General features: G+C 41.3%; 2 protein-coding genes across 8 annotated transcripts; one reads left to right on the top strand and one right to left on the bottom strand.

Annotated features, from left to right (window-relative positions):
• The first annotated feature begins 26,780 nt into the window (after positions 1–26,780).
• Positions 26,781–95,336, top strand: LOC125438790 (spermatogenesis-associated protein 7 homolog). 4 transcript variants are annotated; one of them, XM_048507342.1, is made up of 11 exons: positions 26,781–26,876; positions 35,250–35,324; positions 50,341–50,433; positions 57,544–57,591; positions 68,349–68,470; positions 74,755–75,230; positions 75,362–75,422; positions 76,505–76,551; positions 79,897–79,974; positions 80,702–80,759; positions 93,756–95,336. In XM_048507342.1, exons 2-11 carry the CDS (start codon positions 35,264–35,266, stop codon positions 93,882–93,884), a joined length of 1,173 nt encoding a protein of 390 aa, XP_048363299.1. In that variant the 5' UTR covers positions 26,781–26,876; positions 35,250–35,263; the 3' UTR covers positions 93,885–95,336. The 4 variants fall into 4 exon arrangements, with proteins under 4 accessions (XP_048363299.1, XP_048363288.1, XP_048363318.1 ...); XM_048507331.1 differs by having other exon boundaries at positions 75,362–75,440; XM_048507361.1 differs by lacking the exon at positions 79,897–79,974.
• Positions 95,337–99,730: 4,394 nt separating this feature from the next.
• On the bottom strand, positions 99,731–142,125 carry CENPF (centromere protein F). Of its 4 annotated transcripts, none has more exons than XM_048493127.1 (17): positions 142,006–142,125; positions 137,663–137,843; positions 137,092–137,288; positions 135,696–135,805; positions 135,339–135,430; positions 133,942–134,224; positions 133,360–133,562; positions 129,958–130,083; positions 128,127–128,225; positions 126,711–126,833; positions 124,308–124,443; positions 120,490–123,647; positions 117,170–119,272; positions 114,072–114,234; positions 110,167–110,640; positions 106,246–106,439; positions 99,731–104,345 (listed from the first exon to the last, which is right to left on the bottom strand). In XM_048493127.1, the coding sequence occupies exons 2-17, from the start codon at positions 137,822–137,824 to the stop codon at positions 104,148–104,150; spliced, it is 7,821 nt and encodes a 2,606-aa protein (XP_048349084.1). In that variant the 5' UTR covers positions 137,825–137,843; positions 142,006–142,125; the 3' UTR covers positions 99,731–104,147. The 4 variants fall into 4 exon arrangements, with proteins under 4 accessions (XP_048349084.1, XP_048348999.1, XP_048349169.1 ...); XM_048493042.1 differs by having other exon boundaries at positions 141,958–142,115; XM_048493212.1 differs by having other exon boundaries at positions 141,967–142,115.
• Between the last annotated feature and the right edge of the window lie 2,054 nt (positions 142,126–144,179).

Here is a 144,179-nt window from a genome sequence, read left to right as displayed (position 1 = left end):
AGCGTAAGTGCCTCTTTGGCCCCTTCCTCATGGGCCAATAAACCAAGGCTGGGGACAGGGAAAAACATTTTGGAGGGGAACTTCGCACAGATCCTGCTTCTAACACAAGTCCACCCCATGTTTTTCCCTCCAACCCAAGTTTATGGAGAATTGTGCTATCCGCGATTCTTTTGTGTTACCTCGCATTGCAGCCACTCACAAGCGAACAGCTGGCAGGGAAGTGCTTTAGTTGGGTGCGCTTCCCTGTATTTGTAGAGGTCCCACCTCTCCACTGCATAGCCATGCAGGGTCCCAAGGATGGCAGAATGGTTGTGGGGGTCCATACCTGCCTGCCCACATAGCTATACCTTCGGGGGAGGGCGGTTTATAAATATAAATAAAAAAATTAAAAAAATTAAAAACCCTGAGCCTCTGTGCAAAGGTGTGACAGCAACCCGCATTGGTTCCGTGGGCTCCATTTGCTTCCTGTGCTGTGCAGAAGGGGTCTTAGAGTGGGCAAATGTGCCAGCATGATCCCACGCCTGCTCCAAGAGCTCTGATTCACACACACACACAGTCACACAAACTTAAGAGGGGAATAGTGAGTCTGTGTTAAGCAGTTTGTTGGTTCTTCTTTATAAATGGGTTGTACATCTTAAAAGGGATGGACAGCAGCTAATCCTCAGCAGAGGAAAATTATGTAGTCAGTGCAGGAATTACTGCTTTAAAATTCTGTGTCTTGTGTATTACAAGCTATGAAACAGGATTACAGTTTATAACTGAAGTCTTCATTCACTTGTTTTTAAACATTATGAGGAAATAATACGGTCCTTCCACGTATTATAAAGTACACCTGAAGGACTCTAGAATATTAACTCAAAATTATCTAAACATAATACTTCTCCCACAATTGGACTTAAGGTAGCTCAGAAGCCTTAATATGCTTGGAATTTCCTCAGCCATCTGCCAGTGAAGAGTGGCCAGAAGAACAGCCTATTTATTTGATTCAAAAGCTGTTTTCTTGTCAGGATTCTTCTAGACTTTAAACATCAAAGACATCAAAGATGCTTCCTTTCTACCTCTAGCCTCACCTCACCCCCAGATTCTACTACTTCTATCACTCTTCTCATCTCCCACAAAGAATATTTAAACCAATCCTGGTAGTCACAATGACCTCACCTCTCTTTGCCTCCATTTCTGAGCATTTTTCCTTTATTTGCCTGGTTAGGTTTTTCTAAGAAGGAAATTATACTGATAATTATTTTCTCTAGAAACTCAGAGCATAATAATTGCATCAAATCATGACATCTTTTTATGTATTTGTCATGTCCCTGAGACCATCAAATTCAATATCCTTGGTCTGTTAGTAACCTATAATAATGTACTTAAGTCAGGCGTATTGTTTTATTGTTATACTGAAGGGCAAAAAAAGAAGAGGTAATAATAGGAAGATGTTCATGACAGCTCAATGCATCTTACTGGGGTTGTTTTTTAGTTATTAAGCAACAACTTTGTTATTACTATATGTTTGATGGCTTAAAGGTCACTCAGAAAAGCAGACAGGATGCAAAGCAATTTACTAATTTATAGTCTTGATTGCACGCCAAATACAGGATGACCAGATGCAAAGGAAGACAAGATGCAAGTCTAACAGTAATGTAGCATGTCTTTTCAGCAGGTGCAGTATTCCTCCCTGCTTCACCACAACCTGCAACTTGCAAGTTACCCTCTTTTGTGCCAAGTTCCACCACGTTAGACTGCATTATCTGTAACATATTTTCCAGAACTTCAGAAATGGTAATAGTTTCAATATGCAAAGCACAGTAAAGGTTTTGCCTATAGAGAATATGTTTCACCCCAATGATTGCCAGGTCTCCCTTGTCTGCCAGGGTTGCCAAGTCCAGGTTGGGAAATTCCTGAAGAACTGGGGAGGACAGGTACTTCAAGGGGATACAACAAAATACAGTCTGCTCTCCAAAGCATTCATTTTCTCCAGGGGAACTGTATTCTGGAAAGAAGTTATAATTCTGGGGGATCCCCAGGTCCCACCTGGAGACTGGCAACTCTATAATCACTCCAGCACATGGCCAGAACAAAGGAGGGCTTCCCCTTTAAAGGGGTCAATCCGCCCTCCCCTCCTGGTGACATCAGCCCTTGCCCAACATGGCCCGGGCTTCACTTCCGCCCTCAGTCAAGCGGAAGCGGTCACCTTGGCTCCACCCATCCCACCCCCAGAGGCAACCGCAGCCAGTGGGTGATTCACAGCTGTCTTTGCCTTCTGAGGGTGGAACCACCAGGGTGAATCCTCTCCAATAACCACACTGGGCATTTTGCTGGGATAAACATTTTTTGGCCAGAGCCATTTTATTAGCCAACCAAAACAGAAGCATGAGGCATAGCATGGGTCTTGATCTGGTCTGTCTGCTTCATAGCAAAGCTCCAACGGGCGGATGCCCTGTATTGGACTTCGCTCTGCTGAAGGGCTCTGCCGGGCGGACGCTCCTGGAAAGAGGTGATCCCCATTTGCGGGTTCGGCAGGGCGGTTGCCTCTTGCCACCATCGGCACTTCCATATCATTACCCATGCGCCACCGCCACAAGAGCACGGGGGCCTGCCCCCGGCTCCCACCAAACACTCCCTAACAATCCAGTCAGTCCCGCAGCACTCCCTGTATTGCTCCATGGCCAGAAGTGGGTCTACTGCAGTGCCACAGTTTTTGGTTACTGTGGTAGCATTGGGCCAACCTGGAAGGATTAGGCCTGCCAATCCCTTTCCCCCCTCCTTGGCCTAATTGTCACCACCCCAGAATAGGGACAGTAACTGCATTTCTGCTGCTTGATTGTCAAAGTGCAGGCAGCAGTAGCAGCTGCATGCCACTGTTAACAGCAGAGGCGTAGCTAGGGAAAATGGAGCCCTGGACAAAATATGAGTTTTCCCCCCCCCCCCCCCCCACAAAAGAATGATTTTTTTGCCCCAGGTCATCTCAAACTCACCATCACATTATAGAACGTCCCCCAATTCACAAACCTGAACACAACCAGGAATCCCTAGTTCAAACAACATTGAAAATGATGCTGTTTTTTTGGGGGGGGGAGACTCCACCCTGAAACAGCATCACTTTTAAAGCTGTTTAGACTAGAAAGCCCAGCTTCTCCTTTTAAATTCACCTTAAAGGGAGACTCTGGGCTCCCTACTCTAAACAACATTGAAAATGATGCTGTTGCGGGGGGGAGGGTTCCACCCCAAAACAGCATCATTTTCAATGTTGTTTAAACTAGGGAGCCCAGATTTTCCTAGAGAACCCAGATTCTCCTTTTAAAACCACCTTAAAGGGAGAATCTGGGCTCTTTAGTTTAAACAACATTGAAAGTGATGCTGTTTCAGCATGGATTCCCCCCACCCCCCAAACAGCATCACTTACAATATTGTTTAGACAAGGGAGCCCAGATTCTCCTTTTAAATCCACCTTAAAGGGAGAATCTGGGCTCCCTAGTTTAAACATTGAAAATGATGCTGTTTCAGGGTAGATTCCCCACCCACCCCCCAAACAGCATCACTTTCAATGTTGGTTGTTGTGTGTTTTCCAGGCTGCGTGGCCGTGGTCTGGTAGAACATTTCACCTGCATCTGTGGCTGGCATCTTCAGAGGTGTATCACAGAGAGAAGTCTGTTATACACTGTGTCCAGACTTCTCTTATAACAGATTTCTCGCTGTGATACACCTCTGAAGATGCCAGCCACAGATGCAGGTGAAACGTTAGGAACAATATCTACCAGACCATGGCTACATAGCCTGGAAAACCCACAACAACCAGTTGAATCCAGTCATGAAAGTCTTTGACAATACTTTCAATGTTTTTTAATCTAGGGAGCTCAGATTCTCCCTTTAAATCCACTCCGAAGAAGGTGGATTCAAAGGGAGAATCTGGGAAAAAATTGAGGGTGCCTGTCAGGGGAGCAATTTTTAAGTCAGCAGTACCAAAATTTCAGGCTATCTTCAGGAGACTCTCCTTCTGATGCCACCAAGGATTGGTGAAGTTTGGTTCAGTGGTCCAAAGTTATGGATGTTCAAATGGGTAGCCCCATCTACTATTATATCCCATTTGAAACATTGGGAGATAGGGGCACTCCTTTTGGGGGTCCATAACGTTGTACCCCCTGAACCAAACTTCACTAAACCTGGGTGGTATCAGTAGGAGACTTTTCTGATGATACCACCAAGTTTTAGTGAAGTTTGGTTCAAGGGATCCAAAGTTATGGACCCTCAAAAGGATAGCCCCATCTTCTATTAGCTCCCATTGGAAACAATGGGGGATGGGGCACCCCCTTTGGGGGCACGTAACGTTGGACCCCCTGAACCAAACTTCACAAAACCTGGATGGTATCATCAGGAGTGTCACCTGATGATAGCCTGAAATTGTGGTGCTGCTAGCCTAAACATTGCGCCCCTGCTGACTGACAAAGTCAAAACACTTAAAATATTTTTTAAAACTACAAACAAACCCAAATTTTTCTGCTCCCCCCATGTGATCAAATGGTGGGCGCCTGGGACATTTGTCCCCACATTTCCCCATGATATCTGCACCAACCCCCCTTCTCAGTCTGAGGATAAAACAGAGCCTTCAGGAAAAATGGAGGGAAACTCTGTTTTGGGGAGGGATGGATTTTAAAAGCGTTTCTCTCAAACAGTCACACTGGTACTTGGTAAAGTTTCAAACAAAACTACATTTTATTTACAGACTGGTTTAGCTTCTCAGATGGAACAGAGAACTTTCAAACTCATTTAGGTTTCACAGGTAGTTATTTCTTTCTGAGATGTTACAGCACAGTTTTCAGAACAGACTTATTCACCTACAGGTGCCTCTTAAGGGAAAACTTTCCACCCACAGTCAAGCATACTCCAAGCTCACCCACCCTTTATCACCAAAAGGGAATGGTCACTGATTTTAGGAGGGCCCCCATGTGAAGTTTCCCTATTCCAGAGATCCAGGCTATCTAGCCTATAACACCCACTGTTCCTCCCTGGCAGTCTGAGATTAGAGGAATCTGGCCACCAAGCATTCCTCTCCCTGTCTCTCCCTGGCCTCACTGCCACTAGACGCAATCTCCAGACTGAAGGAACTGTGAGCTGACATAATCTGTGTCTGACCCCTGAATCTGCGTGTCTCTCCACTCAGACTCAATTCCTCAAGTCGCCACACTGACAGGCTTCTTCCTGCTTTTATAGCAGACAGTACACCCTATAGCTTTACAGCCCAGCCGGTCAGGTTGCGCTCTGGCTGTTACTGTGGTGTTTTGCTCTGGCTAACTGCAGCTTTGCAAAAAAAACCCCATAAGAGCCTAATCCATCACAGTATCTACACCCCTGGTTAACAGTGCATTCACCTTCTTAAGATAGAAGTGATGACTCCTACAATAAGCAACAACTATTTATTTTTTATTTATTTTTCAAATTTATATCCCGCCCAACCCCCGAAGGGCTCTGCCACCAATCAGAGTGCAAAGACTGGTGAGCGAGGGTCTGTTGCTGGACATTTCCTCTGGAGGGGGTGCTGAATTTTAAATGATGGTAACCAGGAACAGTAGCTGTCATTATCTTGCCCACCTTCTCTATCTCTGTATGCTGGGGGGGAGGGCACCCCAGGCAACATTTTGTGTATAGTTTGAAAAACCTGGAATTGTTGTGGCTCTGATTCACTTCATTGAACCAAAGGTTCCCACCACAATAATTAAATAAGTCAGTATGGTTTAGATGTTCCAGCTAGAGTTGTTAACCCACAGAAGTGAATAATACAATATGAGCAACTTTAATTTACATGTGAAAACTGAATGATGACATTTTCAGCTTTCTGCTGTACCTTGGGGGGGGGGCACCTCAAAATTAAGTATGCTACTCAATATATAGAGAACAGTTGAAGATCTAAGTACAGATGATGGTTTGTTTGCAGTTTACGAAAACTACAATTGTAAAGAAAGCCATTTAATATTCCCCACTTTAATAATTACTCTTTATCTGTGTCCTCCTGTTACTTGACTATAGTCCAGTTATATTAGCCAGAATCCCCAAATGTACAGTTAGTCTAATTCTTCCCAATTCCATTCCGAGACCTTAATTGTGATTAGCTTCTTGCTTAGAGTTTTACCTTGCACAATTTTGCCAAGCTAAACTCCAGAAAGGGTAAAGATCCCTGTGGTCCTCTGTGGCCCTCTGGGTCATTACTGACCTATAGGGTGATGTCTCATCACAATGACGTTTACAAGGTGGTTCACCATTGCCTTCCCTAGATGTCTACCTTTTACCCCTAGCAAACTGGGCACTCAGTTTACTGACCTTGAAGGGATGAAGGTACCAAGGGCAAGGAATGGCATTTATTTGTAGGAACAAATTAAAAAATGTACAATTGGCAGCTTTATACATTTGGCACTTCAGTTTAGCGCTAGTGCAGTGATTATATAAAATAATAGTAAGATAATAAACAGTATAGAAAAAGCAAAATGAACAGTATTATTTAATCTTTTAAATAAGGCAAAGTTTTTTTCATGAAGCTAAATAAGAACATAAGAACATAAGAACAAGCCAGCTGGATCAGACCAGAGTCCATCTAGTCCAGCTCTCTGCTACTCGCAGTGGCCCACCAGGTGCCTTTGGGAGTTCACATGTAGGATGTGAACGCAATGGCCTTCTGCGGCTGTTGCTCCCGAGCACCTGGACTGTTAAGGCATTTGCAATCTCAGATCAAAGAGGATCAAGATTGGTAGCCATAAATTAACTTCTCCTCCATAAATCTGTCCAAGCCCCTTTTAAAGCTATCCAGGTTAGTGGCCATCACCACCTCCTGTGGCAGCATATTCCAAACACCAATCACACGTTGCGTGAAGAAGTGTTTCCTTTTATTAGTTCTAATTCTTCCCCCCAGCATTTTCAATGAATGCCCCCTGGTTCTAGTATTGTGAGAAAGAGAGAAAAATTTCTCTGTCAACATTTTCTACCCCATGCATAATTTTATAGACTTCAATCATATCCCCCCTCAGACGTCTCCTCTCCAAACTAAAGAGTCCCAAACGCTGCAGCCTTTCCTCATAAGGAAGGTGCTCCAGTCCCTCAATCATCCTCGTTGCCCTTCTCTGCACTTTTTCTATCTCTTCAATATCCTTTTTGAGATGTGGTGACCAGAACTGAACACAGTACTCCAAGTGTGGTCGCACCACGGCTTTATATAAGGGCATGACAATCTTTGCAGTTTTATTATCAATTCCTTTCCTGATTATCCCCAGCATAGAGTTTGCCTTTTTCACAGCTGCCATACATTGAGTTGACATTCCCATGGAACTATCAATTAAGACGCCCAAATCCCTTTCCTGGGCTGTGACTGATAGCACTGACCCCTGTAGCGTGTATGTGAAGTTTGGATTTTTTGCCCCTATGTGCATCACTTTACATTTTGCTACATTGAACTGCATTTGCCATTTCTGAGCCCACTCACCTAATTTATCAAGGTCCGCTTGGAGCTCCTCGCAATCCTTTGTGGTTCTCACCACCCTACATAATTTGGTATCATCTGCAAACTTGGCCACCACGCTACCCACCCTTACTTCCAGGTCATTTATGAATAGGTTAAAGAGCACTGGTCCCAATACGGATCCTTGGGGGACACCACTCCCCACATCTCTCCATTGTGAGAATTTCCCATTTACACCCACTCTTTGCTTCCTGTTTCTCAACCAGTTTTTAATCCATAGGAGGACTTCCCCTCTTATTCCTTCATTGCTGAGTTTTCTCAATAGTCTCTGGTGAGGAACTTTGTCAAAAGCCTTTGGAAATCCAAGTAGACAATGTCCACTGGTTCCTTATCCACATGCCTATTTACATCCTCAAAGAACTCCTAGTAAGTTCAGAAACAGGATTTGCCTCTGCAAAAGCCATGCTGACTCTTTCTCAGCAGGTTTTGCTTTTGTACATGTTTTATAATTTTATCTTTAATGACAGATTCTACTAATTTACCAGGAACAGATGTCAAACTGACTGGCCTGTAATTTCCCGGGTCCCCCCTAGATCCTTTCTTTGGTGTGACATTGGCCATCTTCCAGTCTTCAGGGATGGAGCCTGATTTCAAGGATAAGTTGCATATTAAAGTGAGAACATCAGCAATTTCATGCTTGAGCTCTTTAAGAACTCTTGGGTGAATGCAATCTGGGCCAGGGGATTTGGTAGCATTTAGTTTATCAATGGCTGCCAGAACTTCTTCCTTGTCTACCACTATCTTCGTTAGTTCCTCGGATTCGCCTCCTAAGAAGCTTGGTTCAGGTGCAGGAATTTTCCTCACCTCCTCTTGGGTGAAGACAGATGCAAAGAATTCATTCAGCTTTTCTGCAATCTCCCTGTCATCTTTTAGCACACCCTTTGTTCCTTTGTCATCTAACGGACCTACCACTTCCTTGCTGGCTTCCCTGCTTTTGACGTACTTGAAGAACTTTGTTTGTTGCTGGTTTTGATGTTCACAGCCATGCGTTCCTCATAATCCTTTTTTGCCTCCCTTACAGCTAACTTGCTTCTCTTTTGCCACCATTTGTGTTCTCTCTGGTATTCTTTATCAGTTAAGTTGGACTTCCATTTTCTAAAAGACATCTTTTTTCCCCTAATAATTTCCTCAAGCGTCCCTTGTTAACCATGGTGGCTTTCTTTTGGACTGGGCGCTGCCTTTCCTAACCTGTGGAACACATTCCAGTTGAGCTTTTAAGACTGTGTTTTAAATAACCTCCAAGCATCTTGGACATTTTTGACTCTCTTGATTTTCCCTTTCAGCTACCTGCGCACTATCCCCCTCATCTTTGAGAAATTTCCCTTTCTGAAGGCGAATGTAACTACATTAGTAGTTGTCACTTGTTCGCATGCAGAGATACTGAATCTGACAGCATTGTGGTCGCTGTTCCCTATCGGCTCAACAACACTGACTTCCCGCACCAGGTCCTGGGTCCCACATAGAATTAGATCTAGGATCACATCTCCCTGGTTGGTTCTACAACCATCTGCTCCTAAGCCACAGTCATTTAGCATATCCAGGAATGTTCTCTCCTTACTATGACCTGAACATGCATTTTCCAGTTTATATGGGGATAGTTAAAATCGCCCATTACCACGACATTTTTGTTTTTGTTGGCCTCTCTAATTTCTTTTTTCCATCTCAGAATCCTCTTGTGCGCTTTGGTCAGGGGGACGATAATATATTCCTAATGTTAAACTATGCTTCACCCCTGGTATTGATATCCACAGTGCTTCTGTAGAGGAATCAGCTCCCCCTGCATTGTCTATTTTATATGACACTATGCTCTCTTTGATGTAGAGGGCCACCCCATCCCCAATACGCCCTATCCTATCCTTCCTGTAGAGTCTGTAACCTGGGATAACAGCATTCCTACTGGTTCTCCTCATTCCACCATGTCTCTGTGATACCTACTATATCAATGTCCTCCTTCAAAACTCTGTACTCCAGCTCCCCCATTTTAGGTCGAAGGCTTCTACTATTAGCATAGAGACACTTGTATACTCTGTCTCTGTCCCTAACCTGGGATTTATGTGTTTTGCCCTCTAGCCTTTTGTAGACACTATCACTTATCACATTGCTATGTTCCTCACTTGTATGTGGTTGATTTAAAAAAACCTCCTTCTCTGTCTGCATCCCCATGGACTCTGTATTCGAACCTAAGTCACCTCAGCTCCTGTCGGCTCTCCCCCAGGAATCAGTTTAAAAGCTGTTCTGCCACCTTTTTCATGTTGAGCGCCAGCAGCCTGGTTCCTCTTTGGTTAAGATGAAGCCCGTCCCTTTTGTACAGGCCTGCCTTATCCCAAAAGGTTCCCCAGTTCCTGACAAATCTGAAACCCTCTGCCTTGCACCACCTTCTCATCCACGCATTGAGACCCTGTATCTCCGCTTGCCTAGCTCGCCCTGCGCGTGGAACAGGTAGCATTTCAGAGAATGCCCCCTTGGGGGTCCTGGATTTTAACCTTTTTCCTAGCAGCCTAAATTTAGCTTCCAGAACCTCCCGGCTACATTTCCCAATGTCATTGGTACCAATGTGGACCACAACTGCTGACTCCACCCCAGCACTGTCTAACAGCCTATCTAGACGTAGCGTGACATCCACAACCTTCGCACCAGGCAGGCAAGTCACCATGCGGTCATCACGCCTGTCACAAACCCAACTCTCTATATTCCTGATGATCGAATCACCCACTACAAGGAGCCCCCCACCTCCCCGAGGGGTATCCTCAGTACGAGAGGATAGCTGATCACCAGTTAAGGAAGGGATCCCATCTAAGGGAGCATCTTCCCCCACCTCAGACTGGCACCCTCTGTCACCCAGACTCTCATTCTCCATGACATCTGAAGAGATGTCACCTTGGGAGTGGGACCCGGCTGCTAGGTCCCTGAAAGCCTTGTTTGTTGCCCTCTCTGCCTCTCTCAGCTGGTGAATATGCCTGGTGAAATATTAAAACTATTAAAGAGCTCTACATGTGTCTTTTAGACTAACTTTTTTCTTTAATAGTATAAATGTTAATAGATTATTACCTACTTCACTGGATTTCAATGAAAATGTTAGCTTGAAGCTAGAGAACTTGGTAAAACGCGGGCCTACCCTTGCATTTGATCCGGAGGTTACAGCTGGTCCAACATGCGGCGGCTCGTTTGCTCACGGGGGGCGCCTTTCGTGATCATATTCAACCTGTGTTGCATCACCTGCATTGGCTCCCAGTTGAGTTCCGAATCATCTTCAAGGAATGGGTGTTGACCTTCAAGGCCTTATGCGGCCTGGGACCCTCGTACCTTCGGGACCGCATTTCCCCATATGTCCCTACAATCTGCTGGTGGTTCCCGGCCCCTCAATGATGCGGCTGGCCTCCACTCGGGCCAGGGCCTTTATGGCCCTGGCCCCTGCCTGGTGGGACACTCTTCCTCCAGCTGTCCAGGCCCTGCGGAATCTTGGTGAGTTCCACCAGGCTTTTGGAGTGTCCAGTCACTGATAAGTGCCCCCCCTTTATTTTCCTGTGCTCAGGGTCCCTTTACCACCTATGGGACCCCTTTCCCTTCTCTTTGGGAGGGTTTTAATAAGGGTTTTATTGCTGACGCTGTTTTATTATATTAACCACTGTGTTTTACTTTAATGGGCTTTTAATTGTATATGTTGTACATTTATGCTGTCCACCGCCCAGAGCCCTTCAGGGGTAGGGCGGTATTCAAAACTCAGTAATAAATAAATAAAATAAATTAAAATGTTTATTTAAGAACTCTTAAAGGAATATTCAGAGTTATACATGGAAAAGTCATCTTAGCAAATACGATTATTTTCATTTCTCATAGTGTGAAAAAGAAACTATAATCCCTATTTACTCCTTGATTCATATGGTCAATTTTTAAAAAAAATTGTTCCAATTTGTCCAATTTGTCCTTCTATTCCATATGTCTTCACAAATACAAGATATTCTGGGGTCTCCCTCGAATAACAAAGTAAGTTTGGTTAAAAGCTGAATCTTCCAAATTTTATTGGTTTAGTAAGTTAATCTAGGCCAGGGGTAGGGAACCTGCAGCTCTCCAGATGTTCAGGAACTACAATTCCCATCAGCCTCTGTCAGCATGGCCAATTGGCCATGCTGGTAGGGGCTGATGGGAATTGTAGTTCCTGAACATCTGGAGAGCCGCAGGTTCCCTACCCCTGATCTAGGCAGAAGACATGTATCCTTTTGCTCATATAAATACCTTAAAAGGAAGTTGACAACACTAAATGAAAACATTCTACATTTACAAAACATTTTTAAAACCCCTAAAAGATCCAAAACAGCAGCCAACAATAGAATGAAAACAATCATAAAAACTGCAGAAATAGTAATTAAACATCAGATTTAAAAGATCACAGTGACCATCACACATAAAATCAGGGGCTGGCAATAGAGAATAGTTTCAGGTAATAAAAATATCAACTGGCCTGCAGAATAAAATAATTTCCCGGGTTTTTAAAATATCAAATGGTGTAGAACCTGACCAACTATCTCAGAAATACAGCTGAAAAGGTCCTGTCCTGTCCACCTGTGTATGTCATTTCTGTTAGTGCAAACATGTAGAGCAGTCATGAGTATCTGACCTTGGATCAAAGGCAGGCTCTTCTCATATGCCCACCTATGATGCTGAGAGGTGTAGTTGTCTATTCATAGGAGTATTTTCTGAGAACAATAATAGCAGAAAGAGAAGGAAAGTAGAGAAAGACCAACACATGGGGACAACATAGATAGATTTGTAACAGCTGAAACATTTCTCCACAGTTTGGTCCAGTGTGATCTTATCTTTTAGTTGGCAGCTTTTTAGTCTGAAAGGATTTGGTTATATACATGTCCAAGTTCTTCTATTATTACTTCATAGAACTGACCAGTTGGGGAATTACAAGAATGAGACAACAGTTCTCTTCCTACAAGGAAGTCAGGCAAAAAAACAAAACAAAAAAACTCCTCCACCCTCCTTTGAATAATAATGACACTTGCTGAGCAAACCCTCATCTTTCCCATAAAGCTCTTTTGGATTCTTCAAGGCAGCCAGTTTCATGCTGTTGACTAGATATGTGCTTGCTTTGATCATGCCCACATGCTGGCAAGCCCCTGGCTGTGAGAGCTAGCGCTGCAAATGAAATGCAGAAAGGATGAACATGCTGCTCTTTGAACTGAGGTACGAGCTGGATAAAGCCAATCAGATTCTAGTTGTACAGATAAGGGGTTTTATTGGGCTCTGCCTTTTAACCAGATTATAAATACCACTGATGGGAACTGCAGTGTTGGTACTGATGTCAATGATGAAAATAAATTAGGATTTATCATAAGTGTTATTTGCAATATTAGTTCTCTGCAGTTTGCATCTTTTGTTAGGCAATAACTTTTACCAACAACAATGAAGTAATCTCAAAGATTTTGAATCATGTCAGTACGTTGTGTTGTTCGTTATTTGACTCAGCATGCGTGCTTGGACTAAAAACTGGGTCAATGACCTTAGGAAAGGTGGACACTTAGGCTGAATGTTCTAAGCCCAGAGAGTGTCTGGAGAGGATTAGATTTTAGGATGGGGTACTGGGGTCAGCCCAAGACTCTGTACCTGACAAAATTTCCTTCTTGTCCAATGGGTCTTCCAACAGCTTCCAACATACAGGCTGGGGCTAGATTCTTCCATCTCATTCTCATTCAAAGACACCATGACAATTCCCATTAAAACCCTCCCCAAGCCTCCATTCAGTGGTGTAGCACCCAGAGGGCAGGGAGGGCATCTTGCACCAGGCGTTCACTGGTGCGGGGGCATTCTGGGGCGTTCCGGGGTGTTCTGGGACATGGCAGGGGTGTGGTGGGGTGGGGGTGTAGGGCACACACATGCCCCGGGCACAGTTCCCCCTCGCTATGGCTCTGCCTCCATTACCACTTCAACTTGCTTTCTTCCCAGCCTGTTCTGTAGTCTTGAGTTCTGTTAGTGACACTTTACTAGTTACCTTTTTATCCTCCTCTAACTGATTCATTAAACTCATAATCAGACTGGAAAAAATCATTCTCACCTTTTCAATTCATGCCTATAATTAACGTGTGGATAATTCCATTCATTTATTATTATTATAGAGCCAAGAATATGAGTTCTACTTGTTAAGTACTGTGGATACAAACATATATTCTTGCCTGGGTACATAAGCTTTGTATATAGGCTGTCTAACAAAGTGAGTAACAAGTGATGACTTAAACTGTATGAGAACATTTCCTTGCCAGGTATTTTCACAAGTTATTTGAAAGATCACTTTTTACTGCAGATTGCATCCAATCATAGTGAAATTACTCTATGAATGTTGTTAATGTGAGATCAAAAGTGGAAGGTAGCCATTTTTAAATTCAATCCATATTCAAGACAGTGTAGCTTTTACAGATGATCTGTAGCATCAGTAAATGCAATAATTAATTTAAGTGCCTCTTGCCTCAGCCTCAATTATGTTAGGTCTTCCAAATGTTAAATAGCATGAAAATGATGGTTGTTATTAACTTTGAGGAAACAATGTGTATCCCCCCCCACACACACACACACACACACACAAGTGGGATACTCACAGGGAAAAATCACATCATTTTATTTATTTATTTGATTTAATACTCCACCCTCCCCAGCCAAATTTGAGTTAAGGCAGCTAACGTACATATTTTAAAATAGTAAAACAACATCAATAAATAAACAAGTTTATTTCTCTGCCCCATTCAACCTTTGAAGGGCTACCCACTTGACAGCCAACCAAACAGCCATTATGCAGTGCCTTCACCTGCCTGGCTCTTGTGGTGGTGCTAGGAAGAACATGTGGACTTGCAAAAGCCACTATGAGCCCTGCGATGAGGGGGTACAATGAAATTCTAGAAGAAAGTGGCTCTATAATTTACAGGTGGCTGCATGAAAGTCTTCATGAGTTTACAGAAGCAGGTTTCTGTATCTCCCCCCCCCCCACCCCCAGATGCCAGCGAGGATGGATAGGAACATATGGGTGGAGAAGGCCTTCCCTAACCCTGCCTTTGAAATATCTCCCTTTTTAATCATACAAACACTTCATTAGCTTCTTCTCACAGTCTCTATCTGTAACCAGCCTGACCTGTGGTGACATGGAGGGGGAGATAATGGTCTTTCTGCCTGGAATTCTGCCCTGTCTGACCTGGCAGAATAGTGCCCTGAACGGAGCAGCCTGTTTGAATTCAGAACTCCATATTGGGACTGTGTCTGACCTTTCAGGCAAGACTGCCTAAATGACCTCCTCCCTCAACCTCATGCCTTGCAGGTGCTCAGGAAACAGCATTTGAATATGAACAGCACCACCCTGGACAAACCAGTTCTCTTTTGTCTATATCTCTTAACCTACTCAAGGCTCTTCCTCTGACTCACCATTCTCTTGACCATCTATGTCAGTGGTGGCCATGCTGGCAGGGACTGATGGGAATTGTAGTTCATAACATCTGGAGGGCCTAAGGTTCGCCACCGTTAAGGGTTGCTTCCTGTTTATTGTCCAACACCTGGCAGAATCCATCAAAATAATGGGTCGGCCATCAGGTCAATAGTCTGACACTCAAGACCATTGCCTCACCTGGAACAGCAGGAAAAACCCTTTCTTCAAGGATTTTCTTTGCCCCAAGAAACATTATTCCCTATAAAGGCTCGCCTCAGAGTCAGACCCCAGTTATGTGTTCTATCTTGCTGCTTGGTAATATTGTTCCATCAGTGCTGATCATCCAGAGCCTAGTGCTAGCCATTAGGTCTCGGTCTCCTAGACATCCACTACAAGATTGTGAGTGATTGTGAGTGGGATTTTATTTTATTCCATTTTCTTATTTTCTAGATAGAGAGAGAGAGAGAGAGAGAGAGAGAGAGAGAGAGAGAGAGAGAAAGAGAGAGAGAGAGAGAGAGATCAAGTTTCCCAATGTTCCTTAAGCTACGCTAAGCGACCTTTTGCTCTATAGCTAATTTCCTCAACAAAAGAGGGTCATTGTGTTCCACCATTTTGGGTAGCATATCCCTGTCCTGTAACACTTTCTTCAGGAGCAATCACCAATTCCACTGGAGCAGGTCTGCTAGGGGGAAAAAACCACCTTTATGTCCTTACACTTCATAAGTTAATGTGGCAATGATAAGAGCAGTCACAATCTGTGTAAGTGATGCTCTGGGGCGGGGGTGGTGGTCATATCTGGAGTTTATTTCATTCAACTTAGAAAGTGAAATATAACGACACAATATATGTTTCTCTAATCATCAGCTGTATTTTTGGACCATATACATAATTCATCTGCATTGAGACTGCACTGCAGCTAACATAAATACATTTTAGTGCCAAATTCTGAAGGAGTTAGCAGGTCTGTAGGAACAATAACATTCAAAGAATGTGTTAGTACATGTGGGAATCTGACTTTATGTAGGCCTCTAGGGGATTCCCGTTATCCTTTTTGAGAAACTACATATGCAAAAAAGAACAGAAAGCAATTCCTAGCGTAACCAGCTGTAATTTCTGGGTTTTCCCAGAATTGATATTGTGATGCAGATGCTGCCATACAAAAGCCCATCTCACTGCTTCCAATGCTCTCGGTTGTTGCCAGGCAAACCTAGGAATCCCAGCTTACTCTTAGGAAAATGACCTAGACACAGTGTTACAGCACAATGCCTACAGCAAACAACACTGGGCTTCTTTTCATTTGCCAGTTTTCTTTTGATCCTGGCTGATTTGCAGCTTCAACCTCTGGATTTGTTGATGAAACTGATGAGGTGTTGTAGAGCTGTTAATTATTTTCCAACATTCATTATATTCTTTAGTTAAAAGAGATTGAAACTAGTTGCTAGATGCACTGAGCACTAACTTGGAAGCATTTTCCTCCTCACCCAGTCCACCTTATTAATGGATCATTGCCCCATAGCACTTACCTCATGATGGAACTCACAGGTTACAGAACCTTCTGCTATTAGGGTTGCCTACTTCCAGGTGGCTGATGAGATCTCCCACTATTACAACTAATCTCCAGGTGACAGAGATCAGTTAATTTGGAGAAAATGGCCACTGGAAGGTGGACTCTATGACGTTATATCCCATTAAAGTCCTTCACCTCCCCTTCCCAAACCCTGCCCTCTTCAGGCTGCACCCCAAAATTTCCAGGTATTTCCTAATCTGGAGCTGGAAACTGTATCTGGCATGCTTCAGTTTTCTACTTATGGCCATGGACGTAGGTAAGGGGGGTTCTCAGGTTTGAACCCCCCCATTCATGTCTGAAGCTCCGCCCCTCCGTTTGTGGGTTTTTAAAATATTTTAGTTTTTTTTGTTTTTGGCCTGCAGGGGGCGCATTGTTTGGGCTAGCAGCACCAAACTTTCAGGGATTGTTTGGGGGACTCTCCTGATGATACCACCCGGGTTTGGTGAGGTTTGGTTCAGGGGGGTCCAAAGTTATGGACTTCCAAAGGGGGTGCCCCCATCCTCCATTGTTTCCAATGGGAGCTAATAGAAGATGGGGGGTACACCTTTGAGGGTCCATAACTGTGGACACCCTGAACCAAACTTCACCAAACCTGGGATGTATTATCAGGAGAGGCTCTTATTGATACCACCCAGGTTTTGTGAAGTTTGGTCCAGTGGGTCCAAACCTATGGACTCCCAAAGGAAGTGCCCCCATCCTTCCATTGTTTCCAATAGAAGATGAAGGCTACATGTTTGAGGGTCCATAACGTTGGACACCCTGAACCAAACTTCACCAAACCTGGGATATATTATGGGGGTGCCCCCATACCCCATTGTTTCCAATGGGAGCTAATAGGAGATGGGGGCTACACCTTTGAGGGTTCATAACTTTGGACCCCCTGAACCAAACTTCACCAAACCTGAGTGGTATCATTAGGAGAGACTCCTAAAGATACCCTGAAAGTTTGGTGCTTCTAGCTTAACAATTGCACCCCTGACAGCAGGCACCCCCCAAATTTCCCCAGATTCTCCTTTTAAATCCACCCCCTTCGGCATGGATTTTAAGGGAGAATCTGAGGTCCTCAGTTTAGAAAAAGAAGAAGAGTTTGGATTTATATCCCCCCTTTCTCTCCTGTAGGAGACTCAAAGAGGCTTACAATCTCCTTGCCCTTGCTCCCTCACAACGAAGCACACCACCCCTGTGAGAGGTGGTGAGTAGGAGCTGAGAGAGCTCCAAAAAAATCTGTGACTAGCCCTTGGTCACCCAGCTGGCATGTGCAAGAGTGCACAGGCTAATCTGAATTTCCCAGATAAGCCTCCACAGCTCAGGCGGCAGAGCAGGGAATCAAACCCGGTTCCTCTAGATTAGAATGCGCCTGCTCTTAACCACTATGCCACATTGAAAGTGATGCTGTTTTAGGATGGGGGATAATCCACCCCAAAACAGCATCACTTTCAATGTTGTTTAACTAGGGACCCCAGATTCTCCCTTTAAGGTGGATTTAAAAGGAGAATTTAGGTTCTCTAGTTTAAGCACCATTGAAAGTGATGCTGTTTGGGGGTGGATTCCAGCATCACAGCAGCTGCTTGGGGGGGGGGGCGCAAAACTCAGATTTTGCATCAGGCTCCATTTTCCCTCTATGCCTCTGCCCAGAGGGGAGGGGCAGGGCAGGGCAGGGCAGGGCAGGGGAGTCTGCCATCCCCCGCCTTGGAGAGCTGCTTTTATAAGCGCTAGGCCATGGGCGGGGCTTGGGGAGGCATGGCCATGCCCTAGGGGTGGGTGGGGGTGTGGCCCCACCCCCGAACCCCCCCATAAAAAATCTATACCTACGTCCCTGCTTATGGCACACTGTAGAATGACTTTAATCGATTGTAATTTTGGATCTGGATGTGATGCTGGAAATCCTGTTTCCCACCAAAGCACTGGATTACACAGTTTTCCAAATACAAACATTAAAACTTCTTATACTGCCCCAGGACAACAGCTGTAGTACCTGCTGTCTCCCTTGGCACCGTCTGCAGTGTGAACAGTTCAAGGTTTCCGTGGAGGAAGGGGTAGCAAATGGAACTGTGAAAATGAAGCCAGGAACTATCCCAAGAGATTCAGCATCACACAGTCCAGGACAAACTGTACAATTTGTTGATGGACCTTGTAGCTGAAATTTGCATTATAATGCACTCTGTCAACAAGTTATTTAAGGCTTTTCTCATTGTCTACATCCTTCCTGCAGATCTAGGCTTCTGGGTCATTACTTTAAATTGGTGATTTAAAATATTAATAAATTAGGTTTCTTGGCCAAAGAGACCCATTTTTAACAATTAATTGCATGAAAGAATTAAAGAATTCCAAGAACCATGTGGTGCTATTTATATTTGCTACATCGTGGATAGAAGCACAAATTATTCTGATCAAATGCCAATCAAATTGGTAGCTCTTGTTTCTTTCATAAAAGCTTATGTACCTGAGTCAAATAAATAAATGATAGTAAACTGGATCTAGCTAGTCACATATTAATGGAAGTGGTAGCTTTGTATAATGCATTTTGCACGCGCATTTATTTATATCCCACTTTTCTTCTCATGGTTGGGTCTCAAAAGCAGTTTAAAGCGTCATTCTCCACGCTTTCATATTCTCAAAGCAGCAACCTGTTAGGAAAGCTGCAAGTCTGTGTTGGGCCCAAAGTCATCCAGTAGGCTTCCATGGTAGAAATGGGTACTGAGTATGCACCAATTTTGTCCTGGTATTTTTTTGAGTTCAGCTTTTAGGGGGGGAAACTGAAAAAAGTCAAACCCTCATGCCAGATTTGTCATCTAGTTCAACATTTTTCAAGTCTCTTAAAGCTATACCCAAAAATTGTGTACTGCAGAGCTGAACGAAAGGATCAGCTGAGCTCAGCTGCTTCCCCCCTCCACCTCTACAGCATAACTGGTCTTCAGAGGCAGCAGGGGAGAGCTGAATGCAAGGATCAATTGAGTCAGCTCCTGCTTTCAGCCCTGCTGGCTGCCCTGCCAGAACCTCAGAGGTGGTGGGAGAGAGTTGAGTGTAGAGATTGGCTAAATGGACCCCTACAGTCAGCTCCCCCACTTTTTTAAAAAAATGGCGGCAGGACTGAAGTGGCCTGAAAAATGCCAGAAAAATTCTGTATTTTTGGGACCCACTTTTTAGCTCCCTTAAATTGCTGCCAAAAATACTGCCCCCTCCTGCCAAAAATAACCCCCAAAAGCCAAAGTAGCTTTTTAAAGAGGTTTTTTGGTTTGATTTTTTGCAGATACATAGGCCTAATTCAAACTCAGGTTGCTGAAGGTCCTAGTCCTTCACTCAATCTACTACTGCACACTGGCTTCCTTTGTATACATGAGTAAAGCGAGGGATCATCACACACTACAGGAGAACGTAATAGGCCCTAGGACTTCTATAAGAGTACAATCATTGTGCATTCACAACTGTATATTTTGTGTGTAATACTTGGACTACTGAAATACTGTACGCTGTAGTGCTGGAATGTAAGGATGTGGATGTAGAAATGTATAGCCACATTAAATGCTCCAGCATGTGTGTTAGTCTCAACAGTCTACAGATTTTATTCTCAGTAGCCTGAAGATAGTATGCAAGTACTCACCTTGTGCATTGTTTAGGTGGGGAATGGCAGGGGAAATATGGAACTCAACTTTTCTTGCAACTCTGAGATACCTTTATTGTAGTTCACTGAGTTGTTTGTGCACTTTGGAATGGTTTTTGTTTTTAGTAATATGATCAGTATTAGTAGTATGATCAGGGCTCCCAGTTGGCTGCCCGCTGACCCTCAACTAATCTGCAGTGGAGGAAGGGCCATGGAGGGGGGGGGGGCAATCTGTACACCTGGTGTACAGATTGCCAGCCAAACTCTGCCTCTTGGAAGTTCCTGCTGACTTCCAGGAGGGGCCTGGTGTAGCAAAAGGGACAGATAATAATTATTTTGTTTTTAATACAGTTTTGATAGATATAATGATGTTATTTAAATGTTGTACCAGTTTTAATTTGACTATTTTAAATGGCTTGACCAATTGTAATGGATCTGGTGAATTTACATATCTCTCTCTCAAAAAAAGGGTGCTGTGCTCCTGACTAGGTCCTAGTATCCTCTAAGATTAGGAATTGTGTTAAGGAACTTCAAATTGTTTTTAATCATTTGAGTGATCATCTGCCATTAACTATCACTATATCAATAAACCACTCTCCCTTTGAGGCCAAATTAGCTAGTCCATTACATATTGTTAGAATGAGCTGGCCTAAAGACAACACTGGAAAAGTCAGCACCATACTTTATTCCCATTATTCCCTAAGATCACTCACTCTTCAAACTACCAATCCTATTTGTGTTTTACGTACATTTGAAGAGTTAACCCAGGAGATTATTGCCAGTACTCTGACCACCAACCACGTGGGAAGAACTAAATCAAGTAGCCAACACGATCTAGCACTAAATGATGTATACTATCGCGTAAAGTGACTCTTACGGGAGACTTATGCAATCTTTAGAGACACCTCCTGTAATAACACTTTGGGTACATACTTCTCCCTAAAGAACCAACTGTATAGTATTCTCAAAGAATGTAAACTCATCTTACTAAATGACCACTATGAGCAACTTGTACAGGCAATAAGCTGTAATGGCTCAAGGAAGTTCTGGTCCCTTGTATCCAATGACTCAGGTTCACTTAGTTTCCACGCAGCTTATATACCTAGTCATATCTGGCAGAAGTACTTCTTTGATGTTTTTAATGAGGCCCCTCATTCTCCTAACCTACATGTTTCTGCCTATGTAAATGACAGTCAGGGTGGCCCCCTGTTTGTGTGGAAGAAGTGCATGAAATTGTGCTCCAACTAAAGGACCACAAGGCTCCAGGACCTGACGGGTTCCCCCCAGAGTTAAGACCTTTGTTGATTGGTGGGCCCTGGTACTAGCAGCCCTTTGTACATTCATTAATCAAACAGATCTTGTACCATCAGATTGGACCCACGCGATTATAGTCCCTGTCTTAAAAAAAAAGAGATTGTTTGCTCCTTTCCAATTACCGTCCTATTAGTTTATTATCCATCACTGGCAAAATATATGCCAAATATTTGCACAATAAACTCTCTTCATGGATTACAGAAAACAAAACCATTGGCCCAGAACAAATAGGATTCCAACCTGGAAAATCTACCTTAGATCATTGTTTGATCCTTAGGATCTCTAGTCACAAAATACACTAGCGGAAGCAAATCATCCCTGTTTGTGCCCTTTTTGGATTTAAAGGGGGCTTTTGACTCTGTCTCCAGAGATCTACCGTGGAGAAAACTTGATAACCTAGGAATTGACAGAAGGCTACTTGCACTAGTAATGGCCTTACATCATGATACTACCTGTCAAGTCAAATGCTCTCCTGATGGTATACTTACTTCTCACATATCAATTAACAGGGGTGTCAAACAGGGGTGTGTTTTGGCCCCGACCCTGTTTAATCTCTTTTTAAGTGATCTGGCTTCTTTTTTGCTGGAGGATTCCTCACACTACCCTACTTTTAATCATACGAGCATACCTTTACTTTTGTATATTGATGACGCTATATTACCCTCCCATACAAAAGCTGGCTTGAAATGTTCATTGGCACGATGTGTTGAATATTGTAGTCTTAATAACCTGACGCTTAATTTCGCAAAGTCAAAAATAATGGTTTTTGCTTGTTCTTGGAGACCATTCAGTTGGCCAATAAACAATGAACAGCTTGAACAGGTCAAAGATTTTAAATACTTGGGTCTTTAATTACAATTCCTCCTGGGTTACCCAAAGTAAATTGGCTATTGAATCAAACAAACTTAGTTGCAAGGCCATCAGTCACTATTTTTGCACCAAGGGTCATGAATTTGTACCTGCAGCCATTAAAGCATTTAATGCTAAAATCACCATGCAATTACTATATGGAATCCCTCTGTGGATACAAGCATGGAGCTGTGACATGGAAAGAGTTCAATCATGCTTTCTCTATAGCATACTTGGCTTACCTCACTCAGTCCCATATGCTGCGGTCTGTTTGGAGGTGGGCCTGTTTACTCCATACAAGAGCATGGTACATGGCTTTCCAATTCTGGATATGATTGTGCTTTAACAACCATGACAAGAGTTTTGCTTATCAGGCTCTTTCTCACATAACCAAAACTGAATGGTGGTCTTTTGTTGAGGCGAAAATTCATGAAATGGGTCTATCCTTGGATGCATTGCCCCTAATGAATGCCAATGACCTAAAGCTGACTATCAAAAAGAGATTATATGATCTCGAGTATAGTTACCTGAGGCAGCAGGCAAATAAACGCTGCTCTCCCTTGCACTTGGGCATACCGCTAAAACCGCATACCATGTCTAGATATTTCCATTTGGTTTTAGAACCCTAATTGCGATGAGCTCTGACTCTTGCCAGGTGCAATATTCTTCATTCAGCTACCACTCAGGGTCGAATACAAAAAGTGCCCTTTAACTAAATACTTTGTCCCTGCAACTCAGCTTATGAAGAATCGATCCAACACATGATATTACATTGCCCATTACATAGTTTAGCTAGAAATAAATATCTTGACCCGTGGTTAAGAACCCCCATTGATAATACTGATTTATCAATTGTGGTAACTATGTTGGATTGTGGATATGTAAGAGCATTGGAAGCATTGGCTAACTTTTTGTGCTCTGTCATTAGCAAATGGTCATAACTGTATTGGAGATCGTACTTATTACACTGGTGTTGCCATTGTTGCTGTTATATTGCTGTTGTTGTTCTAATTATGCCATTAAAGGTTTATATATATAATATATATTTGATTTTCTGTAAAGTTTTCCTTCCTGCTGTAAAATGCATTACTAAGTCACAAGCTTACTGAAACAAAAAGATTAGATTATGCTAAAGGTGGACCCAGAGAAACAGGATGCAGACAATAAATGAATCAGGCAAACCCCTTCTGTATTTTTACATAGCCCCAAGTAATTGTCACACACACACCCAGGACAACTATCTGGAGATATTTCCTCACCAAAAATAAGACCTGGATGTCTCGGAAGAATGAACCTTGATGGCTCTTGATGGCCTTGTATTGTCATTGTATAATTCAATCTATGATGTAACCGCTAAAATTTACTATAAGAAATCTGTACTTTTCTATGTTCAGTGTGCTTTTTGCCAGGTTTGGCCATGCTGCTGAATTCACTTTTTACTGAATGAAACTCTGTTTGACCACATTAAAACTTTATTTTATTTTTCAATTTGAATGTTGTGGCTTCAGTTTTATTTGCTGCCAAGCTGAAATCACTGAAATCACTATTAAAGTTGCCCAGGCAGCGGGTAACACTGGCAACCCTAACAATGAGTTTGTAAAATTAACGGAATTATGTAACGAACATAATTTACTATTATTTTAAATATATTTCCATACTATTAGTATTTTTTACATGGAGATAAAAAAGAGAGTTGGGATCAGTATTGCTCATTCCTTCCCTTAACTATGGATCTGGCATTATTCCTAAATGCAAGAAATCCCAGATGTCATTATCCTTATGAGAACTACATAATAAAACAGAAAACTAGCAGTCACTTTGGGTGTCTCCTCAATCATTGTCAGTATGTGTTTGCTTTTATTTTTAAAAAAACCCTTAACCCCAAGTGGGGGGAAATTAGCCTAGCATTGACTTCCCGTGTGAGAATTCTCATGAATGTGCCATGTCATCATCACGCAGGATAACAAATACAAAAAAACAAAGCTCATGGGCATAAGCTGGGTTCAAAGTTCTGGCTTGCTGTTCCTCTCAAAAACATTCCTCAGTGTTGATCCTACATGTGCTTTTAAAATAAGGGGAAAACAAGGATAAAAACAGATTAATTTTTACTTTTGGGTTTGTTTTTATTAGTGAGTCACTCTACAAAGAATTTGCACTAGCCAGTGCCCTGCTGTTCAGCCATGTTTGTATGGTCCTGGTGCTTAGCAGGATGTGCCACAAAGATGAATTTTAGTGGGGTGTATTTTATTAAATGCCTAATTCTTAACAGCTGATTTAAAATCCTCTATTGTCACCTGACTGAAATGACAATGGGAATATTCCCTTGACTAATGGAGATGGCTGAATCATTTGCTGAGTAGGTGGGTAGGCAATTGTCTAGGAGCCAGGCCTGTGGGAAGCCTAAAGGAAGGCATTTTCTGGGTCCTTTCGCAGCCCCTTGTTTCTTCATTTCTTCCAGGTGAGAGAGTGAGAGTAGGTAATTACAGGGTATGCATTTGGGCTGCACTCCTGGATCACTGTTTGGGGAGATAACTTGGGGAGCAGCCCAAGTTCTTTCCTTGACAATGGTTACAGTACAAGTCAAAGCTTAGAGGTTTTTTACTGACTGAGCTGTACAAGAATGAAGAGAAATATAGAAAGCTGAAACGTCATCATAATTAGTTGGAAGATCAATGTTATTTTTATATAGTCTCCTTTTAAGAATTGTGTATATTCTTCAAATAATCTGTTTTTAGAAATATGAAGTGAAAGACATAATCAGAGTTGTCAATTTTGGATTGGGAGATTTGTGGGGAGGATTTGGGGAGAAGAGCTACTTCAGTGGGGTATAATGCCACAGAACCCATCCCATGGAGTATTATTAAAACTGTATGATCTTCATCATGTAGAGTTTTAATGGATTTTTTTAAAAAATCATGCAAAGCTTGCTAATCGCATATTGAAAGTCCTTTGAGTTTTCTCTTAAATGTGAGAGCTATATAAGGCAAGATTGATTTCTTCCTAACCTGCTGCAACTGGGACTACTTGCCTAGCCTTTGTTGTTGGAATCTGAGACTGACTAAAAATAAAAGAGTTTCTATAAATAGAGATAATTAAAGTAGCTTTTAAAACTCTAAGATAAACATGACTACTTTGAAATAAAAATGCATTATTTATGAGGACTTTAGCAGGATTACAAAATCACTTAGGGAGAAGAAAATGTCTCCTAAACTAGATCAGATATTGTGCAGATGTGTCTCCTGTGTTACAGAAATGATGTCACAGAAGCACCACACAGAAATGTTATTGATACAGAACACACTCAGCAAGCACTGTACAATGATGTTGCAGTGCTGCTTTCTTGTCTGACACCTGTGTTGCAATGAAACTTGTACATGACAAATACAGCTGCAATGGAAGACCTCACAATAACCAAGTGAAATTTCAAACAGCTCTAGAAAAAGGCATTCTGGCCATAGAGGGCAAAACTTAGGACTCCCAACCTCCAGCTCGTGACTGGAGATCTCCTGAGATTACAACTTACAGATATCAATTCACCTGGAGAAAATGGCCACTTCGGAGGGTGGACTTTATAGTATTGTATATGGCCACTTCGGAGGGTGGACTTTATAGTATTGTACCTCAGAGAAGTCCCTCCCCAAACCCTGCCCTCAAGCTCCACCTCCAACATCTCCAGATATTTCCCAACCTGGAACTGGCAACCCTAGCATAACTCCACAGTACAGCCATGTCAAATACACACGTATAAAGTACTGAGTGAAGGCACTGAGGGAAAGATTTGAAGAGGCATCTCATTTCTTCTTCTCCTACTAGTTCTATCCCTGCCCTGAAAACCCCCAAAGCCTTTTCCTGCTTTCTTCTGTCCTTCTCACTGAACTGCAAACATACCTTTTTCTGACCTTCTGTTTTCAGCTCCCCATTCCCTCAGCAGTGTCTACCAAAAAAAATGATGGCCCAGTTGTGTGCTAGGGAATCCTCAAGGACCTGTGGGGATGCAGTTCTCTTCCCCTTGTATACCTCTTCCCACATTATTTCCCCTTTCCTCCTGGCAACTCTGATATCCTCTCTTCTTTCCCTACCTCATTTTCTCCTTCTCAACTATTCACCAACTTGTCTTTTATCTGCCTCTCAACTTTAGTTACATTTATGACCTGTTTACACACTTCTACCCCACCTTTCTCCACAACAAGGACCAAAGCAGCTTACATCATTCTCCTCTCCTCTGTTTTATCTCACAACTTCAGCCTTTTCTTTCATTATAAGTGGTTTGGGTTGTTCCTACCTAATATGTGTAATGTTTGCAAAATCTTCATTTTCCCCACAACCATGTCCTCCCTCCTAACTCTGTGTGTACTTTACAAAAAAAATAGGCTTGAAGTTGACACCCTGAGGAAAAGGCAAGGAACCCAAATGACCCATGCAGTTTGGTTTCCAAGCAGGGTTCAGTTTGCCCTGAACTGTTCATTGCTCCCAGGGTGACAGGTTTGTGGTTCCTGTTGTTATGGGAATAATCACACAGCTCACTAACACCTTCCTATAGCCTTTGCAGACTTCCTGAGAATACACTGAGAAACCAGTGTGTCTTGCCTTGGAATCTGGGACTGAACTACATTAGTAATTTCAACAGCAGCAGAGGGTAAGAAAGAGTATGGATGTGTTCCTCTTTCCTCTCCCTCCTCCTTTCCCAGAAGTATTGTTTCTTCAGGGGACAAGGAAGGAATCTTTGTTTTGAGTAAGGAAGGATTTTTGTTTTAAGAGCTCTAATGTTACTTTCTTAATCATCATTATCTCCTTCATCATCTCCTTCTTTTGGTTAGTTTTTAGTCCTCTTTTGTCTTAATTTTTAATACTGCAAAGGGCTAGAGAAAGACCTAAGTATACTGGGCAGTCAGGCAAACCTTTTCTTTATCTGATAACATTAAAATGTTTACTCAGGTTTTATTTTTTCAAGGAATTATATTTTAATATTATATATGCTTTCCTCATATGCTCTGACCCTGTACTAAAAGTTAAATCTCAAAGGGTGTTTGTATACATTTGTTGATTCATTTGTATATGCCTGTTAATGCATGCCCAAGGGTTCAAATTATGAGTTCACCTCTTTTCTTCAATTTCCTGCCCGCACACACAACTATTTGTAGAATCAATATTTCTAAATGATTTGTGTTGTTCATTCATAGCTGTAATTCCAGCTGGATGCACTGTCAGATTAGATGGAAGAAGGTAAATTGTTATGCTAGTTAACAAAACACTTTGCTTGTGAAGGTAACGCTGAGCAATCTGTGCCAGAGTCAATGAGTACAACAGAAGCAGGCAAAGAAGAGATTTCATCAACGTGTGTTAACAGTGGAATGGTTATACATTCATTGTTAGAATATGGGCATTGTACATACACAAGACTGTTCATATTTTAATCTGTAAATTGTCACCAGGATATGCTTACTCTAAAAAGCTCAGAAAACATAACTTTCTTCCACCAAATCCTAATTTATTCATTCAGATGTTTCCTATTCTTCTCCCCAGTTGAGAGCCAGAGCAACTTACAGTGTCATTCTCCCCTCCTCCATTTGTCCTGTGAGATAGGTTAAACTGAGGGAAAGTGATTGGACTAAGGTAATCCCAAGACATCCCATGTGTGATTGGACTAAGGTAATCCCAAGACATCCCATGTGTGATGATTCCAACATGGATCTCCTAGATCATAGGCCCCTTCCGCACATGCATAATAATGCACTTTCAATCCACTTTCACAATTGTTTGCAAGTGGATTTTGCTATTCCACACAGTAAGAACATAAGAACATAAGAAAGACCCTGCTGGATCAGACCAGAGTCCATCTAGTCCAGCACTCTGCTACTCGCAGTGGCCCACCAGGTGCCTTTGGGAGCTCACATGCAGGATGTGAAAGCAATGGCCTTCTGTGGCTGTTGCTCCCGAGCACCTGGTATGCTAAGGCATTTGCAATCTCAGATCAAAGAGGATCAAGATTGGTAGCCATAGATCGACTTCTCGTCCATAAATCTGTCCAAGCCCTTTTTAAAGCTATCCAGATTAGTGACTATCATCACCTGTTGCAGCATATTCCAAACACCAATCACACGCTGCGTGAAGAAGTGTTTCATTTTATTAGTCCTTATTCTTCCCCCCAGCATTTTCAATGTATGCCCCCTGGTACTAGTATTGTGAGAAAGAGAGAAAAATTTATATAACAACAACCTACAGTACTGAGGAGAAATGACTCAAAAATAGGTGGTGGTACCTTGTTGAATTATCACCACAAGAAAGAGTTACCTGTGATTGCCTTGCAAATATGTTGCTAAAACTCCCACCTAAACTTCAGCTCCTACACAATGAGTTCATGATTGCCTTCATGAGATATTGCATTCTGCTGTCTGCAGTAGATAGTCCTACCTCCTTGAAGCTCTGGGACTTCAGCATGAGTGGTTATAGCTGGAGAAAGTCAGACTATGGCCCACACCTGCCATGCTAAAGCAAGAGCTATGTTTTAGAATCTCATTAGTAGTCTATTTATATCAGGCACTGGGATCCAGTTACTTTATTAAACATCAGTCCATAGGGCAAAATGCCTTCCCTCACTACTTAATAGATTGATAGGGCTCCATAATTGTTATGAACAGTGCTCATTGCTGATGCTTATATGTTCAGATATCATTAAAGCACTACTGGAATGTCAGTACTTTGATTAAAATTTTCCATTTGTGTGTTTACCAATTGAAAAAAAGAATTATCAGTGGAAAACCTTATGTGTTAATAACAGAGCAAACAGTGACAGGAATACTGCTGATCCACAAACCAAATCTTCACTTGTTTCTTTGTTGATCTAGAGAAGACCCCCCCCCCGCTCAAGACTTTTGAATCTCCCCAAAGGGGGGACAGGTCCTTAGTACAGACCTTATGAAAGAAAATATATAAATAGGTATTGCAAATCACATACAATATTTGTTGAGAAAGAATCTTGTTTAAAAAATAGTACAACATAGAAAATCTCGTCAAAGAGTATCATAAACTCTGTAGGGTAAAATGCTGTGGCCTATGATTAGAAAATTCTATATGTTGACAAGCAAAAAGCTGCAACATTTTGCTATCCTTCCTTAACCGCCCAGTACGCAAGTGCTTTAAGTTATCTTATCCTTTTATCTTAACTCCACTGAATCTGTACACTGCTAATGGTACCATGACAGCCATTTGGTGTGATGAACTGCCGCTCTATTTTTAAATGGCAATCAAGCCATTAATCAGTTAATCACCTCAATTAACCAATAAGTGATTGTAGCTCTTTAAACAACAAATACATCTAAGAACCAGTAAGCCTTGAATCACAACATGAGATCTGATTGAGAACGTAAGGAGACACTGTTTAGGAAAGGAACCGGATAATTAAAAGGAAACAGCTGTGTGCAGCAGCAGCTACTGCCTGCTCCTTTCCAGAAAGGTCAAGTAACAGTAGTAATATTTGACAAGTACAATTTAGAAGCATAAAAGGCTTCCATAACTAATTGTGTTGGTGAGTGTGTTTGCCAAAAAACAAATCTTGAAAAGCAGTGAAACTGTTAACATTTTGGACAGGTTTTCAAAACTTCTTCAGAAAGCTGGTGTTCTGGAAGGTCACCTTGGTTTTTTTTAGGTTCCTTTATCAAATTATCTGTTAAAATTGATCAGGATCAATGCTTTCTTCTTCAGATATGGCTGAATATGGTAAAAGCCATATCTGAAGAAGGGAGTTTTGATTCTCAAAGCTTATACCCTGAAAAACTTTGCTGGTCTCTAAGGTGCTACTGGACTTAAATCTAGCTATTGTCAATGGCTGGGTGGATGATTAACCCTTAACTTCATCCTTTAGTTACCCTTTGCAATCTCCTATATTTATATATCTATTTATCAAGTTCTTGCTATCTTGTCTTTCTGCTAAAAAATAGTATCCACGATGGCCTACAAACTAAAAATAGCAACTTGCATCCAATCAGCTGCCAATGAAAGGCATGCCGCTTTTCTTTTCTACAGACATACTCCTTTTTGGACACCAGAAAGATGCTGGGGTCTTGCCAATGGGTGAAAAAATGTGCAGATCAGGAGGGTTGCAACAAGGAGGGGGAAAGAATGAATTCACCCCACCTTCCGCTTCCCATCAGCAGAGTTGTACTAATGAGGCAGAAAGGACAATGTCTCCTCCTTCCCGCTCCTTTAAAAAGGGATGACCTTCAAATGAGATGTTATTGTCTAGTGTGCATAAGAGATGGTGAAGTAGACACCCAGTGAATCTGACTAGGGAAGGATTCCATAGCTGGGCTGCTATTTAGTTCTATGGAGAAAAGTGAAACATCATATTGGAAGTAGAATTGCATTAAAGATGAAACCTGTCTTCTGCAACAATGCAGATCAATCTGACCTTTCATGATAGGAACAGTTTAGGTGGGTGCAAAATATCTCTTCCAATAGTACCGCTCTGTGCACAAACACTATTGTCATACTAATAATTATTTTGATAGTGATAGGCTGCATTCCTAAGAGCACTAAGCATCACTGAATAAAATTAGACTGGTTTCTGAGTAAACATATGGATTCTGCAATTTTGTAATATTTAGGCTGTCACTGCAAAGATGCAGTGCTTTACTTTTCCTGGAGGGTCTGAATGGTGATCATAGGTCATGTCAGTTCATACTGTGTTTCTTCTTGTTCTCATTTGCAATAAAGGCAAGCCCCCCCCCCCCCCAATAAGAAATACCATCAGAAATGTTTCACTTGAACAATGCTCTACCTTCTTTTTAGGTTTAAAAATTTACTGTTGCCATCATTGAAATAGGTGTTTAATTCTACTTTTCTGCACAGCTGATAATGAGGCCACAGCAGGGACACTTGTTGGAGAGGTGCTTTAACAATGACAAAAGCAATCAGTTTCTCTGGTCCTGCCACCATGTGGAGGTCAAACACTGATGAATGGACTCCCTAGTGTGTACAGAGCTGTCTAAGTCCTGTGCACTGCAGGCAAAAATGTTAAGAGGGTATATTTTAACATTCCAAAAGTAGAATAATATACAATCATTGCCCAGGCAGACAGAGAGAAGAGAGAGCAAGATAAAGATTATGAAGCACTTTGCAGATTTGAAAAGAGCATGACCAAGCCCTTGAGCCTTAGAGTTGAAAGAACAGCTCGTGGTAGGGTTCCATAGAGGAGACCAGGAGCTCTGATGAGAGTTCTTGCTCTTAATAGGGTCATGTCAGACCTCAAGTCAGCTTGATAACCTGAAAGATTTGGGGTAGAAATTCAGATTATGTGCCATAACCTAGCTGTGGCCAAATGCGGAAACCATATCAGCCGTAAAGGAGTTATAAGACAGGACTGGGCAGGTGATATTCCTTGGCTGTTCATGGACAATTAAGTTAGTATGCTTTTGACATTTTAATCAAAATTATAAAAAAATATGTAACCATTGAAAACGGAAATGTGGTATAAGCTTACACAAGAGGAGGCTGACACTTTACATGTCCACATTTGTCATGATACATGCCAAAATTATTTCAAGGCAGCTGACCTTTACTTCTAGTAGACATAGTGTCATTCTTTTGGATGTTATTGACATATGCAACTCCAATGAGCTAGTATGTTTTTTTCTAACTTTCTTAATCAAAAGTAAGCAATAGTTCTGCACTGGATAGATGTGAAGAAATCTCTGGGCTGTAGCCAAGGCTGCTGCCTATCCAGCAGTCTGATTCAGCATGAGGTTGCTTCATGTGCATTCATGGTTGCCAACTCTAGCTTGAGATATTCCTGGACATTTTGTGAAAGAGGCAAGAAAGGTCAGTATTGGGAAGGAGGGGAAACTCAATGGGGAATGTGATGTCACTCTAAGATTTCTATTTCCATTTCCACTAGATTCTCTCTCTCTCTCTCTCTCTCTCTCTCTCTCTCTCTCTCTCTCTCTCTCTCTCTCTCTCTCTCTCTCTCTCTCTCTCTCTCTGCCATCAAGGCACAGCTGACTTATGGAGACCCCATAGGGTTTTCAAGGCATGAGATTTTCAGATTTGCCATTGCCTGCCTCCATGTCATGACCCTTGGTATTCCTCAGAGGATTCCCATCCAAATATTAGTCTGTGTCAGGGCTGAGAGTGTATGAATGGCCCAATGTCATCAATCAAACTTCCATGGCATGAGTAAGCATTCATATGTGGGCTTCCCAGGTCCCTAGTCTGAAAAAACTACTACACCACACTGGCTCCTAGACTATAGTATATCATAAAGTCCCCCTTCTGAGAAGAAGAAGAAGAAGAAGAAGAAGAAGAAGAAGAAGAAGAAGAAGAAGAAGAAGAAGAAGAAGAAGAAGAAGAAGAAGAAGAAGAAGAAGAAGAAGAAGAAGAAGAGGAGGAGGAGGAGGAGGAGGAGGAGGAGGAGGAGGAGGAGGAGGAGGAGGAGGAGGAGGAGGAGGAGGAGTTTGGATTTATATCTCCCCTTTCTCTCCTGCAGGAGACTCAAAGGGGCTTACAATCTCCTTGCCCTTCCCTCCTCACAACAAACACCCTGTGAGGTGGGTGGGGCTGAGCGAGCTCCAAAAAGCTGTGACTAGCCCAAAGTCACCCAGCTGGTGTGTGTGGGAGTGTACAGGCTAATCTGGATTCCCCAGATAAGCCTCCACAGTTCAGGCGGCAGAGCGGAGAATCAAACCTGGTTCCTCCAGATCAGAGTGCACCTGCTCTTAGCCATTGCTCCTAGCCACTACACCACTGCTGCTAAAACTGCTATTTCCTCCATGAGAACTGATCTCTGTATTCTGGAGATGAGTCATAATTCCTGGAGAACTACTATGAGGCTGGCAACCTTATATTTTATTTATTTATTTATTTATTTTTAAATTTATACCCGCCCTTCCCCAAGAGGCTCAGGGTGGCAACAACATTTTAAAACAAACACAATAAAATCATAATAAATATTTTAAAACAGTTAAACAATCATATCTAAAAGACCTAACTCCAGATGGCGACTTACAGAATTTAATATGCTGGCTGGCCTCAGGGAAAGTGTGGCGGAATAGCTGTATTTTATAGGCCCTGCAGAAACTACTCAAGTCCCGCAGGGCCCTGATCTCAGTCGGGAACATATTTAACCAGTTGGGGCCAGGATCGAAAAGGCCCCTGTCGAGCCAGATAGTTTTCGGGCCAGGGATTTCCAGGAGGTTCCTCTCCAAAGAATGGAGGGACCTACTAGGGTAGTATGGGGAGAGGCGGTCCCTAAGGTATTTGGATCCAAGACCACTCATGGCCTTAAAGGTCAGAACCAATACCCTGAAGATAGCCCGGTACTCGATAGGCAGCCAGTGGAGATGGAAGAGGACAGTTGTTATGTGGTCCCTACTCAAGGCTTGCCTTGAGGCTGCAAGCTAAACAAGTTTCAACTTCTGGATTAGGTTCAAGGTCAAGCCAGCATAGAGCGAGTTACAATAATCTAATCTGTAGGTGCTGCTGCATGGATCACTTGTGGCCAGATCAGAACAAAAGAGATAGGGAGCCAACTGTCTTGCCTGGCGAAGATGGTAAAATGCAGTCTGGGCTGTTTTGGTGACCTGGGCCTCTAGGGAAACCCCCAAGACCAGGATCACCCCCGGACTGGTCACCAATGAGGCCAAATGTAAGGCCTCATCATCCAGTGCAGGCACAGTAAAATTGGCCGGCATCTCCCCATGACCTATCCACAGGACCGTCTTTGCTGGATTTAGTTTCAACCTGCTAGTTCTTAACCAACCAGCCACAACCTCCAAACACCGCTGGAAGGGGTTCAACACTTTGGTATCTTCCAGAAACATCTGAAGCTGACCTGCCACCGCACTCCCAATTACCTAACCTAGGAACAGAAGGTTCAATAATGGGCAGTAATTGGCCACGTCCTGAGGATCTAAATTTGGTCTTTTAAGTAGGAGGCGAACCACTGCCTCTTTCAGCTGACCTGAGAAGGCTGTTTGTTCAAGAGAGCCATTGTGTGCTGTATATAGATTTGAAGTGTTCTGTATAATTAGAGTAGTTTATATTTGTAGTCCTGTATATTATTGCAACTTATTAAGTAAAAGCCTTCCTATGAAAAGAAGAACATGTTTGAAGAATGTTTATTTCCATGAGTGAAGAAGGTTCCTGTTGTGTGCAAGAAGACTACACTACTCTCTCCTTGCCACAAGTTCTACCATTGCGTTAAATTACCTCTGCTGACATGTGGCTCCGTAGCTCCTCCCTCCAAGCTTCCACTAGCCAGGAGGGGCACGGGTCAAAAAGACAAGTGATAGATCTCACAGCTAACAGAAGCCTGTCCACCTCAGAGGGAGTAAGCAAGTTGAAATGGTCAAAACTAGGACCAAAATATGGGCAAGGGGCCTCCAGTTCCTTTATTGTATCAATTGTGGCGAGAAGAGCCTGGTGGAGAGACAAGATTTTGTCTGCAAAAAAGCTCACAAATGCCTCACAGCTCAATGTTAATTCATTATTTTTGGGACCAATAGATGAAGTCGTTAACGTTCGAATTACAGTAATAATTGCGCCGGGTGTGATCTAGCAGCTGCGATGGAGGAGACAATGGAGGATTTATTTGCCATCTTCATGGCTCTCTCATAGGATTTCATAAGCATCCTATATGTGTTCATGGTAGAAAAATGGTCACAGTCTTTATATCTGCACAGTTTGTGAGTCGTAAAGTGCTGGGATTCTCAGATAGGCTGATATAAAATGTAGTGCAGATCATTAATCCTTTTGAGACTCTTCAGCCATACGGTTTTTCTCACCTTCCACTTCGAGGGCTGGATTTCAGGTAGATCCCCTTTTATAGCTGTGGTTGCCAACAGGTCTAGAGATAATGTCTTGTCCCTTTCATTGAGGCTAAATGTGCAATTATTTTCTTAATTCACAACAGATACCTGCATAGCTTACTAAGCAGATATTTATGAATTCCCTTGCTATACATACACACAATTATTAACATTTCCTGTTCATAATTCATCTTTTTTTTCCCTTCTAGGGTCCCAGTAAGTCATGATCCCCACATATTCATTGATGGGGCCTTTCAGAGGACACATGAGTATCAAAAGTAGCCGTAAGTATTAAAATGTTCAGTGGAAAAAGCACTATGCATTCTATTTGAAGTTAAAAGCATACAGGTTGAATGTGTATAAATTGGTATTACCATTTGCCAAGCATACTTGGGATGTTTATCATGGCTATGGATAATTATGATCTTTAGCACTGAAGATCTTATCAACTGGCAATATCTCAAGTACTTTTGCTTGAAGCAGCTTTAAAACAGTTTTCTAGCTAAGATTTGGTTTGTAATTGCTTCAGCCTTTCAAAGGTGGTGTTATTTATTACATAACTGAAAGCTTGGTAATAGTGTGAGAACAGGCAGGGTGAGCTTGGGGAAGCTTTAAAATAGAACTTGTAGTATATCGAGGGCATGCTGAGATGCCTAGTCCAGAGCAATTGCTTCATTAAAAATCTACACTTACCTCATCTTTCAGTTTAATGTATACAATGTATTTATTATGGTTTTTAAAAATGTAACTTCAAAAAAATGTAAGAGCCAGTATGATGTAGTGTTTAGAGTATCAGACTAGGATCTATGCAGTTCAAACCCCCACTTTGCCATGACACTTGACCTGGGGCAAATCAGCCTTTCTCAACCCAACTTACCTCAGGTGGTTGTTTCGACATATATCAGGGTAAAATCAAGTACATAAAATAAATAAATCCAGGATGAAAGGAAGGAGCAGAGAACAGTGTTACAGGGAGAAAAGCAGGGTCTGAATATCTAAATAAATAAATAATGCTTTCAATACAATAAATAAATAATGCTTTCAGTACAAATGATAAGCTAATATGATTAATTTTCTGACAGAGAATCAGTAGACGGCTCAACAATTCTGCACTGGCTCCCTGTTGCCCCTGGGATTAATTCAAGAAGGCCATAATGATTCTAAACCCTCTCTTGATTTACCACAGTCTGGGGTTATTTTCATCTGCAGTTTTTTCTCCCAGTCTCTATTTAACATAGAGCTAAGGAAGCAGCTCTAAAAGTCCAGCTGAGCCTGGGCTCATCAGAACATGGGAGCTGGCCATGGTCAGTACTTGGATGGGACAGCACTACGGAAGACTAGGATTGATATGCAGAGTAAGGCAATAGCAAACCACCTCTTGCCTGGAAAGCCCCTTGGATGGAGTCACCGTGAGTTGCTGTGATTCAGTAGCACATTCTTCTTCTTTGGAAAACCATGGTGAGAATGTTTGATCATGCATAGGCAGTTTCATTTTGTATGTTACAGTAGAAAATTTTGAAGTCCTTCCAGTGACATTCTAAATTACCACCTGGGCAACTGGTAGAACCATAAGATGGCTATTTCATAAGCACTAGATTTAGTTAAAGCTTGCCCAAGGTTTTGCACATAGCTCCCCCTCCCAACAGATGCCGTTTTTCTTTTTGCAAAGTAGCCCTCTTCTCCTGGCATGTGTATATTTCATTTGTCTGGTGATGGGAGCCACCCATCCTTGGTTGAGACAAGCCATACACAACCATACACAACAGGCCAGGTGGGGATGTGCTCAGAACAGGCAAGGCAGGGCTGCAGTCTCTGGGTTCAGTAACAGAGTATGATAGCCAGATGGCACCAGTCACGCCCTGCTTGGGGTAAAGGAGTAGACCAGAAGGCCACTGCAGCAGACACAGGGCTTCAAGACTCTTCAACTTGGTTAAGGAGTAGAGCCTCTAATGTGGAGTGGAGGAGCAGGCCAGAGGAGGGAATTGGAAGAGTGGTCAACTTAAGGAGGATCTGCAGCCAGCCAGAGAGGATGAAGGATCCTTGCACAGTTAGTGTGTAGGAGCAGAAGATATGGAAAAGGGGCAGGAACAAGATGCTACATCCTCCCTTCTCTCTTCAGTCTGAGGCCTTACAGGTCCTCCACTTCAGGGAAGCTCATGGCATAGCTCAGGCAACATGGCCTTGACTAGGGAGAGCATCACATAACTTTCCCCCCAACAAGTCTGAACTAGGAAAGCTTACTTATGTGATCTGCCATAATGATATCTTGTCTGGGACCATGCTGAGAGAAATTTGGTGGTAAGCAGACAGTAATATTTCTAAGTTAAGAAATATGCAACATAGAATAGATTTACTTAATACAATTGTTTAGAAAATATTTGTACCTTTCTTCTCTTAAAGGTCCAAAGTGGCTTGCACTAGATCAATGTTAATATTAAAGAGATTTTTTAAATCACCATAAAAGTAGACCATAGAACACAAATACAAGAACAACCAATTCTGCAATCAATATTAAGTCAAATACCATTTGAAACAAAGCTGTCTTGCAAGCTGGCTGGAATGATAACAGAGAAAGAGCAATCATAGCTTCTTTCTAAGTCAGGGGTAGAAAGACAAAACCTAGCATGTTTTGGGCAATTTGGCAGGATTCTGCCTAAATTGGGATTTTACTGATTCACAGGCCAGTACTAATCAGAACTTACTATTACTGTGTGGACAATTAGGGCTTGTTGGCAACCCTAATTGTAGAATTGTGTGACTCTGAGCTGTGTGGGACAGCATTTATGCAATTTATTCTGAAAACAGTTTTCTAATTATATTTTTTGCACTTTTGAGGCACTAGTTCTGAATTCAGATCACAAAAAGCTACCTTACAGAATAATCCTTAAGCAACCATTGTATTTTTGTGTTCTTGCACTACTCTGTGGGCAGAGGGGGCCAATGGATCAGAGCTCTCACAACCAGAATGTCTGAAATGGAGTCCATCTGGTAACTTCATGAGTGAGCACAACAAACAACCTATTTAAGCTGAGTAATGGCTGTGTGTTTGTAGCTAACGGCAGCATGGCACAGGACAAGTGATGCTTACTGTTTGCTGCTTTACAATTCATGCATTTTGGATCATCAGCCAAACAGAAGAAGGATGCTTTACTGCTGTCCTTGTCTATGCATCAAACGGCATTATTGCTTCTTTCAGATTTATGACAGGAAATTGATAACTTTAGATGTGATTTATTCAAGGCATAACATGCCAAAGGAATTTATTCCAGTTTCCTCTGCAGATACCGGGTAAATTAGTAATTATAAAACTAGAGCTATAACAGCAGAATATATTAGTTTGGGAATATGAAAAGTATCCTTGCAGAGATGACTATTGATACTTTTACTGCTGCCAATTTATCACTCTCTGCACTTTCTAAAGCTGCTTTTAAATGTTCAGTGGATCTGGTGATGAAAGCGAATACTAATTCCTGTTACCAGGAGATAGATACAGAAGTCACCAGGCTGAGTAAAGCATGAAGATTCTCCAGTCTAAGACTGAGGGTGGAACTTTTTGTAGAAAACTGACATGTGTCCAGTTCAACAATATTAGATAAAGTGTGTGTGTGTGTGTGTGTGTGTGTGAGTGAGTGAGTGAGTGTGTGTGTGTGTGTATATATATGTATGTATATGTATATGTATATATATATATATATATATATATATATATATATATATATATATATATATATATATATATATATATATGTGTGTGTGTGTGTGTGTGTGTGTGTGTGTGTGTGTGTATGTGTGTGTGTGTGTATATATATATATATACATATATACAGATACCCTGATCTCTCTCTCTCTCTCTCTCTCTCTCTCTCTCTCTCTCTCTCTTTCTCTCTCTCTCTCTCAGGGTATCTGATGAAAAAAGCTTTGACTATCAAAAGCTTCTACTACAAAGATCTTGTTGTTCTCTAAGGTGCTACCTCCAGAGTGACCCAGTGTCACTTTCAGGTGTTTCCAGAAGTGACATCATAACTCACATGATGATGCACACACATACACATCCCATTTGCTGGCTATATTATTCATAGCTTTTTTCTTTGTCCTCCATGACTTGTTTCTTTTGTATGTCCTTTTCCTGTAAGTGTCTAAAGCTGTGGTATTGGCCATGCTGGCAGGGGCTGATGGGAATTGTAGTCCATAACATCTGGAGTGCCAAAGGTTCACCACCACTGGAAGCTTGAACCCATGATAACTATGTCCTTATCATGTCATCTTCAACTGTGAAAGCAACGACCTACACAGAGGAGGCTTCCAGCTCACCCAAGCTATGTGTGGGATTTGGAAAGAGCTGACCAGTCTTCTTCTCCCTCCCTCCCTGCTTTGGGGGGCAAGGCTGGAGTGGAGCAGGCAGGCTGCCTCTCCCTCCCTCATTTGGGATGGTGGGGCCATGGCAAGGTGTGTCTGTGGGGGGGCTTTTCCCATGCCATTTTCCCCTCATGTAGATGTAAGGAAAAATATGTATCTCTGTGAGGAAGCGCTAGAGGTTTACGGGAGCGGGGGGGGGGGGAGGTTAAGAATGAAAACTGGAAATTCAGAGAACCTGCTAAGTCAGTTGCTTCAGTGTTTCAGCAGTATAGTAATAGGTTAATGCCATTTTTTTAAAAAAAAAGAATAATTCATCTTCAGAGTGGAGAGAGGAGATGCCAATCCTTCACACTATTTAAAATAGCACCTGTAAACAACTGCTCAGGAACCAATTTCTTTAGTGTTGTGTTCTCTGATTCTCCCACATGTTGTGGGCATAGGAAGATGTCTGGGGCAAAGCTCTGTTTCCCTTGGTGGTCTATTGCTAAACTTGTCCTTTAAAGGCAAGAACAAAAAAATGTGGTTGGGTAGCTGTTGAAAGAGTTTTGCTTCACATAGCTTCAGTTAATGCAGAGTTGGGAGCCATTTTGTTGAGCATTCTCTTTTCCGACACTTCCACATGGGCACTGATTATCCAATTAATAAACAGAGAATTGCCAGTGGCAACAGTTTTGATGGAGGAGAAACGGTCTCTAGCATTTCTGCGCAGTAGCACTAGACTCCCTGTGCTAAAAATTTAAAAGTGGGGAGTTGCTGCTATGACAGCACTGTGATGCCATCAGTATTTCTGATTATTTGGCCATGTACAGAAAAAAAATACTCTGACTCCCCAACAGAAGCGATTCAGAGGAAAGGGCATGCCTGCAGAATAATTTTCCCAAGCCAATTTAAATGCAATCAGTCATAAGTTGTGCATGTGGAATAGCCCAGAGAGAAGGCAATGAAATGAACATTTGTTAATTCAAACCAGGAATTAAACGATTGTGAGCTGAGTCCTGGTGCCACAAAGTACTTATAAATAAAATATGGAGGTCAACATTACAAAAAGTGGGAGGGGGAAGTTGGAGGAAATTGCCCTTCTCTGTCAACAAATGTGCCATTCTTCCAGAGCAACTGACACTATGCCAATGGGGTAGCACCCTTGTATTAACACAATAATCTGCAGCTGTGAAACCCAGTTTCTGTCATCCCAACACATTCTGATGTGACCAAAGGACAGCAACAAGAGCAGGATTGTGCAGATAGTTACTTCTTTATTTACTCCAGACATTCCCATGGTTCTTTACATAGTTTGCAAGGTGACTTACATAAAAAGAATGGGAGGAAAAAACAGCCCTGAAAGAAAGGCCTTGTCTCAACCAGCCTATCCAACTGAACATGATTAATAACCTCTACCAGCAGTGAAATAACTACACAATAACACCTCCAATAATAAGCGTTTGAATTTTTCATTCAAAGTATGAGGATGAAAAACAAGCCCAAATTATAATCTGTCACTAAAGGCTTTGGCAAACAGAATGGTTTTATCTGGTGGTGAAAACTCAAGATGGTAGGCATTAGATAAATATGCAGGTACCACAATCGAAGTGTCACCATAAAAATAGGTTGGCTCTTTTCTCAATGGCTCCCATGAATTTCTAAGGAACAAAGTAAATAAGGTGCTATTTGATAAACAGCTGTACTGCTCTACAGATGTTGACATTTCTTAATTTATGTTTACATGTTAATATTCTGCGTTGGATACTGCGTTAATAATCTTCTGTGTTAGTATACCATGTTACTAATTTGAAGTCAGATTTGGAAAAGGTTAAAACATGTTTTTAAGTGATGCTGAGTTTGGTTTTGCAATGGTGCACATCCAAAAGGTGGAGCCATGAATGGTCTGTCTTCTTCTAGTGCAGCCAAACCCTGTACATGTTCACTTGCAAATTAGACTCTGTTGACTTCAGTGGGACTTACTTTTAAGTGAGTATGCATAGGCTGCCTTAGCGTGACACCAAGAAGGGATTTTCTGCTTGGGAATGAATGTGCTGTTCATTAAGACAGCATAGCCACTACATTTCAGAGACCCAGGCAAACATATTCTTTATAGACTGCAGTATTTAACTAGTCTTCTTTAGGCATGGGTCACCAAAACAATGTTAGGCAGGCTTCCTTGTAAGTGTTAACATGCGTTGCATGCTTTTTAATTCAGAATTCAAGGCTGCACAACACTTTTAACCACTTTTAACACTGTAGCAACAGCTTTTCACTCCTGTTCAAAATATTGATTATCATCTGCAGGTGGCAAAGAACAAAGAATGGCCTCACCTTCACACTTCACACTTCCACAGACTTAGAGGCAGAATTCTGGATTAGGCAGGATGTGCTCTGGCAAAGCAGTGGTTATGCAATCTGTACGACCAAGCAACATTTACAACTCCAAGATGAGAACTGTTTTCTTCTTATATAACAATAAGAATAACATACACATTTGCACCATAAGGTCACACATTGTTTTATGCACGTAGTCAAGCTCAAGAGGAAACCTGGGGTTAGTACCAGTCTTATGTACAGAACGTTAATATAAATATTGATACAATACATTATAGAATACTTTTATTGGCACATATAAGGTTTGTATTTTGCAAATATTCAGTGTGCTAAAGGTACAATTGTCAAATGCTCTGCTAGATCTAAGCCACATTCTCAAAGGTAATTCATATTCTTTTTATTTGGCTGTGTATAATAAAAACTACCGTATATTGATTGTACTTATTAAATCTTTCAGCCATTACGCCTTTTTGAAGTTAATTAGCCTCACTAATTAATCACTAAGCAGCAGTGGCATAGTGGTTAAGAGCAAGTATACTCTAATATGGAGGAACCAGGTTTGATTCCCCCCTCTGCTGTCTGAGCTGCAGAGGCTTATCTGGGGAATTCAGATTGTGGATGCTTATCTGGGGAATTCCAACACATGCCAGCTGGGTGACCTTGGGCTAGTCACAGTTCTTCTGAGCTCTCTTACCCCACCTACCTCACAGGGTGTTTGTTGTGAGGGGGGAAGGGTTAGGAGTTTGTAATCCCCTTTGAGTCTCCTATAGGAGAGAAAAGGGAGATATAAATCCAACTCTTCTTCTCACTCACTTCAATAAACCTGAGTTCCTTTCACAGACCCCCTGTCTCCACCTCAGAGGAAACTTGTTTCTCCCATCCTGCAAAAATGCTATGAAAAATCTGTGTGCATAATAGATAATTTGGCTTCTCTTTGTACATGAGATGGGGGTGGGGGTGGACTCATTTTTTTCCTGCAGAGCATAGGTACGAGAGAAGTTTAAGAGATGCAGTTTTGAGGTCACTCGTTTGTGTGTGTGTGTGTGTGTGTGTGTGTGTGTGTGTGTGTGTGTGTGTAAAAGTAAAATCTCAGCAAACATATGGTGGCCCAGCAAGTTGCATTCCAGGCAAGCGAGGAGGTGGTTTGCCATTACCTTCCTTTGTAGAGTCTTCCTTAGCAGTCTCCCTTCCAAGTACTGACCCTGCCTCGCTTTCAAGATTTGGTGAGATTAGACCACTAACTTCTTTCCACAATGATCTTACAGTCCCCCTGCCTTCCCCCCTGCAAAAAAATAATAATGATAAAATAAAACTAGGCTGGGTGACATCACTATTCCACAAGACATTTGGCAGAAGTTCATTTTGGTAGTTTGTTAAAGATTGTTTTATAGAAAAAACTTGCTCTCTAATTTAATTTACTATTATTTCAGTGGGCTTTTTTGACTTTAGGTTTCCATTCAGCACCTATCAATGTAAGATGTAGGGTCAACACTGGAAATGGCTCCAGAAATGTTACTCATCCCAGTTTCCTAAATATACTATGTGTACTTTCTGATCAGCAAAGATAAATTGCTGTGGACCTAGACTTCTGCTGGTGTATGGAATGGCTGGGGAATGCATTCAGGAAAACCACATGAATTATCCTATTGATGCTGTTGCTTCAAGTTGTGGCACAGGTCATTCTGGCCCACATCGCCAATCAGGAATGAAAGCTAAGGCCCATTATGCATAGAACACTTACTTCGGAGCTCTTCTCTGCACAGTGGGCTTGTAATGGGCTCACCTTGCATTCTCTATTTATACGTGTAGGAGGCACTCACTCCTGCCACGAAGTTTTTCTGCAGACCTGGTTCCCCTAACTCCACCCATCAAGTAATCCTTAAAGACACAGATCTCATTACATGCAGTACTCAAGATTGCTGGCTTAGCCCTTTAAGCTGCACTTATATCGATATTACTGTTTCAAAAATAATACCCCTCCCAAATGAAAGAAGCAAAGCCATTTTCTGGATCACAGGGTGCAAAAGAGGGAGACCATCCTAGAGCTGATATTCTCACCCTGCCCTCCACAAACACACACTTTCTGCTGCTGCTGCTGCTGCTGCTGCTGCTGCTGCTGCTGCTGCTGCTGCCACCGCCACCACCACAAGACAGAGAAGCTTGTTATTTCCAAGCACTCTCTTTTTAGTATTATATAGATATCTTTATATATCAATATGAGAATTAGAGGTTGGTGCGAGTTATCTTCTTTTCCATGACTTGAAGAAGCTAGCAATATGGGAGCGGGGAGAAGGTGTGGATGGAAATGCGAGGGAGTGGGAATAATTGTGGGTGTAGGGAAGATGTCTGGGGCAAAGCTCTGTTCACTGGCAAATATGTATCTGGCAGCGAAGCAAATTAAAATTGTGCTAGAAGTGGTCTTGCTTGCCATGGAGAGAATGGAAAGTGAAAGCGGGACTTGAGAAAATATGTCAGTACAAGAAATCTTGCCACAACAGACATTCCCCGCCATCATGCAGCCAACACCTTGTGCATAATCAGCCTAAGACTTCAGTTGCTCTTGCCTTGCCACTGCCAGTAAAAGTGCTGGAGATTAACACAATAATTAAAATCGTCTCTTGAGAACATAGAAGATTAAACAGTCAGTCACTTCCATTATACACCCAAATTTGAACTGGGCTAGCAAAGTGTTCTTTATAAAAATATTAAAGCCAGGGAAGATGACAAAGTCGGATATTAAGCCCATATTTAAAAATTGTTAACATTATCATGCCAGAGTTATTCAGCCACAGAACCTCTGTGTCATGCTTGGAAGAAGAATCCTCAAGTGGAAAATTGTTCATATAGGAGAGCTGAAAATACGTGAAGAACGATATATTTTTAAAAGGATGGCTGCCTGTTTAATTTCCTCGATAAATTCCTGTCCACCCCTGCTTGAAACAGCAAAATCACTCATATTTCTCTTCTTGAGGCAGAATGTGGCCTAGAGTATATTCTGGAAAAAATCCTTTGGGGCAAATTAACAGGCACTATATCTGTGTGAGGACCCATGTGTTTGTCCAATGCAGCAAATTCAGTCCTACAGGATTGTTTGGGGGTCAGGAAAATGGTAATGAGGGAAGGCTTAAACCTCTATCTCCCCAAACACATACACACAATTCTAGACTGAGTAGGGTACTGGCAATTTAGAAAGAAATGCTTGGAGCTCTTTATACAGAATTCATAATGTCTTGTTTTGCCTAATTATTTAATGTTTAGAATTTTCTACAAGTTTTAAAATAAGATTTTAAAATTGAACCATTGCTTGATAAAAGTTAGTAGCCATCACATAAACACATGAAGTTGCCTTCTACTATCTGGTTTATCAAGATAAATATTGCATTCTCAGAGAAGCAATGGCTTTCTACAAGACTTTCACATCTCCTGAGCTTACCTGATCCTTTTAATGGACATGGAATAGAATGTGGGATTGTTTGCATATAAACCAGATGCTCTACCATTGAGCTACAGCCCCATTACTAACATAAAGTGACTGAATCCTCTATTAAGCAAAAACTGGTGATGGCATCTTGTTTCTGCCTCCTAGATCCCTGAATAGTACTCAGACAGGCAGCAGACTGTGATCTTTTACATCACCTACTGTGTGATCCTTTTAAGTGGAGAGGTCAAGGATTGAACCTGAGACATTCCACATGCAAAGCAGAGGCTCTTCTTTTATGCTGTAGTCCCTGTTCCATGAAGGTATCAGGTAATATCTGGAAAAACAAGGCAGGGGAATGAAGATGGTTTCTAGCTGAAGAGAGAGAAGGGAGCTACCAGCAACTAAGGCCCTTTCTGCATGGGCCAAAAGTGGCGGCGGCGGGCCAGTAAAACAGCGTTTTGGCAGGGACTGCTCGCACAAGCGCCGCTGCCAAATTGCTGCAGTGGCGCCTGGCGCCCGCCCAAATGGTGTTTTTTCATCTCGCTCAGGGAGCAAGGTATTTTGGAAACGCCGGCTTCCATTCGGTGCCATGCGAACGGCACCGGGTGGAAGCCGGTGTGGGGCCAGAACTGCGTCTCTGGTCCTACACAGCTGAGTTAGTTTTAAGAAAAACTTAGTTAGAAATAAAAGCAACAGACATCTGACATTAGAAACAAACAGACAGTTTTTACTTAGCAGAATTTAGATCAGTTACAGAATGTGACCTCTCCCGAGGGAGAGACACGCCCTCGGTGCTCTCAAGTGAGAGACACAGAATTTAGATCGTTACAGGAGATTAACCCTCCCGGGTGGCTCTCGAAAGAGACACGCCCTCTATACGAAAGACCCCAGTCTTTAAAGTTACAGAGAGTACAGACGTCACACAGTCCTCCCCTTACGTTTCACGTATTAACCCATACCCCTTTCACGTGCTACAAGCATGTATGGTCAAAATCTAATTGGTCAGATCTGTCTCCTGGTCACATGAAGGCAACCTCTTATTCTGCTACGTGTTCACATTCCTTCTGTTACTCAAACGTTACATGCTGTTAGCTTATGGCCTCTATGCATATACAAAGGATAGCCATAAAACTAGCTTGCTGTCTTCAAGAAAAACCCGTTTTGCTAAGTTTGGCTCCCAGAGAGAGATGTCCTTAGGCAATGCAGTTCTGACTCTACATACTTTTAGATCATAAAACTTCCCTTTACCAGCATGAAATGATTCTAACAATTATACAATGATTCTAAGACAATAGAATTATAGTAAAATACTAATACATGTAAATATGAATTACTCGTTATCATTTCTGTGTTCATTTAACTATATAAAAAACACTTATTGATTTAACTAATCACATTCATTTCTAACCCAAAAACAGAGTAATAAAATGCATCTGCTGTCACGTAGGCCCTCAGTGCCAAGATCCTAAAGATGTTATCTTGCTTGCCCGCATAATCACTGACAAGCTTTGACCTACTGCAAAAATGCAGGCTTTGGGTCACTTACACAGAAGCTCCCATTTTGATTCTTTGCTTCTTTGGTTCATTTGGATTTTCCATATTTCTTGATTAAATACAATTTTTATACACATTCTGATCCGTTCCCACACCGGCGTTTCTCTCCCAGCCCTCCCAAACGCTCCTTACCTCCGGTTGTTTTCCGTCGCATTGTGCAGGCAAGGAGACACGCCCCCTGGCCTCATTCTCCAGCGTCGTCGCTCTGGCAAGGTGGGGCGTGTCCCCTGGCCTCCACAATGTGAAAGAAGGCAACCGGAGGTAAGGAGCGTTTGGGAGCGGTGCAGCCTGTGTGAAGGCTGTGCTGCCGCCGCTTCCAGCAGGACCGTCCATGCAAACGGTCCCGTGGGGGTGCGCCGGCATAAATTATGCCGACGCACCCCCCCTTGGTGCCTGTGCAGAAAGGGCCTGTGTGAAGTAGCTATAACTCTTTGCCTCCTTCCCATCACAGATAGAGCCTGTTTTCTTGTAAGGTGTACATCTGAAAAAAGCCCAGTTGCTTTTCTGGTAAGTGGCCCAAAGTCCTTTTAAAAAAAGTCCAGGTTCCCCCTCCCCTACACACACACACAATTTTCTGCACACAGTAGTATGTTTGTTTTGCTGCATGATGTCTCAGTATCTGGAAGAGCAAAAGTATGGTCAGAAAACATAGCAGATTTCAGGTCATTTCATCTGTTCTCACCTATACTTCTCTGTGTAAAGTATCATCAAGTCACAAGTGACTGTTTTCATGCCAAGAGACTAACAGAGGTGATTTGCCATTGCCTTCCTCTGCTTAGCAACCCTGGAGTTCTTTCGTGGTCTCCCATCCAAATACAAACCAGGGCCAACTTGCATAGCTTCTTCCAAGTGTAATGTTTTTCTGTGTTCCAAAATGATGAAGACCAGAAGAATTAAAAGTACTTCAAGCACGCTACAGGGGTCAGTGCTATCAGTCACAGACCAGGAAAGGGATTTGGGCATCTTAGTTGATAGTTCCATGGGAATATCAACTCAATGCATGGCAGCTGTGAAAAAGGCCAACTCTATGCTGGGGATAATTAGGAAAGGAATTGAGAATAAAACTGCAAAGATTGTCATGCCCTTATATAAAGCAGTGGTGTGACCGCACTTGGAGTACTGTGTTCAGTTCTGGTCACCACATCTCAAAAAGGATATTGAGGAGATAGAAAAAGTGCAGAGAAGGGCAACGAGGATGATTGAGGGACTGGAGCACCTTCCTTATGAGGAGAGGCTGCAGCGTTTGGGATTCTTTAGTTTGGAGAGGAGACGTCTGAGGGGGGATATGATTGAAGTCTATAAAATTATGCATGGGGTAGAAAATGTTGACAGAGAGAAATTTTTCTCTCTTTCTCACAATACTAGAACCAGGGGGCATTCATTGAAAATGCTGGGGGGAAGAATTAGGACTAATAAAATAATAATTAGGACACTGCTTTATATAACACTTCTTCACGCAACGTGTGATTGGTGTTTGGAATATGCTGCCACAGGAGGTGGTGATGGCCACTAACCTGGATAGCTTTAAAAGGGGCTTGGATAGATTTATGGAGGAGAAGTCGATCTATGGCTACCAATCTTGATCCTCTTTGATCTGAGATTGCAAATGCCTTAACAGTCCAGGTGCTCGGGAGCAACAGCCACAGAAGGCCATTGCTTTCACATCCTGCATGTGAGCTCCCAAAGGCATCTGGTGGGCCACTGCGAGTAGCAGAGAGCTGGACTAGATAAACTCTTGTCTGATCCAGCTGGCTTGTTCTTATGTTCTAAGCAGCTTTTAATATAAGAAGCAACTCCAACAGCTTTATGTAACCACTCTCAACTAGCTGAACTGTTTACTTAAACATGCAACTTTAGGGAAGTTATATTTAGTTTTGTGAATTTGAAGTAAGGTTGCCAGACCCCTTCTGGGGCCAAAGAGCTGGCTGGCAGGGGTACAAAATAAGGTCTAGATATATATTTTTTTATTTCAAATTTATATCCCGCCCTATCCGCATGGGGCTCTTGATGTTGCCAGCACAATAGTGTCATTTCTGGAAGCAATATCAGATGAAGAATACTGGCATGATGATCCAGCTCCATCAGAATGAATGCTGGCTGAATCTCCAGAGCCACAGTTGGTTGAATCCTGTGAGCAGCCAGCAGTCACACAGGTGGAGGTCAGTGCTGGCCCAAGCCAAGAACAAGAGGACAGGGCAGTTGGTTCCCCGGTTCTGTGAGGCAGTTCAGACAGCAGGGCCATCAGGCTCTGCATGCTAAATGATGCAGCATCCGGTTGGAGGCCCAGAGACACAGAAGGGATGGCTGTAAGTCAGCACAGAACTCAGACTAAGCAAGAACGCAGGCTGATAAGAGGTAGCTGAAAACAGCAAGCATTGCAGGAGCAACTTTGTGAAAATAACTGTTTCTGTAGTGCCTGCTCTTGGACTGAAGATTTGGCTTTGTGGACCCAGAGTGGATTGATTGATCTGCTTTTGCTCAACGTATTCCCCTTGTTTGGACTGTTTTCCCCAGAAGTGAAAGTAAGCTGTCTATACTCTCTGACTGATCTCAGCAAACAACTGTAGCCAGAGACCCCTGTGTGCTCAGCCAACAACAAAGGGAGATGCTCTGTTATTTGGATAAAACTCTGATATAGACTATTCTTGCCATAGAGTTTTGCACAAAAAACAGAAAATACCAGAGTATCTCTCTCATTACTGGTTATAGGATGATGTCACTTCTGAATGTAACATCATGGTGCTGGCCTAGGCCTCATTTTATGCCTGGACATCTGGACAGCTGGTCTAGCAGGCCAGCTGGACAGCACCAAGCAGAAGAAGCTCAAAGTAGTGGCTCTTCACCCCCGGCAGCAGGGGTCTGGCAATCCTACTTCAAATTAACACACTAGACTAATATAAGGGAATATCTTGAAATTATAAATTCTGTTGTTAATCTAAGATCCAATAAAACTGGGCTAGCTTGGGCCATCCAGGTCAGAACTTGCCTATTTTTGTGTACTCTTAATTTAGTAACATTTCTGAAAAACAATGAAGACTGAAAACCTATACACATGATAAAAACATGAACAAGCAATATGTTTATGGACTGAGATTGAATCCACTTGATTTGCTCCCTGTCTATTCATAATCAGCTGAACATTGGTATAAAGCCTATACATGTGCTAATCTTGGCTTCTTAGTTTTCAGGTTGCATACTACATGTACGTGTGTAGGCTGTGTCTTGGCATCATGGCAAATATATATTGCCAGGTCTGTTTATTCTTGTTGCCTGTAAACATTTGTGTTAGCCGTCTAGAGCTGTAGTCCAGATCGGTCTTTGTATCTGCAGGTGAAATAGGTGTATGCAAATTTCTTTCTTCTATTTCATCTAGGTTCATTAATAAATCTTTCCAGTAGAAGATTTTACTGGAGATTAAATGTAATATTCTCCTAAGAGAACATAATGGCACAGAACACATAAAGAATACACAGACAGTGCTCATACATTATTGCAAACAATAATGACAAAGTAATCAAAGAGAAAGAAACCACCTTAAATTATCACTTGTATTATATTTTGCTGCTGGTTTCTACTACAGAAAATGTGAGAAAAGAGGCCTAACATGCAAAATATTTTTAAAACCTTGTTGACTAAAATACATATTTTCTCCTTAGCCTTTTCTCCAAGTTCTTCCTGCAAGTTGTCAAGTCAGTACATCATTGAAGATCACATGGCAACACATTACAGAAAATTGCTATCTGCCAAAGGTATTTGAAAAGGTGTTGTTTGATTGGAGGTTGGGTGGTTTGTTAGCTGACATTTGTAGACTTGCTTAGATGTTATTGTTGAAACCCCAAATCGATATGCATTGTTAACATATTTTGCAGCAAAAGGTTATATTTACATAATTCGAAATTGTGGGCTGGATCCAGCGATGTGTGAATGGACACACAAGCTCATTTAGCAGGTCCATTTGTGCAAGTAGTAGCGCTCTGGGTGTACTGTAAGGTAGACCAATGACCAGTAATTACAATGCCTTATACAAGTAGAGGTGCAAGTTGGATACAATAAGTTTATCTTGGTGTAAGCTGCTAGTGCATTTTGTAGAACATTTCTGATTGCACAAAGACTCCATAGGGCAGGAAATCTGCAATTGGATCCAGCCCTTTATCTGGAAAACCAAACAACTAATAGAATATTGCAAGAAACACTGGGCATAATCCTCTGGGAAATGTTCCCCTGAAAGCCCCACTGAAATGAATAAGAGCTACACAAAAACATTGCAAAGGAAATGTGTGACTGCCTGTGTTGAATGTGACTATTATTAGCCTGGACATAAACTACTCTTGTTCCTGGTCTTCCTTGTTGCTGCTCCCTGAAGACAATTTCTACTGTGTTGTCTGCACAGCAGACATGGCTTTCTTATGCGGGAAATATGCCACAGGGACAGGGTACAAGCTGAACAAGCCAGAATGGCCCTATGCCACACTTTCTCCTGGTGTTTCTTGCAAAGGCTGCAGCACAGTGGGTCTTTTTGCCTAAGCCAAAAGGCCACAGCACAATAAACCAATTCTTTTTCTTTTTTAGAACAAAGTAAAGCTAAGATGGAGCGGGCCTGGTTGTCATTTGGTCTACCTCCCCAGATTGCTTTCTCACTTTTTCATTTTTTGAACATGCCATAATTCAAAGGTCTGCCTGCCCCTTTTTTGACTGCTCTTTGAGGTGACCTCTGTCCACCTTTGGCCTAATGCATTTAAATCACTTAGCAAATAGCTAGGATTACAGAAGAAGCTAAAGAAGTCAGTCTCACCCATGTGGGAATGTTATGCTTATAAATGTGCAGCAGCATCTGGCCTACCTGAGGGTAATGAAGAGAGAGGCATCCATAATTCACACCTGTTAGGTTTCTGCTTAGGTTTCTTCCGCTCTGCTCTGTCTTGGTACGTCTTGAAAAAAGAGCCTAACTGAACATGAAGAAACTAATTCAAGGACGTTATGTGACCTTTAGGGGATTCTTTCAAACTACTGCATTCCTTTGAGCCAAGGCCCAAATTTAAAGGGACAAATTCTTGGCATTCTAGGCGCTCAAGCATGATATCTCATTTGTTCAAACCCAGTTTTCAGTTTTCTTTCACTCATGCATGATGCTGATCACTGTAGCTAATCCAGCAAGATCCTGCTTTAACTACAGTCATGGCTGCATCTGACAAAGCAATTCAGATGTTTGATCCAAGTTTGGTGGAGAAAACATTTCTCAACATCATTTTCAATCACTTAAACTCTGTGCAGACAGAGCCAGGTTTAAAAACCTAGGTGCAATGCAGATGAAGAGCTTATTTCAGCTGTTATGTTTTAGACATAAGGGGGGGGGGGGACTAAACACAATCCTCCTCATACACATACCATTTTCTCTGAAAAAGCTGAAATTTATATTTTCAACTTCAGTACTTGCGTCCTAAAGTCCTAATTGAGAGAGCCAGCGTGGTGTAGTGGTTAACAGCAGGTGCACTCTAATCTGGAGAACCGGATTTGATTCCCCGCTCTGCCACTTGAGCTGTGGAGGCTTATCTGGGGAACCAGATTAGCTTGTGCACTCCAGCACATGCCAGCTGGGTGATCTTGGGGTAGTCACAGCTCTTTGGAGCTCTCTCAACCCCATCCACCTCACAGGGTGTTTATTGGGGGAGGGGGGATGGAAATGAGTTTGTAAGCCTCTTTGAGTCTCCTTACAGGAGAGAAAGGTGGGATATAAATCCAAACTACTACTACTACTACTACTACTACTACTACTACTACTACTACTACTACTACTACTCTTCTTCTTCTTCTTCTTCTAATTGTATAACTTCTACAAGTCTCTGAGATGCAGTCTGTGTGTGTGTGTGTGTGTGTGTGTGTGAGTGAGTGAGTGAGTGAGTGAGTGAGTGAGTGAGTGAGTGAGTGAATGAGTGAGTGTCATGCCCCCACAGAAGCCTTTATTATTTTTATTGTCAAGTATCAGTTCCCCATAGATAGCATGGGTTTAGTCCTCTGTATAGTCTCCAAAGGGAGGGAATTGTAGTTAGCCCCTGTCCCTTTAAGAAGTTTCCCAAGAGGCAGTCTTTCTGCTATCTCCCAGCAATGCCCCTCTTTAACTCAGTTCAGTTCAGTACAGGTGCCCAAGGAGTTAGGAGGCAGAAGTATTTTGCCACGTCAAAGGTGTACAAAGAGCACGAGGTTTACAAAGAATAGTAGCCTGATAATGACTCAGGGCGTTTTCGCACACACTTTTTATTCCAGAATAAAAGCGAACCGCATTGATTCCTTACCTTTTTAATGTAGTTTCGTCGCTCGATGGCATTCACACATGGCCCGGTAGTCACACATCTTCCACTTGCTTCGCAACTCCCGGGTTTTTGCATTCCTCAGGAATGCGGCGCAAACGACGAATCTGATTGGCTGGCATGCAGTCCTGGGGCAGTCCGGGGGTGGGGCCTAAGTTACCCTGTGAGGCGGGTGGGGCTGAGAGAGCACCGAGAAGCTGTGACTAGCCCAAGGCCACCCAGCTGGCATGTGTGGGAGTGCCCAGGCTAATCTGAATTCCCCAGATAAGCCTCCACAGCTCAGGCGGCAGAGCTGGGAATCAAACCCGGTTTCTCCAGATTAGATACATGAGCTCTTAACCCCCTACGCCACTGGCCGGGGTGTTTTCTCAGTGGTTCTCTTCTCCCGCTCTGGGAGAAGGCACAGGAATACCTTTGTTCCGTTTCCCAGGAGGACTTTTCAGAACTGGATCCTTGAGAAAGAGAGGGGGACGAAAACAGTGGAATGCCCTCTTCTCTACCCTACTTTAGCAGGATGAGAAGGGAAACGGGGGAAAAAACCCACACGCATCCCACCCCACCCCCAAAGGAGGTCTGCAGGCAAATAAGGCACCCGTTGTGCATGACAGCACAAGAGAATATTCTCTGCTCCTCTCAAAGATGCAAGCCGGGCCTCTTTCCAGCCCTCCTTGAAAATCCACATCCTTTAAGCAACATCTCCTGGGCTCCGCCAAAGCAAGCAGGCTTTCGCTTTCAGCCGCCCTCCATTCAGTTCCGGACAATGGGAGGGACAAAGAGAAAAGCAGAAAGGGGTGGTGGTTTTTTAAGCACCCTTCAAGAGGCCATCTGTGGGTCGAGCTACAAGGCGTACACGACCGAACGGGATGAGGGGGGGAAGTCGAGTGAGATGCAAAAGGAACAAAGGAATGTGCACGCGCAGCCAGCACGCCCCGTCGCACTCCCATTGGATGGATCAAATCTCGTCACACGGTGGGCGTAAACCCTCGCTGCCGCCTGATCCACTTTCGCTCCACTTTTGTTTCGCAACTAGGCACCAAATTCTGGGGGGAAACTGCGTTTTCCAAGAAAGTTGCACAAGTATTGAGCGACAGGAAAAATGCGGAACAACGGCTGGAATGTGGAACAGAAAGGGGGTCGGGACACATTTCGGCTTAAGTGTGTGCAAAAAAAGTGTGATACAGCGACGACCTCACATGCCAGATCTGCAACATACGGTGTGTGCAAAAACGCCCTCAAGGAACTTAAAGAAGTGGACTTTCCTGGAAGCGGTCAGAGAAAGAACAAAACTCTATAGCTTCTACTGTCCAGTCAAGCAAGTACTTTATTTTAGACCAGCGGTCGGCAACCTTTACCCATCCAAAGAGCCATTTGGACCCGTTTCCCACGGCCCTGAAGATCTACTGAGCCAGAGAGCGGAGCCGCCTCTAGTTTGGCCCCTCCACTCACCTTTCCTTCCAGCGCCTGCTCTGTGGGGCAGAGGGGGGATGGCGGCTGCTCTGGATGGACACGCCCACGCTACCCTCCGACCCCCAGGGGTCAGAGGGCAGCGTGGGCATGTCCCTCCAGCCCTCCAGAGCAGCGCTGGAAGAAAAGGTGAGTGGAGGGGACACAAAAAGTGGTGCCCTCACGGACAGAGCCACCTCCAGTTTGGCCCCTTCACTCACCTTTCCTTCCAGTGCTGCTCTAGAGGGCTGGAGGGACATACCCACGCTGCCCTCGGACCTCCAGGCCACGTGGAGCCGCAGTATAAGGCTGAAAGAGCCGCATGCGGCTCCAGAGCCGAGGGTTGCAGATCCCTGTTTTAGACAGATGCAGGGAGGAGTTAGGGTCTCCATTCTTCTAAATATTAAACCTTTTATTTGAACTGTTAAACCTTGCTTGTGACTCTCCCACTCTGTTCTGGCTGGGCACAGGGCACCAGAAACAGTTTTGCTTGGGGAACAGAACAGTGAGAGAGAGAATGCTGCCTGTCAGGTGAGAGAATACCTGAAAAATGGCATTATGACCCTTTCCCTCAGCTGGGGGAACTTCTCCACTACATCCACAAGGTTTGTGACTGTAACACAAGCCTCTCAGATTCAGACTAAAGTTCCAGTGACTCTTTCCTCCAACCTTATCTGAAAGGCAAGAGGGGCTATATGAACACCACGGACCATACATTGAGCACACTGTCGAGATACTCAGAATTGAGTTCTGATGAATCTACATAGAAGGAAATATATCAAAATTGTTTCAAAACATTTTCTTTTGCATTCTTGAGGTCTGAAGATTTTGCACTGTTAGGGTGTTAGGGGGACTTCTGCTTCTCTTTTAGAGAATATTGTTATCACATGCTTTCCAATACTGGAATAAGAATTATCTTGATGAGGATCTATTTTTCCTGTGGATTTCCTAAGCAAAAATCCCGTTTTTTGGGAGAACATTCTAATACTCTGTGTAAACATTAGGCAGTACAAAAATGTGAACTGCATTTATAGCACCATGACCTTTCTTCCCTTCCTTTCCTCCTTGCCCCGAAAAGAACCAGCCATGCTAGTAGAGTCACCACAGTGTAGAAGCGCAGGCTGAGTGTGGGCCAGAGAGGAGGATGCCTTGGTAGCCTTAAATCTCCTTACCATTTGCCCTGAGTTATTACAAACACTGCTGTACCAGCTGCTTACTGCTTACTTCGACAATACAGCTGCTTACTGTTTATAAAGTGTCAAGAAACTCTTGAATAAAGAAGCATGATATTCTTAGTCAAACATTTGATACACATAGGAAAGAAATGCTCTCCCCTGCCCACTTTTGCAACTCTATCCATAGAACAGTTTCTTTTACGGTGCAAGTAAAAGACACTCGAGTGACTAATTTCAGTGTGAATCCCATTGTAGGCTAAATCAACAACTAATCTTAACTGGTAATCGCAGGTGTACACACAAGTAAATCCACTGTATTTAGTTGGGTTTGTTCCAGGTAAGTGGACATAGGATTTTACTGTTATAATGCAAACTTAAATCTACTCTTTTCTAAGTCCACTGGTGTCGGTGGCCTTAGAAAGATCTGACTCTGCTTAGAATTGCACATTCCTAAGTGTGAACCCACTGAATAAACAGGACTGACTTGGAATCCTGTTTAGGATTCCATAGAGACTTGGCTGGATCTGTGGAACCCTGACCTAAAACCTTTCAGAGATTAAGGTTCAAATGTACCATTTCCATTGCTTGGTTATAGATAGAAGTCAAAATAATGGAAGAACTTCAGGCTCCCTTGTATGGCACAGACATAGGAGATATTCTGTTGGCTTTCAGTAAACATTTTATTCTGAAATTTTTAAAAAGGAATTTGATCCTTTGACCTTCTAATATACTGTATGCTCTTCCAGTATACAGTAGTCAGTTTATTGCTAAGATTATTAATTTGGAAGGGTTTTTTCCTATGTTAACAACTGTGTCTTGAATTTGTTTACCTAAATAGGAAACACCACATTCTTGAACAAATATTACATTGGATCTGTGATGCACAGCACAGATTGTAGGCTCTCCAACTTGCCTAATCATTGTTTACATTGTCAGTTACTAAGGGGACAATGGCCAAAAGATTGTCTTATTATCTGGGGACTATCCCAATCACTCAGATTTCACTGCATTGTCAGCTTTGTTTTACTGAAATACAACATTTAATCTATTATTCAGGGAAATGGAAACATGTTCAACAGCCTTAATTATTTCAACTGCAAATATCAGCATTGAATCTGAGAAGCAGTATATACAGTATCTTCAACTGTATAAATTAAAATAGCATAGATCAATCAATGTATTATGAGTCACTGTTTTACTTGAACCCAACGTTTCAATAGCAACAATCCACTATCAGATATGAATAGGCTGTTCAATCAGAGGCGTACCGGGCGAAAATGGCACCCAGTGTATAATTGGCTCCCAGCGCCCCCCCCCCCCCGGCTCCCCCCGTGCCCCACTTATGAGGGAGGCCAGGAGCCAGCTTGCCTCCGCAGGGCTCATCTGGGCTGCCCGCCTGAGCCACCCACCACCAAGCTCCACCCCTGGCCTCCCTGCAGCCCAGCTCTTGCCCTCCCCAGGGAAGGCAGGGCTTGGGCTTCATGGCAGTGGGCTGACTCTTTCCCTCCAGGGGCCAACCTGCTGCCACAGTGCCTGTGTGGGACGCCCACCTGGGCAACCCGCTACTGGGCCCTGCCCTCCCCAGCCTTCCTGAAGAGGGCAGGAGCCAGACTACAGGGAGGCCGGGCCTTGGTAGCGGGCAGCCCAGGCAGGTGCTGTAGTGGGGGCCTGGCTCCTGCCCTCCTTGGCCTCCCTGGGGAGGAAGCCAGCCTGTGGCCACAGTGACCAACTCAGCTGGTAAGTGGCAGCCCAGCACGGGGGGAGCTGCCGAGTGGCAGCCAGGTTGCCGCGCCATGGAAGAGGCTGGGTGGTGGGACCCAGCTGGCGCCCGCCGCCCCCCACCACAAAACAAAATGGTGTGCACTCAGGGTATGCCCCTGTGTTCAATGCTTTGAAAATGCAACATTGATAAATACAGAACTTTTTTTAAATTCAGCTGCTGTTGATTCATCTGCTCCAAAGAGTTTGAACATGAGCATCAAATGTAAGTATGACTGTTTTGCTTTCAAATAAATGTCTGGCTTCACTTTGTTTGACCTGTAAATATTTCCTTCAGATGATCTCTCTCTCTCTCTCTCTCTCTCTCTCTCTCTCTCTCTCTCTCTCTCTTTCCTTCCCTATTTTGGTAATATGCATACAATTCAGAAAAACAACAGTATTTTCTGCTCTCAATGTAATACTAAGGAAATAATCATGTGATCTGCTACTTCACAGAGGTGTGAACCTGAGCCTGGGTCCTAGGGAAACCTAATCACAGGGACAATACTAAACCACATGAAGGACTTGGTCTCTGCGGAGACAGCACCTAGAGATGGGATTGGGGAGTCTCTGAGGGTGTGTGTTTTATAATTGGCAGAGTCAAGAGAGGGTTTAGAGGAATCCCAAAGCTTGCTCTGTTTCACCCAGTGTGAATACTCTTTGGTGGAAAGGTTAGATGGTTTAGATATTTGTTCTGGTCTGTGTATGAAAGTTTACCCTGAAGGAAGTAACTTAACAAAAGAAGATTTGAACTGAAACAATATTCTATCTATAACAACCAAGTATTCCTACCTAAGAAAAAGTAGATCTTAATAATCTCTGTAACATCTAAACTAGAAATCCTGTAAATAAATGTTCCAACTTTGTTTTATTGTTAAAAAGCCACAGTGTCTCTTTTGGAGCACCTAAGCCGGCCTGCCAGGAGTAAACAGATTTGGAAAGAAATGTGAGATCTCCTCACAGTGCTAAATTTCCCTCAAAGGCGGCAGTGTGATGTAGCCTGACAGGATCAGCTTTAAAGTGCTTCTGCGTGTACGTGTGTGTGTGGGAAGGGTACCTATGCCCTGCTGCTGAGCTCTGCTCTGAGCTATTGTCTCTCCCTCCGCAGAGTATAGGGAAAGAATCCTTTACAGGGCAGTTGGAATCCTTTACAGTAGTGCCCAAAGGCAGGGATCTCGTTACAACATCCTTAAGACAGTGATGGGATTCAGCAGGTTCGCACCAATTCGGCAGAACGGGTTGTTAAAATGGTGCTTGTAAACAACCAGTTGTTAAATTATTTGAATCTCACCACTGGAGATCATCAATATATCTCCTATACACTTTTGATATGTGTCCAAAAAGGGTTATTTGTTTCATTGTAGTAGTATAATTTTTCTAGATGTCCCATAAATAAATTTGTGATCATGGCGGCCAGGCCACACCCCATACGCACATCCTGGATTTGTGTAAAAAAATTTGGTGTCAAAACGAAAATACGCCTAATCAAGAATTGGTTATCTCTTCTGATTAAGGTGTCAGCAATGACTAGTCTCACCTCCTTGTATGGAATATTAATGTACAGGGAGGAGACATCTAGAGTACATAATAAATAATCCTCTTGACACTTAAAACCCTCTAGTTTAGATATAAGATATTGGGTATCTTTTATGTAACAATCTCTAATCTCTGCTCCCCCAAAATGTGTGACTAACATGAATTGATCATATTGCTATGGTTATTGCATGTGAAAAAGAAAACTGCAATAACTGCTCTTCAAATGGGTGGCTTTATAGCAACTTAATCTTCAATATACCCAACACTGGGCCTTTAAACCTTGCAGAGATTTATGCATCCCCCTACATAACCACTGAAATCAGAAGGGAAGTTCCTACCAGGATTCATACATCATTGATGTGAAGTGGGCTTCAGTATGGAGCTTAGCAAGGAGTTTCAGTAGTTCATAATATTCACCTTGAAGTCTCAATTATTTTCTATATTTATTTCCCCCCCCCCTTTTTTTCTGAACTAGAAAAAAAACCCTTTCCTGCCTCTGCTCTTCTCACTTTTCTTTCTTCACCTGTTCCTCTAATACCGCCCTGCTTATATTTTGGGCATTGAGTAGGGCTGCTTTGATGGAAATTTCACAGGATGCCCATGCCATACCTTTTGTTTTATATACTGAAATATTTATATCCACATTTTCTTTTGACTCAAGGCAGCTTAACTAAGGAATTTTCTCTTTTCAATTTGCTGTGGTCTTCTGAGGCTGTCATACTTTGGTCACATGATGAGAAGACAAGAGTCACTTGAAAAGACAATAATGCTAGAAAGGTTGACAACAGCAGGAAAAGAGGAAACCCAACATGAGATGGATTGACTCTGTCAAGGAAGCCACGTCCCTCGGTTTGCAAGGCTGTTAAGGATGGGACATTCTGGAGGACATTGATTCATAGGGTCGCCATGAGTCGGTAGTACCTGGTGGCATTTAACATACACACACACTGTCTGCTTCTGACCTGTCATTTTACCTGGATCATTTTAGGCGGTGTGGTATATATTTTATGCTGTTATTATGACCTAATGCCACAGGCGTAGCTACCATGGGGACATCCGGGGACAAGTGCCCTGGGCGCCACCTTGTGGTGGGCGCAAAAATTGCAGGTTCGTTTGTGACTTTCTGTATTTTTTACTGTTTTTTACATTTTGGCCTGCAGGGGGCGCAGTCTTTAGGCTAGTGGCACCAAAATTTCAGCCTATCATCAGGTGACTCTCCTGATGATATCAGCCAAGTTTGGTAAAGTTTGGTTCAGGGAGTCCAAAGTTATGGACCCCCAAAGGGGGTGACCCCATCCTCCATTGTTTCCAATGGGAGCTAATAGTAGATGGAGCTATCATTTTGAGGGTCCATAACTTTGGACCCTCTGAATCAAACTTCACTAAACCTAGGTGGTATCATAAGGATAGTATCCTGCTAATACCACCCAGGTTTGGTGAAGGTTGGTTCAGGGGGTCCAAACTTATGGACCCCCAAAAGGGGTGTTTCCAATGGGAGCTAATGGTAGATGGGGCTACTCTTTTGAAGGTCCATAACTTTGGACCCCCTGAACCAAACTTCACTAAACCTGGGTGGTATAATCAGGATAGTCTCCTAAAGATACCCTAAAATTTTGGTACTGTTAGCTTAAATATTGCTCTCCTGACAGGCACCCTCAAATTTTCCCCGGGTTCTCTTTTAAATCCACCCCCTTTGGGTGGGTACTGGATACTGCGGTTACTGCCCAAAAAAGGTTCTTTCTTAGCTGCTGAATTTTGAAAGTGCATAAGTAAAGGTATTGGGCCAGGCACAGTGAATTGGAGCCACAGCTTCTTTTATGGCTTTGCAGCATTTTCTTCTGTCCTATGTATTGTTATTCATGTAGCTATATCAGAACAGAAAAACAAAAGGCTTCCATCCCCAACATAAGTTTGCTGCTACCTATTGCAATAGAAAACATGAAATATTAACTCTGTCACAATGATCTGGAGTTAAGAGTCCTATTTAGGTAGGGTAGTGAAATTTGCCTCCCTCCACACATAGCATAAAATTTTGGAAGCATATATTTACAATGTAGTATAAAAATCACTCACAACTAAAACTTTTTAGCATTTTAATTTAATCTCAGATATATTTCAAGTAGGCCTTTGAATTTTTCTGTGAATCTTCCTTCCTCTTCCATTGAAACTGCAATCATCCCTTTGTTTGGAAATTGTCTGGGGAACCTGTAAGCATGCAGTCTCTTCTAACTCATCCACTTGAAAAATGTGTTCTACAGCACATGCCATTGTAGAATATAGAATTATAGAATATCACCATTGAGAATTCTTACTATTTTTAGTACAAACTTCCCACAGAAGACAACCACTTTATATTGAAGTAGCATAGAAGCTGTTGTGTGTCATCACTATAGGAACCAAGCCTTTAGGCTTTAAAAAATAAATTTATTGATTGCAACAGGTCAATCCTCAAAATGTGTCCCTAGAATGACTCCTGGGATATTTACAAATATGGCAGGCATACAACTTTTCAGACAAGGAATGTGTAGAATTATTTAACTTCAAATTTAATTATTTATCACTTGGAGACTTAATCTTACTTTCCTTGTTCCCCACAGAATGTTAACTCTGATTTAAGCTATTTAAAATTCTTTTAGTTGTGCAGTTCGTTAGGATTTGGCTTAGGGTCGGAAATTAGATTGGTAAGTAGCAAAACACTACTAAGCAAAACTAAGTAGTTATTTTCACATAGAGGAAAGCAGAAACTATGCTACATTGAGCTAAGTCTACTTGGGCCAAACAGTGTCTATTATTAAGGAGCGGAGCTGCAAACACCCCCAAATTGCCCTGCTTACCATATCCTGACAACTGTAGATACTAACAAATCAGCCAATTTATGTATTTCTCTGGCAAAACAAACATTATGTATACGGTAGTCTACGTTCTTCAATAATCCTGGGCTACTTTTTACATACAGTACAGACTTTATTACGGTCAAAGACCAGAAAAAGTTACAATAGAACCAAACTTTGACTTTTTACATATATTTTCCTATAAGGATACAAACCTTAGCGGTTGTGGGTTGTTTTTGGTCATGGACAGAGAGCAAGCTATGCTCATTGTGATTCATGTTGCACCTCTTTGCTGACGGGTCCAAGAATGGGCTGAATTTCTGATCCCAGCAACCACTTCTTGGTATGCATCTCATGTAACCAGACAAGCTGTATAGCTTCCTATGTCATCTAAATTTCTAAGGCATCTATTGTTTTCTTTTTGCCTCTGGTTAAGAAAATCTGTGTGTTCTGACAGGGGAGATTCTGATTCTCATTTAACCTCACATTGATGTCTGTACTATAAGCAATGATCTCTACTTCATGTTCCAATAAGTAACAGCAAGGGAAGACTTTGAAGTATCATGTAGTGGTAAGGTCTTTCAAATTCTTACCTTCTGTTCTATCTCCCAGAATCCTAAGGGGCCGGGGGGATTTTGTGCCCCCACATGACCCAAATTCGTGCACCCAGTGCGTTGCGCACCCCCCCTCCCCCCATCCCCTGGGAGCTTCGCCGCTGGAGCAGGCTGGTCCAGCCTATCCAGGTTGGGACAACTGGCTATAGTCCTTCACAATGGGGGGCGGGGGCATTCTAATATTTGTACTGGAAATGAAGAATGTGTCTGGAACATGCATGTGTGTGTTAAGTGCCATCAAGTCACTTTTGACTCATAGGAACCCTATGAATTAATTACCTTCAGAATGCCTTGTCATTGACAGCCTTGCTTGCTCAGGTCATGCATGCCTAGTTTCATTTCTAAGTATTCAAGGGAAATATCATGGGATGAGCAGTGAATGTTAAATGGCAGGTTAATCTGGAGGGTTCACTCTTGTCAGCTAAAGATATTTAGACATGTGCTAAAAGGGCGGGAAACAAAAATCTTCATAATCATCAAAATACCCCTAGTGTTTTTACAGATGGTTGGCAGGCACTGTAAAATGGCTGAGAAAGTGCTCAAGTGCTTCTTGATTGACTAAAATCCCCCATTTGTCTAGAACAGGAAGTAGGACACTGGAGAAGTGACATATAAATGTCCTAAATAAATAAACTATGAACCATAAATAAACTATAAGAAGCTATTTGGAAGACACTTGGATTATAATATCTTAAGTGTTTTGCTGTTCGAGCATGACCTGATTTGCAAGGCTCTTTAAAACAGTGCTAAGGATTTGGTGGGCCTGACCTGGGTGGTCAAGGCTAGCCCAGTCATGTCAGTTCTCAGAAATTAAGGAGGATCACTCATTAGGAAAAAGTTATAGCTCTCAGGATGAGCTGCAATAAATGTGTTCTTTTGGTTAAGTGATCAGCACTACAAGCTTGGACAAGTGAGTGTGTTGTGACATGCACCTAATGGCAACAGCATATAATATCAGTAACTAAATGTTACACAGATAGTAAAAGTATTATATAACCACTTGGGAAAAGAAAGAGTTTCAAGAGCTTCTAGCAAAACTGAGCCCTGTTTTTCTTAAACAGGAGGAATGGTACTGCAAAATCTTATTTAATTTCCTCAAACACCAAAGAATCATAGAGTTGGAAGGGACCATATTTGCCATCTAGCTCAATGCAGGATGAACCTAAAGCATCCCTAACAAGGGTTCATCCAGCTGCTGCTCAAAGACTGCGCTCGGCCTCCTTAGGCATCTAATTCCATTGCTGAACTACTCTTACTGTAAAAAAAAAAAAGAAATTCTAATATCCAGCCAGGTTTTTTCCACCTGTAATTTATATTCACTACTGTGAGTACAAATCTTTGCTGCCAACAGGAACAGCTCCCTGCCCTCCTCTAAGAGGCAATCTTTCAAATATTTAAACACAACAATCATGTTTCCCCTCAACCTCCTCCTCTCCAAAGTGACCATTCCCAAGTCCCTCAGCCTTTCCTCATAGGGCTTGGTCTCCAGGCCGCTGATCATCCTCGTTGCTCTCCTCTGCACCTGCTCATTCTGTCCACATCCTTTTTGAAGTAAGGCCTTCTGAACTGCACAAGTACAGCCTGATCAATGCAGTGTACAGCGAGACTATGACATGTGAGATTTGAATATCCTGCCTCTGTTGATTCACCCCAAAATCGCATTAGCATTTTTTTTGCCACTGCATTACACTACTGCTCATATTTAGCTTTACAGTCCACCCATACCTCACAATCTTGTTCACACACACTGTTTACCAAGAAATGTATCTACCATCCTGTATGCATGCTTCTCTTTTTTGTTACCCAAATATAAAACTTCACATTTATCTTTACTGAATACACCTTGTTCATATCTGCCTGCTTTTTCAGTGTGCTCAGAACTTGTTGAATTCTATCTCTGTCTTTTGGGCTGATAACTACTTTACCAAGTTTAGTGTTATCTGCAAATTTAATGAGTAGTCCACTCGACCCTTTCTTTCTGATCTTCATAAAAATATTGAAAAGCATCAATCCCATAACCAGCCCTTGTAGCACCCCACTGGATACTACTTTCCAGTCAAATGAAATGTCTTTGACAACTACGCTTTGGGTACAGTTCTCCAACCAGTTCCCTATCCACCTAGCTATCCTAAAGTCTAGTACAGTCAAAAGATTCACTTAAATCCAGGTAAACAACACTAACAGTGTTCCCTCAATCCAGTAAGCTCATCATACAATCAAAGGAAACAAGGTTGGTCAGGCAAGGACTTGTGCTGACTTCCTCGGATCACCAAGTTGTCCTTCAGATGCTCGCAGATTGATCCTTTTAAAATCTGCTCCAGTATTTTCCCTGAGACAAAGTTTAGGCTGACTGGCCTATAGTTTCCTGGGTCATCTCTCCTCCTTTTTTTTGAAGACTAAGGCTCATTCCGCACATGCAGAATAATACACTTTCAAACTGCTTTCAGTGCTCTTTGAAGCTGTGCGGAATGGCAAAATCCACTTGCAAACAGTTGTGAAAGTGGTTTGAAAACGCATTATTTTGCGTGTGCGGAAGGGGCCTAAGATAATATTTGCCTTCCTCCAGTCTTGTGACACATCTTCCATCCTCCAAGAGGTCCTGAAGATGATGGACAAAGGTTCCACAAGCTCTCTAGAAAGTTGTTTGAGTACTCTTAGGTGTACAGAGGTGGGAACCAACCAGTTCTCACCACTTCTCTAGAAGTGGTTACTAATTTTTTCTGAGTGCCAAGAAGGGGCTACTAAAGCAACCTCCCTGCCCAATAGGGACTGGGGGTGCATGTGTGCGGCAGCGCCACTGTTTGAATCCCACCATCATCGGAACCTGTTATTAAAATTTTTGGATCCCACCACTGGGTGTACACCATCTGGCCTGGGGGGTTGTATATATCTAGTGCAGCCAGGCACTTCTCAGCAACTTGTCTGTCCATGTCAACCAGTAGCCTGGATATCATGCCTTGCCTTCTACCATCTCTAGATGAGCCTGTTCTCTTTTTCATGGAAAAAACTGAGGTAAAATAGGCATTGAGTCTTTCTGCTTTGTTTCAGTCTTCTGTCAGAGGTTCTCCATTTTCACCCAGCAGTGGGTCTATCCAGTGGTGGAGCCATTTAACAATCGGTTCCAGTGGTGGGATTCAAATAATTTAACAACTGGTTGTTTACAAGTACCATTTTAACAACCGGTTCTGCCGAAGTGGTGCAAACCTGCTGAATCCCACCACTAGATCTATCACCTCTTTTAACTTGCACTTGCTGCTCACATGTTGGAAGAAACACCATGTACACCATGTACTCTAAATTGCAAAAATGGAAGCTCTTTCGTTGGAGCACGAGACATAATGTCAAATGTGGAATATCATGTGTCTGTGAGCTTCTTCAAACCGCTCTGTAAATTAACAAACAAATCTGCTGCCTACCTCTGGTGACTTTTGAGAATCACGTTGCTTTCTGTTTGCATATTTGGAATTTGCTTTTTGATCACAAGTGTGACAGAACCATTGTTGAATGTTAGTAACTAGTGATGGCCTGACTACTTGTGAACTGTGCCATTTGAATATAATACTGTTCCTTTCTCTGTCAGCTCAGATTGTTCACCCTTCTAAATCCACTGGAGCTAATGGATTTAAAAGGGTGTAACTCTGCTTAGGATTGTGGTATTGGGCTGAGGGAGGCCCATAGGGAACAGTACCATGTCCCTAAGTAATAAGGCAAACAAGGAAGAGAAAGGCGAGTCTGCCCCTCTTACAAAATAACTGCTGCCCTTTAGCTTCCACATCACAAGCCAGATTTAATGTTGAACGATAAAAGTGAGCTAGCCTGTCGCATATTAATTTTTGCTTCTGTAGTTTTAGGGCACAGACAAAATTGTTTTATCATATTGTTTGTGCTCAGTTTGACCAAATGGTTGCAGGCTGTACCAGATATGTTCCCAGAAGGTAATGGTAATGGAAAAGACAGCTGTTACTTATACTCATGCCAGCAGGAAAAAGGAAAACAGGTTGATGATGATGGCCAATCATATGCATTTAAACAGTGTTGCCAGACACGACTTCTCTTTTTCTCCTGATAAGTGTGGATGCCAAATGCTAATGTACACAACTGATGATCATGCCCAGTACAAAATGCTAATGACAATAATTCTAAAACAAGAATGGTTGCAAGATAAAGAGAACATTTTCTCTTCTAATGAAAAGAGAATAATAAAATAGAGAAGGGAGAATGTTATTACTTGGGACCTCGTTGGGGACAAACAGTGAAGTAAAAGTGAAGTATAATGAAGTAAGTGAAGTAAAATGAAACAATAAAATAAAGTTGCATTTCACACACACACACACACACACACACACACACACACACACACACACGGTTATGCTACATAGCATTTCCTTAATACTCAAAACAAAGCATGTCATACTACAAATAATATAGGATAATACTGTTTTAGTTGGTTGTTGTGGGCTTTCCGGATTGTGTGGCCGTGGTCTGGTAGATCTTGTTCCTAATGTTTCACCTGCATCTGTGACTGGCATCTTCAGAGGTGTATCACAGAGAGAAATGTGCTACACAAGTGTGTTACACAGGAACTTTCTCCCTCTGAACCTACACAGCATACAATTCAAACTTGTTCTCTTTCTTATACTTTCCAATTGGAACTTGTTCCTTTTTTGTCCCTATATGAAAAGATAGATGTGATCAATGGCTACTAGCTGTACTCTCTTGATAGGCATAACAATATGTACATTGTGAATAATAAAACCCTTCCTAGTTCTCTTTAAATAAATGGTGTGTTGTTATGAATTTCATACATTATTTTATAAATCAAAGATGGAAGGAATTAGACTTTCTCATGCTAGAAGTTAATTAATGCTGAGAAGTCTTGAAGCACAATGCAGGCCCAGCTGAAACACTTGCTTTATAGTACTTCCCTGCTGTTGACATCTCTGTGGCATCTGTCACATTAGTAAGCAATGTCTGAAGTTTTGCATGATGTCATCAAAGGGATCACATCACTTGTTAGACTCATTGACCCTGGTGGAAATGAGGTGATGATGTGGAAAGTACCCACATCATGATCAGATCTCAGACAGAGATCACCACAAGTCTCAAATATCAGATAAACTCAGTATTATCATAGGCTTATTTACTCAGAAGTGAGTCTCACTGAATTTGAAAAGAGTTTGTTTTTCATGCGAAGTTTGGACTGTAAGAGTTTGAAACCTAAGGGTTGAGATCCAGACTAACCTTTCTGCAGCCACCAGGATTACTGCCCATGTAAGAGCACAGTTTTCCAGCATTCCCCACAACAGACATCCTGTGAGGTAGTTGGGGCTAAGAGAATTCTAAGATAACTATAACTAGTCAAAAGTCACCCAGCAGGCTTCATGTGGGGAAACAAACCTGGTTCATTAGATCAGAGTCCACTGCTCATCTGAAGGAGTAGGGAATCAAACCCAGATCTCCAGATTAGAATCCACCATTCTTAACCATTACCCCATGCTTGCTCTCTGGGAGATGGTAGGCAGGAAAATTGCATTCTGCATGTGGCAATGCTTGCATTTGTCAAAATGTCTATACCCTGTTCAGGATAAAGTTGACAGGAGATTTGTGAATTCATGTGCCATTTCCTGAACCATCTTTGTTCTAGAATGCTCTCCTTGGATCCTACTGCCTTGGGGACAGAATTAGGTAGGCAGTGGGGCCCAAGTGGAGCATTCTAGAACAAAGACAGTCCAAGGAATAGTAGTTGAATTCACAAAACTCCTGTCATCTTTATCCTGAACAGGGTATAGTCTGACTCCAAGCCTAACAATCCCATCCTTATCTGCCTCCTCAGTGTACTTAAAACTCCACTTAGGATTATCCTGGTAAGGTTTAAGTTGACTATACTAGTGGGTTCTTTTCTTCAGCTTTTCCATTCCCACTATTTTAATGTTTTTGTTCTGCTCTATAAAAAAGGCTGCTAGCTCTTTTTCACAAACCATTTCATATTCCCCTATATACAGACAGAGACCAACAGAAAAGAGAGAGTCTTATCAAAGCTGTTGAGAAATACAAGAAAGAAATGACACATACCCTTTCAGCCCCTCCAGTCCATTGCAAGAACATTTCCAGAGATCATCATAAAGTAAGTACTATGTGATGTATATATGACCCCCTTTTGAGGGCAATGAACAAAAGTTAATCTTTGGCTTGTTCTTAGTTGATCAAATTGCAGGCTTGTTCACCCTGTGACTGATACCGATTAAGAATGCAGAAAATGTCTGCTTTCAATTTTTTGTGTTTTTTTGAGGGGGGATGTTAAAGAAAAAATGTCTCTATCTTTCTAGGCTATGCAGAAATGCTTGAAAATCCTGGTTATCCATACGAAACACTTAGAAAAAGAACTCTGGCTCCTATTGTTTTAACATTTCATAAGTGTCCCAAGGCACCTGCTGCCCAGACCAATGAGCTTCCAGCTCCACCCCCTGCCGGCATTCCGGGTCTCAGGGTTTTGTGGTTTTACTACCATTCTGTGGCTGGCCATGGCACTTCTGTCCACTTTGGAGACAGGTCCACTGTGCTTTCCCTGACCGTGGGGCAGTGTATCCCCTCTGGATTGCTCTGTCTATGTGTTAGATTTGTCTCCCCACCTCACACATCATGGGAAATTAATATAACCTACAGTTGGGAACATGGGTCATTGTGACAATTGTGTGGAGTCCTCCAGGAGTCAAGTTCTTACCCTTGGGGTAATAGTTTCCTGAATGTGGTCTGCTAGTGTTTGATGCAATAAAGCATTAAAATGTGTGATCCTCAAGGAGCCCAATCCTGTGAGAATTGTAAGAAGTACTTTTTTCTGAACATTCGATCCGACGTAGTAATCGAAGTGTTTTTCTTGTACATTTTTCAATTTTGATGCATTCTTTTCATCAGAACCAATTCACAAGAAAAACATTGGATTGTATCCTTTGTTTTGTTCTGTCTGTGGCTAAGCGTTCTTCTGGAGCAAGGCCTTTTCCATTGATGAAAGCTGTAACTTGGAAAAAGATACTTTGCATCAGAGTAATTCTTGTGCTTCAGCAAAATGATAATATACAACTCTTTACGTCACCCTGTGTGATTATATTATAATGCAGAAATGGAATGTTCACAGGCTCATTCTGTTTTCCAAAGTGGACCTCTGGGGTTAAAAAGCTGTCCTCCTTGGGGAGACGCCTGTTGAACAAGGGACATCATTCCTCTCACATTCATTTCTATAGTTTTGCCCCCAACAACTGGGCTTGTTTATATTTTAATAACAATTCTTATTAGTATTACATGAGCATTAAGTCATGAACTACATGACCATTATTTAATTTAAATTGTTTTCCACAATAACATTTGCTTCACCCACTCTACAACTGCAGTTAATCTGCACAAAACCCACATGATCATCTGAAATGCTCCCTTGAGTTGGAGTTTTTTGACATGAATATTGGTAGGATGACTTTAGTGAGCTCAGTGTTACCTTCTGCTCACTCCTTCTGCATCAAACCCACCCACCTCACCCTGTTATCCTTGCCTAACCTGCACACTCAGTGTTAGACCCTTTGCGACAAATATGCTGTCCATTTCAAGAGGCAACTTTTTTTGCGAACACTTGGTCCCATTCTTGTACAGTTTTCTACCTGTCCTGATGATGAAGTGCAACTTGAAGTTGAACAATGTGTTTAGCAAATACTGGACAAGACTACATCACAGTTAGCAGATAAAAAACTGCATTTTTGAATACTCTTCTTAATTTAAACAAAAAGCCCTGCATGCATAAAATTAACACATCAGGGAGAAAAGTGCTGGCCTAGCTTTGTACTTAAATATTACCTTGACACGTGCAAGCCTTTTTACACCACAAGACATTAAAATGTTACCAGCACTTTGAAGTCATTCAGGAGGGATTTTATTTTTAGATGTTGCTGAGCCCTAATTTGCACATGTGGCAAATTGACTTTAAATATATTCCATACCATATCTTCATGCTACTTTTTAATTCAAGGAAGTTGAGGAACTTGATCGGCAGTGATGGGAGAAAAGTAATTGAACTTTTATGATGCAATCTTATTGTGATGTTATGCATATTTATCAATCTATCCTATTTTACCAAGGAATTGAGGGATGCTTACATAGTTTTTATGGAGTTCTCACAACTCTGTGAAGTGGGTTAAGCTGAGAGAGAGTGAGCTATGTAACTATGCAGTCCTAATCCAACACTGTAACTACCAAACCTTACTGAGTCTCTCCAGTGTATATTCTAGGGTTGCCAACCAGCAGCTGAAATAGGGTTGCCATGTACCCCCTGGCAAGTGGTGGGGGATGGGGGAACTTACTAGCTGCAGATGGAGGCTGGCATGATCAATGTCACTTCTGGAAGTGATGTCATCATGCCACCATTGATCACAGGAATGCTCTGGAATTTGTGCAAAAACTCTAAGGTAGTTGTTTTTACCATAGTTCTTTGCCCAAATACCAGAGCATCCCCATGGCTGTTGGCAATGTTACGATGTCACCTCCAGAAGTGATGTTGATGCATCAATGCTAACCCTCATTTGCAGCTAGTAAGTCCCTCTGGTGACTGGTTGAATGGTACCGAGGGAGGGTGGCGCATCTAGTCCACAGGTGTCAAACTCGCAGCCCTCCAGATGCTATGGACTACGGTTCCCATCATCCCTTGTCAGCATAATGCTGGCAGGGGGTGATGGGAACTGTAGTCCATAACATTTGGAGGGCCGCGAGTTTGACACCTATGATCTAGTCCAACTGAGGCCTTCCCAAGTATTGCCTCCAGTTCTAGTATTCAGAGGTTTACTGACTGTGAATGTGGAAGTTTCCCTTAGTCACCATGGGTGGTAGTCACTAATATGTGAACCTTGAATCTGGCTCATCTCCTTCTAAAGCCATCTATGGCTGTGGCCATCTTTATATCCTCCAGTGAATGCCACATTTTTATCTCTCATGAGTAAAGAAGTGTTTCCTTTTGTCCATCCTGGAACTATTTTCCACTCTCTCTATTCCATGCATAATTTTATAAATGTCTATCCTGCCTCACCCCCTCCAGTTATTTCTTTTTCAAGCTGAAAAGTCTTACAGGCCAATCTAAGGCCGTTCCCGCACAACACAATCATACCAGGTTACAGCTGGTATCTTACAATCCAGGTCTATTTAATCCCAGTTTCTCTCTTTGCATGGGTCCCCATTTCTGTGAAGGAATCAAGTGAAAACCAGGAGGAAATGCTTTTTTTGTTTTTACAGTGTAGATGCAGCACACATGTTCGAACATCCCCAGTGTTCTGCATTCTGATTGGCTCTTCCCCCTCTCCCAAAGGTAATGCTTCTGATTGATGGATCCACAGCAGCCACAGGAAAACCAAGCAGGACACACATACCCCTTTTCTCTAGCTTTCGAAAGGAGTCGGTGCAGTGAGCAACATGGCAAGCCCATTGTGCTATACAAAGTAAAAACTTTTGACCAATACTAGGCAGAACACTATGTCCCATCCACATTTAAAGGTGGCAGAAAACCACAGCATGAGACGCTCAAACCACCACCACCCCATATACCAAATAATATTTGACTGGTCTTTGGGGTTGTCATGGAATGAAAGCATCTTGCCAAGCAGGTGCTTCCCCACCCCTCCTTTCCCAAGATCCCACTGGGAACATGAGCCAGGACTCGGAGCTGCAGGACTGGGCTGGCTGCAGCTCAGTTAGCGAGTGGTGCTTGTGAGAGTGAACTGGAACAGGGTGAGGATGATGTAAAGCAGGGAGATCAGGCAGTGGGGAAAATAAATCAACTCAGGATTTTTGAAAAGGATCACCATTTTGGCGATTTTTGAAAAACCCGGGATGAGGGAAATATCACAGGACAAACCCGCTTTAGGATTGGGAACCATGCAAACTTCTTGGCCAAACTGGGATATTTCTCTTGCTCAACCCAGGATATTTGGACCATGTAGAAATGGGCTAAAGGGAGGGGGGGGTAATTCCACACTTGGGAGTGGAACAAGACCATCCTTGCAGATATGCCCTTCCTGAGGCACTTGCCCTGGTGAAGAGGTGATTCCGCTGGCATGCAGCCACTGCAGCCCTCTCCAGTGGTGGGATGCGGCACTGGATGCAGTGTCAGCATCCCAGCACCCCTGCTATCACCAGCGTAAGTGGAGATGGGTTGGGGGCAGTTCTGGGGGAGGAGCCAACTATAGTCGGCTTTCCCCAGCCACTTGCTGCCTTACGGTGGTGGCTGGGACTTTTGACTTACAGCACCTGGTCTCTTGGGTGTTCAGTCTTTCCACAACGGAACGTATACCAACCCTATAATCTTCTTGGTTGCACTCTTCTGTACTGTTACCAGGTGATATGGTGAGATACTTTTTGAGATACGGTGTTTGAAACTGCATACATTATTCTTAATGAAGCCACAACATAGGGACATTATAAGATTAGCTATCTTATTTTTATTCCTTTCCTAATAATCTCCAACATTGTTTGCTTTTTATACCACCATAGTGTACGAGATTGATGTTTCATTGAACTATCTACTATGACCCCAAGGTCTCTTTGCTTCTCAGTCTCACAAGTTCATACTTCATTAATATGTAATTACATCTCAAAAAAGGTTGTTCTTTCTACTCTGATGAAGACCTCCCCCCCCCCCCAACTAATATAATTGGAACAAGAGGTGTTAGGAAATCAGTAGTGGGGGCTGGATTGAAGATGGTGATGAAGCAGAAGCATTATTTGTTTTAGCTTTATCTTACTCTAACTTCTTTTTATAAAGTTACTGGAGTTTGAATTGCTCCTGCCATTTGAATGCTTCAAAAGCATCTTGTCACTTGTAAGTCAAGATTAGGAAAGTAGTAAAGTAGCTCAGTTTTAACAAGCACCTAAAATAAAGCTCATGGATACTGTATTGCCATTGTGTTTCTTCTTTATAGAGGGAGGGAATAGAAATGCCAGTGATGAAGGGCAGCTGCAGCTCCTGAAACTCCTCCTGCAGCTCCTGAAATTTTGCCTCTCTCTGCAGAGAGAAGAGAATTCAGATGCCTAAATACCCCACCCTCTTACTTTCTAAGGTCCTCCTTGAGAAAGTGACATTAGCATGTGTGTATCTGTGTGAGTGTCTTGCCAGGTCTGGCTGGTTGCCTTGAAACTGGCTTGCTATATTGGTTTGGCTTGCATTCTGTGGTTTGACATTAGTTCCATTGGACTCACCTGACTTTCTGCTGGGATTCTCTGGATTGATGTACATTCTGTTGGGCATGCTCTTTCTGTTTTCATTGGGTGGCTTTTGACCAGTGGTTGCTTGTATGCTTGTTTCTGTTTGTTTGGCTATTGGCTTCTTTCCCTGGAGAAGGCATGGAATTTTTTTCTTCATAGGAAACAATGGTATCAAGTTGGAAGCCTAGAGCCATCCGTAATTCCAGAATTAGTCCCCATAACCCAATTTGCTTGAAACTTGAGGGAGTCTTTAGTGGACAGGCAGGGTTTGGTTTCCAGAAAAGTTTGTGCCATTTGTTTGCAAAGTAGCCACTCCAACCCTCTGGAAAGTGTCATCTGATACAGGATAATGGACCAGAAAAATTAGAATTTTAAAAATCTGAATCCCTAAAAGGTGTTGGGATCCAAATAATCTGGAACACTAGCATGGAAACAATCCCAAAGTCCAAACGCGAAGCAATATCTTTTTTTTTGGTGTGCATTCCTAGATGAAGCACATCCAAAATGGATGGGCACGCGTGTATGGAATATGTAACAAAGTTGCCTGTGTTGTTTGTTTAGGTCAATACCCAAGTAGCCCTTATTCATCAAAACCTGCCATTATAGAAAGACTACTTCTTTTCTAGAAAACAGAACAAAAAGGAAATCTAGAATAAGATGAATTCACTGATCACAGTCTTCATGGGAATTAAGTATATGAGTTTACTAACTATAAAAGGAAAGTTACATAGAGATAAAAAAAGAAATCCTTTCTTCCCTGTTAACAATGTACATTTGGTTACATCTTGGTACCTACCTGCTGACCTGTGCTGGTGGTGGTGATGATGGTGGTGCTCAAACAAAGAAAGTGAGTTAACTTTATAACTTCAGCTGTACATGCTCACTAACATGTAAGCAATGGCTATCTGACTGACCGATAGCTAATCAATAGATCAGGTCATAAACAGTGACTTCAGTAACTTATTTGCATACGAACAGCTAACCCTTTTATAACTGAGTTGTGACAGACACTTGCAAAATCTCAAAAGTAGCACATCTTCTTCCAAAGTAACCCCCATGAATAAATAATGTGTGTGTGTGTGTTTTCCTGTATAAACCCATTCTAAGTGAAGAAGAAAATACAGTTTCCTTCACTGAAAAATCTGCTGCATTTTAAACCCCCCCCCCCCTTGCTTTTAGCTACAGAACAGTCTGGATTTGGATACAAATAGAAGAATGTCATCCTTGAAACAAAAACACGAGTACTTCCCTAAGCTTTTCAAGAAGCCGCATTCAAGAATTCAGTCTCAAGTTTTAAGGACAGAAGAGACCATCCAAGATATTGTCCTGTGGGCTTTAGCTCAGGCTCTCTGCAGTGACAAGAAGACAATTCACCAACCTATTCAACCACTTGGCCAGTCTCCCAGACTGAGCCTTTCTCTGAACCATAGCAGAAAGATGAGATTTCAACCCTGTCATAAGAAAACATTTGGTGGAGACCTCTTGGACATTCATAGACAATGTTTTACAGAAACAAGGAAGCCTTTTATACCAAAAGTTTTAAAAACACCAAATAAAGCATTCCTTTCGAAATACAGGTATTATAATTCTCCACACAGAAAGAAGACCTTCTCATCTGATAAGCCGTCATACAGAAACCCAGGAAAGTTTTATAGGTAAACACTCAACAACTTAGTTTGCATATGAATTGCTGAATAAAAAATGAAAGATGTAGTGTCCTGAGCTTCAAGCAAATAATTTTAGATTGCTGTCATTGTTATTCAAAATTTCCTTTTTCAATTTTCAGGGTTCTGGAAGATGAATGTCTAAGATCTTATGCAGATTACTTCATGCAGCATCCACTCAAGGTTGTTGTGCCCTATATGGTATTGAACGAAATGATATGGGCCGTAATATTAATAAATATAAGCCATTCTGGATCTGAGCACAAGGCACAGGCTATTTATGCCATGACAAAATTGCCTCAGGCATAGCTTAAAAAATGTAAAAAACCTGCTAGTTATTCAAGCAATTGAAAATTGCGCAATTGGGGAATTGCAGTGTTTCAAGGTGGGTAATGACACTGGGTGATTACAATAGAAAGATCTAAAATACCAGAGCTCTCTTCAAAACACAAACAATGTTTTAAAATGTACAATAGTAATGGCTGAACCATCCTGGGGTTCTCTTTCCAAGAAGAGACTCTAAACACAGCAGTTTTGTGTTTGACTAAACTAATGTAGTCAGCTATCTTGTGGGAGAGATTCAAACTCCTCTACTTTTCCTCAACTATCAACTTTGAATCATTTCCTTAACAAAAAAGCACAGTTTCTGAACAAAACTCTCCCCATGTACTTTTCTTTTGTAGTGCTATTGTATAGAGAAACTGAAGGGGGTCTTTAACAGACGGCAGAAGTATACCAACATGATCTGTACAATCAAATATATGTTCCTGTGCTTCAAGAAACAAAACTTATGATGGCTGGAGATCTGTGATCAGATTTTTCCAGGGCTGTTGGCTTGTTCTTGTTTGCTCATGGATATGAATACCCAAGTACATGCTCTTTGGCAAATGTGATGGGCATATACATACATTTTTTAAGTTGGCTTTACTTTAAATTACACAAGCATGTCGGGGGACTCAAATAATATGTAATACGTATCTTTGTACTCAGATATTTACAGCAAAAAAATACATAAAGAGCTTATGAAATATTTCCTAAGAATCACAGCTGTGGTGGAGACAGTTCTCAAGTTACTTTCTTCATACTGATAGTGAAATGCCTGCAAAGTATATCTTTGTAAGGGGGTTAACTGTGTGCCATAAGACCCACTGGTAGCCTTCATATTAGGTCCACTGGGATATTAGCAGTTACAACACATGGATATATGCCATCCCAAGAATATAAACCAGTTGCTTAGTTTCTTCTCTCTGCTTTTAACATTATAGAAACACAAGCCGACATCCGTTTCCCTACAAGCACTGCTTCAGGCAAAGTAAGTGCATTGTTAGTCTGTGTTAGTCTCTTGAAACAACAATAAAAAAGAGTGTTGGTATCTTAAAGACTAGCACAGGGGTCTGCAACCCACGGCTCTGGAGCCGCATGCGGCTCTTTCAGACTTATACTGCGGCTCCGCATGGCCTGGAGGTCAGAGGGTAGCGCGGGCATGTCCCTCCAGCCCTCCAGAGCAGCACTGAAAGGAGAGGTGAGTGGAGGGGCCGAACTGGAGGCGGCTCCAGGCATGAGGGCACATTTTTTCACATCCTCTCCACTCACCTCTCCTTCCAGTGCTGCTCTGGAGGGCTGGAGAGACACGCCCACGCTGCCCTCCGACCCCTGGAGGTCAGAGGGTAGCATGGGTGTGTCCCTCCAGAGCAGCCGCCATCCCCTCTCTGCCATCCCCCCTCCGCCCCATGGAACAGGCAGCTGCCTGCTCCGTTGGGCAGAGGGGGTTTCCCTGCCCAGCGCCGCTGCCTCCCAGTGCTGGAAGGAAAGGTGAGTGGAGGGACCAAACCAGAGGTGGCTCCATGTGGAGGCACCTCTCCGGCTCAGTAGATCTTTGGGGCTGTGGAAAACGAGTCCAAATGGCTCTTTGGATGGTAAAGGTTGCTGACCCCTGGACTAGCATGTTCAGCATAGCATAAGTTTTTGTAGGCTTCAGCAAATTTGTGGGATACACAAAGTTCTCAGCCAGCAAGAAAAAAAAGCTTGTGATTTTTTATGCAAAACTGTATTGAGCACTACAGTGATTATTCAGAATTGCTGTAACTGGTAATAACAGCAACATTCAGTTTTGTTAAGGAATCTAGCACTTGTAATGAGAAACCTATCAGGTCTGTTTTGCTCTTTCATGACTTGAGTTCGATCTTGGCAGAAATTGGTTTCAGTTAGTTGGCTCAAGGTTGACTCAGCCTTCCATCTTACTGAGGTCAGTAAAATGAGTGCCTGGCTTTCTAGGGGTAACACAAAGACAACTGGGGAAGCCAATGGCTAACCACCTGGCAAACAAAGTCTGCCTAGTAATTGTCATGATGTGATTTCACCCCATGGGTCAGTAATAACCTGATGCATGCATGGGGGACTACCGTTACCTTTTTTGATGTTATCAAAACCTATTGATGAACTAATATAGCCATTTCCCACTGGAGTCTCCTTTGAAAATTACTTTATTGGAGAAAGCTGGCTTTGAGGCCAGTTACAGGGTATATTAGAAGACTGAAAAGTCCTTAATTTTTTTTTTGAATGGTGTTCCTGAGTTGGATCCCATGGAAAATTTCCATTTACAGACATGGGGACAATTTTCACCCATGGCATGCCTTCAGCTCCCCATTCATTTTTTTTCTGAGGCATCCCTTGACCCTCAAAAGGGATCAGTGACAGAGATGGACAGTAAGGCTTATAATGGATAATTTCCATTGTTTGACTGTGTCCCTCCAGCTACGATATTTTAGCTGTCAAGTCATAGCTGACCTATGGTGATCTGACTGGGTTTTCAAGGGAAGAAATGTTTAGATGTGGTTTGTATTTGTAAGTATTTTGATGGGAGACCACAAAGCAACGTCAGGGTACCTAAAGAGAGACAGGCAAAGGGAAACCACTTCTGAACGTTTCTTGCCTTGAAAACCCTACAGGGCTCCATAAATGGTCTACAACTTGACAGCGGAAAAGTTTAGAATGAGGCAAAACAATGCATCTCATGGTTGGAAGATGCATGTTTTAAGGGTAGGGTACATATTTTGTATTTAGAAGCCCCTAGAACTTATTCTTAATATCTTAAATGAAAGGATTCAAGTGGTAGTTCCTGTAAAAACCTCTTCCTGAGAACTTGAAGAGCATCAGTGGACTGTAGTTGTTTAGAATAGTGGTTTTCAGCCTTTCCTATACTACATCTCAACCATCACTTCTTCCACCATGATATAAATAAATGCCTACTTTTTCTAAGATGTTATGTGTTTACAGGCATTCCATTTTTATATTAATCATTTACTGTAAGTTTTAAGGACACTGAAAATTGCAGAAGCGCAATGAGAAATCCTTGGTAGGTAAGGACAACAGGAAGCAGCATATCAAAGATGCTTGTGGGCAAAGGAAATGGGGCATTACTACTGGAAGAAGAAGAAGAAGAAGAAGAAGAAGAAGAAGAAGAAGAAGAAGAAGAAGAAGAAGAAGAAGAAGAAGAAGAAGAAGAAGAAGAAGAAGAAGAGTTTGGATTTATATCCCCCTTTCTCTCCTGCAGGAGACTCAAAAGGGCTTACAATCTCCTTGCCCTTCCCCCCTCACAACAAACACCCTGTGAGGTAGGTGGGGCTGAGAGAGCTCCGAGAAGGTGTGACTAGCCCAAGGTCACCTAGCTGGCGTGTGTGGGAGTGTACAGGCTAATCTGAATTCCCCAGATAAGCCTCCACAGCTCAGGCGGCAGAGCTGGGAATCAAACCCAGTTCCTCCAGATTAGATACACGAGCTCTTAACCTCCTACGCCACTGCTGCTCCTACTAGTATGTTCTGTCAACATAACATCAATAATCCACAGCAAGGGTTTGAAACAGGTGGCATGTCACACTTGTACACGGGCATGGGGACTGAACGACAGTAAATTCTTAGTAACTGCAATGAAAATCCTGCATCCTGTCTAAACTACTTCTGTGTCTGCTTAGTGGCACACTAAGGAACAAAGGGGAGCATGATGTTCTTGCTTGACTCATTAGGAGTTGTTGCTCATGGTCAAGTAATCTTGTTCTAACTACCCTACTAGGAGCAGCAGTGGCGTAGGAGGCTAAGAGCTCATGTATCTAATCTGGAGGAACCGGGTTTGATTCCCAGCTCTGCCGCCTGAGCTGTGGAGGCTTATCTGGGGAATTCAGATTAGCCTGTACACTCCCACACACGTCAGCTGGGTGACCTTGGGCTAGTCACAGCTTCTCGGAGCTCTCTCAGCCCCACCTACCTCACAGGGTGTTTGTTGTGAGGGGGGAAGGGCAAGGAGATTGTAAGCCCCTTTGAGTCTCCTGCAGGAGAGAAAGGGGGATATAAATCCAAACTCTTCTTCTTCTTCTTCTTCTTCTTCTTCTTCTTCTTCTTCTTCTTCTTCTTCTTCTTCTTCTTCTTCTTCTTCTTCTTCTTCTTCTTCTTCTTCTTCTTCTTCTTCTTCTTCTTCTTCTACCCTTAATATTTCTTGGGGCTCCATCATAGAAAGGGCCTCCAGGGATAGGCCCAAGGAGGTAAGTTTACCAATGATTGTGCTCCGCCACTGAATGTTAGTATTCGGAATAGAGGGCAAATGTCCAGGGAACAATAGTTTCTTAACAAGGTTATCCTAATAATCTGTTTCATGTTGACAAAGAGAAGAGGAATTGAAATACCTTCAGTTTCTAAAGGAGGTTACAAATGAAATTTTGATTAGAAGGTGTTACCAGAACGAGTGAGTGCTCAAACTTTCTTCCTTTTTTATTCTTATATTTAAATAAAGGAAATAATTGTGTGATGCAGAATGCACATGTGTACTCTTGAGTGTAATGACTTTCATGTTAGTTATAATGCAACTTAGAAGTGTACACAAAATGGAATTCTGAAAATTGCATTGAATTCTGAAAATGGCTAATCTCAATCAGTATTCAGACTAATTATGTATTATAAAAGAAGGTCTAGAAGTGTTCATTTTAGAGCCATTTCACACATCAATATAAACCTTAGTTTAGATGTGTAGTGTTCATGTTCACTCATAGATGAACACCTAGAAACATGGTGAACAGGCCCTTCAACCTAATATAATGGAGATCCATTGTTGGTGGATAGAGCATTGGATTAGGACCTGAGAGATCTGGATTCAAATTCCTAAATTCTAAAGTCACTGGATGACATCAAACTAGTCATTCTCTCTACCACTCAGGGTTGCTTGTGGGGCTAAAATAGAGGAACAGTCATGTACTTCCCTGAGCAACTTAGAGAGGAAGTGTGGCATAAAAATAGCTATGTTTCTTATTCTGAGAGGCAGTAATTACTCCATATGAATGAAGGATATCCAAGGGTGAATATCCATGACCTGTCTTTACTGCTTTGAAAAATAGTATCTATTTCCTTGTTGCTATTTTTATTTTTGTTCTCTTTTTGAGTCTCTGCTGATGTATATTTTCCCCCTTCTTTCTAAGGGCACTTGGTGATGTATTTCAGATACATGTTAGAAACAGAAGGTGTGACCTTGATGAGGTGAGCAAAAAATGTCTTTTATTAAATGCGCTGTCAAAAGCAGTGGAATAGTTCTACATCTGACTAGAATAACCACTTGGCCCGCCACAACTTAGGCTGCTACACTTCTTAATTAAAAGGGGAATAAAAACTGATACCTACATGAAGTAAAGCCACAGGGTGGGTTATATTTGGAACACACAAAAAGATGTTTTTCCCCATACACCCATAGCAATGCTTAAGTAAAAAATAAAAATAGCATGTGATGAAGCACATAGCCTGCATTCAGCAGCTTTAGATGAAGGTAGACCCTTGTGAAAAATGTTAGCTGCTCTGCCTTTCTGATGCTTTTACCATTTGGAGCAGCAAGTAATGCCAGGCAGGATTTGTAGTCCTCTTCTTTGAGAAAAGGGTCAGTGAATATGTGTGATAAACTACAAAGCCTTGTCACCAACTGTGAAGTTCTTTATGTTCCAAAAGCCCTTGCTTGGAGCCTGTTTTGATGGTGTAAAGTACATGTGGATCAGAGCAGGTCATCTTGATGTGTGGCCTTTGACTCAAATAAAAATACAGATACTGGACATGTTGGGCAGACAGCTGATGATCTATAAGGATATTTTAGTCTCATAGAGATATTCTTCATAGTACAGACAAAGTACAGAATGTTACAGGGGGCAGCAGTTTCATAGGGACTGATGATGGCACTGCTGCAGCACAGCAGTTCCACCTCCAAAGGGGTTTCAAGAGACACAGCAAGAAGGAAAACAAGCAGAAATACCCCACCAACCTGAAAACTTCTATGTGGCCCAATGGGCTGTGCCACACTTTTAACTGGTGTAAGTCTGTGTCAGTCAACAGAGCTTTCTGGGCTGACAGAAAACCAACTAAAATTGTCTCCATCCCTGGGAATGCCATTGGAATGCTTCATCTTCTGCAGTCAGAAACTGCACAGCTGCGTGGCAGACCACCATCTGCATTAGTTCTCCTTCTGCCAGTGTATCTGCTACTTGCACTGGCATATGGGGCACTTTCACACTACTTCCATTATTCTTTCTCTCCACTACCCCCCACCCCCCACCCCCAATGGATTGCACTGTTATTATGTCTTCTAATATGATGGGAAGTGTTAAACTCCATTTAACTCCATTTAACTTCTCATATTATGGGAAATGTTAAACTGGGAATGGGAAATTTACACCCCAATATTAGTCAGGTTTATTCAGAAGAAAGAGTGTCTAGTATTCTCATTCTCTAGAAGATACCCCTGTGTGGTTGTCTGGCTCATTCTTATGCTTTTGTTCTGACCTTTGGACACAGGGCAAGACTGTAATGTGGCAGGTAACCATGCTTTGATATCACTTCACATGTTGTTCCCTGAGTTAAATGTTCTATTGCAATGTGTAAGGGACTACATAGAACCATCAGCCATGTCCATAGTTCTAATCAAGTCTTGTAATATATTTAGAATATTTATTTGGAAAATAATGTTAGACCATCTCTCTAAAGCTCTTTCCACACGAGCGGAATAGAGCGCCCCAGGGATGGCAAAAACGCCGTCCCTGGGGAGGCGTTCGCATAGCAGGCGCTAGCACCGCCCAAGTGGTATGGAAATGCCCCTTTTGAACCTAGCTCCACGAGAGAGGTTTTCCAAAAGGGGCGCTTTCCAGCTGCTACCGTGCGAACGGCAGCGGCTGGAAGGCAGCGTTTCCCTCCCACCTTCCCTATCCACCTTCCCTGCTCCTGCTGGCTCCGTCTCCAGCGCCGTCGCTCTGGCCAGGGGTCATGTCCCATGGCCTCCACAATGCAATGGGAGCCAGCAGGAGCAGGTGAGCCGGTTGGGGAAGGTGCAGCCTGTACGAAGGCTGCGGCTTCCCCTGCGCCCCTACCGGGACGGTCTGTGCAAACGGTCCCAGGTGGTGCGTCTGCATTGTTTATGCCGACCCACCCCCGCTCAGTGCCTGTGCAGAAAGGGCCTGAGTTAGTTTGTAATATATAAGTTGTCTCTGAATGTAGAATGTAGAAAGAAAACAGTATTGAAGACTACTGTTCTTCCTTCAGGACAAGAGAGTTCTAATTATATGAGCTTGTGACATGTTTTCATGGGTCAATTCATTCAGTGTATTACTGACCAAACAACATGCCTTCTCATTCAAACTTTTTTATCACCCAGCATGGCGTAGTGGTTAAAAGTGGTGGACTGTAATCTGGAGAACCATATTTGATACCCCAACTCCTCTACATGAAGCCTGCTGGGTGACCTTGGGCCAGTCACAATTCTCTCAGAACTCTGTCAGCCTCACCTACCTCACAAGATTCCTTTTGTGGGGAGAGGCTGGGACTATGATTGTAAGCCACTTTGACTCTGTAAAGTGGGGTAAAGTAGAGTACAAAACCCAACCCTTCTTCATTGTCACACAGACATCTTGGCAGTTATCCATTAGACAGAAGAGGGCAGTCTTTCAAGAATACTTCAGATAGTATTCCCTGCCTTTTTTATCTTAGTGGGTGAATTTGTTTATTAATAGTAACATACACTCCTGGAGTTCCAGATCTTTATTCTTCAGGTCTATTGTATGCTTTGACAATGACCTTGCTATAGAGAAAAAAAATGCAAGAAACAGAAAATGTGGTGAGATAAATAGGCTTTTTAATTGCATAGGTGAGATGTTTGGTAGTGTAATGCTCACCTACTGTTAATTAACTACATTTATAGTAGTTAGTTCTTTAAATATGATGAAAGGACCAAGTATCATCTGTTTTCTCTGTTACTGAGATAAAAAGTCATGTATTCTAAAGCTAGAGGATCACCTCATCTTGTTACAAGGTAGTGTTGTTTGACAGTGTTCTCTGAAACAAGAGGCTATGTGGGAGTTAGCCATGTTCACTATAAAGGACGATTAAGAAGTAATCTGGATAATTACAAAGTAATGTCTTCATAGAGTGGCTTTGTGTCATTCTGAGTGACACATTTAAGATATAACAGGTAGTTGGGTAACTTTAGCATTCAGACATTAGTATAGATTAGATTCATTATGCTGTACAAGAACAATCAGAGCTGAATTGTCGGTTGTTGTTTTTAGATAGTGGTATTTTGAAAAAAATGATTCATTTAAGTGAACAGATATATAATGTACTATTGGCAAGTCAATTCAGAATTCATTTTTAAGGTTCTGTCCTATAAGATATTTTAATATAAGATGGTAATGGGGTCTGATCTTCATGCTAACAGCCCCTCAATATTCTCTCAGTCAGCTTTCAAGTTTTTGCTGGTCTTGAGATAAAATGTCTTCCAAAATATGTACAGTTCTTATCGTGGAAGTCCAGATGTCATCATCACTCAACACATTTTGTTATTATTTACTATCACAATATGTATCCTTCATTGATTACCTGGATTTTCCTCATTTTATTTGCACAATAATCTTATGAGGTAGACAAAGCTGCCTGACTCAAAGCCACCCAGTCAGTTTCATGACTGAATGGGAATTTTAAGTGTCCTAGTCCTGATCAAATATTCTGATCACTTAATCACACCAGCCTCTGTGTGTTTTTAAAGAAAAAAAGATTAAATCCAATAGAAATCAGGGTTCGGTGAAGTCCCAAAAGGATGCCACAATCGGTCTTCTTCACAAATTCTATCAGCTTTTTTCATCTGGTGTGCTGTGTGGTGTATTGGACTACAGTTCCCATCATCCCCTGCCAGCATCCATAACATCTGGAGGTCTGCGAGTTTGACATCTATGAGTTAGAGTGTTGGGTGAGGACCTGGAAGAATGCTGTTTGAATTCCTGCCATACCATGGAAGCTTGCCAGTCAACTTTTGGCCCATCACATTCTCTAACCTGCTTCACAGAGTCGTCATATGGATAAAGTGAAGTAGAAGAAAACAATGTAATAAACTGCTTTGGGTCCCCATTGGGGAAAAGTAGACTATAAATAAAATATGATATAAATAAAATACTTTCTTCCAATTGTGTTGTAACTCTAGCCAATGGCTTTTTTTAAAAAAATCTGAATTTATTTCAGTATCCAACCAGCTTTTTCTATTGGTTGGTAGATTTTCTGTTACTGTTTTGTTTGGACATTTCTACTGAGGCTTATTTTACCTATAAGCAGTCACGTAAGAGCTAGAATGACAAACCATACATGGACATTTGTGATCTGTAGCTTCAGAACCTATTCCTTGAACCAGCTTCAAATGTACAAGCTTTACTTTTCTCAATAAATGTGTCCCCAAACACCTCTGTTCTTTAACAAGCTTACCTTGGTGAGTGATGCCAAGAATCTAGATGAGCAGAAAGGATATTTTTCAAAACTAGCCACCAAGATTCATTTCTAAGTATATTCTGTTTTGGGCAATGGATGGCAAGCATTGCAGCTGCAATCTAGTAACTGAATTGTTTGCTGCAGAGTATCTCTTTCTAAATAAATTATTTCTGTGAAACCTATGGAGTTAAATAAGAGGCTGGCATTGTATTATTGCCATTTGTGTAAAAGCTTTAACTATAAAGCATTTTTCTCAACAAATAGTTTACAGAAATAGTATCTTGTACAACTTGGGGCAGGAGGAGGACATGTTAGCTGCTCCACAGGGTTTATAGTCTGTTCCCAGAGCTTCACGTTTATTCCTAAAGGAAAAAAAGATTAGGACAACGAGACTCCTGTGGTTGAGATAACCCCATGATTGGTGTTGCACACAGCAGATAGAACCTTGCGGGCAACAATTTGTTTGCTCAGCTGTGCTGACAAGAATATCTTACTCTGTAGCACATGCAAAGACACATGCTAGGCTGTGGTACGAGCAGAAGAGAAAGAAGGCAAGGGCCCCAGCCAGGCCCATATCCTAGTAACTCCCTGACTGGTTCTTATTATAGGGTTTTGAATAGCCAGCCAGGTGCAGTATTATGTTTGATCTGTTTACGTTGCATGTGGTGATATTTTATTTTCCATTAGAAATCAAGTTGCAAACAGTAAATTACTCCACTATATATGATTATTGTTCAAAAGCATCTATTTTTCTGGCCCTCTTTATTGGGTCTACATAACTGGCTGATAAACTAGGTACACATGCCCAAGGCACAAAATGCTCTGGAAAAGGTGTTTGTGAAGTGGTGCAAGCAATATTGCTATAATCTTTAACCAACATTGTTTTTTTTTGCAAAACAATATTGACTATACTGAAGATAAAGCCTTTAAACTACACTGAAAACTTTGCTTTTGTCCCTGAAACCTCTCCCCTTCCCCACTAAAATATGAAAACACATTCCTGTATTGAAATAGCTGTATTCAAGGGATGAAGACTAGAGATGCTGTCAGTAGTGCAACAAACTTCTGTAGCAGTTAAGAGTACTTGGTTTGATACTGACAATCCAAGGCCCCTTACGCACACGCAGAATAATGCGTTTTCAAACCACTTTCACAACAGTTTGCAAGTGGATTTTGCTATTCTGCATAGCTTCAAAGACCCTTGAAAGCAGTTTGAAAGTGCATTATTCTGCATGTGCGGAATGAGTCCAAGTGTGAGCCAATCAAGAATAAGTTCAGCTTGTATGAAGCCACTCAAACAGCAGCCAAACATCTGCAGCTGTCTATTGGTTAAAAGTCAAATCAGGGAATCAGCTTGGAATCAAGTCTGAATTTCCAGCACTTCACTGTATCCTAACCTTGTTGGGTTGGGTACAGGAAAGCTTAGAAGAGTATAAAAAGCTACCTCACTCTGTTACTTAAATTGATCTAGTCTGTTCCTGTAATTAGTTGGGGGAATTAGCTATATACAGATAGGAAATATGAGAGGTGGGTAGGGGATCTCCACCAGTATATGAAGAGGTCCATTCCCTAAGAAATTAACTCAAAATTGGGACTGAGGCAAAGAAAGGTACAACTTTATTAAGGGATCAAAAATAATAAAAATACACTCACCGGCACACAGAATTTAAGAAGCTGAGGAAATAAAGAGGTGAGCAATATTGGAAATAGATGAGGGTATTTTGGGGGGGGGGGGGATATTTACCATTCCAGAAGCGAAGAGGTCCAAGGAGAGTGAGAAAGAAATGGCCAACGCTTTTTCACAGAAAACAATTTTTAATAGGTCCATGAATTGAAGGCCATAGGGGGTAACAAAAAGGAGATTTAACAGATAATGTAATTCACAGGCTCATCTTCCAATCAGAAAAATTAGTAGATGTCACCTAAGAGAATCCTTTCAATGCCATACAATGGTGGATATTTTTTCCCTATATGTCTGAAATTAGGTGAGCAAGAGGCTTCCTTGCATATTTAGTTGGGAGAGAGACAACCCCTGAGAGTTATGAGAATTCGATATTGGGGAACAAGTACTGTCAAAGAAATTCTTTCTTCTGAAACAAATGAAAACACAGAACAGGCTAAAGAAAGCAAACATCTATCATTATTATATGAAAAAATAAACTTGAATTAACTGAAAACTCAGATGAATACAATTTCTGTGTACAGCCCTATTACATGACCATGATAAGTAGTCACATGGTAAATTTCTTCACCATTTCTTTTTCTTTCTTTTATTGGGAGGAAGGGTCAATTTTTTGTTTGTTCTTCAAAATCTTTGCAAAATCCAAAACCCATAATCCAAAAAAACCCCAAAACTAATTCTAGGCTATGCTTCTTGAATATGCAGCACCTCTCCCATTGGTTTCTTGGGGAGGCAGGGCTTGGCCATATCTAGATACTTGCCATTAGTCCAGGGCTTGGTCAGCATCCTGAGCTCTTTTGATACCTTGTGGGCAAGGTTGTGCCAATGGGGGAAGGAGTTTGAAACTGCTTATTATGGGGTGACCATGATTTTTGCAGGCATAACTTTGCAGTCAAAGTGGGTGTTCCTGGCCTGAAAGGGCTTAGGGAGCCGACCATCATTGGCCATGTCCCTGGGAAAGCCCCCTTTGGCAGTTGCATGATCCCGTGCACCAGAACTGTACTGTCACAATGCCTGCGCCAGCACCCCTACATTGCACTCCTGTGCCTCTCCCCAGCATTTATGCCTCACAGTTGGCATGCTCCCTATGCCAGCACAAGTGACTTTTACACCTGTGGCAGAGTCATGCTGCCTCCACAGCACTTTCACACACACACACACATACCCCTTATAAAAGCAATCAATAGTTGTGTTAGAAAAATAATTGTTCCACAGCTATAAGAAGTGAGCTCTACTTTTTTTTACCATGCATTTTTCATAATATTATTATTACTATTTTTAAAAAGATTTTTTAAAAGATTAGCTCAGCTGAAGACAGTGTAACTTCTGAGACAACAATGATAGTTACAGCTGAAGCTGTCAGTTGTATGTAATGATTATCTGTAAGATTGTAAATATTTGACAACACACACAGGCATAATATAGCATTCTTTGTTTGTACAGGAAGCAGTGAAGTAGAACTTAGTGAAGTGCAAAACTAGGGCAATGAATAGTACAGAAATGTAATGCAGTGCTCTTCTCAGAATGAGGGTATTTGGATGTCCACTGATATCTCTATCTCACATAACTCCAAGACCAGTAATCACAAGAGCAATTATTTTGATCTCAACAAACATACTAAATGTGAAAGGTATATAATGTGCACATTGAATACTTCAAATGATGTGACTTAGTTCAGCCATTGTCTGAAACCATGGATTAATGAAACTAACTGTGGTTGGTGCAGCTGTCCCGAGTCCAGGCCGTTCCACTAAATATGGTTAGTCATGGTGCATCAAACCAAGATCTGGAGCCAAGTTGTGAAGTCTTAAGGATGGTTTTGCATGGTGTTACATATTCTACAGAGAAAGCCATGAAACTGGCATTTGTCAAGGCAAACTAGGGTTCAACGGATTGTGAACTAAATCCTGGTTTCATCAACTCATCATTGTTTAACATGAGTCCTGGTTTTGCATTATTTATAAACTGAGCCTATGCTTGAGTTATAGGCTCATTTCACTCATAACATGAAACCAATTGAGGGGGGAGGGGGTGGTTAAACTAGGGTTAGTTTGTAAAATTAGGATTCAGCCCACAATCACTTCAATCCTGATTTGTCTTGACAAATGCTCATTTGATTGCCTTTACTCTGGCTATCTATTTCTGTAGCTGGGGAACATGTGAAGGTGTTGCTAAGGCACAAACCATTATTAAGTCAGAATGTTCATGTTCGTACATCTCACAAAACCATTGTTAAGACCAAATGTGGTGAATAAAACAGCTTCAAACTATTATTTAAAACCAAATTTGACAGACTGTAACTAACCATAATTAGTGGAGTGGGCTGACTTCAGACAATATGCCAGCCATGGTCAGTTTAATTAAACCATAGCATCATATTATGCCATAGATGGATTTTATAGTTTATTTGAATGCTAATGTACCCTTCTCGTGCATTAGTGCATGGTCTGTTATATGGAATGTCCTAATACAGGCCACCTTGGATTAATTGGTCTGGGTAATATTCAATGAAAGGAAAGGATATTTGCAGTTCTATTTTCTACCACATAACTATATGATCTAGAAGTTGATCAAACTCAAAAGAAGCTGAAAATAATAAAGAAACCACTATTTGGGTGTTCTTCACCATCATCTTCTTAGCCTACAACAAGCACTGAATTAACAGCTTTTATTAACTAACCTATTTCTCAGTACTTTGATTTGAAATAATACTAATTGTTGTATTTACTATGAGTAATAATTTTTAAATGGCTCTTTATACAGCTGATATCACTAGCTTCTTGCATGGAAGTTTCTACAATGTATGGAACAACATGGATCCTTTGCATAATTCACAGTTTTCTGGCAATCATCACAAATGACTTCTGTGTGGGAAATTCAGTGTCACCTTGTGGTAAAGAAAGCTGCTAAATCATTCAGTTTTGAACAGTTATTGCTATGGCACTAATACATTTCAGGCCTCTACAAGTACATAATGAAAACCCCTTGCAAATGAGGAAATAGCCCAATTGTGACACATGATGGATTTCTTGCTTTTTGTTTCTTCCTCATAAACTTTTATTTTAAAAAATTCCTTCTATTAAAATTCAGATTGCTTTGTATGGCATTCTTGAGATTCAAGTGCCAGGCTGAAAACAAAGGGCACGTGGGGACACATATTTGCATTCTGATTCTTGAAGAGCAGGCTATTAAACAAGTGGAAAGTAATATATAAGTGGTAAGGGAAAGAAAAATCGTATGGAGATACACTGACCCAGCTTAAGCAATGTGAAAGTGCTTTCAACATAGCAGTCGTATTTGGATAGTAATAAATCTTGACTGCTAGCAAATCACTGTAGACCTCCAATGGGAGTGTTTTATTTTTAGGACACTGAGGTGAAATATTAGATTGATAAAGGAATGGAGGTTCCTGACAGAGTGGATGACATCACTTCCATCAGTTGTGATCCAGTCTATTTGGTTTCACATGCTTGTCTATCGCATTGGATTCAGTACAACATGCAGCCCAATCTTATCCCTGTTTACCACACAGTTAGGCATATTTCCTCAGAAGTATTCTTAAGATTACAATTTAGATTTGACTGGACTGAACCTTGACGGACTATATCCTCCCATACTAACTAGCTCACTAGTTAAGATCTGCCTCTCTAGCCCTGCCTTCTGTGCCCCCCCCTTCAGAAGTGAGGGGGGAGACTAGAGGCAGGACATTTTCTGTAATAGCACCTCACCCTCAGATCGCCTTCCATTTGAGGCTCACTCGGTGCCTATTTCCTTTGTTTTAGGCACCAAGCCAAAACACATCTTTTTACCGAGGCTATTAATTAGGGGGTTTATCTTTGTAGCTTTGTTTGATCTGCTTTATCAGGTCTGATTCTGTTTATGGATAGTTTTATGCTGCTTGTGTCAAATGATTTATTTTTAATAAGTCAAATATCGAGAGAACCCTGGTGTTTTTTAGCAGCCTATTAGAGTTGTTTCAACTAAAAGATGGTAGCCATGTTTTCCTGAAAGAAGACATTTCCTGTATTACTGATCTTTTCCTGAAATATTCAGGTTCAGGAGAGTATTAGTGGTTGGATTCAGCAGGTTCGCACCCCTTTGGCAGAACCGGTTGTTAAAATGGTGCTTGTAAACAGCCGGTTGTTAAATTATTTGAATCCCACCAACGGAACCGGTTGTTAAATTATTTGAATCCCACCACTTTGTGTTGCAAGATTCCAAGTCAGCAATTCCACATGGACTGAAAGGGCATGATAGAACACACACACACACACACACACACACACACACACACACACACACACACACACAATTATCTGCTGCAACATTCAGAAGTTCCTCAGTAGAGAAGCTGATGCGGAAAGACATTATAGTGAAACTGTGAAAAACACCACTGCAAAGGGAAGAGTGAACCAGGTACATGCTTGATGCTTTTATCCACATAGCCCACTAGATGTTCTGGATGGCCAGAAAGGGAGCATGAGATGGAAAGCATAGCTGAACATCTGCAAGATCTAAAGAGACAGGGCCATGTGTCAAGATAGACATAGGCAGGCCTATTCCTTTAAAGCCCTACATGACATGGGACCAGTGTATCTGAAAGGCCATCTTCTCCCACATGTTCCTGCTTGGGAATTAGGATAATGGGGAGAGAGCCTCTTGACTGCCTCATCAATTAAAGGTGCTCGTTGGGTGAGTACGCAAGAGAGGCTCTTTACTGTGGCAGCCCCAGAATTATGGAATAATCTCCCCAAGGAGGTGAAGACCTGGCCCCTTCATTATCAATCTTTAGGAGGTAGTTGAAAATAATTTTGTTAGAACTGCATTTTGATTGATTTAGCTTTTATTATTGGCAGTTGTAATTGGAGTTTTTAAATTGACTTGTATGAGTCTTATTATTGTTTTGTTATTGTTTTTGTAATGTTTACATTTTAAGCCCCCTTGAATCCCACAAGGGGAATGTGAAGGACTGTAGTGAAGGACTGTACGCCTGTTTCCTGCCTCAGAGATGGGGGGGGGGGGGACCTACCTGTAACTCAGAGAGACATTTTTCTCTATCACATTGACACTATCCCTTTGATGTGTAGACTGCTACTCTCAGGGACTGCCTTCCTTCCTGCTTCTTCTCCTCCTCCTCTCGCCACCCCTCTTCCCGCATCTCCCATCTTGCACTATGTGTGCAGAGAAATGCAGACTGCATCCACCATCATCTAGCCAGATAGATTAGAATAGAGAATCTATCTCTGCACTTTTCTATCCAGAATGGAGTTCACTAATAAAGACTTATCTTATTAGAAACTACGAAATGACTCCGAGTTTTCTTTGTGCCTACGCATACACACATGCCTGGGGACGCTCTGCTGTGCTATGCTTCCATGCACTGCTTATTATGCAAAGGTATCTCTTACCAGAGAGATTACCAATAGGAGAAAAGTGGCTAATTAATATTTAAAATAAGTATCTAGTATGTCATTTGAAAAGTGAAAACTTTATACAATTCAATGAAATTCCTGCAGAAAATATTCCTACTGCCATGATGATGGGCAGAGACCCTGCCCACCTTGGCACAGGTGTAGGGGGCACTCAAGGAGAGCCCTCTCTGTGGGCCGCAGCGCTGTGCCATCATCTCCCCTCCCCCTCCCACTCCTCCTCCCACCCAGCCAGCCAGGCTGACTGCCATAGCAAGCGCTTTGGGAGTCACTTGGCGTGGGAGCTGAGGCCTTCAAGGGAGGGTCCCTCTTGAGTCAACCTGATTTGCTGTAAGTACCATCTACCGCCCCACTAGTACCCCCACTCCTCCACAAAGCTTGGGAGACTGGAGGCTAGCACGCTTTTCTTGGCGTGTAACTTTTGGGACTAAACTAAAACTTTGGGGGTAGGATTAAAAAGCAGCAGTCCGGGTGAGGGGCTTCCATTGGGAGAAGTGTGTCTGCCAAGAGCAAGGGAGGTGCAGTGGTTAAGGGCCCCCCCTCCCCTGGGAGAGGGAGTGTTGGAGCTTTTAGTGCATGGGAGCCCAGGGCAGGGAGAAAAGATCTTGCAAGGTCCCTAGGCTTGCGACACCAATCCCGTTCCCACAGGATCAAAGCAAAAGTACAAAAGACAAAGGCATTTCACACCAATGAAGAATTGAGCTAAACCAGGCTCCGACCAACTGGCAGGAAAGGGAGAGGAGCATCCCTTACCACCCTGAGCATCCCTTCCCCACCCCCTTGTCAGAATTAGGGCCCCTCTGACAGAGGCAAATGTGGGACAGAGAGGTCCATTTCAAAATATTCTCCATGCTTTTATTTTTCTGTTCCTGTTGCATTTTTGTGGGAAATCAAGTGCTCTGATGACATGTGAAGGGAAAACCGCAGATCAGATGGCTGCTCTACAAATTTAGCTTTCCTGAAATTATCCCACCCCTCGCACAGCATTCTTGCTTAGGATTGCTTTCCTTGACTGCCTTTTTACTTCTATTTTGTGGTGGTGGTGGTGGGTTATTGGGTTTTGGAAAGCAAAAGTTTTACTTCCCTCTCCCCCACACCCTTCCCCCTTCCCTGCCAGACCCCCAGTGTGATAATAGTGTGATTATTTCAGGGAGATTATTAGCATTAAACCTAAGACCTAGTTTTGGGGAAGCAGTGTAGGTAACTCTGTTAAGTGCTGTTAAACCCTACTGATTTTCATGGGAAGAACTAAAGTGTGATCCTTTACCTGGGAGTAAGCTCGGTTGCTGGCAATGTGGATTGCTTCTGAGTAATCTCCTAGGGTCATGATTCACCCATTCAGACATTGAACTGTTGCTTCAAAACAAAGCCACCGACTATCACCAAGCTTACTCCCGAGTAATTTTGGAGCCAACCATTTTTTCTAAACTAAAACCTCAGTATTCAGGTTAAATTGCCGTGTTGGCACTTTGCAATAAATAAGTAAGTTTTGGGTTGCAGTTTGGGCACTCGGTCTCGAAAAGGTTCGCCATCACTGTCCTAGTGGATTGTATCCAAAAACTTCTGTTGCCCAATTTAATTCCAGAAATTCATATATAACCACAAACTTCTCTCTCTTCCCTCCCCTTTGTTTTAAATTAGGTAAAAATGCAACAACTTTTTCATGCCCTGAAGGAAGATTTAAACTACTACACTGATCTGCCAGATCCTTCTATCAGTTACTCTGGTTTGGAACACAGGAGTGGTTGCCTCATTGCACCAAATATGTAACCATTGTTTCTCCAAACTATGTGGTGTTCTGCAGTATCTAACTGAAGCAACTAGAATTTACAGGTATATAAAGAAATTTTCCATACTGATGCAGGACAATGCAATTTAGGTCTGGCCTGTAGAATAAACCTTATTTACAATGTCTGACACTAATTTTCAATGAATTAGAAAAAACTGATGCAAACAATGAGCTGTAGATGGATACAATTTTATCTGGTATCCCTTTTCATTGCAGAGCCCTTTACTGTGGTGCATTCTGTTTATGACTGGATGGTGCCAAGGGCACAGCTGAGGAACATGACACCTGGGGCTCACCTTGGGCAGTGCCCCTTCCCCAACCAGAGTTGGGGAAGGGCCACAGTAGGGCTGTCCCTGCCCCCAAGCTTTGGGACCAGTGGGACCAGCCAGGCTTACCCTGCAGCTTGCAGTTTAAGGCTTAATTCTAGTATCACTGAGGCCAGGATCAAACTGAGCCTCTGAAATCACCAGCTCCAGTTTTTTACTGTTGACTCCACCCCCAAGCTCCACCTGACCGCAGACTGAATTTGAGAGTTCTTTATTGATTTATAATATACAGCAAGGTACTTTAAGCTTTCTGGTGCATATACTTTATTTCTCCAGCTCTAGATTTATTTTGCCTATGGTGTCCAGTGTCAAGGTTTTTTTTAAAAAGGTCCATGATGTACCATCTTATAGATAATTTTGGGTGTCTCCTAAGGCTGGAAAGCCTCAAATGCATATTGTCCTCACATATCAATACTTTGACTCGTTCATGAAATTTCTTTCATAGATCAAATTAAAACTGCTCAATAGAGGCAAAAGGCTGGAGAATTGGAAGTTCATCCCCTACAAAAATAAATTTCATCCAAATGCCAATAAAACACTTGCATTGATACTAAAGCTAAATCTAATTTACCATTCATTCTTTCTGTACATTGTCCACAGTGACAAAGCCAAGTTCTTATAATTTGCTCTTGGTACTTAAGGCTTAAAGAACCAAAAATGCCTGAATGTTTATTGCAGGAGCCAGAAGATTTACCCCATTTTTTTTGCATTTCCTGAATTAATGAGCCTTTGGCTTCAAGACCCACAATGAGAAAAAGACAAACAATTTCATATTTATCATTAAACTCAGCTCTCTGCTGTTCTTCCATTCTTTATATTAATGATGCAATACTCAACATTTTCAGAATCCTTATAAATAAGACGCTACACATGCAAAACAGTTTGAGGTAAATGCATAATGTGAATTTCTTGTTACCTTTCCCCATTTAGATATTAATCTACTGTTATCCACTCAGACATGCAGACATATACACAGCTGTTGCATTTGATTTATGAAAAGTATCGATCTGGTTTATCTGTAAAGCTCATGTTGCACAGGGACACTGGTTTGCTGGTTGCTAGAATGATATTGGCAAATTCTCCGAAAATAAATATTTATGGAAATCATGGTGTGTCCATTTATGTTGGCTTGTTCTGACAATCTAATATTTATCCTTTCCAAGAGGACAGTAAGTGTAATATATGTCAAAAGGACTTAAAATGTTCTGATGGATTTGCATTTCCCAAAATAAGAGCATAGATAAATAATAGTGCTGTGTCACTAACTAAAAATGTGTGTGTGTGTGTGTGTGTGTGTGTGTGTGTGTGTGTGTGTGTGTGTGTGTGTGTGTGTGAAAACAAAGGTTCCTATGGAAGTTGTTCCATTTCTCTTCTGTTTATTACTTTAGTTGATTTCCCTTCCTCTCAGGAGTTAAGGTAGCATAAACCCTAATAACCATCCTATTAGTTTAATAGCAACTTGTTCAAAACCAGTGCCAAGAACAAATACTATGGCTTCCCTTACCTCCAAATTCCATGTGGAGTTCAGTGACGGGGCACATCTGCTCAAAGCTGGGATCAACTGGGTCAAGCTTTAAACTGCAGACTTTGAGCCTGCAGTTTAAAGCTGGAGCCAACCAAGCCTAGCCCAAAATCAAAACAGGTGCATGAACCCCCAAACTCCACATGGAGTACAGGAGGAAATGAGCCCAGTTGAACACTGGCTGGCTTCAGTATTCAACTGCATGCCTGCCCCGATTTTACTTGGAGTTCAGGGGTAGGTGGAAGGTGATGACAGTAACTACTGACCAAAGTTTTGTATGCCTGTATCTGATTCATACATGGAAGAAAGAGGAATTGTGCCACATAAATTGCAACTTGAATTTACTGGATCTCCATCGATTATAAATAAAGACTGACAATGGTACTTTCAGAGCTCTAGACATTTTCAAATGATTGTATGTGAATGGCTGCTTTTTTAAAAAAAACTGAAATTTCATTGATAAGCGGTGTCACATGGATATTTGCATTTTAACTTAGTTCAGAAGGCATTCCTAACCTATTCAGAAAAGGCAGAAGAAGAATAAGCTAATCTTGAATCTATTTTTAATTGGCTATAAATTTATTTAAATCTCAGGGTATTGTTGCTTAATTGCAACAACAACTCAGCATGGTTCTATTAAACAAAATGAAATTGTTCTGATTAAAACACAACTCTAGCTCCAGAGCACAGACTATTCTTGGCCTTTGATTCCTTGACAGTTCAAAAAACAGCAACATTTCCCTAACTGCTTGAACTGTTTTCTTATTGTGCTTTTAAACACCACTGTTTAAACCATTCACTTGGTGTCCTCTCTTTTCCATTTACACAGGCCAAACATTTATCTTCAGATCCTAGGTGTACATACTGATGTTTTATTGAATTTAACAAGATAATAAATATCCTCCCTCATCCATAACCTCCTCCTTTAATTTGCTTGTAAATTTCTAGGCAAGACAAGTGGGTAATAACAATGCTTCCATAAAGGAGCAATTGCAGCCTGTTGAAAAAGGCAAAATTTAGAAAGACTATCGTGAAAATTCTCCCCAAAACTTGTGATAGGGGAGGGATAGATGATGCAATCATTGGAGAAGCAATTCTGGACTCTTGGCAGACATTTTATTTATTTATTTCATCACCACTTTTCTCTCTGAAGCTCAAGACTGATTACACAATATAAATAATATAATTAATCATCATAAGACAACCAATGAGCAATGCAATAGGACTAGAATTACACATTTAAAAGATACATTAAAACATGACAATGCAAAAAATGAATTACAACAGAAGACAAGGCAGCAAAAAACAAGATATCAATACAACAAACAATGCAATAGATTAAAACAATCTTATTTCATTTGTAAGAGCATCTTTCTATAAAAGCAAGAGATGTTCAGAGGTAGTTTGCCATTGTCTGCTTCTGGGTCACAACATTGGTGTTCCTTAGAGGCTGCCCATCCAAATACTAACCAAATCTTGCAAACTGAGGACTGTGACTTCCTTTATGTAGTCAATCCATCCCATGTTGGGTCTTCCGTTTTTTCTTCAACATTTCCTAGCATTATTGTCTTTTCCAGTGTCTCTTGTCTTCTCATTATGTAACCAAAATATGTCTTCCTCAGTTAAATAATTTCACCTCCTAGGGACATTTCAGGCTTGACTCACTAATTTGGGGTTGTATGTGTGTGTGGACCAAGTTATCCATAACACTCTCTTCCAACACTACATTTCAAAGCAATCTACTTTCTTCCTGTCATATTTCTTCAGTGTCCAGCTTTCACACCCATGCATAGTAATGTGGAATACTATGGAATGAATTAACTTGATCTTGGTTGCCAGTGACACATCCTTACACTTAAGAATCTTTTCTAGCTCCTTCATGGATGCCTTTCCTAGTCTCAATCTCCTTCTGATTTCCTGTTTTCAGTCTCTTTTGGTTCATGATGGAGCCAAGGAATAGGAAACCCCCTTCAACAATTTAAATGTCCTAAAGCTGAATAATTCTCTAGTAGACGTTACTTTTGTCTTCTTGATGTTCTGCTGTAGAACTTTCTCCATTAACTTTCAGCGGTAGTCATTTCAAATCTTTGCTATTTCTGCCAATAATGTAGTATAATTGGCCTATCTCAAAGTGTTTATGTTCCTCCTTCCAATTTTCACTCTACCTTCATCTAAGTCTAATCCAGCTATCTTTATGATTTGTTCTGCATACAGATTTAAGAGACAGGGAGATAAAATTGACATAACTTTAATGAAACCTAAGTTGCAAGCCTGCAATTTTCTAGAGCAGTTTCTATGTTTTCAGGGTCAGAAACTACCACCAGATGTCATTGTTGCTCTATGTAATCTTATTGGAGCTGTCTCTCCCGCCCACCCCACTGCCCAATCCAGCCAAGATTCTCCTATCTTACATTAGGATATTTATTTATTTATTAAGAATTATTTTATTTTGCCTCTCTAGGAACTGCCCCAGGTCACTTAGAAAATAAAAATAATAAAAATAAAACATTAAAAGATATTAACCCATTATTAAAAACCGAACCATCATTAAAACATAGACCATGAAAGTAGACCACTGTGCTACTCCTCTTTGAAAAAAGCAATTAAATACAGGGCGGGCCATTTAAAATGTTTGCCCATAGCATGGGCTGAAACCTATAACCAGAGGTGGGATCCAGCAGGTTCTCACCAGTTCCCGAGAGTGGGTTACTAATTATTTGTGTGTGCCGAGAGAGGGTTACTAATTGGGTTTGCTTCTCCGTTAGAAATTCCATTAGGTCCAAAAATCATAAAGTCCTGTTGTTTCCTATGTGGCTGGTTAGCGAAGGTAGAAAACGGGATAATTCTCCCTGCTGGGCTGTTTTTTGATTTCTAGAAACAAAATTAAGTATTTGAAAGTATTAAGTATTTGACAGGCAGTCAATTAGAGGAGAAGAGTTGTTTCTGTTGGCAGTAGACAATAGGACTTGCTATAATGAGTTTAAATTATGGACAGAAAGATACCAGCTGGAAATTAGGAACTTTTTTTTTTACAGTAAGAGTTTTTTTACAGTAAAAGAGAAATTGTTAATGCCTCGCCCCCGGAATGCCCGGCCAAGCCCCCGTTGTGCCCCACCCAGCCCCATTGGCGCTACGCCACTGTTTGAATCCCACCACCATGGGAACCTGTTACTAAAAATTTTGGATCCCACCACTGCCTATAACACTCCTATTTTGGAGTATACTTGCAAGCTCACGGTCAGGGACATATGCTAATTTAAAAGGCTGAGAAGGCATCTAGGTTAAATATCCCCAGTAGTGAGGCAAATCCGACTTTGGAGACCCCTCAGCTCCAATCTGGCTGGCACTGCCCACGATGGGTGTCAACTTATCTTTTACGTCTCCATGTTGCCACTAGCTGGTTCTCATGGAGTGACTTGACTTTTTTTTTCAAATGTGTACTCTTCTCAAATTTGAGAGGCTCAGTGAGTGAAGAAACTGGGATTACTACAATATTTCTTTGGATGACTCGTGACAAAATCACTCAGCTATTGTAAAACAAAAATATATTAAGACCTACTAACAATACATAAAGCAAAATTAAAGCAAAGAGCTGTTTCACACTTTTATTAAAAATGCATTTTATTGATCTGTGGAACCACCCAAGTTCTCTTACGTTGGTGTTTTGAAACTAAATTCTGGGAAGTCAAAGGAAGAGATATTCAATGCAAAGACCAGTAATGATGGAAAACACACACACTGCGATGGAGCTCCCCCAGTCCCACACCTTCCAATATCACTCAGGCAGGGAAATTCCTGACCAAGCTTGTCAGATTTTTCTTGCCTTTTCCACCCCAGGGACTGAGTTGCTTCTACTATAGTGGCTTATGATGATAAGAAGCACTTGCCCTCAGCCCTGTTATACTCACAGAAGGTGAAGGAACCCCATTATTTAATATAAACTTTATATAAGGTATACAAAATAATACTAAGGCAGATGTAAAACTTAAAACAGAATCAAAGCTTTATTAACAGAGAGAGAAGTCAGGAATGGGAGGTAAATAACTTAGAGAAAGGAATGGATGAGATAGAATAATTATATATTTACAACAAGGATCTTTAGCAGAGAATCAGCAGTATTTGTTTGCAGTATTTGTTTTCAGGCACAGGATTAAATAAGTTCAGTAAGCTTAAATGTTAAAGGTGTTGTTTCTTAAAATGGTACAGTTCCTTATACTTCAGGTGGTACTCTGGCTAACGGATTACACACGCAGCCTGGGTTCTATCACGCTTGGTAAATTTACTTCAGTACCCTCACTCAGCCTCACAAATAGAAAACCCTAAAATAAACATAAAACACTTTGTAGAGGAAAATAAAGCAAAACCCCCATACAGCAGACTAACATACAGCAGAATCTCTAGGATTCTTCTTCCCTCTTCCTGGAATAAAGCCCTGAAGACCAGCTCTGCTGTGAATCGGGAGCTTTATTTCAAATGTATCAGCTCTTCTGGGTAATTCTTCCAGTGGTAGTGACTAATGGTGAAAAATTAAGGCTCTAGATTAAAAAACCTCTCATTCTTATTGGCCACAACCCAATCCAATTATAGTGAGGGTTCTCAATTAGACCTCATTCTTTAGGAGACTTTTAAACTAGGTTAGGTAAAACAATCAAGCTCCAAGATAATAGTAAGTTTTGAATTCCTAAGATTGTAAGACTTTTTTTTCTGGACAAACATTATTCTTTAATACCTGCCAAATTTTCTTTTTGATCTCTGTCTGCCCAGGCTAGCTTAATCTTGTCTGATCTCAGAAGCTAAGCATGGTCAACTCTGGTATTTAGGTGGTAGACAACCAAGGAATTCCACCATGCAGAGGAAGGCAGTGGCAAACTACCTCTGTGACTTGACAGGACTTTACACACACTTCAAGCTGAAGTATTTAAGGCAGCAAACCATAACCCTCAGGCTCCCACCAGTCTTCTATCACAACCATTCACAAATAATTTCAGGTGATCCACTTTTTGTAGCTACATCTCCAAATCACAATAGTAGTAGTAACCACACCATTTCCCTGGCTTGCCTAAGAGAGAACTTGATTGAATGAGGACTAGAATTGAATACTTCAGGTAAATAATAAAGGCAAAGGCATCTTTTAGTCAGCCCCCAAAGCACGCCATCTCTCCAACACTTGCAAGGAATCTTTTTCTATCCAAACGCAAACTCTGCTGCTTTAGTCTAGCAGACAGAATTCTGCAAGTTTCTTCAGTTGAAAGTATGGCTGGCACAATTTAAACTTTATAATGTTATAAAGTTAATCGCTTCGTGTCAATGAAAAAACAACTATAAATCTACCACACAAGTGTTTTCAAATGAAGCATGGATTCTGGAATACACTTTGCCATAAGGCATATCATGAATGTCCGAAACAGACATGCAGTTGCAGATTATAAACATATTTTCTAGTGCTCTATTCTAGTACATAGCAGTTTGATTCAGATGTCACATGATACCATAATTTAATTAAACTACAGGATGGATCAAGATTTTTTATTTGTGTATTAGAAATTTATTTCTGCCTCCTTTCATTGATCTCTATAAAATGCTTCACCTGGATGACCCTTAAGAATGACAAGGAGCAAGGTTTCAGTGGAAACGGCTAACTTAGACTGGATTCACCTCCCTGGATAGTACAATGGTCCAAATGCAGGCTTAGTCAACTATGTTTCATCAGGATATATTAAACTCAGATTTGAAACCACAATTTTCAAATTGGCTTATTAACCCCAGTTTGTCTTAACTATTGTTTCATGGGATGTTCATTGCTCCCTGCTCCCACCTGTGCTATAATGCAGATCAGAAGATTAAGCGGGACTCTGTAAGGAAACTGGAAGAGAAAGTGAAGTGGATAAAAGTAAGATTTGGCCAGAAAATCCAAGACTGGATCGAACATATGTCGTACAAATTCTTATTTCATCACCTAGCCATATTTGAAATACACCACAATAGAGTATTATATCAAAACTGAGCCACTGAGGTCTGTGGAGCTATGTTTTGACATCATATACATTTCCTATATGAATGACTAATTTTTCTGAATAGAAGAGGTCTGAATTGTGAACCAGACACACCCAATATCAAAGTGCACCTGGGTAAAGTTGCACAGCCAGCCAATTTAATGGAGCACTAATGGAGCAACACTGTAAAGCAAATGCACATCTGAAATCTGCTATGTGATAGAAGGATGCTTACAGTATATGTGAACATCCTGGTTGGACTAAAGGGAAACGGTTTTTTGTGCATTCTTCCCATTTGGCCTCACTGAAATGAACTGATCTGATTATACAATTTACTCACCACATAAATCTAACTGCCATGAATAGTACCCATTTTTATTAAAGTATACATATTTTGAATCCTTGAAAAACCAACAGAATATTGTTTCTTCGTTACAGTGGTACTGAGGAACAACAGTTATCTCCCTTTTGTTGTTTATATTATTACCTTGTTTCAAAGGCAAATTGTTCCATTGAATATGCAGACTCAGAATTCACTACAAGTTTTCTTTAAAAAATGCATCAGATACACATCACAATAGGAGCATGAGTATGTTTTGGTGAAAGAAAATTAAAGGTTTACAGTTTTAAGTCAGTTTTATTTGTAACACAATCCAAAAGTTCAATATCTGTGTTACAAGCAGGATTATGTACACAATATCTTACATAGTATGTTCCTTTTTTGGCTTAGCATCATAAAATGTAACTTCCAATGGGCACCTCCTCTTATATGAGGTGAAAACCAATTTGAGTGATTTGCGTTGAATCTTGTCAAAAAGATCTGCGTGCTCACAAGGTGAGGCAGTTCTTCCTCCTATTCTCCTCTCGTGATGCTCCTGGGGGGATACCCTTTCCCCAATATTTCAGGGAGCATTTCAGGCTGTTTCGGGAGAACTAAGGCAGGAAAGTTGTGATTCTGTGCATGAAAACAAGATGAGATTCAACCCTTTCTGATATTTAAAGTCAAACATTCTCATCATTTCATTACTTTAAACTACTTTTAGACTTCTCTGTTCCAAGTGGTTTGCATGTATAACTGGGAAGACGGGTATGTGTGGAGTATGCATGTGTGTGTTTTAAACAGCCTGAACTTGCTCCTGGGAGTGCAAAATTATTTTCAGTTCTCTGGATCCTCATTTTCATCCTCTTTAATGCCTCCCAGAACTGATTTTGAAACAGCAAGAGCCAAGTCCTGCTTGTTACAGCTTCTTATTAAATGAAGCAGAGTCCAGAAAAGATAATTTTTCTGAAGTACCTGCATTCCTGAGGTTCTTCGTGACCTTGACTTCAGCTTGAATACCCTTGAGATGATGCTTCCCCACTTTGAAAATGTTCTTGTCTGAAAATATGCCGTACAGACTTATTGCATGCAATAATTTTATCATTTGGGGGGTGTGCACGGACCCTCCCTAAGATAACTATTTCAGAATTCTATTCGTCAGCATCCAAACATGAATCATGAAAAAAAATGTAAATATCATCTCCTGACTAAAGCTACTAGAAAATACTAGATAAGGCAACAGTTCTTTTGAAGAACACTCAGTTAATTAAGGCTGATCGTGCTTTTCTCCCAGTAATCTTGGAGGAAAAGGAAGGTATAAATGTATGGCCCACTTTTCTCAACTGCAAGGCGTCTCAAAACTCCTTCCCTTCCTCTCCCCACAACAGACACCCTGTGAGGTAGGTGGGGCTGAGAGAGTTCCAAAAGAACTGTGACTAGCCCAAGGTCACCCAGCAGCTCCATGTATAGGAGTGGGGAAACAAACATGGTTCAACAGATTAGAATCCTCAGCTCACGTGGAAGAGTGGGGAATCTCCAGAAAAATGTCCACTGCACCTAATCACTACATCATTCTGACTCACAATTTCTCCCCCAGTTCTGGAGAAGGGAACCTACATGCCTATTTATGCATTAGATACCCAGTGTCATACACATGTAGTAGCTGACTTGAATCAGGACTGTGGTCATATAAAGAAGGGGTTTCAGACCCTTCCTACATCATTTTTTGACTCTGAAACAGTCCCAAGAGGCTGCTTTATGATAAAAGCTCATGTGTTCTTTTAGATGCTTGTGAGTTTTCGCCAACAGGCCCAAGACTTCTATTCTGGACTGTTTAAGTCTGGGAAAAAGCACAGGGGCATAGGAGGCTTCTGCATGTACATGGCAGTACTGATCATAAGCCAAAACAGCCAAAAAAAATTGCGAGCAACACATTTTGTTCTTTTACTGTCAAGGGCACCACAGAGATACAGTCTTCTCCTTGGGTGTGCCTGATGTGATGAGCACACTCCACAAGGTGTGAAACAGTCTTTTGTGCATGCATGAAGCCCTCTTGGGTATCCTAGAGTATCCTCCTACAGTATCTACTGTACATGACAGCCTTCATTCAACTCATTTTCTACTGTATCCTTAGAAAGGCTGGTTTTGATTTTATCAGAACTGTCAACAGATCTGTCAGCAACTGGTTGGATATATTGATTACAGGCAGAAAGGGAAGACCTGGAAGTAAAGCCAGTTGGCGACCCAGTAGTTTGTATTTCTTGCAGCTGAGCACTGTCTACCTGTAACACACAAAAGAAAACCAAAATTTATTTTAGCACCTTGGTGGAACCCATTTAATGGTAATTTGGCATGTAGTCCATTAAGACATTTGACAAATTCATCCACTTATGCTTATTGGAAAAAAACAAAAAATAAATAATTTCTACTGTTTATAGAAAACGATATATTAATTTTTTAAAAAAAATCTTTTTCAAAATGTGTCATAAACAAAGTTAGTCATAGAGGAGGCTATGGGAAACCCCACAGCCACACCTTGAATTTAAAAGAAAAATCTATTGCAGAACTTTTTTTTTCAAAAAAAAAATACAATCAATCAAGTACAAATGTGTGGGAGGATGTGGATTAAATCTCTTGTCCAAAGTCTGCTCAATGACAGACCAAGCCTCTTCATGAAATAATATTCATGTAAAGGGTTCCCACATCCAGTGTTAGAAACACTGATCCTGAAGACACTTTAAGTCTTCAAGAAACTTTAAAGAAATCTGAAGAATCCCTTACGTATGTGTCAGCTAGTTTCACAAATGGTTGGAGATAATGGTTCAGATATTGGGCCAAAGGATCCAATAATGAGTTTGGGGTGGGGGGGAGGAAAAATCTCCTTATGGCCAGAGAGAGGTGTGGACAGGCTGGGTGGGGAGACAGGAAGAGGGGTCAGTCAAGAGATTGTGGGAGTGACTCAATCCTACTCACTTGTTCACTGCTGTCTGGCCCTGTGCTGGGGAATGACATGCTGTGGCTAGAGTAAGGAAAGCACCAGCAAAGCGCTTCAGTCTCCGGGCTTGACACTGCTCCTTCCTTTCTAGCCCAGTGTTTGAAAAGCAGCTTCTGGTTTCCCTGAGCCATGACTGATGCAACTGAGAGTGTGAGCAGAGGAGGACGGCATACCTATTGTTCCTCCAGGCACCAGGTGTGGGGTTTAGGATTCTTTTTGTGAGAGGGGGTGATGTGGGTGCATCAAGTGGGACCTGTTGTGGAAACTCCTGTTGTCGACAGAGTACAGGTGTTATCCCTCCCCACCCTGCAGTTCCTTCTTCGAGATGGAGTGCAGCACTGCAGTCTCCAGGGTTGATGCAGGACTGAATTGTGCAACTCTGGAGGCTACTCCCACCACTGCTGTTGCAGCAAGCGGAACGCCCTCTGCCAAGCCAGTGCCTAGGGAGCTCCTAGTGGTCAACTATATAACCTTTTCCACCAAAAAGGACTATTTTCAACAGTGGAAGCATCCTAATGACTGCACTTGGTTCTTTTGGTGGAAAGAAGTGTAGAACTTCAGGTGCTGAGTGGGCTATTTCAGATAGGACAAGAACGTCTTCAGATACCCTGGCTCAATTGTTTGTAATTTGGCATGGTGGAATTTCCTGGTTGGCAACCTGAATGTCATATTCTGTAGCAAATTCTGAATGCTATCATTTCCAGAGGCAGACCCATGTAAGGTCTGACATAACAGTGTTATGCATGATTTCTAGACATTTTGGCTGGTCAGGTTTGCAGACAAATTTGAAGTTTCTACTATTGCAAAACCAGACTTTCCACTGTACACTATGAAAAATTCTTCAGTGTTCTAAGTGAAAATTCTTATCGTCCAGTCCACATATTCACTCAGCAATCTGCAGAAGTAAAACTACAGGAATATCCCCTAAAAGCAGTTGGAAAGGTGCCACAGTTCCATTTTAAGTTTCCTCTTTTGTGACTCCCACGGGGACAGCCTCTAAAATTGCATAGTCAAAACAACTCGGTATTTGCTATTAAGCCAAGAACTTTACTACCAGTACACAAGCATTTCTTTTTATATTCATATTATGTTTACAATCAGGAGGAACCACATGGACACATAAATCTACAATATGATTTGGGCGGGGAATGCTTTTGTAACCTCACATATTGAATAGTATCAGTTACCTTTTGTAGTTTGCTGCCCTCTGCTGTTGCTTTTATATTCTCTGGAAAATAATCCTCCTCAAGGATCTGTGTGGGATCAAAAGAGGGTTGTAGTCCCAGTTTTGGACTAAGCAGATAAAGACTCATCCTTGGACTTAAATCTGTTCTACTGGAACTGTGAAGGCTGCTGTTTCCTAGAGTATCATCGACAAATCCTAAAGAAGAAAGTTTTCAGTAGTCAATCTTTTCCCCACATTACTTGTAGAACACTGCAAATAATTCATTTAAAATCATTCTGAAATAAGCATACCAACATCTGCAGATTATATGAGCCCTGAAAAAGTTTGCTTGGCAAACTGCATTTTCAAATCTGTTTGGATTTGGAGTAGTTTTTAACAATAGAGGTGGAGGGTGTACAATACACCAATTATTTAGTTCAGAGACTTCCCCTAAAGAAGCATTTCTTTGATCTCCCAGATGGGTACCACTGACTTGAAAAATAATTACTTCCTTTTGCTAGCTTGTACATACTGTTATTCTGCATAATTTCAAGTTTTAGCACGTAGCTTCTCTATACTATTACAATAGAAGGGTTCAGCATATACCTATATTTTCATCTGGAAGGGATCCCAGTTTACACCATGAAACATCAGAAGAGCAAGAGGTTTGTGAGTTAACAGCCACAATAATCACACAGCTTTCTCTTGCCCTATATCGGCTGTATCCAGTATGGTATACCTTGCCTGCCCTACCCAACACTGCCAGTGCTTAACATTAAAACCAACAAAGTTTTCATGGAGAGCTTGGATTGCCAGAGCAATTTTTATGAGAGGCAGATTGCAAATGTTTTAATTACATTTTAAAAAACTTACATAGATTGCAGAACTCAAAACCAGGGAGAATATACTTGTTTATATTATAGCCTCTCGAACTGCAAAACATTTGGAACAACAATATGCTAATTCTAGCAGATATTCCTTGTTGATTTTGCATAAGCAAGTCTACAGTTTCTTAAGTACTGATCCATTATTACTATCTCACTGGCCACACTGCCAGATCAGACAATAAGGAGGACGGCACCATATTTCCACATGCTCCTGGTATACCAGTATCCACCTCTGACTCCATCTAATACCCATACAGGGAGATCAAGTTCCAACAGGACCAAACTCTACAAAGAAAGACTCGGCTCGGTTGGAACTTGATCAGTTTTCAAGATAAACACAGGGAAAAATGAATCAGGATTTGGCCTTACTTGAACATTATACTCCTGTATGAATGGCTGGTGTTGTGGATTTGGAGGGAATGTGTGGGTTTATGTTCACCATGTGAGTTTCATGTCATTCCCTTCAGACCACTAAGAGAATTAACTAGCTGTTCCCAAAATTGACAGAAACAATTTCTAGTGATCGGTGAGTATCATCTGAAACTATGTGCATTTTTGCATACTGCAAAACACTCAAAATGCGAGTTCAGACGGGATGTTCACAAAATGCAAACCTATGTGCAAACACACATGCATAGACTCTCCCTGATACCTTCCTTCCCAAGCCCAGCGTGGTGTCGTGGTTAAGTGCAGGTGGACTCTAATTCGGAGAATTGGGTTTGATTCCCCACTCCTCCACATGACTCATCTGGTGAACCGGATTTGATTCTCCATTTCTAGCCTCCTGCTGGGCGACCTTGGACTAGTCATAGTTCATTCAGAACTCAGCCCCACCTACCTCACAAGGTGACTGTTATGGGGAGAGGAACAGAAAAGAGTTTGTAAGCCCCTTTGAGTTTCCTTACAGGAGAGAAAGGGGGGGGGGGAGGAATAAACCCAAAATTTTCTTCTTTGTGAAGATAGGGTAGTGTAACCTGCCACAGGATATGATTCATTTGAACACAAGGTACAGTCTGATAGGGATCCCTCTTTCCTACAAATTTTCCTTCCCAGTCTTTCATCCCATGTCTTTTTGTCATAAGAATAGTTGTTTTGAGGCTGCTTAAGTTGAATCAGAAGGCCAGTAATCATCAAGGTATCTAATTCTCAACTAGTCGCCATCTGTGGATATTTAAATCCAGAGAATGGAGCCAAAATCCTACAAACCCAACAAAATTCCCAGGTTTGCAGAAAAACCTGAAACTTAAATAAGCAAAGAAAAACTTTGGGTGTTAAACCTCACAGAATCATGGCTACCAGACAACCTGATGCCAAAAAACTCACCTGGGCCCAACCGCACAACTTGGTCAGGCCTGGTGGTGGCCACCTCACAGTGGTCACCTAAGCAACTTGCTACTCCCTGACTTTTGCAACTTGGCCAGATTTTTCCCCAGACAGAGGATTTTAGCAGATGGGGAAGCTGGGAGCAAGTAGTATAGTGATGAGAGTGAGTCTAGAATATGGGAGACCTGGGTTCAAATCCCCACTCTGCCATGGAAGCTTGCTGGGTCACTTCAGTCTAGCCCCTCTCAGACTAATCTACCTTACTGGGTTGTTGTCAGGATAAGATGGATGAGAGAAGAATGATGCAGGCTTCTTTGGGGCCCATTAGAGAGAAAGGTGAGATATAATTCACATAAATAAATAACAAATAGATGCGAAGATTGGTAGGAGCAGGTCCAAGTTTGGTCGGTTATCAGGAATGAGAGAAGAAAGCAAGGAAAGGGGAAAAGGGCTACCAGGAGGACAGAGGAAATAATGTGGGGAAGAAACCCAAATGAAGTAAAAAAAAAACCCCACGTCAATTTTCCACTTGTAAAATTTCCCATAAGCCTTGGAAGGAAGTTATACTGAAAATTCTTGGAAAAGTAAACTGCAGATAAGAAAGCCCTATTTGGGACCTATCCTCTGCTTAAAGAGCCATAGCTAGTTATTCCTTCCCCTTCTGAAAGGTAATCTTTGTGGCTTGGAAGACACCTGGGTAGCAGTAAACATTTTGTCCTTTTTCAAAGCCCGTCAGTATCACTGTCAACTTCCATTGCTATTACAGCAGAAGTTTTGTTATCCAGAAGTTGATTAATTTAAAAAATTATCTAGAAGAAGAAGAAGAGTTTGGATTTATATCCCCCTTTCTCTCCTGTAGGAGACTCAACTTACAATCTCCTTGCCCTTCCCCCCTCACAACAAACACCCTGTGAGGTGGGTGGGGCTGAGAGCTCCGAGAAGCTGTGACTAGCCCAAGGTCACCCAGCTGGTGTGTGTGGGAACGTATAGCTAATCTGAATTCCCCAGATAAGCCTCCACAGCTCAGGTAGCAGAGCAGAGAATCAAACCCGGTTCCTCCAGATTAGATACATGAACTCTTAACCTCCTACGCCACTGTTGCTCCTAGAATGCTCAGTTAACCGATTTTGCCCTGATGGGGAATTCCTCCTCAGCCACAGTATCCCTGAATCTTTAGCCACTTCTCCAGCCAGCCCATGTAATGCCTCCTTGCCACTGCAGGGCTTTGAAAGATAGTGCAGCTAGCTGATTTAATCCTTTGCTGCCTCCTTCCTCTCCAGCATGTCAGGAACCACTTCTGCTGGAGTACACCCAGGCAGCTGGCCCACTTGTCTGCCTGCTGTGTAGAATGGCTCAAGGGATGAAAGGGCCATCACCAAGGCATCCCTCGTGAGGTGGAATTTGGTTGAAGTGAATTCCTATGGGTGGGGGTTGAGGCAAAGCAATATAATTCAGTACCCATTTGATTAACCAGTAATCTCTATTCCCCATGAGCATCAGATATTAAAACTTTGACTGTATTTATTTAAACTAAGCCACAAAAAACTATAATCTTACACAAATTTATTTAGAAGTGTCATTGAACTTAACATGCAGTCTTTCCTAATTAACCAGAAAAAAGTTTCCCTCTGATTTACAGTTTGTTTGTTTTTAAATTTAAGCTAACCCTTTATACTCACTAAAGACCACCATCCCACAGAAACCAAGATTTCTTTTTTGATGTGTTTGCCTACCTTTGTTCATATCTGGGAAGTCATCTGACTCACACTTAGTGGTGTCTTGGGCCCATGTAGTGCTCTGCTGTAGAAATGTGGCTCTCTTTTTAATATTGCCAGAAATAGATTCTCTCAAAGGTGACCTTGTCTCTTTGCCTCTGCATCTGTTTTCAAGAACTCTTTGTACCTTAGCAACATTTTCAAATATTGTCTTTTCTACAAGCAGTCTACCACCAGGATTTTTTGGACTTCCAGGACTTTGCCAAAGACAACTGGCAGCAACACCAGATGACGACTGCGTGACCTGAATGTTAAGGAGGTCAATTTGTGTCTTTAGTATCTCATTTTCTTCTTCTAACTTATGATGATTAATGATCAGAGCACAATACTTCTCCAAATTCTCATCTGCCTCTCTGTTTTTTTCTTCAACGGATCTCCTCAGTTCTTCTAGCTCAAGCATTATTTCCTCTGAGGCGGCAACCTTATAAGAACCTATTCAAAATAAGAACATTTGTGTGATTAATAATTATGCAATTAATAATAATCCATAATGATCTACATGTTTTCCTTGTGAAGCACATTGGGACAAAGATCTAATACAATACCCTGACAGAATATTAATCTAACTGAAAAAGTTGCTTTTGGATAGCAAGCACAATGCCTTTTTTCATACCTTTTTAAAAACAACTACAGGGAAAGGGACTTAATATGCGACTGTCGGAGAAAGTACAGTCTAACATTTGTACATTAGGGTGTGAGTTCTTTCCATAACTCTTAACAATATCATCGTTAAGGCAACTAGCTTTCCCTCCAATTACTTTTGCCTTTCTCTGTGAACAACCAATGAGAGCTGATGGAATGGTAGGAGGAGAGCTGGAATCAGAGCCAATTACTCAATAGAAAAGCTGCGTAAAAGGGAGATGACAGCTTGAACTAGTGAGTCAGAAAAGTCAATCTGAAGATAGCTGAAATAGACTTGGAAGAATGAATTGAGTTAGGGATAAAAGTTAAAGTGTTAAAGAGACATTACATGTATTTACCTGAATCACTACAATGGTTAACACTGCTGACAGAATGTACATTGTCTTAGGGAACCTGTCAGGCCTCAGCCTCTCTCTCTCCCCCTCTCTCTCTATATATAAATAAATGGTGGCAGCATGAGATGGTAGCAGTGTTTTGGTCACAACTCCAATAGCTATATGAAGTGTGTGAGTGAGGAGAGGTTGATAAGAGGATTGAGCTACCTTGTCTGGTAGTGTCTATGGGAATGAGAGGAGACCTGGTGTGCAAAAGGGCCAGGGCTCTCTGTATACTGAAGAGAGACATGATAAGTAGTGAATTGTGACTGACCTCCCTGTATCCCTGAACCCATGTGACAGAGGTTGTGGTGGATGGTAGTTTCTGTGAAGTGGCATCACAACCACCTACCTAGAATTCCTTCACTTTCTCAGTTGGGCAGCTTCGGTCAACCACTCTTTGGCACCACGAAGCTTTTTCTTATGAAAGCAAACAAAAAAAAGGTGGATGGTGGAACTAACTAAACTGAAGGAGAGTTCTCCATAAGGAGCTCAGGTTTCACCAAATGTAAAGTCTTTGGCTTGAATTCTACCTTGAATTTATACAAGCACTGGGAAGGGTGAAAAACTGCCACACACACACCCTGGCCAGCTATTTCTGTGGGTCTCCCATTAAAATAGGTTAGCCAAGGTTTAGGCAATCATGGCAAATTTACTGTAATGTTCCTGTTAGAATATTTGGCATCTCTTGTAAGTAACTGCAGGAGCAACACAGTTGCACCATTTGGTTACTGTGTGTCAATGCAAGGCAACTGGTAGTTAATGTGGGTGACCTTTAATGTCTGCATATTATGGTGTAGCTTATATGCTTCACATCCATCCATCCTCCTCTCCCTATCTCTCCCCCTTTACCTTTTTGCTCCTTGTCCTTATGCTGCATGATTGTATGCTGAAGTGTGTTGCTGTATTTTCCTTGTTTACATTTGTGTAAGCTTGTTTTGCTTGCCAGTGTTTTTTTAGCATATTTTTGTCTTCCTCTTTTGTAAGGTACAAAGACTTTTATATTTGGAACTCTATTAAAGAATAACTTCTTTTCACAACAGCTGCGTTTCATTCTGATGGAAACTGGATAGTTTCAGTTCTTCTATCAGTTCCAACTACAAAAAGCAATTACAGCATATACTCGTGCATAAGTCGAGTTTTTCAGCACATTTTTGTGCTGAAAAAGCCCCCCTCGACTTATACACGAGTATGCTGTATTTTAAAAAATATTTTAGGGTTTTTATTAGTTTTGGCAATGGAAGCTTCGCCAGAGGGCCTTAGTTTTTTTAGGCTTAGCATGACACCTAACATTTCAGGATATCATCAGGTGACACTCCTGACGATACCACCCAATGTATTGTCGAAGGCTTTCATGGCCGGAATCACTTGGGTGCTGTGTGGTTTCCAGGCTGTATGGCTGTGTTCTAGCAGCATTCTCTCCTGACGTTTCACCTGCAAGATGCCAGCCACAGATGCAGGCGAAACGTCAGGAGAGAATGCTGCTAGAACACGGCCATACAGTCCAGAAACCACACAGCACCCAAGATACCACCCAAGTTTGGTAAAGTTTGGTTCAAGGGGTCCAAAGTTATGGACCCCCAAGGACAGTGCCCCATCCCCCATTGTTTCCAGTAGGAGCTAATAGTAGATGGGGCTACATTTTGAGGGTCCATAACTTTGGACCCCTTGAACCAAACTGCACCAAACCTGGAAAATATCATCAGGATAATCTCTTGCTGATACCAGCCAGGTTTGGTGATGTTTGGTTTAGGGGGTCACCCCAAAAGGGGGTGCCCCATCCCCCATTGTTTCCAATGGAAGCTAATAGTAGATGGGGCTACCCTTTTGAGGGTCCATAACTTTGGACCCCCTGAACCAAAGTTCTCCAAACTTGGGTGGTATCATCAGGAGATACTCTGAAAAAGATACTCTGAAATGTTGGTACTGCTAACATAAACATTCCTCCCCGGACCAAAAATCAAGTTTTGAAGGATTTTAACTCTTGTGTTTTAGCTTGGTTGCTGGTTGAGCTAAGGTTTTTGTACTTTTAAAGTTATTGTTGAGACCATATTGTTTTTATTGACTCCCTTTTCCACTTACAGAGCTAGTTTACTTTTTTTCTTTGAAATAAATATTCAAAAACATTTAACCTACTGATGCCTCAATTAATGTAATTTTATTGGTATCTATTTTTATTTTTGAAATTTACCAGTAGCTGCTGCATTTCCCACCCTCGACTTATACGCGAGTCAATAAGTTTTCCCAGTTTTTTGTAGTAAAATTAGGTACCTGGACTTATATGCAGGTCTACTTATACACGAGTATATATGGTACAAATGGCAAGAAATTATGTTCCCAATACCCAAAAGAAACTATAAATGTTGTTACATTGTAAAATTTTAACACATATTTTATACATTGAGGGGAGAAAAAATCTTAAAGAAGCAAATAGATGGTGACAAAATTGCGAATATTTCAATAATCACAACAATACATTTAGCAGTGGAGAGGACCCTCATTTTCATATATACCAGATAAAATGAAAATCTTAATGTATCACAGATGAAAGAGCCAGCATTCATGTACATCAAGTTGCAGAAGCAGCTAAATGAAGATGTTCCACTGCTGCAAGATTTATGCATGGGGGAGGGTGAAGAGTCAGGACTGCACAAAGCTAAACAAATACAGGCTCTGCTCCCACCCTATTCCAGACTGACATCTGCCTGTATATACTGGCTCAAGTTGTGCATTCTGAGCCTCTGTAGCTCAAACACATGCAAGCTTCACTTCTTCACATGTAACTCTCAGACGGCCTGAACATCTGTAAGGGGTAACTGTTTCCTTTAAAAACAAAATGGTACATACTTGGACCTGGTCTGTTCAGCTGAATCTCAAGTTCATGAATTTGCTTTACCATTTGTTCTCTTTCCTGTTTTAACATTCGAAAGCCTGTTATCCAATGCTGAAATTTAGGATAGAGCGCTTTTTTCCCATTTTTTAGATGCTCCAAGAGCCTGTGACAGTCTGTCTGCAAAATAAAAAAAGCACTTGTGTTGTTACCATAGCGAAACTTCTTGCATAGTCAAATGCAAAATGAGACAATTCACATAATAACTGGCCCTCTGCACACATAAGCTTACACAGCAGATCCACTTTCAGTGACAGCTATAACAGGATTGAAGGGCTGGCCCTTCTTAACTTCCCATTGCTGAGCTGTAGGATCCTTGCTATAATGCAGACAAAGTGTCTTTTTTATCAGTTCTTCAGAAGCCACATGTTTGGAAAGCACTGTAATAATATAATGAGAAGCATCTGGAAGGACACCTTTGTAAAGTTTCCCAATAACCAATCTGATCTCATCGAGAAACTGTACATTGAGGTACCAATCCTCCCACCCAATCCCCCAAGACGTTTGTTTACATATAAAACTAGTTCTGAGCACAGGATTCATTTTGTCTCAATCGCTGGGTCTGTCTCTGCCTGCAGTGTCACTAAAGAACTGACAGGAAGAGGTTTGAACCTCAACCTGAAATGCTGTCAGGAGCAATTGTTGCTGAAGGGTGAGCAATCAAGAGGAGCTGTAGTATATAGTATTACAGCAATTGAGTGGAAGAAGTAACTGAGAGAAGAATTCATTCTTGACCCAGTCACTTTAAAAACACTTAGAGATCATCATCCAAGGTGCCTCATCCAAGGAGAAGAGAAACCTCCAACGGTACCAGCTTTTTAGAAGATTCTATTCTTACAGCACCCAGAAATAAGAACTTCCAAATATTTTGAGCTGCACAATATTCTCTGGGAGAATCCATCAATAATATATTTTGGAATATTAAAACTTCTCTTTATTGCACTTATTTTTGTCTTTAAGATTTGGTGGAGAATGATAAAACATAGTTTTAAATTAACGAAATATTTCATTTATTAATGAAAGTAATCTGGTGACAGAAATCTGCTTCTTCAGTCTGCCATTCTATATACTGAATTTTTATTCAGTAGTGGCGTAGTGGTTAAGAGCAGGGGCATTCTAATCTGGAGGAACCGGGTTTGATTCCCCGCTCTGCCACTTGAGCTGTGGAGGTTTATCTGGGGAATTCAGACTAGCCTGTGTACTTCAACACATGCCAGCTGGGTAACCTTGGGCTAGTCACAGTTCTTCTGAGCTCTCTCAACCCCACTCACCTCACAGGGAGTTTGTTGTGAAGGGGAAAGGGCAAGGAGATTGTAAGCCCCCTTGAGTCTCCTACAGGAGAGAAAAGGGGGATATAAATCCAAACTCTTCTTCTTATACCACACTTCCTCCAGATAGCTCAAGGTAGAATATTTGCCGATGTCACAACATTGGCCTGGATCCAGATCAGACACTTCCAAGAACACAAGAATTTTGACCCACTAAGCACAATTTTCCTGCCTCCCCTACTCCTGTGGGACCCCAAAAACAGGATTTGGGGAGGGATATTGCAGACTGCCATGGAGAGGTGGCAGAATTATGCTCTGCAGGCAGAAACCCTAGTCCCCATGAAAACATTAGTCTTGATCCAACCCCCCTTGAGGTAAGTAACATTAAGAGAAAGTGGTAGGAACATGGTCACCTTGTGAACTTCGTGGCTAAGTGGAGACCCCAGTCCACAATGGCTCTATTATTCTTTCCCATTATGATCAATATATCTAATTCTTAACATGGTCAAATCTGTGGACATTTAAATCCAGTGCTTGGAGCAATGACAGATTTTTCTACAAACCTGAAAAATGCCCCCATTTGCAGAAAAAGCTGAACCTTAAAAAACCACATTGATGGGTTAACCCTCCCCAAAAATAACGCAAGCAGGGCCTGTACTTTTGAGAAACAGATGCTTTCAGTGGTTGTTGCTAGGCTTCCACATGGCATTCAAGCCTTGATTTTGGTCAGCAAAAGGCATGAAGAGAAGATGGAGTGCTTTGGCACCACCTCCCATGCTTGGACCTTGGGTGGGCAAAGAAAAGGGAAATAATCCGGAAGCTGTTCCCTGCAAGTGTTTGCAGGTTTCTCTACTTGTTTTCTTCTATTTTCTACAGATGTTCTAATCATCTCCATTCTCTATTGGTGTCATTTCTACCATTATAGGTAGCTCTTAGTGATGTTACAGGAAAAAAAGCTGTTTAGTCCCAGAAATTGTGCATTCATTAATGGAAATATTTAAGAAAAAAATGTGTTAAAATTGATATGAAAATAAATATAAACAAATGTTGAGTTAGTGAAGACACTGTTATAGGCCATAATCAGAGATTGAAAAATATCCAACCTAAAACTTAAATGTGGTAGCACTAGTAGCCATCCTATAAAAGCCAGTGTGGTGTAGTGGTTAGGGTTTCAGCATAAGGCCTGAGAGACCCAGGTTTAAATCTCTATCTTACTGTGGAAACTTTCTGGGTGAATTTAGGTTAGTCACATACTTTCACATACTGAATAACCTCACAGGGTTATTGTGAGGATTAAAAAGGAAGAGAGGAGATTTGATAGGGTCCTGATAGGTTGCCATGAAGAGGGAAAGAGGAAATAGTGTGGGGAGAGGGATACAGGGAAAAGAGAGGTGCCTCCTTACAAGTCTTTGAGTGTTCATTACTACTATGTAAGTGGGCCTGGCCCAGTGTCCAGCACCACACAATTGGGCCATATTTTTCCAAGGTAGAAACTGCTGGGTGGGGGAAGGAAAGGTGAAGACAGAGAGGCAGATAAACGTAGGTTGGCTGTTAGATGGAAGGAGACAGCAGAAAAAAGGGAGAGGAAAGAGAAAGAGGAAACAGCGGGGAAGGGGGTATGTGAAAAATGAGATGCACCCCACAAGTCCTTGCAAGTTCTGCTTGTTTATTATAATAATTACTAAATTACCCTTAGAAGCATCCCCAAATGTGTCAATTTTATACAGAGCTGTTAGGCTCCAAAACATTCTACCTATTCTGTACAACATTAACATTTTAATTCTGACCTCTTTTTCAAAGGCTGTGCCTCCCAATTCCTCCTCAAGATCTTCAGGGGGAACTTGCAATGCTTCATTTCTAGGCAACTGCTCAAGAAAGTTTTCCTCCAATTGTAGTTTGATGTCTCGGAGTTCTTGAATAAGGGCTCTCATCAATTTTTCTGTTTCAGAAAGTTGGTATTTTGTTTGCTGCAGGTGATCAGCCAGCTCTGTGTTCTCACGTTTGATGGAAGTAGCTTCAATTTTTTCCTTGCTCAGAGAAACTTTAATTTTTTTTCTGTCCTGCTTGAGCTCAGACTGTGTTGCTAGCTGTACATTTTCATATTCACTTTCAATTTGTACTTCTTTTTCTTCCAATTGTTTTACAAACAGAGAGTTAGCACGTTCTAAATTAGATGCCCTTTGTTGCTCTTCTTCCAGCTTTCTCGTTAGCCATTCTTTCTCAGACTTTAAGGCATTAATTTCAGCTTTTAGCTCCCCCAGATTTGCATGCATCTTTTCCAACTCTGTGTTTGCTATTTCCTTCTCTTCCTTGGCTGCCTCTGCCTGAACAATTGCATCCTCCAAATTCTCTTCTGACAGCTGCAATTCTCGTTCAAGAGTTTCAATTTTGTCTACAAGAGAGTCGACTTTCCTTGTATTCTCTCTCAGTTTTTCAACAAGGCGAGATTTTTTCTTTTCATCAGATTCTATGTTGATTTTTAGCTTCTCAATGCCCTGTCGCAGCTGAGTCACTTCTTCCTGTGCAGAATTTAGTCTAGCTGCGAGTTCGCCTTTTTCTATGAGTGAACCTTCCAAAGACTTGGAGATTTTAGAGATTTCTGTTTGAGAGTCATTTAACTGGGTTTGTAAAGTTTCATATTTCCTAAGGATTGCTTCTTTTTCTTCACTCAAGTGCTCTATCTGGCTTTGTGCATTCTCTTTTTCTAACACAAGATTGCTTGCAACCTCTTCCAAATTCTGTATCTGTAACATCAGGCAATCCTTTTCCGTTGACAACTGAGTAATATCATCTTTTGCAGTCTGAAGCAATTTTGTCTGGGTGTTTGCTTCACTTTCCAATACTCTGATGAATTCAGTAGAATCAATTTGACTTGACTCAAGATCTTTTACTCTCTCCTGCAACTTTTGGCACACGTCGTTCAATTTCTCTTTATCCTTTGACAAAGCACTCAGATCTTGACTAAATTGGTTTCTTTCAACTGAGATTATATGAAGCTGTTCCTGAAGGCCAAAAATGATTTTCAGTTTATTTTCATTTTCTGTTTCTAACTGCTCTTTCTTTGACTGAAGCTCTTCCATATCTGCTTCCATAGATAGAGCATGACTCTCAATATTCTCCCTCTCTGCTTTTATTCTCCTCAGGTCATTTTCAGCTTCAAGAAGCTTCTCATTCCAGTCTGATTTGGTCATTTCTAAGTCCTCTAGAGTCTCTCTTGCATCAGACAGCCTAACCTTGTGCGTTTCCAGATCAGCTTTTACCTTGTTTAGTTCTATTTCTAAACTCAAAAAATTGTAAGATAACTGTTCATTATCAAAAGTAACAGATTTAAGGGTCTCGTTTAAATCTTGTTTTTCCTTTTGAAGCTCTATAACTGTTTTTTCCAGCTCTTCACAAGCAGCCTTCCTCACAGCCAGATCTTTATCTTGTGCATCCATCCTTGAGGTTAAATACTGGACTTCCATTACCAGAGCATCAAAGGCCTTGTTGCTTTCAACCACACCATGGGACAGCTTAGACTTCAGAGTACAAGTCTCATTTATTGGTAGTAGAGACATTTCACAGGTCTCGTGATTTTCAAGGATGTTTGAAGGAACTGTATTTGTGTGGTTACAACTAGGAAGTAGCACAGCAGGACTCTGTGAAGGGCTTGTAGATTTATCTGACACTGTTTTGGATTTTGCAAACGAGGCCTCAAAACATCCTTCTGTAGCACTGACATCTACGACTATTCCACAGTCAAGATTCTTGCATTCTGAGTTGGTTGTTTCATACTTTCTTTCCTTGGTTATACCATGCAGCGCTTCAAATGTCTCACTTTTACTGGTCAAATCATAGGTTTCCAGTTGATACAAGGGATTATTTGTTTCTTCAGCCGGTGTTTGCAGTTGCTAAAAAATCAATTAAAATATGACTCATTTTTATGAAGTTACTTAAACATTAGAAATGGTTAGAACTTGCAGTAGAAACTTATAATTGGAAGATTTATCATTAGTTGAGTTGGTCTGAAAGTAAAGTTTGAATTGGTTGCTATGTACTATCTATAAAATATAAGTTATACTGTTACATTAGATTAGCTACCATAGATTAGTAAAATGGAAACGTTGTCAGTAAAAAAACGTTAGTCAAAATTTTTGACCATTTAATCCAGTCTATTATACCTAATAAACCAGGTATCAAACTATCACACTTTAAGAGACTATGAGTATAATAATCCTACGCAGAGACTTGTGTCTAAGTGCCTTTATTTCAAAGGGTGTGGTTTGGAACAACTCTTTATGGGACTGCACAGTAAGAATATTCTCTTATGCTCCTTTCCAATGATTCTCTGTGGGGTGTGCTAGAAATGCAGATATCTGTATTTTTAAAGAGTTTCTGCTGCATCTATGTTAACAGCCCACTCAAGTATACCACTTGGGTAATCTGCTATTTACAAAAATAAGGGCATTTCATAATGTATGAATCAGCCCATAGCAGCTATTCATATACAATTTGTACAAATGGCTTCAGGTAGATTTAATATATGGAAGAACCTACAACTCACATGCTAGTATTTATTAGAATACTTCACACAAAGAATGGCAAGTTTACACTTTTGCTGTTGAAAGTGGCTCGTTCTCTGTCTGATCAAATATGAGTTTTGGCTGGAGCTAGAGAAGGATTGAATTTAATTAGATTAAAGGTCATAAACTCAGACTTTAAAATATGAAGCTTACGTTTCTGAGCTTAAGCTAATCAGTAATTGTTGATGTTCATTCTGATACAAAAACTAATCTGTACCTGAAATCCAACAAGGCATACAAAATATTTTTTCAAAACATTAGTATTTCTTATTATCCCTCAGCAAACATTTCATTAAACAGCGGATAATCTTTCAGTCCTATCAAACCAGTTTCAAACAAAAGCATGAAGTAGTACCTTAAAATCACATGACCCCATTCCAAAGGACCACATGAAAAACTCTGCGAATCTAAGGGAGCGTCTTTCTGCCACCCCTACAAGAGTGAAGCCCCAATACATCTCGAGTGCACCTAAAGAGGCCCCTTCAACTGTAACTTATGAACTTTACACTTTTATGTTAGGTTATGTAGTTAACTGACATACTTACATGATTGGTGCCAACACAAAGCAGTTCCTGAGAACCTGAATTCAGGTCTTGAGACTGCAGCCCTGGTTTTTCCAGGGCCCAAGACAAGAGGTCAGTATCATTCTGCTCAGCCGGCAGTTTAGAAACCCCCTCCAGGATCACGCGGTGCAGTTTTTGCTGCCACTGCTCATTGTCCAATACAGTTTGCTGTCTGAGACAATCCACTTCATTCCTTGCTGAAAGGAGTAGCTGCTGGATCTTTAGTATCTCTTCATCTTCCAGACTTTTATGAGCTTCAAAGGACTCTTCAAGCCTCTTGAAGGACTTGTCATAGGTCTCACATAACACGTGATATTCAGCTTTATTTTTCAGGCTGTACTTTTCAGTCATAGCATGCCCCCGCCGGATGATGCAGACCAATGTGTCACCATCACCCAGTTCTGATACGGAACACTGCAGGTCACAAGTACTTTCTAGTTCACTTTGTTCGTTGATGCTGTCACACTCGGTTATTTCATTTGGAGGTCTATAATGATCAGTGTCCAAATTAGATTCTGTGAGACTTGCTGGGCTACTATGACATGAAGGACACAGACAAAGGGTTCCATTTAGTAGAAACTCTTGATCAGTATGGCTAGGAGTCATCTGCGTTATGAATGAAATGGCATCGGCTTGATTGAGACTTGTTGACAGTGCAGTCTTTTCCTCCTGGAGCGTTTCAATATCACACTGCAACTCTGATAGTTTGGAAGTCATGCTCATAGTCTGCTCATGCAAACATTCATAATGATTTTTCAGTGAGAAGATTTTTTCCTTTACTCCAACAAAGTGTGCTTTAATTTCTTCATTAGTTAATTTTAAATCTTCATAGTTGAGTTCGGTGCCACTTTCCAACCCCATAAAGGTCATTTTCTCATACTCATGTCCCTTCATTTCACTCAGATCCAACCCATCAGAGAAGGCAGTATGCTCTTCTTTCACCACATAAATTTTGTTCCCAGGTTCTTCAGCCATAGTCTCTGTGCCTGTGACGCATTCCAATTGTGAGTCTTTCAGCTGTGATGCTAATGCTGACTTTTCAATTTGCAGGTGTTCGCACATTTTCTCCAACTCATTTAGCTTGCTCATTGTCATGTGAAGGGAGGATACTAATTGGACATAATCATTTTGGCTGGGTATCGTATCAGGAGGTACTGATGAACACTTGGCATCTATCTGCTGGTTAAAGTTGTCCTTGGTAACGGCATTGAAAACAGCGGGTGATTGGCCATCCACCTCCCTCTCGGCAATCTCTAAAGTGAAAATTTCCAACTCTTTCAGAGCTTGGATTTCTTGCTTCAGCCCCTCTTTTTCCCTTTCACTGTCCTCAATTTTTGTTTCCATTGTTCTCAATGCAATCTCCAACTGCATTATCTGATCAGCATACTTTTCTACAGAGACTTCTTTATCTTCAAGGTCCATCTGAAGTAGCTCAAGCCTCACTTTATATTTATCAAGTTCATCCTCTTTTTCTTTCACAGATGTTCTCAGATGTTCCAATGAAGCTTTATTTAAAGGGCCACCTTTTGCATGTTGGTTCCGTACATTCATCTCTTCAATCAATTGCTTATTTTCCCACAGCAAGGTATCATAATGCAGTTGCATTGCATTTTGTTTTGACATTTTTGGTTCTAAGCTGTTAAGCTCAGATGACAGACAATTCTGGACAGGAACAACCTCAGCTTCTTCAAGAACCACCTGTATTTTTTCAAGTTGCCTCAGCAAAATGTTGTTTTTTTCCTCCAAGGACAAGAGCTGACATTGAAATTTCTCATGTTCATTCATGAGCTGTTTCTCTCGGTATTCAAATTCAGCCTTTTCTACTTCAAAGGGACAAGCTTGTGCCCTTAAAGAGCATTTTAAGTTACTGTTGTTTGCTTCCAGCAATGTGCATTTCCTTTCCAATGCTTCTTTGGCTTGTACGAATAATATGCTCTTCTGTCTACATCTTTCTGACAGCTCTGAGAGGTTTTCCTCTTGGTCCTTCAAATCATTGGAAAAATATAGTCTTGATTGCATTAGGTGTACATGTTTTTGTTCTGAAGTATCACTAGCACTCCGAAGGAGTATGTTTTCGTCTTTAAGACCTTCAGTTTCTTTTTCACTTAAAGATGGTGCAGCAGATAAATCTGGTTTCTGGTATCTTGCTATTTGAGGAATAGCCTTTAGATGCTGCACTGAACCCTTGAGCATCTCATTGCTCATCTTTAAATCTTGAATCTCTATTTCTTGTTTTTTAGACTCTTTGATCAAACGTTGCAACTGACTGTCTTTTTCTTCAAGAGCCACTAAATTTGTGTTGACCCAGCCCTCTTTTTCAGAAAGAGCCACTTGCAACATATTGATATGCTCTTCAGATTCCTTCACAAAACCTTTCTGCTTCAGTTCTGCTTCAGCCAGTTTTCTTTCCATTGCATCTCTGACTTGTATTAATTCATCAACTTGTTTTTGAAAGGAAGCACTTAACTCCATGTGGGAAGCCAATGAAGTTTCAAGTGAGGCAATATACATTTTCTTTTCTAACGTTTCATTTGAAGCTGATTGTAGCATTTGTTGTAGGACAGTCACCTGTTTGGTTAACTCATCTAGTTTCAGGGAACTGTTTTCTCTCTCTTTCTGGTATTTTTCTTCAGAAGTGACTGTCTTTTGTTGAAGCTCACCATAAGCTATTCTTTGTGCCTCTAGCTCAGTACTTTTTTCTTCAACCACACATCTGAGGTTTCTAATCTCCATGCGAAGGTGTTCATTTTCAGTTTCTACAGCAGTTACTCTGTCATTACTTTTCATCTGTTCCATCATTAAAGCATTTTCTAAGCTGTAAACTTTGCTCATCAGCCCTTCCTTTTCTGAACGAAACTGACCTAGGAGTTGTTCATTTTGTGTTTTCCTCTGGGAAAGAATCTCAATCTCTTTTTTAAAACTTTCACAGTCAGCAAGAATGTTTTGCAAACTTTCTAGCTCCTCCAGTTTTATGCTGAGTTTTTCAATCGTATTTTCTTTATGTTGCAGAAGCTGTTGGAGAGAATCTCGTTGTTTTTCCAGGTCACAAATAACAAGCTGCATCTTCTCTGCAGACTCCTCTTGCCTGTCCACTCTGTCTTTAAGAATGCTCAACTCTCTGTCAAGAGACCAATTTGTACCTAAAAGTGATTAAAAGGGAAACAAATATTTAATTTAACAAAATTAAATAACTTTAGCAATATGTTGCAGAGGAATACAACTAGGCTAGTTTATTTTCTGCCTAACTATTCTAGAAAATAACTTCTCTAGAAAACAACCACATTAACATCTCAAAATAATTTCAATACCTCAGGATATTCTAGTACACCTAAACCCCACCCCAGTATACCACATACACAAGAGTCATTCAACTTTTTAAAAAACAAGCTCTACAAGAAATGAATTTAAAAAAGCAGGGCAGAATTTAAAATTTAAACAAAATGTCAAACAAAAATAAACAGTTCTCAATGAATGGGCTGGATCTACAGGAAGACTTCATGAGATATGCTGGCAAAGCATACGTTTTTCAGTCTTCCTCTTTCCCAAACAGCCTACAGTTGGTCCTGAAACTCTTCTCTGAGGACATTGTGAGCGAAGTGAACCAGAAGTCAGAGGTTGCAATAACAATGGGACAAAGTGCCCCTATTCCATTTGTAGCTCACATCAGTTATTTGAAACGCAGGTAGCTTACAGTATTCAAGTCAGAGTATCAACCTGTAGAAAAGTTAAATCTGTCTATTTGGATGCCTCACCCTGAAATGAGAATTAAAATGGCAACAAAACAATGAAAATGCTCTCACTTTTCATTTCTTCAGCAAGACCTTGACTCTGCTGCAGAAGCTGTTTGGCCATACAAAGGTCTTTTTTCAGCTGGCAAATTTCTTGTGACTGTTGACCAGATTGACAGCTAAGGAGGCCATTTTGCTTCTTTACTTCCTAAGGCACAAAAAATTCACCAACAGTTAACGACATGGCTACCAATGAACCATCGTTTGTTTGAGATTTATATCTCACAAATCTTGAGCAGTCTCTAGGCAGCTCTCAATGTAAAATCCACATATAGCAACATTCCCATGACATACAACTGAATGAATCACCCTAAGACATAACAAACTGCAACTAAAATATAGGCAGTGATATAAAAAAAGACCATTAAATTTTGAATTCTGGTCTATTACCAGCCTTTATCACACCAAAGTAACCCATGAATACAGTCACTATCTAAACCATATCAATTGCAAAAGCAAAATTTATTATGCATCTCAAAGAAAAATCTGCAGTACTTTCTTATAAACAAATGAATGCACATGCACAATTAGAAACTTTTTGCATTTAAAAAATGTACAGCCTTCAAGGTGGTGTACAGGAAGTTCACATAATATTAAAGCTTATGACTTTGTTGCAAAGGTTCAAATTATCATTCAAAGAGACAAATACCCAACTATGCCATTCCAGAGACTTAGGGAAATTACATCTTAAGGCAACCATTTCCACTTCTCCTGACATGCTGGTCCTGTGGTCAGTGGCCCTTCAGGACTGCACAGTAAAGGTTTGCAGTTTGTCTGTTGGTGGGGTGGGGTAAAAGGGCTGACATTATCATCCCCTCTTAAAAAAACTTGTCACTAATATTTTTAGACTATGCAGACCAGAGATTTAGGGGTCCTTCTAGTATTTCTTTTCTTACCTGAATAGGAAAATACAGCCAAAGATGTCTAAATAATTCAGTTCTGAGCAATAATCAGAAGCCTTGAAGCAGCACAAAGGGCAAGCATTTCTACATTTTGCAGAAAGCTATGTTCTGCTATGCCCATTGAAATGGCCCTTTAAAAAAAGGAACTAAAATTGCTTGGACATACATGTATATAATGGTCCTATACTTTCTTACGTACTAGGGAGGACTATTAGAAGACAGCATCAGAATATTTTTTTTTGCTGACGAATGTACAGCTTACAGCCAGTGCACTTGGAACAGCTGCCCAGCAGCATATGCTAAGTAAGGAAATCTCTAACCTATAGAGAGTTATGTCAGAAAAAGGCTTTTGCAGGGCAAAAATATTAGAGAACCACCAACCATTGCATGGTCCTTTCAGAGCTTAGCACAAGCGAGAAACCAACAGAAGTCACCAAAGGTCTCACAGTATAGCCACTGCCGGAGTCAAGGTTAGAACTCAGGACAAGCTTTGTGCTACAGAGAGCAGGAATTCTGAGGAATTGCACTGGGTGCTGAAAGGACAGTACTTGTGTATCTACATTTTTACCACCTTGTTTTGCATGAATGCCAAAATGTTTTTTTAGGAATTGGCCCACTCATTTTAAACTCGCCCTCACTCTTGGGAAGATTAAAAAAAAAAAAAACCAGTACGTATGGGCACAAGCCACCCACTCCTGAGCCGCAAAGATAACAGATGGCATTGGCAGGGCTCTGTTGGTCTTGAGCCCTCAATCATCCATCTAGTTACTACTAGCAGATGGGCACCAGTGTGCCAAAGCCAAATTTAAGAGAAGGGACAACCAGGATGAGAAACATCAGCTGAAATTTTGCTGGCAAAGCAGGGTTGTATTTCTTGCTCTTTAAGCAAATCAGCCTGAGAGCAAGATTAAACTTGTTGTTGCTTCTGTTCATCTCTCCCCAGTCCTTCTAGCCATTGTAAGAGTGACAAAAAAGGGAGTAGCAAGTAGAGAAAGAGGCAAACTGTCATGCCAATATTCCCCACAAGTGCCCAAATTAATAAAATCATGGTTTTCTGGAAATTTGGGATAAGTGACATATGACTATCCTGTGGTTAAAGATATCTTAACATGGTCAAGTAGTTTATGCAGATGGAGAATGTAGCAAGGTTTGCAGTCTATGCAATTCTTTGTGATGACAGACGTAAACAGCTTGAGAGCATACATTCCTAAAAGCATAATCCCTCCCTCTCTGCACAGCACCAGCTTAGGTATCTGGCCTCTGGAAAATGCCAGCATAGCTGGGAAAGGGGACACTTCCAGGCCCAAGTGGCTCATCAGAAATATCTGAGCTGCTGCACATGGTGAGAGCGGTTGCAGCAGATGCTTGGCAGGCAGCAGTTCTTGACTGGACGTAGTATTCACTGCTCCAACCGGAGCAATGTTGACAGCTGTATCGTTGATGTAAGATGGAGGGAAGGGTCATGTCAACATGTCATATTGCGCATACAAACAGTCCTCAGAATTTTATTTACCTCCAAGGTTCTTTTCAGTTCATTTTCCTTCAACTGCATTGTTTCCATTGTCTGGTTCACCATGTTCAATTTCAGGGTAAAGTCACTGGCTTTTTTTTCTAGTTGCCCTTTCTCCAATCGTATCTGTGAGGAACATACAACATATTTCAATTGTGATCGCACATAACAATTAACACACCAATATTCCTGCTGTTACTGGACATTCACAGAATAGAACAATTCCATGTTTTAATTATGCACAACTATTTAGAAAAATACATTCTTCACTCTTAATTTAAGCAACAGTCTGTAGAATAAATAATCAAAATAGGAAGCACGCCTCCAGAGAAATTTCCAGGTGTAAAATGTACAAACGCTATTTCCTAAAGATTCACAAATCAGATGTAAGAACAGAATCAAAGTCATATAGCAGCCTACACAACCCGTATTCTCTTTGTTCAACACTTTTACCACCAACCTATGCAAATTTTACAGAAACAAAAATCTTCTCTACACAGTGCAAAACTTACATAGCTTTGGCCATCCCACCTGTTGTCTGCTCACTAGATATCACATTAATCTGCCATGAATATTTCACAGGCCCAGGAGAAAGTGCAAGGCATGGTGAGGTGGGGGAAAGCCAGCCAATCCTAATTCCCACCAAGCACAGGCTCTATACAGAAGCTACAGTCTAACATAATGCTAGGGACAAGTGAGCTTGCCAGGGACTTGTAAATGCTACTACTAGTTTTGCAGGTGATATTTATCCATGCAACTGGCAGTCTTTTACTAGTTCTTTGAATGACTGTATACATGAGTGTGGTGAAGTGGTTAAGAGTGGTGGACTCTAATTTCGAGAATTGGGTTTGATTCCCCACTCCTCCACATGAGTGGCGGACTCTTATCTGGTGAACTGGATTTGCTTTCCTGTTCCTACACATGAAGCCTGCTGGGTGACCTTGGGCAAGTCATTCAGCCCTGCCCACCTGCCCAAGGTGTTTGCTGCGTGGAGAGGAAGAAGTTTGTAAGCTGCTTGGAGACTCCTTACAGTTGAGAAAAGAGGGGTATAAATTCAAACTCTTCTTCCTCTTCTAATATTAGGTAAGGTGTGGTCCACAGTGAACTGTGCTAGCTTATGACTGAACGTTGATTCTGTCGATTTCTCGACTCACTTCATGTACACCTTGATCCAGGGAATCCTGGTACACATAAAATATCTAATGACCAGATGAAGGTCAGCAAAGGCTCCTCCAACTGTGCATGTATGTGTGCAATTTTTCCCCTAACACTGAAGTGGAGAGGCCTAAAGAGATAGAAACTCTGTTTATAGCTAGTTAAAGAACACTGAAGTTCCCTGTATTCTGTGGAATTAAATACATCCTGCTGCAGTCTCTTTCCTCACCAGCTGTTTGTATATTTCATGTGCAAAATGCCTACTTTCTCAAGGTCCACTTGAAGAAGACAGTAATCGTTCTTAGCTTGATGAAGTTCTTCTTGTAGCTTAGTTCTCACTTGATCCAGCTGGCAAGACAGTTCCTAGAACAATGATGGGGGGGGGGGGGGGTTGAGATTATAAACCAGAAGCATATGTTAAACTATCATAAACTAATAGTCCAGTTTCAGTAACCCAGGTGGAGAGGAATAAAATAGTTTTACCAGTTATTTACCCTGAAAACATGTGTACCGTGATGACAATTAAAAATTTTGGCAAGAGGAAAAAAATAAAATATACTCAATAAGGTTGGTGGCCAAAGAGCCATGAAGGTAATTCAGAAGCTCAATTCTTTAATCTTGAGCAGCAGCTCCTCCATGGTAGGTGGCAACCTACTTTAGAAAATCTGGAGAAATATCAAAAACAGTCTGTAGTACAGCTTGCAGACCAGGTGAACAAACATTTTATCTTGCTAGTCTAGGCCCTTTAGGTAATACAGGCTCCTTGTGGAGCTTTAATAGGTCTTTTGGACCAGCTCAGTGTACACAAGTTAGTGGGAAAAATACAGTATAAATAGTACAAACATGGATTAAACATATTGGGTGAATATCTAATGACTGAGGACTTGGGGAAAAAAACAGAAATATTAGGAAGATCACAAAGGGAGAAAATCCTGGGAAATGAATACTTACATTTGGAAATTCCTACTGCTTCTAAATCTTTATGTTCTAACTGTGACATAATTATATTGAAAGCCCCTGTAACGTTAGTTGCTACAGATTTTTGAGGCATATACTCTAAAAAGATGTGAATCCCTTGCTTCTGTTTGGCCATACCAATACACATTCAGCATGTAATGATCTCTGCTTTCAGGCCTCATTTTTGCTCAAGGGCAACTGCACTCAGAACGTACTGCAGTAACCTAATGCAAATGTAGCTATAGATCAGGGGTCTGCAACCTGCGGCTCTCCAGATGTTCATGGACTACAATTCCCATCAGCCCCTGCCAGCATGGCCAATTGGCCATGGCGGGGAGCTGATGGGAAGTGGATTCATGATCTGGAAGCTCCTGAGTTAAAATCCCTGCTATAGATACACCACAACAGCCAGATCCTTTCCACATGGAAAGGCCATAGCTGGCTATCCAGTCAAAGCTCATGAAAGGCACCCCTGAATACCTTCAACTGCTTATATAGCTGTAGGCCTAAATTCACCATCTCCCCGATTTATGGATGTGATCATTCAAGAACAGCACAATCCCATCCAAAATAGGAGAAATCTCAAATCCCAGGTCACTCCTTCTGCTCACTAGTAGCATGTCTGTACTTTTTGGTAATAAAACTTCAGTTTATTAGCCAGCATCTATCAAAAAACTTCCTCTATGGCTAGGTAGTGGTTCAGGGTTTCTACAGCCATTCTGCAATCAGCTAGAAGCACAAGATGTATATGAACATCAGCCCACATCTTTAGATGACCTCGTCCAGTGAACTCCTATACATGTTAAAGAGCCCGAGTGATGAGAAGGAATGCTGTGGAACTCTGGCTCTATACTGAAGGCCACGCGGCCAAGAACTATTCACCCAGCACCACCTTCTAAAGTGTACCTTCCAGGTAGATCCAAAAATCACTGCAAAACTGTGCGTCCCAATCCCAGTTTCCCAAGAAAATGTGCAATTCACTTTGAAACTCTGATCTCAATGAATCATACAAACTTGGCACATTAGAACCAACAAAGGTCCAGTATAGATGCAACAGGTCCAAGTATTTGCACCCCGCCATCCACATGAATCCCCTCCCCCTTTCTTAAGTAGCATTAACCTTCACGCTGTGCCTAACCTCTTGATATTCTTTTTCCTTTTCTTTTATTTTCTGTTCGGAAGAGCACCGGACACTTTCAGAATTTTGTTGCTGGCACTTCAGCTCCTCTGAGAGCCTCTTTATCTTTTCCTCGGCTGCAGTGAACTGCAAAAAAAGGATATTTAAAAATCACACGGATTAGATATGGGAAACCAACTTGTGAACAAGTTTATAGCTGAGGAAGATGCTTAACACCTAAGAACTCATCTTCTCCACCGAGGACAGAAGCAAAATGTTAGACTGATGAGACAGTATGTTTAATACTGAACAAAAAAATGCTCCAAGCAACAGAACACCAGCTTTACATTGGAATAAGATACTTCAGGACTATGTTGAACCATCACTGAACGACTAATATGTTCTTGCTGCATAGGGCATCCCACCTTTGAGAAGAACAAACTTGATCTTTCTAGATGTACATTTTTCACACATCAGTGGCCCTCACTGGAAGATCCATCATTTGACAACATCCAGGAATGTCTCCTTGGAACATACTGTTTCTGATTTGGTATTTTATTATATAAAAGTCAAACCTGTGATACCCAATTTGCCCAAGCAAGACATCACTTTTTGTTTGTCGACGCTGAAAAGGCGTTTGACAATGTCAACTGGGACTTTATGAAATTGTTGTTAATTAAAATGAAAGTCGGGGACTCCTTCTTAAATGTAATAGAGGGTGTGTATAAAAACCAAAACGCCAAACTGAAAATCAATGGAAAACTGACAGAAAGCTTTAATGTAGAGAAAGGGACTAGACAGGGGTGTCCTATTTCGCCTTTGCTATTTAATATTGTCCTAGAAGTTCTACTGAATACAATAAGAAATGATAAAACTTTGGATGGTTTTAAAGTGGGACGTAATAAAATTAAACTACAAGCTTATGCGGATGACGTGGTCCTTTTTGTAAACAACCCTGAGAATTTGCTGAATCCATTACTAGAAACTATATCGGGATATGGACAGTTAGCAGGCTTTAAGCTTAACAAAAATAAAACCAGAATGCTTATATGGAATTTATCCAGAGAAAGAATTCAAGATCTAACCACCCAAACAGGAATTCAAACTGCCAATAAGGTAAAATACCTAGGAATAGTCTTGGAAAAAACAAACAGGAACCTCTATTCTAACAACTATGAAAAAATTTGGAACGAAATTAAAGCAGATCTTAAAAAGTGGGAAAAATTATCAATTTCGTTAATGGGTCGAATAGCTCTAATTAAAATGATGGTGCTACCAAAAATGTTGTATCTGTTCCAAAATATACCAATCATTATAACAGCTAAAACTTTTCAGAATTGGAGACAGACAATATTACAATTTATATGGGGAAAAAAGAAAGCTAGAATTAAATACTTATCCCTAATCGACACCAAAGAGAGAGGAGGTCTTACTCTTCCTGACCTCAAGCTCTATCATGATTCATGTGCCTTAACATGGATTAAGGAATGGATCTCCTTAGAAAATGAGCAACTGTTAAAATTAGAGGGACCAGAAAATGCCTGGGGGTGGCATGACTATTTGTGGCCAAATAAAAAAAAACAATTAACAACTTTAAGGATCATATAATAAGAAAATCACTATTAAATACCTGGAATAAATATAAGATGAAACTTTACTTAAAAACTCCGGTATGGGTTTCAAGGCATGAAGCTTTACAAGGATACCAGGGCAAAGAAGATAGACTTTGGTTAAGATATTCTGATACTCTTTCATGGGATAATAGCAAACCGACCCTTAAACCTAGAAACCTAATAAAAATTGGTGCTGAAGACTGTCACTGGTTCTTGTATTTACAGTTAAGAGAAGAATTCTTGAAAGACATGCAAAATGGTGGTATAGAAAAAGCTCATAATAGTTTCGACAAACTAATATGGGACATAAATGATAAAAAACTGATTAGTAGAATCTATAAATTCCTGCTCCAGATAGAATTGGAGCATGAAGTAATAAAAGATGTAATGGTTAAATGGGCGCAGGATCTAGGTAAAAACATATATTATGAAAAGTGGGAGGAAGCTTGGAAAAGAGCCAACAGATTCACCCTTTGTATGGACTTAAAAGAAAATTATCAAAAAATATTCCACAGATGGTATATAACACCACAAAATTTAGCTCATATGGATAAAAAAACATTCACCATTATGCTGGAACTGTGGGAAAAGCCAGGGTACATACTTTCATATGTGGTGGTCATGACCCAAACTTAAAAAATATTGGAAAAAAATTCACAAGATTTCACAAGTGATTCTGGGACATAAATTCCAGATGCTCCCAGAAAACTATCTCTTGGGAATATTTCAGGACAATATAGCTCCACCCAATATTAATCTATTTTTTTATCTTTCCACGGCTGCGAGACTACAGGTAGCGAGAAAGTGGAAGCGAGACTACAGGTAGCGAAAAAGTGGAAAAATACCAAAAGCCCAAGATGCAAAGACTGGTTGGACACTGTACTAGAATTAAGAAATACGGACAGATTATCTTCCATCCTAAAAGGAATAACCAGGAAAAAATATGACTCGACATGGAAACCTCTGGATCAATACTTGTCAAAGAGAAGATAAAACAATTATTTTTATTTTGTTAATATCAGATATACACTGCTGTCTCTTGCTTTCAGATGCTAATAGCATAATATAACTACAGGTGTTGGATTATACAAGATATGGACCATTAGACACTATTTCAGAACTTTATAAGCTATTTAAATTGTACTGTTAGATCCATATGTTAAACGGTTGCCGAACCTAAGTTCTGCAACAACCCTTATGCAAACTTACTGGGTATTACACCAAATATCATCCTGATTTAAAAGGTGACACAATAGTATACGGACGGTTAAGTCCATAGACTTAATATGAAAATGGTGAACACAAGAAAAAATGTAAATCTCGCAAAGACCAGGAAGCCAAGCTGGAATTAATTATCTGGTTAAAACGCAACGCGTGAATTTTATGTTTCTAACAGTTAAGCTTAGCTTAACTTTTTTTAATTTATCTTGGATTTTAGTTACTAATATTAATTTGTATTAAACTCTCTTTTTCTTCTTTCCCTTATTCCATCCTAATCTTCCCTATCTCTTTTCGTTATTAGGCTTTTGCGAGATGTTATGATTTTATGTAAATTCTCTCACTTATCCCTTTCTTAACTTCCTTTTCCCAAACAACAGAGCCTTAAGACCTTGGACCAATATAGCAAATATTGTGTACATGGCATTCTATGTTGTTTGCTAGAACTCTGTATAACACTCCTTTTAAATCTCCAATAAAAATATTAAAAAAAAAAGAAAGACATCACTTCAGTCAGTCAGCAAGTAGTGGACATGCATGTCTGAAACGGATTTGTAAATACAGCTGCATGGCAGTTGAGATAGAACTGTACCTGAGCAGTAGTTTGGTGAAGTTGTGCTGTAATTCTAGTTATTTCATTGTTACTCTTGTGCAGAGCTTGGCCTTTTTCTGTCAATTCCCTTTTCAAATTTTCTACTTGCAGTTGAGTTTCTTGAAGTTTAGTTACATGGAATTTCATATCACTCATTTGAATCTGCAGATTATGCTCCAGTTCTTGAACTCGGGATCTTAGCTCTGTGCATTAAAAGCATATGGTTAATGTGGCAGGGCTTGCACATACTTCAGACTTTTTAAGGATCTGGGTATTTTTGTGTAATAATAATAATCTCAGCAAAAAAGTGTTCTCAAACTGAATGTTTTGCTTTGTAGAACACATCTGTTGTGAAATTCTCCATTGCTAAGCTTCTCTATTCCCTGGATCAGGACCACAATTTTTAAAAATCGAATACACTGATGCTGAGACTTAAGGCAGCATTAAGTATGTGGGATTGGCTGAGCGTGCCGATAAGCCATTCTCATGTCAGCATTGCAAAGATATGTTGTTTTGGTATGGCGAGAAAATTACTAAAGGCACAAAATGGAGGATCAGGGCTGAGGACACCTTGCAAACTACCTTGGTTCTGTGTCTTCATCTCATCAGTGAGTGCTGAATCCTTGCTGTTGTCCAAGATGCTGTTGGCAAATACTTCCTTTGCTGATTTTTGATCCTGGTGACTAGGAGTTGACCCAAGGTCCCAAGGAAAATGCAACCCACTGCTTATGGGAGTTTCTTGACTATTGGATGGAGGGCGGCTTGGCATTTGCTCTTGTTGCCAGGAGAACACAGATGAGGAAGCTTGTTGCCGAGCAATTTCTCTGCGACTCATGGTGCTTTGGGGAAGCAAGGGATTTGTTTTCTTTTTTAAAAAGAGACAGAGAAAATACTGAGCAACTTGTTTCATACAGTGGCCAACAGATATCCCCAGAAGGCCGACAAACAGGAAGCAGAGCCCAAAGCCTCCCCCTTCTGTTGTCCCAACCACAGTTAATTTACTGTTTTTAATTATGAAGCTTCCATGCGGTCATCATGGGTAATGGACCTACACTCCTTGAAATTGTCTAATCCACCTTTAAAGCCAACTCAATTACTAGCCATCATTAGAGGCTGACAAAAGTCAATACAGAAGATTTTTCAGAGAAAAAGAATTCAGTAGAGAACCCAATTTTTCAGCATATTCAGCCAATGTGCAGAAACTGAGAGCGGGCACAAATGCCCCAGGGCTGCCACCCCAGACTCCTCAGTGATGTGCCTATGTGGGGAAGAAATGTGTATAACCACACTCCCTCTGTATGTAGGTACAGTGGGGACAGGGCTTACACAAAACGGGTAAAAAAACCAACACAAGTAAAACAGCAGAACGTGGCAGCCACTCACTGTCCTACCCATTCCCCCCACTGCTGAATAATTACAGTCACAATAGTCTGCAGCTGCCTGATGAGGAACAGGCGCAGGCACTGGCTGCTCCATGTGGGAGGGCTGCAACTGGTAGTGGCTTCAACTGCGCCATTAACTGTTGCTTGACAATACAGGCATCTGGGGAAAGGAGGAGGCATCTGGGAACAGAAGGAGGAGGGAGCTGGTGACATGGGACCAAAGGGGAAGGAAAGGAAGGAGGGGTCACCCCTCTTGGTGGGCACCATCAACCCCTGCATGCCGATGCAGGCATCTGGAATGAGGAAGAGGACAAGGAAGGAGCTGGTGATGTGCGGTCTATGTGGGAGAAAAGGCAGGAGGGATTGGCCCACTTGGTGGGAGCCATTAACCCACCAATAGTTTTCTAGAGCCCATTGTATTTGTTCGTACGATGGCCTTTACTACTATGATACAATGTTATAAAACAGTTCTGTCAATCAAGACTACGTTCCAGGATTTGTCTATTTTTGTTCATCTGTTTTCAGAAAAACTGCACTATGTCCTGGTTTTCACTCTAAACTAAGTATTCTGTATGAGTCTTTCAGGCAGGGTCCTACATGAGACTTCACACTCTTCAGTTCTGCCTCCAGTTTTTTCTTTTCCTCAACTTCTTTCTCATATTTTGCTTGCAGTTCTTCAAACTTAGCATCTGTAAAGGCAAAATTGAAACATCTTGACCAACTAATAGGGCGGACCATTTACATATATTACAAATAATGACGTTGCTGGTGTTCTATATAAAACTGTTGCTATCTGAATTTACAGAATATCCTTTACAATACAGAATGTACAGTTGTAACCGGGATGAAACTGGAGCTCAGTAAATAACACAAGAGACCTTTGACCATTAGAGATGTTAATTAAAAACAAAAATCCACATGTTATTCTTATAGTTATTAGATAAACAATTTTACCACTGTGACATGGAGTAGAAGGAACAGTAAAGTTCTTCTGTGGAGTGATACTGACAGATGAATCCCCTGCAACAAGGGTTTGTTGACTTCTTTCTAGTTCTGATTTGTATCTGTTTAAAAAAATAAAAACAGAAGGACTGAAAAGTAGCTTAATAATAACAAATATGGACCTAAAGATCTTGAAAAACCAAAATGTGGCTGAGAAACTTTTTCCTACATTCCCAGACGTGGATTCAAAAATGTCATTGGAAGACACACAGGGGAAGAAAAGTGCAACTTTCACACAAGATGTGAACAATGCAGAGATCTCTGTCAGAAGCTCTACTAAAAACTCAAGAATTGAAAACAAAATAGTGAACTGTCTCACTTGTTTGGGAAGATGCTAGGTTTTCTTTATCACTGCAGCTCTAGGTGTAGACTTCTTTCTTTAGAGCTGCGTTCTCTGTCAGCCTTGCAGATCCCACTGAAGCCTCAAAGAGAATCCAAACAACTTGGGTCACATGAGGCTTAATGTTGAACAGAGGTCATCAGATTGAGTTGATGACTCTCTTCTCAAGTGTGAAAGTTCAGTGTTCAAAATAATTGAAAATGAAGGGCACAAGAGACATTCTTCGGCTCCAGCTCAACTGGAATTAACAGGAACTGCGCAACAGCATTAAGCTAGCTCTGCATTTTAATGGAATGTACATGGCAGAACTTCCAAGTAGATTGCAATTAAAGGCAATAAAATACTGATTTTAGACATTACAAGGTTGCAGCAGGAAGCACCTATTTAAATTTGTACTCCAGCTGTCCCTTCTCCGCGAAGGCAAAAAGCTTTTTAAAGAATTGCTGAGCAAATATGGAAATAAAAAACCTAGCTGCACTTTAGAATCTCTGTTGTATGGCCAAAGTAGCACTTCATTATGCAATAAATTGCCCCATTCTTTTCAAAAACAAGTTTTCAGACTTTTGATCCTCATTGTATTGGTACCATATTGACATCCCCACTGGCAGAATATTTGAATGGCTGCTACAGAACCTCTGGAAGCTGTAGAAGAATGTGCTCAGGAAAAAATGGATTCTGTTGGTCTAAGCATTGTAAACTGAGAATGCATAGTGCAACAGAGAACCCTCTCTTGCAGTCATGCACTCCAAAAGTAGATAAGTTATGGTGACAAACTTGTCCTTCAGGGAAGCCTGTTCCTCCATTATTGATTTCTTCCTATTACGCTACTTATTAGATGTCTCTTCTTATTGATTATGTTGACTTTCACTATGTAATCTGCCATGAGTCTCAATGACAAAAGCAGACTATTATCAACATAAATCAACAAACACAACTTGAATACCCATGACACATCCAAATAAGGCCATTTTCTAAAATGAGCGTGGCTCTTGCACAAGAGATTCCCACCTTTTCAGTTCCTGCTCTAGCCTTTCAGCCTGTTTCTTGCTTGCCATGAGCTGCCCTTCTTGAAAGCTCACTTGAGACTCTTTCACCTGAAGTTCATGAGAAAGCTTCTGCCTGGTTTTTTCAAGATTGCCACATAGCTCAATCAGGCTCTGGTTTTCTCTTTTCAGTGTTGACCCTTCAGTTTTTTCATTTTCCACCTAATCAGAATAAACAAAATAGCAAAATTAACCTGCTCCTCTTCCAACAAAAAAAAATATATGTTTGGATATTCCTTCCCCCCCCCCCCCCACATACACACTTTTTTTCAAATAAATTTTGCTTACACTTTGGAGAGATTTTTGTTCACAAGAGAGATATTTTCAAGAATCATCTTAATACCTGTCAAGAACTCCTCAATTGTGCTGAAAAACAATAATCATTGACCTGAACAACTATGAGCCATTAAGTTGTCTAGCAAGAAACGATTGCTAGAAAGAGCAACCCAGGTATTTTTAGCATATCAATTTTAACCCATCATTATAGCATGCTACTAATAATATTTAAAAGCCGCTTCTCTTCATCGTTGCACTACCTTCTGCTTCTGTTTTTCCAAAGCTGCCTCCAAAGAGTCAAGCTGAAACTGTCTTTGCTGTCGCTCCTTTCTGAGCTTCTCAAGTTGACTTTCAAGTTCTTGAATCTTGTGCAGGACCCTCGTGGAGAGGCCTTCTTTCCATTCTTCCACCGCCCAGCTCATTTCTCAGTCAAGTTTCCCCCTTTAATATCCAAACATACCAAAAAAACCAAAATGAAAAAATAATCAGAAAAAAAGACAATTGCAGACTTGAGCTATGTTTATTTCATTGCACTAAAATGTGGATTTGTATTACAGAACTATTGTTCAGCTATGTACTAACTAAAAGGCTATAAAGTTTTTCCATGCAGAACAACGGTGGATGAAGTGGTCATGCAGCTGGAGGGGAAATAATATTACCTGATACCACAAAAACATAATCAGGAGGTTCTCAACAGCCATTTTTGTTGTTATTTGTTTCAAAATATGCTGCTGGTGGCTTGAAATGTCTTGGTCTGCTCTGACATTATAGAGATGAGAATGCATAACCCCCAAAGAAGTATCAATATTGTGTTTGTAAAGGGCTGTCAAGTCACAGTGCACTTATGATGACCCCATAGTATTTTCAAGGTAAGAAGTTGGATTGCCATTGCTTGCCTCTGATTAAACCCTGGTCTGCAATCCAAGTACCAACCAGGGCTAACCCTGCTTAGCTTCTAAGGGCTGATGGGATCAGGCTAGCCTGAACCATCCAGGACAGGGTAAATGCCAATATTACCACATCATTTTGCATTGGTGTCATTGTCCTACACTTCTCTTATTTATCTTCTTTAAGTTTGCTTATAGTTATACCAATTTGCATTTCCTCTCTAATTACATCTGATTGTTCACATGTTACTTCAGTTTTACTATCCTATGGCTAAATTAGTCCACTACAGATTCATAATTATCATGTGGTCACTGCTTGTAAAGTCACCACAGCACACAGGGTAATGCCACTGCAGCATCCAGTCACATGACAAGGTAACAGAAACAGTAAGCCCACACAACTGAACAAGAATGTGAGGTTAAAGGGATGTAGTATAGATTTGCCTCACCATGGATGATTTAAAAAATGATCAGCCTCACAGGGTTGCTTGCAAGGACGTAGGTAAGGGTTTTCCCCCCCAGGTTCAAACCCCCCCCCCATTACATGTCTGAAGCTCCACCCCGTTTGTGGGGGGGGGGGTTGTATTTTAGTGTTTTTTTCCCAGTTTTTAGCCTGTAGGGGCTAGCATTTTTAGGCTAGCTGCAGCACCAAAATTTCAGGGGTTGTTTGGGAGACTCTTCTGATGATACCACCCAGGTTAGGTGAGGTTTGGTTCAGGGGGTCCAAAGTTATGGATTCCCAAAGGGGGTGCCCCATCCCCCATTGTTTCCAATGGGAGTATGTGTTAAACAAAACTGGACATAACATTTTATTTGAGAACACTGAAATTCTGGACAATTCAGAAGGTTACTATGTCAGACTACACAGGGAGGCCATTGAAATTCACAAACACCAAGACTCCTTTAATAAGACAGAAGAGACTCTGAAAATTAGCAACTTGGCTCCCAGTACTTAAAAAACAGACTGATAACTCCACCCGCAATACAATGCACTCAACCACACCTTTGCATAGCAAGTTCCACCCCAAAACTTAATGATTGGTTCCCTACTCTGGGACATGGACAATATACCACACTAAACTTTCCTTTCTCACTGGACACAGTGTGAAACAGACTTTTCTCTGTGATACACCTCTGAAGATGCCAGCCACAGGTGCAGGCGAAACGTTAGGAACAAGACCCACCAGACCATGGCCACACAGCCCGGAAAACCCACCAGAACCAGTTGAATCCGGCCATGAGAGCCTTCGACAAATCTGGAGAAAAATGTCCTTCAACTTTAACAGAGACTTCATGGAATGTTATTTACCAAGTGATGTAATTTATTTCCATGCCATGAAAAACTAAACCTGCCCATTTCCGCACACTAAGCTTCTATTAAAAGGACAAGACTTCCCCCTATCCAGGTTGCTGGTATACCATGTCTCACAGAAAGAAAGAACGTCAAATGAGAATTAATATACTGCCACTTCCTTCTGGACCTTCTCTGTTGTGCACTTCTCCCAGACGGGAGGTTGAACAACTAGCCTCGTGGTGCCACTGGAACAATCTAGAACTGAACACACTTAAAACCGTAGAAATGGTGGTAGATTTCAGGAGAAACCCTCCCATCCTACCTCCTCTCACAATACTAGACAACACAGTATCAATAGTAGAGACCTTTAAATTTCTAGGCTCCATCATATCTCATGACCTAAAATGGTCACCTAATATCAAAAATGTCATCAAAAAAGCACAACAAAGAATGTTCTTTCTGCGCCAACTCAGGAAGCTCAAACTGCCCAAGGAGCTGCTGATACAGTTCTACAGAGGAATCATTGAGTCTGTCATCTGCACCTCTATAACTGTGTGGTTTGGTTCTGCAACCCAACAAGATCGACACAGACTTCAGAGAATAATCAGAACTGCAGAAAAAACAATTGCTGCTAACCTGCCTTCCATTGAGGACCTGTATACTGCACGGGTCAAAAAAAGGGCTGTGAAAATATTTACTGACCCCTCGCATCCTGGACATAAACTGTTTCAACTCTTACCCTCTAAACGTCGCTACAGAGCACTGCACACCAAGACAACTAGACATAAGAACAGTTTTTTCCCGAATGCCATCACTCTGTTAAACAAATAATTCCCTCGATAATGTTAAACTATTTATTATATACTTATTATATAATTACTGCACTACTTTTTTCATCATTCCTATTACCCATCTCCTCCCACTTATGACTGTATGACTATAGCCTGTGCTGACATTTTATTTTATTTTATTTTATGATTTTACATTTTATGTTTTCATTACTACTGATTGTTTCCTGATTGCTTACTAGACCTATATGACAATCATTAAGTGCTGTACCTTATGATTCTTGACAAATGTATTTTTCTTTTATGTACACTGAGAGCATATGCACCGGAGACAAATTCCTTGTGTGTCCAATCACACTTGGCCAATAAAGATTCTATTCTATTCTATTCTATTCTATTCTATTCTATTCCCCCACCCCCCTTAAGGCATTATCCGGAACTGGGAGGGAGAACTGCAAAAAACTCCCACCTGTCCTGTCCGCCCAGCACTGGCCTTCCCCCTACCACCAACTCTTGTGGTAAGTCAGGGCAGTGAGGAAGATACATACTGATACGATGAAATCCACCTCAAGCTTGCAGATTCACAATCCAGTAAACTTGGTAAACATTATGGTAAACTTGGTAAACATTATGTGGTAATGTGGTACCATTATGTGGTAAACAAATATGCTTCAGAGAGAGAGGGGCAAACCTTTTTGCATTTATTGGCTACTAGTGAACCAGACACACTCAGTCCCCTTTTGAGAAGGTTAGTTGTGTCCCTGTGCAGCAGCAAAATTACACAAATTTGCAGCAGCACAAAATTGCAGCAGCAAAATTACACAAGAATCCAGGAGCACCTTAAAGACTGAAATACACATTGTTAACCTTTAAGGGACTACGGGATGCCTGTATGGCTTCTCAGACATTTCCTTTATCTCCTGTCTCCATGCAAGTGGATGTATTTTTAACCCATGGCTGTACACTACTTTTACTACTTAAAGAATTAATTATAATTAAACATTTCTAAATAAAAAAACATTTTTACAAGCCTGTTTATGTTTAACATAACATACAGTATCTAATTCTAGGCAATTACCGCAGTCTAAGCAAATTGAAAACAAGAAAATGAGAAGGGAGCAATTCTGCATACTATTACACAGGTACTCTAGCACATACTTTAAACAGCATAAAGGGGCATAATATGAAACACAACCCATTTAAAACTAAATGTTTAAAAAATCGCCCTCAAAGGAAAACCCCACATGCTTAACCCTCCCACTGAGATCCTTGCAAGAATTACCAAAGAATCTCAACCACTGTCGAAGGCTTTCACGGCCGGATTCAACTGGTTGCGGTGGGTTTTCGGGCAGCAGGGTAGATCTACCAGACCACGGCCACACAGCCCAGAAAACCCACCACAACCATGTTTATTCAGAAGTAAATTTTGCTCAGCGGCACTCACATGCAAGTTAATCTTGTAGTCCTTAACCATGGCTTGTATTCACTGTAAACAACAATAATGTACGACACTACACGTGTTTAATACAGGAACTCAAAAGCATCCGTTATAATAAGAGACGTTGTTGAAAAATATTTATAATTACAGTATCTACAGTCACTAGGGCTGCAAGGCAGAGGTCCTCTTCACATACCGCTCTCCGGGGGACTCGCTTTCTCCAAACTCTCCCGCCTTTATTCCCAGGCGACCCCCACCAAGATCTTTTTTCAACTTTTCTTTAGGAAATTCAAACCTGCCACCACCTCTCCCCTCCCTCGTCGGTTAGCCGGAGACAACAAGGAACGGTGATTGGACGGCATCGAAGTGGGTGCCAGCTTTCTTCAGTTGAGCCAATAGGATTTCTCCCATCGCGTTCTGTCCGCCCGCTGAGTGGAGGATTCGGCGGCTTTCAAACCTCGCTGGCTGCGGCTGAGAAAAAGTGGGCCGTGGCTTTGAAGAAAGGAAATCTTGAAGGATGGGTGGGTCGCGGCCCGATCTTGAAGAACGTTTACTTGGAAGTAAGCCCCGTTGAACTGAATAGAGCTTACTCCTAAGTCGGCAGCTGTTTGATCCGCTCTCCTGGCAGAAATGCGTTTTGCTGCTCTTGGTCGATCTTTGAAAGATTCTGCTTGACTTCGAGCAGAGTTGTTTTCGCAACCTGGAGAAGGTTACAGGAGATCTGCCAGAGTTTTTTGGAAGTTGCTGCGTAAAGGCCACAGCCAGTAGGATAGATCCGTTGCAAAGAAGGACGGCGTTCCTGAGCTTTAATCCTACATAACGTATTAGGATGCCGCACAAGGCTCCAGTTTATACTTGCTGGAAGTGACTGACACGGCTGCCCCGCTTGAACCGAACCTATGCCTATTTTGGAGTAAGCCCAGTTAGACCCAACTGACTTATTTTAATTAAACACGAATAGGACTGAGTGGGGTTGCAGGGCTGCGATAAGAAAGCTCCGTTGAACGAAGTGGTGCATACGTATGAGTAAACGTGCATCACAGCGGTATATTAAGTTACAAAAGGCTGATACTTTGCTACAAAATCACTTTGCAAGCCTAAAGATTAGATGTGGAGAAGTAAGAATTAATGGACACAGAGAGACCATGTTTGAAGGTTCAAAAAAGAGACATAGATGTAAAGCATGCTAAAATCCACCCCCAAACAGCATCATTTTCCATGGTGTTTAAACTAGGGAGCCCAGATTCTCCTTTTAAATTCACCTTAAAGGGAGAAACTGGGGTCCCCAGTTTAAACAACATTGAAAGTGATGCTATTTTGGGGTGGATTCTCCCCCACCCTGAAACAGCATCCCTTTCAATGTTAAAACTGGGGACCTCGGATTCTCCCTTTAAATCCATGCCGAAGGGGGTGGATTTAATAATAATAATAACAACCTTTATTAGGCATTGAGAAAATAAAAGAAAGAAAGAAAACAAGCATTGGCAGGAAGGGAGTGGATTTAAAAAGAGAATCTGGGGAAATTTAGGGGGTGCCTATTGTCAGGGGTGCAATTATTAAGATAGCAGCACCAACATTTCAGAGTATCTTCATGAGATGATACCACCCAGGTTTGGTGCAGTTTGGTTCAGGGGGGCCAAAGTTATGGACCCTAAAGTAGTAGGTGCATTTTTGGATGTATCGGTACCAAAATTTCAGGGTATCATCTGGAGATGATGGCATCCTGTTGGGGAATTATTTCCCTATTTGGGTAATAAGCAGAGTGAGAGGAAAGACCAGGAGACTATTGCTGTGATTATAAAAAAAAGAAACTTTACTTAACTAAATCAGGGTAGGGTATACATGGAATAAACATAACAAATCCTTACTATTCTAGTACAAACTTAGTTGCAGAACTTAGGCACATGTGAGCCCACATGTGGCCTAGGCATTCACCTCTTAAGGTGAATCCATCTTACAGGTACAAGAAAAACCTCGTGAGTGTCTGTGTGTCTGTGTGTCTCAGTGAGACAAAGAAGGATAGTTAACTTTATAACCTCTGACCTACGTGCTCTGCCTCACATAAGCAATGTCGGATTAACTGCCCAATGACTCATCAATGAATTGATAGCAAGACACTGACCTCACTAGCTAATTAACATGCACACAGTTAACCCCTTGTTATCTGGATTGTGACAGACACTTGCAAATCCTAACAAACCCCTTCTCAAGTGTCATTGTCACAATGCACTTGGAATCATAACATCATAAAGCTTAATCATAACAGTAATGTAAAAATTCAACTTCATCATAACAATGCAGATATCAAATTCAATCACATTAAAATTGTATGCATAAACTTTCTCGAAGATTTTCAAACTTCAGTCTTCC

The sequence above is a fragment of the Sphaerodactylus townsendi genome, linkage group LG01 (genome assembly GCF_021028975.2).
Source record: "Sphaerodactylus townsendi isolate TG3544 linkage group LG01, MPM_Stown_v2.3, whole genome shotgun sequence".
Classification (NCBI taxonomy): domain Eukaryota; kingdom Metazoa; phylum Chordata; class Lepidosauria; order Squamata; family Sphaerodactylidae; genus Sphaerodactylus; species Sphaerodactylus townsendi.
Note: the sequence above shows the minus strand (reverse complement) of the source record. Positions and strands in the feature narration are given on the sequence as shown.

Excerpts from the sequence above, each read along its gene's own strand:
- LOC125438790 (XM_048507331.1), top strand. The coding sequence starts at position 35,264 with ATGATCCCCACATATTCATTGATGGGGCCTTTCAGAGGACACATGAGT. Across the intron at positions 35,325-50,340 it reads CATGAGTATCAAAAGTAGCC|CCTTTTCTCCAAGTTCTTCC; the intron begins GTAAGTATTAAA and ends TTTTCTCCTTAG. Across the intron at positions 75,441-76,504 it reads AGGTTGTTGTGCCCTATATG|AAACACAAGCCGACATCCGT; the intron begins GTATTGAACGAA and ends TTAACATTATAG.
- CENPF (XM_048493127.1), bottom strand. The coding sequence starts at position 137,824 with ATGAGCTGGGCGGTGGAAGAATGGAAAGAAGGCCTCTCCACGAGGGTC. Across the intron at positions 137,289-137,662 it reads TGGAAAAACAGAAGCAGAAG|GTGGAAAATGAAAAAACTGA; the intron begins GTAGTGCAACGA and ends TATTCTGATTAG. Across the intron at positions 135,806-137,091 it reads CTAGAGCAGGAACTGAAAAG|ATACAAATCAGAACTAGAAA; the intron begins GTGGGAATCTCT and ends TTTTTTAAACAG.